Source organism: Dermacentor silvarum, chromosome 11, assembly GCF_013339745.2.
Source record: "Dermacentor silvarum isolate Dsil-2018 chromosome 11, BIME_Dsil_1.4, whole genome shotgun sequence".
NCBI lineage: Eukaryota > Metazoa > Arthropoda > Arachnida > Ixodida > Ixodidae > Dermacentor > Dermacentor silvarum.
The window spans coordinates 91,216,461-91,360,639 of record NC_051164.1 but is presented as its reverse complement, the minus strand read 5'-3'; the positions used below and the strand labels follow the sequence as shown (position 1 = coordinate 91,360,639).

The 144,179-nt window shown below is 47.4% G+C and overlaps 2 protein-coding genes and 1 long non-coding RNA gene across 4 annotated transcripts in view; 2 read left to right on the top strand and 1 right to left on the bottom strand.

Annotated features, from left to right (window-relative positions):
• LOC119433530 (TBC1 domain family member 2B) overlaps positions 1–24,245 on the bottom strand; it is a 189,230-nt gene extending 164,985 nt beyond the window's left edge. Inside the window, exons 1-11 of the mRNA XM_037700772.2 lie at positions 23,567–24,245; positions 21,087–21,243; positions 17,647–17,866; positions 16,137–16,378; positions 12,019–12,146; positions 11,307–11,441; positions 8,531–8,753; positions 6,683–6,789; positions 3,780–3,865; positions 3,083–3,179; positions 1,937–2,054 (exon numbers count right to left, since the gene is read on the bottom strand). Of these exons, the coding sequence (XP_037556700.1) occupies positions 1,937–2,054; positions 3,083–3,179; positions 3,780–3,865; positions 6,683–6,789; positions 8,531–8,753; positions 11,307–11,441; positions 12,019–12,146; positions 16,137–16,378; positions 17,647–17,866; positions 21,087–21,243; positions 23,567–23,940 (1,887 nt within the window). The 5' untranslated portion in view covers positions 23,941–24,245. The remainder of the gene's footprint in view (positions 1–1,936; positions 2,055–3,082; positions 3,180–3,779; positions 3,866–6,682; positions 6,790–8,530; positions 8,754–11,306; positions 11,442–12,018; positions 12,147–16,136; positions 16,379–17,646; positions 17,867–21,086; positions 21,244–23,566) is intronic.
• LOC125941370 (uncharacterized) lies at positions 13,733–15,315 on the top strand. The gene is made up of 4 exons (XR_007464206.1): positions 13,733–13,996; positions 14,306–14,393; positions 14,460–14,519; positions 15,141–15,315. It is a non-coding gene; the product is annotated as an uncharacterized LOC125941370 (long non-coding RNA).
• Positions 24,246–33,003: 8,758 nt separating the features above from the next.
• Positions 33,004–136,831, top strand: LOC119433503 (hillarin). Of its 2 annotated transcripts, none has more exons than XM_037700740.2 (7): positions 33,004–33,996; positions 122,792–122,908; positions 123,471–123,758; positions 125,127–125,267; positions 126,932–127,014; positions 133,745–133,888; positions 134,711–136,831. In XM_037700740.2, exons 1-7 carry the CDS (start codon positions 33,481–33,483, stop codon positions 135,813–135,815), a joined length of 2,394 nt encoding a protein of 797 aa, XP_037556668.1. In that variant the 5' UTR covers positions 33,004–33,480; the 3' UTR covers positions 135,816–136,831. The 2 variants fall into 2 exon arrangements, with proteins under 2 accessions (XP_037556668.1, XP_037556669.1); XM_037700741.2 differs by lacking the exon at positions 33,004–33,996 and adding an exon at positions 105,811–105,979.
• The last annotated feature ends 7,348 nt before the right edge of the window (positions 136,832–144,179 follow it).

Below are 144,179 nucleotides of genomic sequence, written 5' to 3'. Positions count from 1 at the left end.
TTCCTTCTGAACTACAACATATGCATGCATACGACCTGTATTCTAAAATGTGTAAATACACCAAATAAAGACATCAGCAGAAATGTCACCTTCATAGAACAATATTATTTATTTTTATTCTTTGTAAAGGAGCACTGTGCAGTAAAAGAATGCTTAGAATAAGTTATTGCCTCAAGACGTCGCTGATAGTGCTCATGCTCCTGTGCGTGTTCGCTTGAATGCTGCCATTGATGTCACAAAAAGCAATTCCTTGAGCTGCTCAGCCCAGTAACCGTTTTGCTGTGGCGTTTTCCGCATTTTAAAAATTATTTGGCCGTTTGTATATGAAATGCTTAAGGCCTAGAATTCAGGCTAGCAGTACTCAATAAATAAAAATAAATTAAAAAATCAGCAATCTTATGTGTGACAGAATGCACAGGGGAATTGAAAACCACTTCTATAAGAGGGAAGAAAAAAAAAGCCACAGTTGTCCTTTAAGCTAGCTGGGCTTCTGACAAAACAGATTTGTACAGTCGCTCAGTGTTCTACAGTCTCAGGGACACTCGGAAAAAGTAAATTGGCTTAGACTGGCAATGAATTCTTTCTAAGCTCAGTTTTGTTAATTTTGCGGTAGGGGTTTGATGACTAGAAGAGAAAATGAAGGAGGCGAATGTTTTAACAACTTTTTTTTTAATACTGCTCTGAAACGCCCAGCAACAGTACGTTATTGTGACATTGCAGATATTGAAGTGCTTTCTCACATTTAGACAATTGTGGTGCCATAAATGTTATCGAAACTTGCCAAGTTCACTCTTTGGCTCCTTCATAATAGATGTGTAGTCCATCCTTGGCACTAAAAAAAAAAGTTCACTAGGTCCGAGCTGATGTCGTCAAAATCTTAAAGTGTCACATAGAAATGGTATGGGAACTTTAAATGGGGGGACCGACAATCAGTTTTTGTGGTACCCGTGTTTTTTAGTGCAAAGTAAAGCTTACCGGTCAGAATGTCCAATTCTAAAGTGGTAACGGAGAGAACATTGTGGAACATTTTTTATCAGAATTTTTCTATCTGCGATCGTGTTTATGAAGTCGTACGTTGCAAACATCCTGAAAACAGTGATAGCCGAGTGCCATAACGATTCTACGCCGGCATTGGTGGGAAGTGGTAGGATATGCCAGTACTAGTGCTATCCATGTAGTGCAGGCGGCACCCATTTGTGGCATGATTAGTCTATCACACTTTGTACCTCACAGGGAGGCCACAGAACCCCCAGGGTACACTCTCGCAAACTCGTGTACGTACAAGAGCACTCCGGTGCGCCGCCATGCAATGAGGGATGCCACAGCCCGCCACGTGGTCAGCATACCACTCTAGTACTACTGAGGTTTGAACGCAAGGAGGCGCAAGATACCGTTTTTTCTCAACTTCACGCCAATTTAAGATTGCATGCTGGATTCTACCACTGTAAATCATGGTCTTGACACTATCTTGTGACACGTTCTCAACTGTTGTCGGTCCCTTTACGGCGGCACCACCACCCGTCTTTTGTTTTGCATCTTCTCTAGCCTAAAAAGCCTCGCATGACAATAACAGTAGCTTTCTCTGGTATTGGAGAATGGTGGTCTACTAATACAGCTCAACTCATTTGTCTCTTTAATGTTTCTCTAAATGAAGTCCGCTGTTGGTGCAAGCAGTACTACAAGCATACATTTACTTTGTACCCTCCCGTCCCTTTCCCGTTTAGCTCTTCAGAAGGGCTCCTCTCATTACACAGAACAGCAAGTTATGCTGGGTTTTATTGAATACTTTGAAAGTGGTGATATATATAAATATTAATTCTCGGGTCGACACTCGAGGTCTGTCTGTGTGTGGATTCTCCAGAGGCAGTTTGTCAACACTTCCGATCCTGCACGTTCGCGTCCGCTACGTGCTTTGGATATCTCCTTGTGTTTCTACCTGCATGGTGCTCGAGATGTGCTCGGACTTTCTCTTCAGGTTCTCTGCCTTGGAGACGACGACGTCGCACTCCTTGCCCCATTTTCGGTTGAACCCGTACGAGTCGTAGACATCGTCACTGGACCAAAATATGACACAATTTTTAAGATGGATAATTTTATAAAGCACAGCTTACAAAGTGACCATTGGACGGATAGGCTAGAAAATGTGCCCATGCAAAAATATCAATAAAAGTGCTAGGTAACATACAGGTTTTGTTAGCGTTAGTATGCTTGTACACAAATTAAAAGTTGTCAATGTAATACAACACCATATAAATGCAATGGAGACATAAAAACCAATGCAAACAAAGCATAAGAAGCACAGCATGTACGATAATATATAATATACAGAAAAACATCTTTGTGTATGTGTCACATTTCGAATATTGCTCGGTACAGCTTATTAACTGGACATTGTCTTTAATTCTCAGTGGTAAAGAGGTCCATATTTACGCTCCTGCATATTGAAGTTGTCACTTTCCATAAATATTAATGGACGGGAGGCCAAAACAAAAAAAAAACAAATAAAACTTCATGAAGGTCGATTAGATCATGCAAACATCCACCATGAAAGTGAGACATTGTTTTCTAATATGCTTTGAACCAAGCAAGCAATCTTCCCCACCAAAAATGCCATGCCTTAGCTGCAAAAAGGGGGGAGTGGATCTGTCAGCAAATTCACAAAATGTTAAAATGCAAACTGCTCTTTGTTATGACATAATTAACGGGTTCAAGTATGAGAGGTACGGAAGTCTCGGTGACTCTACACAACAAGTCAAATGGTTGTGAAAATGTGCAGAGTCGGCTACATTTTCAACTGGAAATAAATGTGTTGTGCTAACCAGCATGAAACATGCACTACTTGACCTTCTTCATTAGCTCATTGGTGTGATGGTTATAATTTCAAAATCCAAGAACGAAGTGACAACAGTATTTGTGGTTATAAACAGGCATGCTGCTTTCTGACGACGTTCCAAAATACACAGTTCACCACAATTAGTTAACTAACATTATGTCCAAATCTAACTAAGAAAAGGTTCAGATCCGCTGGTGTACTTTTGACGTAGTACTACTGTAGTTTTTGTGAGTTCTACTACGTGCTTACCTAGTTTGGAAAGATTCCTGCACCTCCTTAGGAACAGTGGGGTCATGCATGGCTTCTTCTAGAAGCTGACTCACAATGGCTTGGACACCGGCTTCACCTAGATGAACAATGTTGCTCATAAGACATCAGTGGCTAATTGAACACATTATCCTTGTTTTGTTACCAATACAATCTGACAACAACCAGATTAAACACAGGTTCTTCAGAATGCGTGCGTGTGTTTTCATGTTTACTTCATTTATTCAACTTCTGCTAATGTTATGCTGCTGAGCTTGAGGTCGCAGGTTTCATCCCAACCGTGGCGGCCACATTTCTACGAGAGAAAAATGCAAAAATGCTCGTGACCTTACATTAGGTGCTCGTTAAAGAGCCCCAGATGGTCCAAATTAACCCAGAGTCCCCCACTAAGGCATGCATCATAATCAGATCTTGGTTTCAGCTCCTAAAACACCAGAATTTAATCAATTTAATTCTGCTGATTTGACTATGGGAGGAAGTGATCTGAAAAATTCTCATTGCTCATGATGCCGTAGCTGATGCCTGTGATCTAACAAACAGTGGATTTATCTAGTTTGAACTGTCTCGCATTCGACATCTCGCATCTCAGCCTACTCATTCAGCTCTTCAACCACTCCTCTGTGATTTGCTTCAGGGTTTTGTGAAAGTTGTGAAATCAATAAAATGAGCCCCCACTTGCCTTCCTGCGGGCTGTTGAGCTCTTTGAGAAGGAAGAGAAGCTTGCTCTGAGTCTGGTAATGCCTAGCTTCTGCGTTTGAGCATTTTCTGGTGGGTACATAAGAAAGAGAAGAAGAAAAATAAAGAGACCAATTGACACAGCTTGTTCGCTATCATCTAGACAAAGTCGTGGACATGGCGTGTTCACGTGAGAAAAGTGTTCTCTAGTGAGAACACGAGCGCGGAAGGGAAGCAGATTGTAATTTAGGTAAGCAAGTTGTACAAAAAAAAAAATGTTTGTGCGAGTGTGTTTAAAGAGAAAGGGGAAGGTGATGGTGACTTACACATTAATAGATAAAAGATAGCTGGGTGATAAAAATAACACGAAATGAAGACATGAACTGAGGAAGAAACAAGTAAACAGAACAAAAATGCTTTACTTCTTTTTTTTTTTTTTTTTTGTTCTCGAGTGACCTTTCAGACAACCTTTTAAAAAATCTAGTGCACATTTCTTGTTAAATTGTATACCAATGTAACCTACACTTATCAAGGGGTACAAGAATAGTTTTTTTTTTACCATTCTAGCTCATAACGGGCAGAAATTACTTTGTTCAATAATGTAATGTTTTTTTTATTATTATTTACAGGTTTACCATGCAATAGCTAGTAAGCTTATTGCACTCATTAAACATTCAGCTTTTAAATAAGAATTGATAATCAAAATTGAGCTTGCAGAAGCTGAGAAAACCTCGTCAGAAGGTTGCACACTGACCAAAATGAAACCAAACTGATAAAATTGCTGAAAAAAAAAAACAAGAAATTTTCAAACTTGTCCAACAAACTAAATTGCCTTACTTCACACACAAACACATTATTTTTCTTGTATGTCTACATTCGAGTGAAGCTCCGTGAGTATTTTAAATGAGGTTCTTTCATTTGCTGCAAAAACAATTCACAACTGCCTTGGCCACAGCCTCGAACTGCCTCGTAAGAAGCCGTGCCGCAGGCATCAGCTTGGTGAATGCGTTGCGTTTTTTGTTATGAAGGCAGTGTTGCGAAATGTTTAAAAACTTCATTCAAAACAGTTTTCCTATTCCAAGTGCTTTGCATTGCATGCGCAGTAAAAATGCTTACAGCAAGAAACCTGACCCTTTGGTGAACGCAGAAAGCTAGCTCATCGCCAAAGCCACATCACCGCAATTCTCGACTGTGACAACTAGCTTCATAACAAGGCACATTCTTGCTCTTCTTCGTCAAGAGTGATGACAACAAAGAATTTACTGAATGTTGATTCACGATGAAGTCATCGCCGGCCCCGCTGCATCGTTGTTAGTATGCTCAACACGTCCAATTTCCATTTTATGAATGAAGCTGTAGCAAGCCGTTTTCGTTTTTATACCGCTTGAGTCTGCTTTTAAAGTAATTCTGCAGGCTGCAGCATCATATATGGTGTCTCTTCAAATCCAGCTCTTGTCAAATGCGCGATCACTGCCAGGCAAATCTGGTGGCATGGCCACATCGCTTTCAGCAGCTGCGGGGCGATTCTGAAAGCCGTAAGACGACTTCCGCCATTTTTTTTACCATACTTATGCCGACTTAGAAACTTGTGAGCAGAATCTGACATCACAACACCCAGGTGTTCATACAGACAAGATGGCATCGCAACTTGCTGACTTGGGAGTGTGCACGAAATGAGGCAGATATGCAGACAGGCTCCACCAATTCGGAGGGCGCATCACGGTCACATGCACTCACTCTGCAAATATATTCATGCAGTAGGACTCCTCTCTGCTGCGATTTGCTGTGTGGATCATGAGTGAACGGAGGGATAAAAAGGCGGCTCTTTCGAACAAGATCAAGATGGCCGCAATAGCGAATGTAGCATGGCAGCAACCTGGCGCAGAAAAAATACTCATTTTTGGGCGTCTGCCACTAAAAATTCAGTTGGCAAACGTGATACAGCTATTACGGCTAAAATATTGGTCTAAAAGGTGGGAAACTTGCTGAGGTTATGCAGCAGGAGCTCTAGAATCCAAAAATGTGATTAAAATTTAATTTTTTGTGATGTTTCAATCTCTAAGACCTGCTTCACTCTTAATCTTTATCTGTTCAGTATGAACCAACTAACCCAGCAATAACCAATCATAGTTAAGTGTGTTGGTTGAGCATAATGAGGCGTATGATGTGCTGAAAGAGTAACCAATGCAACAGGCCCTGCCGTTCCATTCCATGCTTGTCAAGTACGTCATACAGTACACCTGACTGAAGCAGTTGAAATTATATTTGCAAGCTGCTTCACATTATTACAGGAAACCTTGAGTGCTCAGAATTCCATGGGTGAAATATAGCAACAACACTGTGCTAAATGATGTGTGCTGTCTTTGTGACCTTAGGCGACATGACAAAGTTGCAGAAGACATACGGCTAGCAGTAATGGCACATAAAATGCATACAAAAATGAACTTTAATACAAATGAACACATGCAAGTGACCTATTTCAGCAGAACCAAAGGTGCCTTTTGCGCATAAATCAAGTAGGAACAAGATGCATGACCTAGACAGTATTCCTCACCATAAGACAGCATGCATGAATGAGTACACGTACACAAAGGTAAGTTTCAAACTTCATCTGTGCACTATTTCTGTGGAGCCAATTCTTATCACTTTGTGATGTCATTCAGTTCTCATGCAGCATGCTGAGGAATGAGACACCAGTAGCCATGCTAGTCTCCCTAGCATGATAAGTTTGACTAGCCAGGCACACATTTAAACCTCAGAATAAAGCACACCAAAAGCTGTGTTAGTTTGACTAGCCAGCACATAACGCCTGTGAGCTCAGCAAAAAGCTCGCAAACACTAACTGCAATCGGCACAAACGTGTAAAGAAAATAAAATGCACAGAACGCAATTCACGTGAAAACATACATGATGAGCTGCCGTTCTCTCTCCTCCGAGTTCCATCGAAGTTCATTCAGTTCGAGAATTTCCTTGTTGAGAAATTTGTTCTGCACATGGAATGCTGCGACTGCATCCTAAAATGAAAGTTTATCAGAAGAAATGAAAAGAAGCTGTGAGGCTTTGGCATTAAGAGAGTTTAAAATCTAAACAACCATGCCTGAACCGATCAAAGACGAACTACTTCATTCACAAACTAGCCTCAACTTGAAACTCGACCTCAACTTTACTGAGGTAGTCTAGAGCACAGTGCCGCATCTGGTCTAAAGACACTGTACACCAGTACCATTTCCTGGTGATTCCTATGGGTAGCAGAAGTTTCTTGAGAAACACAGCTTTACTCCAATGCATTCATATAGACACACACCATTCAAATAGACACCGCTGGGTAGAACATTTTGGCTCGAAGTAGCTGTGGGGTGTTAACAAAGCTCAGTGATCACTTCCCTCTAGGGATGCCACTGCCATTCACTTTTTTGAGTAAAGGTGGAATGTCATCTGGAGGAACATTATAGAATACAGGAGTAAGAAAGCGTGTGATAGTATTCAGGCGGTGGTAAAGGCTTTACTTAGGCCTGTTTTATAACATTAAAGCTACTGTTCTTTGAGCCATGGCTACAGGCAGTGTAAAGCAGACAAGAACACGAGGTCAGGCAACACAGGACAACTCGTAGCACTTGTGTCTTTTGAACTTCGTGATCTTTTCTGTTTTGTGCTGCCTTTTATAGCCATGGATCTGTACCGACTGATCAGTGTTTGTTGATTTGCGAAAACAGCTGAACTAGACCAGAATTCTAAACCAATGTTCTGGCCAAGCACTCAGTCAAATGGCACATTAGAGTGGTCGTTTGAAAGCGCAACAGCTTTGCAGAGGTCGTGCAATACGAAAACATCAGTGTATTACACCAACAAAGGACTATACTACAGTAGTAGCGTCACTGCAGCTTTGTTGCACTATAGGAGCTTGCTTAGTGTTACGATAAAGAGTAACATTAGTGCTTTGTTAAACAACATTTAAAGCTTCAAAGGAGTGCTTAGAAAGAACTAGTCAAATGCGTCATAAAGTAATGTCGGAAGAAAAGCTTAATTAAGGGGGCCCAATAACACTTTTTGAACATATAATAAAGCATTGCCAATCTATACAAGAGGCTCCTGTGAACATCTAAGCCAAATATTAGTGCACCAAATGCAGCAGGGAATTTGCAATCGTGCCAAAAATGGAAAAAATCACTTGCTCTCGCTTACGCAATGTCGGCATGCAGCGTCATTGCAAGCAGCTGGACCCACCAACACCTATTCGCTAATTTCATGATTGCCGAAAACATTCTCGGTAATATATAATTAATAGTTTTGAGTTAAATAAATGAAACATACATATCTGCAATCTCAAAAAGACAAAAATTATTTCATCTTTGCACTGCTGGTCTACACATGACAGTTGCATGTAGCTGCGTCTGCTGCGCGTGGCCTTTGATATACTAGCAGCGGTATGCTGCGTAGTGTTGTCTACTGCAGCCACCATGGGGTGCCATCCTTTTGCCACCGAGACCTTTAACTTTTCGGTGGTGGGGCTTTGCCCCCTTGGCTTCTCCCCTGTGTAGTTTCCAGTGCACTAGTGGAGACTAAAAAAGAGAGAAAGCCACACAACGGTACGATGACTCCACTATACTTGAAGGATTCAAAAATGTTTTTGTGGCACGAGATTCATGAGACAACATTCGTTAATAGTGAGTCCAATATATGATTAGTTAGAAAAGTGTTTTAGGGCCCCTTTAAGTAGGGAAACAGGGTCATGAAAATGGGGAATGTCCGACTTGCCTTGAGTTGCTCTATCTCCTCAGCCATCTTTGCCATCTGGACTCGACAGGCGTTCTCTTCCGCCTGCTCAGCCTGCATTATGGTGGCCTGCTCTTCCTTTTTCTCTTCCTCAATGTCGTGCAGCTCGTTGGTGAGCGACATCAGAAGCCTGTCTTTTTCTTTCAGCACTTCCTGGTACAGGGAGCTTTGGTCTTTCAAATCATCAAGTTCCCTCTCCACAGAACTGCAGGAACAAAGAACAGATGTGAAAAGAAGGTGAATGTACGGGTGAAACCCAATCGTAGAGCTATGGATTTGAATTTCTTACAGGTGCAGTGAGCTGCACTGCTTAAGGGGAAAGCTCCAACGTGTGACTCACTCTGTTGACAATCTAGCTGCAATCTAGCTGCAAGATTGTCAGTGATTGAAGCTAGGCCAAAGCACTGCACAGGTGTGTCGAAGGGTACCAGCCTTACCATCTAGAAGTCGTCTGCTGCAAATTTGACCCTTGGCAGAGAAAAACAAAATTGCACATGCTTTGCACTTGTGTTTCCCTTAACATTGGACCACAGTGTACATTATACTGTGCTTAAGAAGTGACATAATGTTTCAACTCCTATATTTCTTTTTTCTGCATCAAATGAAGGCCAAAGCACTCTAAACCTTAGCAACAAGATAATGGCAAGCATCAGGGTGCCCTAAATAATTTGTTGTATTACTTGTTTCTATGTACTGGTTTTGGTTTTAGTACACAAGACGTAGATGTGACATGACATCATGATATGCTGGCTTGCTCCGTTCTCGGGATCACTGCGGCTGCCACACACAAGCACAGCCAGAAAAAAATGCATGCAGCAATCATTTTTAAAATTCTTTTACAGTCAAACCTCGATATAACGAAGTTGTACTTGCAGCGAAAAACTTCGTTATATTGAGAATTTTGGTATATCGAGGTTTCGTTAATTCAATAGAACTAAGATGGGGAAATAAAAATAGTTCGTTACATCGCAAATTTCGTTAAATCGAGGTTCGTTATATCGAGGTTTGACTGTATAGGCAATATAATCATACTAGCATTATTGCTATACAACATCAGCAAATTTTGCTTTGTATCGTGACGTCACTGCAGTTGTTTTCTGCAGTTCGCGCACACCAGACACGCACCCATGACACAGAGAAGTCTAGCTATGCTACCAGAGCTGTCACGCTAGCTTGTGTTCGGTCACAGAAGCTGTGAACGACGGTCCGATCCACTGTTAAAGAAACAGATTGAGAGGTGCGAGTTGGCCATCAACGCCGGCCTGCGCACATGCGCGATACCATTTCTAGCTTACCACCAAAGTTCCTAGAGAGTACTGGGATGAAGTTCGGCCTAGAGTCACTAGAAAAACTTGTCGACTCTAGTTCGGGCACTGGCTTCTGTGTTCCAATTACTTTTGTCCGTACCAGTGCATACTCTGCTCACTCTGGCCAAGGATGCTCTCGTGGTAGTTGTCTATCCAAATGTTTCACCTACACAGTCCACCATAAACGTTATGAGCACCAACTGAGATATGGTACATGTGGCAGCAAGTCGCCACGGACCTGGACGTAACATACTTCTGCACTGACAACAGCTTTGCCATGTTTTTCAACGCAGTTCGAAATTAGTGCATATGTGATTCATTTTTTTTCGTAGGTTCCTTACTTTCATTATGTTCCATATTTGCCCAGTTTTTTTTCTTCATGCTAATCTGTACTTGCTTTGCAGAGTCTCATCCTGTTTATTGAACTGCTCTGTTGTTCAAACTTCCTGGCTGTTTTCATTTGAATATTCTTTTTTTCTTTTCGGTGGTGTATTTAAGTGTTTTTCGTTCTTGCATGGTCTTAGTTATATAACTTTGTTGCGTGTTCTTCCAGTTCGTTCTTCGTTCTAGAATTCTATTTGCTTGGTTGTATGTTATCCTATTTATTGCGTTATTTGTTGTTGAAGCTTATTGGCTCTTCTGCCAGAACATTTCCTTGCCCTTTTGGTTTTATGTTTATGTAGGCCCCTCCTGCTGTGGCTTACAGGAGCTTGTAGTAAAATAAAAAAAGAATTGTGGAGGAATTTTTCATTTAAGATTAAATGGGGCTAGTTAGTTATTGTTTCTCGTTGTGCACGATTGAAGTGTAGACTAAAAAACAGAGACCACTCAAAACTGTGTGTAAAGGTGTTTATTTACAGGGTATGCAAGACGGGAAAGGTCAAACTCGTTGCGGAGCTTATTGCGCTGCGAGCAGCCTGAACTGGCCCATACGTAAAACACTGCTGATGCGCCTGACTAACTGGCACTTCATTAGATTTAAAATGCTGGTAACGTTCCTAGCTGACCGGTGGTTCTTCTTCGTTACATGTGTTAAACATTCATAGCCATGGCCGTGACTGGCACTGGCTAACACTCCCAGAGCTCTATCTATACGTATATAAGCAAATACAGAAGAAAGCGGACACGAGGGAGACCATCAGGGTAGCTTGGTGGCGGAGCATTGCACGCATAGCAAAGGATGCAGGTACGGCTGCCACCTGCGACAAGTGGTTTTTTCGTCCATGTTCATTTCCCTAGTCGTCTCTACATTTCAATAAAAGAGAACAGTAAACTTCCTCTATACTTTCTTTGGTTTCACTGTCTGCTGACTTCATGCGCACGTAACTTGCCATGTGGCTTCTCCTTCACATACTTCTCGTGTCTTTAGTCCCTGTTCTCTATTCTATGCGTCTGTGCACATAAGCGAATCTGTTCACTCGTATGTACCCAGAAAAAGCGTGGCCACTTACCATCGCCTGTTCTGCGTGCTTTCAAGTTGCAGCTTGCACATGTAAAGCTCATTTCTGAGCTCGAGAAGAAGCTTGTCCTTCTCGTGGAGCATCCGCGTGTAGTTTTCATTGCTTGAATTCGCATATAGCTTGATGCTGTGAAATAACAAAGAAACTGTTGTAACAGTGCTCAAGAGGGTAGCAGACGTCAATTGATGCAAACAAAATGTTAATACGTATCCAAACAACTGCGTAACCTGTGCTGATATCATGCTGAAACTGCTCTTGTCTTTAAAAAAAAGTTATGCATAAGGAGAATGCAGCAGTAAACAACAGTACCAGTACATTAAAGAATGCTAGTATGATGGATCCAGTACAGCTGCTGCACACGAAACACTGCAAAAGTGTGTTAGCTGATACAACTGACAATGTCATCCCAATTGCTTTCAAAGTATTATTGGCACACAATGAGTGATACTAGCTACACTTTGAAATAAGTGGTGATAAGGCATCATTGGTTTTATCTATCATCATTATCAGCCAATTTTATGTCCACTGCCAGCCTGGAGGCATCACCCAATGACCTCCAATTACCCCCCGCCGCCCAGTCTCACATCAGCTGATTCTATCTCTTTCCCACAAATTTCATAATCTCGTTCACATCACCTGATCTTTTGTCACACTCGGCTGGATTTTCCAATCTGAAGTATCGCACATAATGAGAACTGCTTACAGGGTCTCCTGTTCCCTGCTTCCCAGGTCCAGCTGTTGTCGGAGGACTTTTATCACTTCCTTGCTTGCCGTCAGTTCGTCATCTTTACACTGGAGCTCGTCCCGTAAGGCACTTGTTTCTCGTTCCAGCTTTACAGAGGAGTGACACGAAATGAGTGGACAGCACAGACACAGGGCCACATTTACTATTTTAGATTAAAGAAAACACATGAAAGTTGGGTTAGTTGGCATATGTTCACATCTAGAAAACACAGCACACTTGAAGACAAGGGTAAAAGGAAACAAACGAAGGGACAAGTGGTGTATATTGTGAAAGCAATACTCTACAAAAAAAGAGGGAAGGGTAGAGTGATAGCTGCACTTGTTTTAAAGAAAATATCAGCTTGCTGACTGTGCTGTGTCACTTGTAAAGTGCTTCAGTCACTTATCGCAGTTTATTTAGCCTCGCGATGTTAAAACATTCTTTTATGCCTAGAAATTTTAATTTGATGTGCACCCTGGAATGCGCAACTCTTTTATCATGGTCATATCTTCAACTGGCCTGGAATGGAACATTTTCTAACCATAACTCTAATCGGGAACAAGAAAGTAAATTATCGAAAAGCTGTAACCATCACTGCTTGGTGCAGTGTACCACTGTAACCAATGCTGACAACCAGCTTTCCCTACCATATTTCCTTAACGATTTTGACAAATTCAGCACAGATCAGAACATACATTAAATTTATGAAACATATTCTTAATCGTAATGAATTAATCTTTTTGAATAGGCCGTTTTTCGACTAGATAATTGACTCGTCTCGTAGCTTTTCTTGGACAAGTCATGCTGCCTATGTAGGCCTACTTTGAGAGGACAATGACTAGGAAGAGTATTGCAGTACTAAACTAGGAGCACACGTGACGTGGATATGCAGAAAAATTGAGTGGCGTTGGAAATACAAGGACATGGTGCATTCTGCAGCAACACATGGCACTGTCTGTTGTTGTGTGACCCCACGAAACACAAAACGTCTTAAAAACTTCTTGGAACGGCTTCAAACGGCTAAAGACGTCTTGGTCTACGTGAAAACGTTAAACATGTTCTTGGAAACATTATGTAGCAGGAAGTACGGTTTATCAAATATGCTATTGTGTTTCAGCAGTGGTAACATCCCACCTCTGGCGTCACCGGAGTATACATTGGTTAATGTCTTAGAGCGTCTAACTCAAGAACTTATTTAGATGTTTTTGTCAGAAAATGTGCGACATGCTTGGGCGTGCGCCGTGAAAGTGAAAAAGATTTAAAATGCGCGTGCCCGATGCTCAGCGTTACATTCCGTGCGACTTTAACAAGCCATATGCAATCCATCAACGTCGCATCCTATAGCCTTTCGCTCCTTTCTCCCTTTGGGTAAATAAGCAGAAAAATCCTGTGGGGTTATTTTCTTTGATTCCTTCCCGATCGCTGCGTCGACAACGTGTTTGCCATGCGGCCAGCAAAACTCACCCGTGCCACGGTGCGATGCATGATACGGGTCAGTCTGTCACACACTGTAAGATATATCTTACACCGTGGTCTGTCACGACAGTCAAAGTTTAGAAAAAAAAAAAAAAAACAGCCGGGCGCGCACGTTCACCGTCCTTGTCAGAGCCGTGCCTCCCTTTCCCTTTTCGTGAACAAGCGGTGACGCCGGAATTGCGACACCAGCTATCGTCGCCGACATCTCTGGCCGCGCGCGACAGATCTGACCTCACCAAGGGGCGCGCTGAAGTTACCAGCGCTTGCATGTAGGCTCCCTAACCGCGACTAGAGCTTCCAGGGGCTTTAACCGCGAGCGATTCAAAGGGCCATGCTCATGGTTCGCAAGCGTTCGCTCGCCGGTGCTCATGGTTCTCTTCCCAAGTTCTATTGAGTCTACATAGCGTGTGCACCGCTCGTGGCTCTTTTGGTTACGTTCAAGCCTTGACCAGCGCCTGCAGATACGGTGCAGTTCCTTACGGTACGTATATGTTTGTTTATCTGCTACAACTTGCAACTTGCACGCCACTTTTGTTTTTGCGAGCCCGTGCATCTTTTGTGTGTCCAGGGCAGATATATTTTCAATAGTGTTATGAAGATTTTGTGCAATTAAAAATTAATCCGCATAATTACACGTAAAATAAACATCAGGGCTGCAACTTTAAAGACTGCTGAGCATCTTTTGAAGTGTGAAGCAGGTCATGAATTGTAATTTTCTTACATTCTTGTCACCCATATGTCGTGTCAAGGTTTGTATGCTGTTATAAATTAGTTTTTTATCTTGCTGTAGGGCACATGTTGGAACGGAAATAAAGAGTTCAACGGTGGCTAAGCAGCCATATTTTTCAACAGTTGTGTGCTCATCAATCAAACTTAAGGTAAACATATAGAAGCATGCTAGGCTTGACTGTTTTGTTGACTGTCTCTTTTTATTTCCTATGTAGTTATTTTACTCTCACGGAACCACAAGGCCTGCTGGCTTCCATTGTTTTTGTCTAGTCAAGGTAAGTCGCATGGTTGCAAGCCAGATGTTGACTGTTCTGTTGACTGTCTCCTTTTATTTCCTATGCAGCAATTTACTCTTCACAGAACCACAAGGCCTGCTGGCTTCCATTGTTTTTGTCTAGTCAACTGTCAAGGTAAGTCGCATGGTTGCAAGCCAGAGCCTGAATGTATGCTTATTCGTTCGCTTTGTTTATGTGCGTGCACAATCTCTGCATTGTTTCCATACTTTTGGCATTTGACCATGTGTATGCTGCTACAAATTTGTTGATCTTGCTGTAGGGCATATGTTCTGAAAACAGATGAACAGGGGCCAAACCGTGTTTGTTTCGCACAGTTTCATGCACACCTAATTAATCTTAAGGTAAACCTGTAGGAGCATGCAAGGCTTGACTGTTCTGATAAGTGGCTTCTTTTGATTTCTATGCACCTCTTTTGTGTATTGTTATTTATTATTTGGCACCATGTGGCTGCCTGGCTGCCATTTCTGTTAGTCATAGTAAGCCAGAGGTTAACTATAATTGTATTGCTGTTGAAAATGCTTGCTGTTTACTGACAACTGTGGTGTTGATATATAGTTTACGTGCTTTTTGTTCACTTTTTTCTTCACTGTTGTATTACAGAGCAAACTTCTGTGGGCAGCCAGTGGTATCCAAGAGGGAAGGGACCTGGATTGCTGTGGTTACTGCAGCTGCGTCTTATTTTATGTGGTCACCTTTTCTACTGTATTTAAAAATTTTGTAAAATCATTCTGCGTGTCCTTTAATTTATTAGTCAATAAAGCCGCTTTCTCACAAGGTGAGGTTGTATTTTTTTTCTGCATGTTGTTATGCACATTTGATATATGTTAAAACATTTAATGCAAGTTATTATAAATAATATAATGTAATGCTTCAATTTATTTTTCAGTTCTATATAGTAACATGTGTACTATGAAGCTAGCATACGAATGCATGGTATGCTGAAGTGGCCATTAATTTTGCTTACCACGTCACTGTAGGATGACAATCTATAAATGCTGCTTTAAAGATGGCTTTAAAAGCCTGCATATTGTTTCTGAAGCCATTATGCTTTATGACTTAAACAATACGCAGGCTTTTATAGCTTAATTAAGAATTTTGCTAGACGTCCCCGGAATTCTGCTATAATTTATAACAGAATTCTGGGAACGTCTAATAAAGTTCTTAACTTGTTCTTGTCAAGATGTTTTATAAAAGCCTGCATAATGCTTCCGAAGCCATGATTACAGAATTCTGGGAACGTCTAATACAATTCTTAGTTGTTCTTGTCGAGATGTTTATTAGCCAACTTTTGGCGTAACGTTAGCACGGCTTACCTGTAGACGCTTACAGGCTGTACAGGCTTACCTGTACCTGTAGACGTCCACGGCTAGAAAATGTCTTCACCAGGACAGCTATTAGACTTTTGAATTATCCGTTCAAGACATCTTTTAGACATCAAATAGCTGCTTGTGTGTTTCGTGGGATGTCACACTGCATCTTTGTCCTTGCAGTGCTACTCAATTTCCCAGTGAGACAGACCGACTAGCCCAAACTACTGCATTTCTTAAGTTGCCACGCAACTTCCAACGTAAGTTCTACGTTCCAGACCCACAATACCTCTTTGCACTTGCAGCAGACCCCTTCGTGAAGCTTTCGCAGAATTGGCGGTGCCGAGGCGAACATCTCAGCTTCCACCTTGGGCCGAGCCCGAAAGGATTCCTGCAGCTTTTTCTTGAAAGAGGTAAAAACGGCCGGCGACTTCAGCTTGGTAGGCGACGATGGAATGTCATAGTCTTCGTACTCATAACTGTCCTCCTCTTCTCCGGTGTAGAAGTGGCTCAGTCCTTCCACCTTTCCGTCTGCAAAAGTTTGACGCCCAAGAAATGTCCTTGCATTTATTATGACAGTAGTACATGCTAGCATTGCAGGCACCTAATGGAGCTTATTACCTACATAATTCGCATAGTCAAAATCTGTCCGGGTCCATTAAACAAATTCAATGCAGATCAAGTTAAACAAGCTTCAAAAGTGGAAGTGTGACAGCTCTTTTCATATCTCATTCAAAGGAAGCAAAAACTGTTCACATCCTGTTTTGCAAAAAAACGAAGTAAGAAAGAAAAAGAGAAAGTACAGTGAAATTAGCGTTTTGGATGCCTTTCAATGCATTGCTGCTTGGTCATCGATGAATTTCTCTAAGAAACCGAGATCAAGAAAGAAGTCCACAAATGAAAGAAACTAATGTTGCAACGTACACACATTTGTGGAGCTACATAATGTCAAATATTTGAACAAAGAAAAGGAAGGGGATAATGAATGATGTACTAGATGGAAAAATGTCAGTTCTTGCATCATTCATCACGCCTACTTGACAGCATAAGAAAAAAGCTTTATCAGCCACTAGATACCCTTTGCTGAAATTGTCGCAGATCTTATCCCAATGGGTAGAACGGCTGTTGAATGAAAGTGATTAAGGAAGAAAAAGTGACCCAGAAAAGAACCACTATTCAGCTGTTTGCTAGAGCACATACCTACTAATGAATGTACCAATATAAGCTTACTTTGGAAAATATATTTAAAACTTTCAACAAGAAACTGAGATTGCCCAGATGCCAGTGCACTGAAGCTGTAACTTTTTTTTTTAAATTGAGGATGTAAACAAACAAAAAAAGAAGTTCTCACTATCAACTCTACATATAGCAGTTAATGCCTTTATATAGCAGAGCCAAAATATAGTTTTTTGCATTTTGCAAAGAGTGGTACAGCTTTTGTTTAAACATAAATTTGAGGGTACACCATCATCACTCATAAAAAGTAGCCCCAGGACTGAAGCTTTCTTCTAATATAAAAAAATGTCTGAGTATTTGGTTATCAGTGCCATGCTAACTTGAACTATAACGCCCAATATCAATAAGCACCACTGAGTTGAAGCATAAAGCACACAGTCGCCACACACAAACCGTCACATTAGGGCTGAGTCCCTCCTTCAAAATATGAAATGCCACAAATAAGCAAGTGCCAATCTACAGCTACATGCTTTACATTCAACCGTCGATGTCTTTAAAAGGATATAGCGAAAGCATTCCATAAACATCTTTTTGTTTAAAAACATACAAGAGTCAAAGCTCACCGTCGCCGCTCAGAGATCGTTGCTTCTTTTGAAATGATTGTCTGAAGTTGGAGAGCACGGAAGAGGCAGGGGGAGCTGGAGGCGACTGCACGGCAATGTGCTCTCCCACAACGGTCGTGGGGCACTCGACCGGAGATAAGAGCAGGCCTCGGTCAGACTCGTCGTTTTCGGACACTTCCTCGGCCTGCGGCGGCTTCTTGTGCAGAAGTCCACTTGTTGCCTGCATCGAAAATTTCACTCATATCTATTGTATCATGTACTCATCACGATAACATGAAGCAGACAGGACGGGAACTGTCTATTTCATGTTGCATCCCGTATTTAGCACTGCAAGTATGTCACACAATTCAAGCAACCTGATCAGGATAACATAATTGTTCTATTCCAATTACATTCCTTTTTGCGCTTCATCATTGTTCAGAGTGCTATCAACAAAATCAGCTGGCCATGAAAGGTGGATCTTAAAGTGGCATAGAATCGAGCGGAAGAAATGGCTACATTATACTGACCCTGCTAGCTCAGAGCTCAGCTCCCTGCAGACGAGCTCCGTTTTATTGCTTGGTGGTTGGAAGAAAAATGTTGTTCCTTGTGCATTGATAAGAGCAGCTGCATCCTCCAAAGACGTGTGTGTAAGGTCTTAAAATGCTTTAGCATAGATAGGGGTGCCAAGATTTACTTGTGTTTCAGAAGTAAATGTCAGTCATTCCTGAAATGTATGTTTCATCGCACAAGTGATCAGTAGAGACCGGATTTTAGGCAGATGCCTTTTTTGTTCCTTGCATTCCTATCGCCCCACTCTGATATATGAGCATGAATTAGAGGTCAAGAAGGGCTTTTATAGTGCTTTTATAGTGCCCATAGATGCCTATTTTGGCGTTTGTGCCTAAATGCCTATAAATGCCTATTTTCAATATCGGCGCCTATATGAACACTATTTAGCCTCAAGTTTCGCTTTTGAGTGCAGTTAGAGACCGTTATTAATGTTACCGGGCAACATTGACTGTTCGGAACTCAATGGGGTTCAACCTAGTCCTTTACCAACTCCCGGAAAACAACTGCTAGCAGCATTGAAATGGGACGGGCCGGCCAGCATGTGCCGCCGCGCTGACATTGCGCGAGCGGTTGACGAATGCGAAACCACAGAGAGCCATCAGGCGAAAGGAGAGTGAAGAGCAAAAGAAGAAAGAAAAATGTGATGTGCACGCCGCTTTTGTTTTGCTTGTAATTTACTTTTTAAGGTGTTCACCGCCATTGGGCGTTCCTTTTTAGCGTATGAGATCATTCTCAGTCACAAGAGGAACAATTTTGAATCCAAAAATCTGGAGTTGGTGGTAGTTGTTTCCACAATCTTCACAGTGATTCTTAGACTACGTTACGCGTGCTCTCCATACATATTTCTTCAAACATGTGCACTTCAAATGGGCCGAAGTGTATCTGGAAGTGTTGGGACATCTTGCCTGTACAATTCGGATAATGGCATTGTATATGAGAAAATTGCCAAGAGTTGCACCTAACAGTCCTCATGTAAGAACATGCTAATTTCTTAATAAATCGTAGTCTCTCTTGCATTTGTTATTTGTCTGTTTTTGTTGTGTCTTAATTTAATTGCGTCAGGCAGACATAAAGTATCGGTTTTTTAATCAGCATTCCCAGCTTTCAAGTGTTCTTCTTCATGCCTGCTACACTATGTGCGACGCTCGAGTACAGTGGCCATTGAACATGAATATGAGCAGTGTGCTATTGAATGAAGCCAATTGATCGTCATTAGTCCAGCAGTTTTATGGGACAATTGCACGGCTATGTTCAAGTGTTGGCGCCTTTGTGCCATCATAGACAACATTTCTTGTTTTCCTATCGTAGATATAGGCCGCGCACGTCTTCGTTTGAAATTATTTGCATTTATGTAAAAATTTATTGTGCCTATATTTACGACGTCGGAGGCCTAAAACGTTGTTTTATCTGCCTATTTTTGGCGCCTAAAATGCGCTTTTTAATGCCTAAAGATCCGGCCTCTAGTGATCAGACACATGCTATCTTAACAAGATAATGGGGTACAAGGCAAGTTTTAGCTGCAGCACAGTGGGTGTAGCACATTACATACATGGAGGCTTTCTGGGCAAAATGATGAATCAACAAATAAGCAAAAGATAGTATCGTAGGTTGAAGCATCTTAGAGGAAACAAATATTGTACAAGAAAGCGTACTGTATACATCTTTCTTTTCAACAAATGGTCAGCCCACACTACTTCCCGCATGAAAGGGCAAGGATGCGTTGCTTGCACACGGTCTAAGCTGTCTTTATGCATCTATTTAGACACGCCCACTACCTCACACTTCGAGGAAACACCAAAGTTACTCACTAACAACAGTTCACACAACGCCTAGAAGGTTACAACCACCACTCACCCTGACACGCCCGATGAATTGCAGAAAATAAAGATTTCAGTTCCTGGCTGTAATCCACGTCACCAGCCTCAGTGCCGACAGTGGTGACATAAACATTACTGCCACATCTCTGGGTAAGAGGAAACGGATAAGGACAGTCTGCCTGTGGCCAAGCACTCCTCTTATCTCGGGAGGGTCTTATCTTGGATACTGTTTCTGCTTGCAAGAATCCAGGTAAACCGGAAAGAAAGGCCGAGATTGTTAGGTCTACAAACTCTAGTTATCTTGGCTTGGCTGCATGCTCTTCTCAAGTTTCACTATGTAAGCTCATATCTCTTACCATGCTTTGGAAGTGGTCTCCCTTAGTTCTTGCAGCTACTATAAGTGAACAGCCACGATGCTGTTGAATGTGAGATAATGATAGCATCACGCAGTATTTGCAGCATGCAAAACAGATGGTGTGTTTTCACAAACATCACAATATGCCTTGGCTATCTAAATTGTTATAAAAGAGCCATGACACAAACATACTGTATGTGTTTATTCACAAAAGCCCGGTATACCATGTGACCGTTTATTTGTCTGTACTAGACCACCTTTTTAAAAAAATCACTCCAAGGTAAACATTTAATATAATTCCAAATGGTTCACAAGCACTTGAAACTAGACTAATGACATAAACACCAAACAACTATAAACAGGAGTCAACTAAACCTAATGTTTTGGAGCCTTTTCAACTCCTTTATCATGTCACTTCAGAACGCTGCAGCAGCCTTTTATTGACCTCGAGTTTAGCCTTAGCAGAGTCTTAATACATGAAAATATGTAAGCGTTGCAATATAGCTAACAATATACGTAATGCTTATACGGTAACACATACATATTTCTTGATTTGCCTTCTCATGTTCCAGGCTGTGCCTCAATTGGTGCTATATCATTCAATATTGTGCAAGGCCTTGCTCAATGCTTCACGTTGCTAAGGAACAAAGTTATTGAATGATGAAGCTAAAATGTTTTTTACATGAACTCTATCCCTTTAAAATACATGCACAAACCTGCGAGGATGAACATGTGTCGGAGACAGAGCGGCTGTGCTTGAGGTTGAGATTCCTCTGAAGGCTGTATGCTCGGCGATACCGCTGCAGTTCTTGTAACCAGTACAAACTCGCCTGGCGGTCTTTGGCTTCCAAGTGATACTGCCGCTGAGGCGTGCTGCAAAGAAGGTGTGCCGTAAAAGCAAATCAACACCACCATGGTTACTTGCCTCACACAACAACGGCCAGCAAGCAGAAGTAAAAACAAACAAAAATGAGCATACACAAGGACATATTTGTGACCAGTCATCAGAAGGTGTAGGTATTAGGTAATCTGTAGATGGTAGTGGCACTCGTCCTGTCTACATTGTTTGTGTATGTCTTAATTTGTGCCCCTCATCTAATGGTTATCATTTTACTTTTCACAGGACCGAGGTGAACCTTGCCAGCAAAGATCAGGGAGGTTAGCATTGCAGAGACTTGCAGAGACATGTGTCCCACGTAACTCATGTCAAAATTTAAAAATATGCACGCGCCATGTAACTGGACAAAGCAAGGTAATGTCATTTGCTGTCACTTGGAGCAAGTCAATTTACTAGTCGTGCAGCACTTTTTCAGGCTTTCTTTCAGGTTATAAAAAAAAAAAAAACTTTATGTAGCACTTATTGAGTAACAGAAAGCTGGATCGGGAATTTTTCAGGATGGTCTACAATGTTCTGACATTGTTGCTCTCAATATAATATTTGAAACTTGACTGATTAATAATAACTAACTATGTAATTAGGCAAAACACAAGAAATAGTCCGACTTGCTCCAAGCAATGGCAAACAACATTAGCATTGGCTCTACCCAGCTACGTGGCGCTAAATAACATATTTTAAGATTTTGGCACAAGTTACGTGGGACACATGGTACATACCGCAATATGACAAGTCATGCACAAGAATAGCAGTGCTCATCCTAGTGACTATGAGCTCAACCACAGCACTGCATGGAACTTTCATCATAATGCATGACCTGTGTTCCGGATATCTGCTCGTGTGAACATATGTTGCAACTACACAATCGAGAAGGCACCATTTTCTTTTTTGTGAAAGATGCAAGTTGTGAAACGTACACAACAAGACATTTCCAGTCTGTCGCACTTTCATTTGATCATTTTGTTGCAACATTTCGCCACTAGCGGTTCTGTTCCCAAGTACATGTTTTCCATAATTTCGGTATGTCCACACTAGTACACACCCGCTATACTTAAACCATCTATTAAAGCATGTCATGTAAGACATGTCACTTGTTGCTGATGATGCAGAATTGACTGTTATGCTATTTCGAGGTGCCATTATAAAGTCCCTTTAGAAAGTGAACTGCTCAAGCATAGAAACCTGTTGACAAATGCATAAGCCCGTCCTGTTCAAGTGAAAGAAGAGTATGCAAAGAGCTGTTAGTAACGTCTCAGAAGGCAACATAGTTGCATAGACATGCAAGCAGAAAAAGGGGTTATTTGATGATGATGCAGTGTTTTTTAGTTGTCCATACAAGCATCTCACCTGATCAATGTAAAGAGATCAAGTGTCATAAGTATTTGAAGCTTCTGTGGTTTATTGTTGCAAAAAGCAAACAAAGTGCTACTGCACGTTAAAAAAGTACATGATCTTGCAGGAAAAGTACTAAAGTACGCAGAAATTTGAGGACTCGGACGACTCTTGCTTAAGACGGCCCCTTTCTCTTTTTCTTTTCCCAGCAAGCAGTTGCGAGGTGTGGCTCTGTAACCCGTACCGATCCAATAAATAATTCAAGGAATGTAGGCGGGCGGCGAAGGCGCGTGAAACGCGATGGCAAACCCACCGATTGCCAAAGAAACGTCGAGCAGTCGTAGGTGTCGATGACAAAAAATGACGCATCCACTTCCCCGATGCGGCTTATATGCGCAGTACGACCGCACTCAGGCCGCAAAAGAGGGTACGGTTCAGTCCTGAAAGCCGTTATCCGCACCTGGGATAATCGGCGCAATACGAGTCGGGCGATCACTCGATACACAGTTATCGGTCGCGCCGATAACTCATTCACTGTCATTCTCAAGGGAGGCGTTAATTTCGAGCACTCGGCAGTACGAACACACGAACATCGGCCGGCGTACGCCTCCGGTAGCGTTTTTCTAAAGCTCTCACTTTTCTTTTTCTTCTTTTTTAGCAAACTTCCCTGTCCACATTAATACGGTATTGCAATCTGCAGTGCAATCAAACAGAGCAGTCAACTTCACGCTCGAATACAGCACGAGGTGTCAATCACAGCCAGATCTGTCGCAATGCCACAGCTATGCAGCAGGTGTGCTTCGAAAGAAGTGGGTTAATGACGCGTGGGTTTGCACTTGGGACCCTGTCAAACGGATCGACTGACAAGAAGTGATCTCCGCAAGCGCAACTTGCAGGTCGTCTGCATGCATTTGTGGATCTCGACATCGATCTCGACATCGCATCGCTCATTCCTTGTAAAAAACTCACCGGATCACAAAGACGCCCGGCTTCTCCCAGTTGGTCACGTCGAGGTAGAAACTCGCCGACTTGACGTCGATCTCGCCTATGGGGTTCGATTCGCCGGGCTCGCGATAGTAGTACAGCTTGCAGTTGGTCTCGACGAACTCAAACCAGCGGCGTTTGTAGACTTTGACGAGACTCGTGCTGCTCAGTTTGTTCAGGTATCCGCACAATTGAATGCTGGGTGCAGCGGTCCGTGACGACGCAGTCGGTGCCGTCGCCGGCGCGGACGAGGGCACGGTAGACGGCTCGCCACTGGCAGTGCTGCCGTCTTCGCTCAAGAGCGCGATCACGTTGTCACCGCCGTCTCCGCCGCTGCAGTCACCTTTGTCGCTGGCCATTTCGGGCGCATTCCACCGCTCGACAGCGAGCAGTGCAGGGGAGTAATCGGAGACGGACGTCGTCAGCCGAGGTAGCGAACGACGCTAACAATTCAAGTAGCGTTGGCAACAAGACGCGATCGAGGCAGCGCGGGGTCACAAAATTAAGCGTTCGGCTCCGGGAATCGTTTCGTCCTTGAATCCCGTTGTTTTGAGCGCGGCGCGACACATTCTACTCCGTCTGAAGGGAGCTCGGACCGCGCTACCGTGTCAAGACCCCCACGATCACTTTCATGTTTACAGCTGCGATGCACACGCCCACGTGCATCCAGTTGAACAAGCCGTTAGATCTGCAGCAGGTGTGCATCAGTTTGGTACCTAAAATTTTGTGAGCATGCTCTGTTATAAAACAAATACTTTTGAACAATTATTAAATTTGCTTAGACTAAAGTACCATTTATTTTGTACTTTCAAATAGTTTTTTTTACCAAGGACACTTTCGATAATGTGGGTAAGACTGTAGCTTTATTTTTGTGATTTTGTATAAAATGTATTTTTATTTTGTTAAATATATGTTGTCTGTTTGATCATATTTTATTTATTGCGATACTTCAAGCACTATATTTAGCGTTTACACTATTTGAAACCGAAACCGATGCAAGATCCGAAACGGCTGCTAGGGCTATGTGAAACCGAAACTGCTCATGCCAGAGATTGTCGGTTTCGGTTTGCAGCGTCTTGCGGCCGGAATATTCGTAAACCTTACAGTACGTTCTCATGCTCGCAATTCTGAATGGAAGGGATTGCCATTTCTAGCTTTCTTGCCACCACAGGAAGAAAAACAGGAGGCAAACTACTTACAGTGCGTGCGGTGCAATTTTCATGACGCGTTCGTTAGCGTGCTTTTTGCGTTTGTGTGTGTTTGGTGTTAGAGCGTGTTAATTAAATGAGAGAGAGTGAGAAAAAACCGTTTACTAATCAAAAATGAATATATATACGTGAAGAACATAAATCTAGGGGCCCGATTTTTTTTTAACTCTTATCATAAGAAACCAACAAACAATGACAGCATAGGGGAAATTAACTGCTGTTCTTAATTGAAATACAGAAATGATAAAATCAATTAAAATGTATTTCCCACCCATCCGCACCAACTTGTTTTTTCATCCACTTTCATTTCCATTTATTTTATCATTTCAACGAAGAACTGCAATTAATTTCCCCTATGCCGTTCTCACCGTACCGTTCTTGGTGTCATTGCGTGTTGGCTTTTAGTGTGCGCGCATGCGTGCGTGCGTGCGCGCGCGTGTGTGTGTGTGTGTGTGCGTGTGTGTGTGTGTGTGCGTGCGTGCGTGCGTGCGTGCGTGCGTGCGTGCGTGCGTGTGTGGTGTGTGTGTGTGTGTGTGTGTGTGTGTGTGTGTGTGTGTGTGTGTGTGTGTGTGTGTGTGTGTGTCGTCAGGATCCATGACGTCACGGTGAATTGTTGCGGGAGCTTCAAGGCGTTTAGAGTTGTGGGATGTGGGGTTTGGTTCTTGCGTCTCTTCTGACGTATCAAGCCCTCTCTCGCAGTAAGAGCGGCTTCATCTTCAGCATTGTAGAAGGTTTATCTGCTATTACCGCTAAACTTAACTTCCTCCTAATTAGAGTCCTTTTAAAATATCTCGTGCGCTAAACGCAGCAATTCCTTTGCCGAGCGTGCCTATACGCTGGCGGCTATAAGTCGTAATTAGCGTTCCATCGATTGAGAGAAGAAGAAAAAAAAAACATTTAACGGTACAGGTTCGGCGGTTCCATTAGCGGAGCTGTACGCGGAAGTGCGTGCTTTTGTTGATCACGCCGTATGTAATGAGAGAGGATAAGGTGGACTTCGTATGCATGCACTCGAACTATATGCGCGCCAGTATGCACGTATCTGCGTGCGACGCGGGCGCATGCACGCATACCTGCGGAAGCCTGTCTGTCAAGGCTATTGGCGTGGAGCAATCAGCTCTGCAGCAGCTGAAACACGCCGAAAACAATGAGGGACGGCGTGGTACGTATAGATGACTTCGATTTGGAAATCGTGCGCCGAACGCTTCGCTCGGCACGAGGACGCGTCCGCGTGGTGTTCGGATAGAATATTGTGTGGGTCGGTACAAACACGGAGGAATGTGCAGCAATCGCTGATTGCTTTTTCGGCGCCTATTTTATTTTATGATCATTCTTTGTGCTTACTGCGGTGAGATATGATAGGTCAGGATGGGTTACGCCCCGGTAGCGCGCTGGCTGCGGAATTTTGCTACAAAGCTCATTGTTGGGCTTGTTGCTTCAGATACTTTTGAAGACATACTTGGAAGCCAATGACGCGATTCTTCGAAGACAAAAAAGAGAGGCACTTCCGCTCTGAAATATTTCTCAGTGCGTTTTGCAGTTGACGACGAGGTCGCGGCTTTGATTCCCGGCTACGGTATGGTATGATATGGACCATATGGTATGGTATGGTATATGGTATGGTAAAACTTTACTAAGGTCCTTTGGAACGCACGTCAGCACGTAGCGGGCCGCTCCGACGTCGGTACAGAAAGGCCGAGCCTCTCTGCTGCGTCGCGGGCCGGATGGGCAGCCCATAGCTGTGCTTCAAGATTGGGGCTGCTTAGGGCAGCCTCCCAATTGGACGACGTGGCGCCGTCGCCGTAGCGTAACGCGGGGCACCGCCAGATCATGTGTTCCAAGTTAGCTAAGTCTTAGCATAGCTCGCAAACATTGGTCATTGTATCTCTGGATAGATTCTGTGTAACAGTGCGGGGTTAGGGTATGCCCCGACCTCGAGTAACCTAAGTGTTAACGCCTGTGGTCTGCCTAGTTTCCTATGTGGCGGAGGATATCGTCTCCGTCCCATGTAAAAATGTTTGGTAAGCTCGTTATATGGGGAGGGAGGGTCCCGATTTTCCATAAGCTCAGTCCCGCGTCACCCAGTAGCTACGCGGTCAACGACTCCTCGCGCAGCTCTGTGGGCCGACTCGTTGAGGTTGGGTGGGGCGCCATCGACCTGCCCCATGTGTGCGGGGAACCAGATGATTGTGTGCGACTTGATGTCCTTGTCCCGCAGAATCCACAGGACCTGCTCCGAAACGGTGCCCTTGGCGAACGCTCGGACAGCCGTCCTCGAGTCGATGTAGATCGTGGTCCTTCTGTCGTCCATCAGGGTCAGGGCTATCGCCACCTGCTCCGCCACCTCGGCCGACTTCGTTCGAACCACCGCAGAGTTCGTGATTTTCCCATCATGATCGATTCCCACTGCTACGAACGCCGTCCCGTCGAGGTACCGGGCAGCATCAACAAAACAGCAATCCCGAGCCTGTTCCCGAGCCTTGTCCAGGACAGCCTTGGCCCTAGCTCGTATCCGACCCACGTTGTGTTCGGGATGGACGTTGCATGGAATTCCCGCTGTTCCTGAGGGAGACCGCAGAAGCGGGACTCGATTTCCGCAGGAGGAACCCCCAGCTCCCTTAGGATGCTCCTACCCGCTTGGGTGGTGGAGAGCCTGGCGTACTGCGCCCTGTCCTGCGCTTCCGCAATATCTTCCAGCGTGTTGCGTATCCCGAGACGCATCAGTCTCTCCGAGCTTGTGTACATGGGGAGGCCGAGGGCCCTCTTGATAGTCTTTCTGATCAACGTGTTGGGCTTGTCCCTCTCCGACCTTTACCAATTGTGCATGGCCGTCACGTATAGGTAAAATGACACATCACAAAGGCGTGCACCAGTCTCACGTGATTGTCTTGTACAAGACCCTGCTGCCGGTTGGCAACTCCCCGTATGAGTCTGATGTAATTGTCCGTTTTCTTGGCTAGTTTAGACACCGTCAGGTTACTGGAGCCGTTCGATTCGATCGTCATGCCCATGACCTGGAGGGAGTCCATCCTGGGGATGATACCGCCCTAACTTGTCCGTTGAGTGATGTCGACGTCCTCTACCGGCTTCCGACCCTTCGGTTTGGGTCCGCTTCGTCTGGGACTGTAAAGGAGAAGTTCTGATTTCCGAGGGGAACACCGAAGGCCGGTTGGCTTGAGATATTCTTCCGTGATCTCGATGGCTTCCTGCAACGCAGCCTCCACCCGTCCGTCACTGCCTCTCTTACACCAAATGGTGACGTCGTCTGCATAGATTGTGTGATTAGTGCCGTCGACTTCGGAGAGTCTCCTCGACAGAGCCATCAAGACGAGGTTAAAGAGGGTCGGCGAAGTGTGCAGCTTTGGAGACGAGGGTTCTGAAGCGTTGCCTCAGATCCGTGGGACTACTGTACACTAATCTATCTATCTATCTATCTATCTATCTATCTATCTATCTATCTATCTATCTATCTATCTATCTATCTATCTATCTATCTATCTATCTATCTATCTATCTATCTATCTATCTATCTATCTATTTTAATGTTTTAATCAATGAGTCAGTAAAATCAGGATGGTGTGCACAACCGCATGTATATGCTAACACGAATTTCGGCTTTTCTACGCAACTTCATTTGTGTAGCCATGATTCTAGGAGATATTTGAACCCAGAGACCCTCCACCCGTCTGCATTTGAATTCTGCATTTGCCCCTGCGTAGCTTCCATAAATGTACACTGCGCTTTAATTTCGATTTATTGTTTCATGCAATGGTCATGGCTTTGTCAATAATGAAATAAAAAAGCAGGTCCACTAGCCAACGATTGTATTGGGACCTCCCGGGAAACCAACTTCACCGAATGCGGCCGTTTTTTTTTTTTTTTTTTTTTTTTTTTTTTTTTTTTTTTTTTTTTGTAGTACACCCGCGGCAGTTCATCATTCAGATCTCCGATTAAAAGTTCCTACTGCAGGAGAACGTCTTTTTAGCAACCTAACAGCGAAGAATAAGAGGTAAGAAGTCTGAAACAAGTATACAATGAAGACTTTCAAAGGTATTTTCAGGATATCTCTGGGACAAGAAGATACCAGGAAGTTGCAAAAAAAAAGTAAAAAATGGTACATTAGCTGAGAGAAAAAAAAATTCGGAAGATTGTCAGAGTATGTATTCGCGAGCACCGAACGGTTCCAGTTTCAAGCCTGAAATTTCAAGGTTCATCCACCCTGTCAAAGGATGACTTCGCTTCAGGCGGCCACGGTGTTTGCATATACGGTCGACTCCCGTTAATTCGACACTTCCGGTACAGCAAGCTTTGGTCAAATTATCGGAAAGGTCGAATTAACAAACAGCGAGAAAATGAACTAATTCAATTTTTTTTATTGCTGCTAATAGTCTGTCGTCATGAACAGAGTACTTCAATACAGTATCACAAAGACTGTACATGTCGTCGTCGTTCAGGGACCCACAGAACTCGACGCCATCGTCGGTGCTGAGAAAATTGTTAAGAGAGAGATCGCCTGGGGTACGGCGCAAGTTGTCATTATCAGACAGGTAGCTGGCGCCACTGTCGTCGCCTAGGGAACCAAGAGCGCTGTATGCTTCTCTTTCTTTCTTCCTTTCTTTCTTTGTGTGTTTTCAAACCTTTAGTAACCGCTACGCGCATGAGGGGACGAGTTAACTGAAGCGCACATTGTTTTCGCGATTGAACTGAACGAGTTTTCCTTTCATAGCAATGTACGCGTCTTCTCGCCGGCATTTTCCAGTGCGTTCGAATTAAGCGAAAGGTCGAATTAACAGGAGTAGACTGTACGTTGAAAATGTCCTAACTCCTCACGAAGTTTTTGACATCCGTGGCCACCTCTGCGTCCGAATTTCATCTTGAGAGCGTATGCAGAAAGTTGTACTCTGTAGGGACGTCGTCAAATGCTCAGCGGTTAAGAGGAAGCTTTAGCTCGGGCCGACTTTCAAGCATCCGCCCGGGCCGCAAGGCTCCGGGGGAAGGATGGGGGGGAGCGCCTTTTACTCCAGGCGACCCCGGCGGTTGTGCGGCCCGCTGTATATTGAGCGGCCGCCAGGAGTAGAACGTGCCCGCTCACTCCCCCCCCCCCCTCCCCCCCACACACACACACGCACACACACTCTCCCTACCCTGCCCCGGAGCGTTGCGCGCGACGGAAGACGACGCGCTTCATTCCTGCTTCCCTCCCTTGCGTGTGCAAAATTGAGCCGCGATCGCCGGCTCACCCTCGCACGCTTTAAAAGGCCATGAACCACATTTTATCGAAGTGGAGGAGGACATTTGAAGTGAAAATGCGCTATTTCAGAAACACTTTGCCGCAAAAAGTACTTCAATGCGTTCAGCAGAAGCGGAGTTATTGACAATCAAACACGGCCTCCGCTGTGCTCCCGTTCCTTCTTCAATGCCTTGCACTGCGAAGGCTACGGTGGTGTGGGGCGTGCACACAACGCTCAGCCTTCTAAATGTCACCGTGGCGCGCAGTTCGAATTTCGTTTTGGATGTTAACGTAGGCGCCACGACTTCCGATTTTGGTGCCTACGACGCGCTCAACGTACGCGGTTGTCCTCAGCGAGCCGCAGTGCGCTTAGCCAGTGGAGTCGTGGCGGCACCCCGCGGCTGCCGCAGTGTAGCCGACCGCAGCGACCAATAGCAGCCGCGTATTGGAATGTGCTTTATTACGAAATAAAGCACACACACAAAAAAAAAAGAGTGAGGATCACGGCTTCTGTTGAAACGAGAGCGTTTCAGAGAAAGGTGACTTCGCGCTCTCCTTGCGAGCTCCACGCCCCACGTACGACAGCAAAACTTGGCTGAGATATTCACAGCAGTGTATGCTACCCGCGGACTACATTATTTCACCAAGCCCAAGGGTGGTTCAGGGCCCCTTTAACTCGCACATACAGCATACGGTGCGCGGCGACGATTTTATCGCCGTTGGACTTGATAGGGAACCTCACGGCAACGGTAGAAATGCGCCTGGAGTGTCCTGTAATTGCTATCGCAATAAAAATAAAATAAAAAACTAAGAAATTTGATATATTATCACCATTGTAGTATCTCACATATATGCAAGTAGGACATCAGCGAAACCTTCGTAAATATGGTGACAATTTTACGTAATCTGTGAATTCGCACATCACATTTGTCCGCTTCAGATGCCCTAACAGATATGCAAGGGCTCGTGCTCGAAAACTTTCACGGCGCATAAAACGGTGGGAGTGCGCGGAAATGTATACTTTCGAATCAGCGACATCACTTTGACGTACCGGCGCCGCAGTTTTCGACACTAAAGTCAGAAAGATGAACTGTGGCCTTCAGTTTCTCAGCCGGTAACCAACCTTTCCCCGCCAAATGAACGGAACCATACTCTTGAAGGACTCTTCTTTGATCTAAACTGATTTAGTGTTGCGATCTTTATATAGGATCTCTGTAAGGGTTGGGAAAAGGGGACGTTTCCTGCCAGTCCGTGCTTAAAGTCAGGGGCCGGGGGAGGGGGCTTGGGGGTGTTCTCAGACTCCCCACCAGTATTGCAAAGGGATCTGAGATCCCGCTCGCCAGACTTCCCCGCGCAGTTAGGTGCCGCTTAGACGGCGCTCGCGTTCTTTGTTTCAGGTCTGCGTCATAAATTGAGCAATAAAGAAAAACCACCTGTCAAAATTATTTCGCCCGTTTGTATAAAACGATGCTATCAGCCGCTTTTTCTCTCTCCCTCTTTATTTCCCTCTCCAACGAATCACTAGGGAGACCCCCATTCGATGGAGCCAGACATTAAGCACTGCTGCCAGTGGACACGTGTAACTAAAATCTAACCACCATGACATAGCTGTATTGGTCAAGGTGTACGTACGCCTGAACTATATCCCACGGCAGCAAGGTTGGTGTCAGCTGTTGACATTCCGATGTGGTCTTTCTGCCGAGTCCTGCAGTTACTGACCAAACCCCACACTGCTTAACTTCGGTGATCTGAACGGTGTATTCAGCCAGACATAGAGCACTGCACGGGCCGATTTTTTCATCCCGGGCCCGGCCCGGGCCCGTTTTTACGTTGGGCGGCCCGCCCGAACCCGATCAAAACTTTTATGGCGAGACCCGGGCCCGGAAATAATCTACGTTACCCGCCCGGCCCGGCCCGCCAACCCTTTACCTTAGGCCCGATCCCGTCCCGAGCCCGACTCGAAACCGGCCCGAACCCGGCCCGAGATCGAAAAATAATGTTTTTCACAGTTGAGACGCCCGAGAATAACTCGCTGCACGTTACATGCACACCACCAGAAAGCCCGAGCCCGGCCCGGGCCCGCGTCAAAAAACCCGAGCCCGGCCCGGGTCCGGGTCAAAAAGCACACGCCGCGCCCGAGCCCGGCCTGAGCCCGTGAAAAAACTGTTCTACCCGGCCCGGCCCGGCCTCGGGCTTTCGGGTAAGCCCGAGCCCGTGCAGTGCTCTAGCCAGACATGGCCGGCAGCAGAAGATGCGGAAGCGCACTTCCCAGTTTGGTCCAGCTTTCTGGGGGTCGAACCCTCTACTGAACCGCGGAGCAGAATCTCCTACAGAAGGGGACAACTGCCGGTCCATTCGGTTTGCCTGGCACTTCGAGAGATAGCTAAACTACGGTTCAGTGTCAGTTTCTCGCTCGTGCAGAACCGGCCCGGCTCCTCCAGCACGAACGCCGCTTTACATCGTCCGAATACGGTGGCTAACCGCAGTCCGAAGCTGTGAGCTCGTTTTGCAGGAAGCATGCGCTATGTAAAACGACGTGCAGACAACGCCGTGTTGCAGCGAAGAAACGAACAGCCAGGTGCTGCATGCATTGCCTTCTGAACTACTATAGGCACTCGCGGCTGTTTTAACCCTCGTCAAGCACGAGGAGTCGGGCCAGCACGCGTCTTCACAGCTTCGTCGCGCCTCTCGTGACGTCCCGTGACAGGAGCCCGTCACCGACGCCGTTGCCATATCTGCCGGGGTCCCGTTGGTTGTGGGCCGATCGACCTGCTGCCGGCTACACCACGCTCCTTTGCCGTCGTGCGTGGCAGCACCCCTCCCCCCCCCCCCCTTTTTTTTTTTTATTTTATTTGCGAATGGTTCCGCGTGGTCTCGCCCCATGATCGTACAGCGTACCAACGTGGGGGCGAGGGCGTCCAGGTGAGCGGGGGGAGAGGGTCAGAAAGAAAGGGCCGTGACGTCAGCGGTAATCATTCCGGCTGCGGAGAGCGAGCCAGCGGAGCGAGCCCAGCCGGAGGAGGCGGCTGCTTGCGGCGAGGGAGCTAGCGATCCACGCGAGGCAGTAGCTTGCAGCGGCGGCAGCGGCGTCGACGGCCCAACTCGTGCTCGACGGGCGCACGCACACACACGCACGCCAGTGCGTCGGCCCGAGAAGCGGCAGCAGCGAACAGGTTTGGCAATATGGCCGCCTAGGCCGCTTCGTCGTCGTCGGCTCTCGAAAACGCGGATGCGAAGCTGCCTGGTCGCCAACGATGGTGGAGCCTTCGTGCCGTTGTCGTCGCCCCGTTCGTCTCGACGAGTGATTTCCGCAGGTCGTTTCTGGCGGCTTGCGGTGTTCTTGTTCGGTGTCCTCCCCGCCACCGAAGGGGAGTGTGTGTGGCCGTGAGAGAGCTCGGCCCCGTGAGGGGAGTGTCCGGCGACCGCCGTTCGTGCGTGCGACGACCACGACGACGACGACCATGAATTCGTACGAGAACACCTGCCTGCGGTGCGGCCAGACCGTCTACCAGGTGGACAAGGTGGGACCGCTGAAGGATTTCACCTTCTACCACCAGGGCTGCTTCAAGTGTCTGGTGTGCGGTACCAAGCTGACCCTGAAGACTTACTTCAACAACCAGCAGAGCCAGGAGGACAAGGAGGTCTACTGTCAGAATCACGTGCCCAAGACCGGGCCCGGTCACCTGGACGGCATGTCGGTGGGCATCAAGGCCGCGCTGAGCGTGCCCAGGACCAACAACCTGGTCAACGACCAGATTCGGGGCTCCGGCAAGGGGACATTCGACGCGGACGCGCTGGGCATCAAGTCGGCGCTGACCAAGAACCACCACCACCAACACCACGAGCAGGAATACAAGCACGCCGTGAACAGGGCCGGTCGTTTCGACGCCAGCGCGCTGCACATCACGCACGCGTTGAACGCCACCAAGGTGCACCGGGGCAAGGTCGCTTACGAGCGGAACATGGACGAGTATCTGGTGAGTTCCTCGCACGCTGGCGTTCTCTTACGCTGTCACTTCGTCGAGGCTTTTTGTGTAGTAGAACAAGTTCTTGAATCTCGTAGTTTGTCCCTGATTGAATTACGTCAGACCTCTAGATGCTATTAGGGGCATCATGCTGTGGCGTAAAACAGGTGAACAGGCGATTACACTGTGAAGCAAGGTTGAGCTGGTTTCTAGGGGTGTGCGAATATTCGAAACTTTCGAATAATGAATCGAATGCTCCCCTATTAGATTCGGTCATCATATTGAATAGTCGCTGTTAGAAAACCCGAATCGAACATGAAATTGAATAAAAAATACGGTAGCTCTTATCGCCTACACAGCGGAGATACTGTACCAAATAGAGCATGCTTTTTAACCTGCAATGTAATGACGAACTTTCTAGTGTCGTCAAAACCACGATGTGAAAGTTTTGATATTGCTGCAGGGTGAGAAGGCTATTTGAAACTATTTGAAAAATATTCCATTCCATTGTGGCACTATTCGGTTCGTATTCGATTCGGTTACAAAAACTACTATTCGCACATCCCTACAGGTTTCCATTAAGCATGCATAGAAAATGTCTGTATTAAATCGCCGGGCGAGTGTCTGATGGATCCTCGCACGCACGCGTTCTCTTGCACTTTCACTTAGCCGGCGCTGTCATTGTGGGACTTCGTGTCCTGCCACTGGTTGAACTCTCCGCGTTGGACCTCCGGCCTCGGCAGGTCTTCGTACTGCGACGCGACCCAACTTTTGTGCAGATGGCTACACTGGAAAGAAATCAGTGCCGAGCAGGTTTTGAACAGCTTGCAAAGCGAACGCTGACACTGTTTAGAGAAAGTGCAAAGACGCTTGCTGCGTATACCTCCTGATCGAATCGAACCGGTTATGCTCCCGCTAGTTTCTCGCTCCTCAAGATCCGTTGGGACATTCAACAGGTGTCGGTGCTGCAGCTAAGCACTTCTAACCGGTGGCGTAACTAGGGTGGTGTTTCCGTATCAGAACATCGACCCCTGAGCAACCCCCCCCCCCCCCCCCTCCCCTCCCTTCTTGCTTTCTCTGAGAAGTTCGCCGACTACAAGTATGATTAGAACCTATCACAAAACCTTACTAAGCAGGTTATGAGCAGCTTAGAAACCATTATCAGAATGAAGAGCAGGCCGATGATCCCTCCTCTTGAATTATGATTCTGGGTTCTAATTTTGTAATGATTACTTTTGTTATCTATTGCTCTAACCGATCCCAACGATAACGCAACGGTGACGCGACGGCGTGCGAATCAACCGACTAGGTGCAGTATAATGTGGTGATTCCTCTGGTTTGATTGTATGACTTTATCATCCACCGCTCACGACCGGCCGATCATATGATAACACTGACGGAGCGCGAAAAGGAAAATAATTGGAATAGAAGCGTTACATTATCGCGGCCTTGTCTTTGCTATTGCATACTGTGGTTTCAGTGGGTTTTTTATCTGTTATCGGCAGTGGACTTCCGCGTGTCTGAAACGACTATCCCAACACGGAACAGGGTTGGGATATCTGCGAAGTGTTTGCGAAGCCGGTATTAGCGTAGGCGTTGCACCACGGCGTCCAGAAACAAACCCTGTCAGCGATAGCGTTGTGGATGGTATTTCCACTTTTGACACGCCTGTCGCTGGTTGAACGTGTAAGGCCCCTGTTAAAAGGGATGCTAAATACAAACGCTAGATCAGTATAGACTGATGAAGCAATATTTCGAAATTTTCGTTATTTCGCGGTGAGAGGTTGATTACTTAAAAAATGAACATGAAGGCCACAGATTTCATTCTAATATAATTTCGCGCCAAAATGTCAGCGCCGGTACGTCAGCGTGACGTCACAGATTTCAATTTTTTTTCTCGTATTCTAGCCATTGAGGCGCAGTAAAAGTTGGGGAAACTTGCTAAGGTCAGTCACTAGGTCTATTAGAATAAAATGTAGTCCATCTTTGCCGATAAAGAATTAACTATAGGCCCGAGCAAACGCCATCGAAATTGATGACGTCATGGCGAATTGGTGCGAGTACTTAAAGGCGGCGTCTCCGCTTGTCTTTCGGTTTTGCATATTTAGCTGGCATAAGAGAGCCAAAAAGGGATAAGTACACTAAAAACAGTTTGGTTGTTTTATGCCTGCTAAAAGACATTCAGCGTATGCTGAATGTCTCTTAGCAGACATCAAACAGTTATTAACAAAAAAAAAAAAAAATCAGAGGCGATTTAGCGGTAAGTGCGAGAGAAATGCGTCAGCCTTACGTCGGCACCTCTTTAAGGTCACGGATACATGATTCAAACCGCGTTGACCACGTTGCAAAGTGTTGTTCAGGAGCTAACTCGGCACACCTGCTTCTTAGAGGAGCGAAGTGCAACTGACGGTAGTCTGCTCCATACCACCGTCAGATATATATATATATATATATATATATATATATATATATAAACGAGAAACGAAACGGAGGGGCTTAATTTTTGTTAATCACGACCATATAAAGCCAACAGGCGACGAATCCAAGAAAATCATAAGGTTAATTAGCGGTGGAACCCACAACCTTTGTATGTATGTATGTATGTATGTATGTATGTATGTATGTATGTATGTATGTATGTATGTATGTATGTATGTATGTATTGTATGTATGTATGTATGTATGTATGTATGTATGTATGTATGTATGTATGTATGTATGTATACCACACACACACGCTCTTCTAAGCTCTCCCATCACCTCTCTACCCCTCTACCACGTGACCAGCTTCACGCACAGATACGATTTTTTCCCACTTTGACACTGCCAATTTTAACACATTAAAATAATCTCGCTGTCGCGCACCGCTGTCATTCCATACGTGCACCGTGTGTCACACGGCATAAAAAGAAAATGCAGCAAAGTCGGCAGTAACTGTTTTCTAATCGAAAAACGAATGCTTAACTTTGTGCCAAAAAGTGAACAGTGAGAACAGTGGCTCAGGCAACTGTGATAAGAAACGCGCCAAGCAAAAATGATTTACTGCAGCCACAATGTTGTGCACAAAATCCCCCTCGCATGTGGTCGTTGCCACGTTTGTCAGCGACCGCCGGGGTGAACATGCCAACTCAATGAGGGGAAGTGAAGGCAGAAACCTAGCAGCACATTGCTCCCGATGAGGCCTTGCGTAATCAGTGCAAAATACTAGAACGTTATCGCGGGACCAATGCGCACGTGATATACTAGGCTTTCTCCATCTATGGGAAAGGTGATGCGTGCTTGAGTGCGCCGTCGGTGTCGCTTCTCTCCGTTTAAATCGCGTTTCTTTCGCGGGCATCATGGCGCCCATCTCGTGATGTTGATTTTGTGCTGCTTCTGCCCAGTTTCCAGCATTGTGGCTCACTTGGTTGTCTGCTCCTCAAGTTCTTTTTCGCTTTTCCGCACCTCTATATAGAGCTGCGTGCGCAAAAGACAATTGGTTGAAAGACAGCGCTTCGTCCGTTTCCTTCTGTTCGTCCTGGCCCATACGCTGTTACCTAACTTCAACTTGATTACTCTCTCCCTCTTTTCCTCTTTGTATTCCCCCGTTCCCTTCCCCCCACTGTAGGGTAGCGAATTGGTTGACCTCCCTGCCTTTCTTCTTGTTTTCTCCCTTTCTCAACATGTATTAACCGGCCCAAGTCAGCATTCTTTTTAAAACGTTTCTGCTCGTGCCTCTTGGCCTTGCAGCGGTTCGTAGGCGGGCTCTGCCTCACTGCTTTCATTTGCGTGAGTTCTCTGGTTTGCGTTGACGGAGCCGCGCTCTCTCGGAGCTGTGACCTTGACCAGCGAACGCCGGTCCGGAAGTGGTCTCCCGCACGCACGGTCGTTTTGCGCGGCAGGAAAGAGTGCGCGCGCTGGCCGCGTGTCACGTGGGAGGCCGGCCGGCCGCACTCGGACTTGGGGTCGTCGAATGTACGCGTCTGCAAGGTTGTTGTTGCCCAACCCGTTTTCACCTGACGCAACTCGCGTCGTTCGCCGAAGGAAGCAGCGCTTTTTTTTTTTTTTTTTTCTTTTTCGAGCGAGCTTGTGCGCATCGATTGACCACAAAAAAAGCTCATTGATATTCCGCTTTCGCGGTGCCGGTGGTCTCTGATGGTACAGATTACGTAGCGCGTTACGGGCGAGGACACAAGGAATTGAAACATACGGTACGCCATACACACATCCGCTAACTCGCTATAAATTTTATTGCGAAAACTCGTGACCATTCTGATGCGGTCAAGACAAGTACTACGCATGTCGTCTCAAGATATACTATTCTACACGTGTCGCCCACCCAGGAATGGTAATTCTTTACCTGACAGTGCGATAGGATCCACGCTGACGCATCTGTGCTCCAAGTTAGCAATATTGTCAGCTTCTACGGTCAATCGCGTCAATTCGTTAGTTTTTTTTTTTTTCGATAACTGTGCGCCTATGGTACAGGACTTCGCATCCACAGTGTGTATCAGTGCCACACCAACGGGACATAATAGCAACCTTAGTCATCTGTGAGGATCTTCACCGAGCTTATGCCCACCGTGGTGGGGCTCAGGGGCTTTGGCGCTGTGTTTCATGAAGGTCGATGGTTCGACTCCATGCCGCGACGGCTGAATTACCACGGTAAAAGCGTTCGTATCCCGTGGTTTTGGTGTACGCCAAAGAACCCCGGATGGTAAAAATTAAATCTGATACCTTCACTATGGCGTTCCTGAGAGCTAATTCACTGTGTAGGTTTCGGGACGTCAAACGGAACAATTTAATGATCAGGGTCACCTGTGAGTTATCTTTTTCATTATCTTTGTCTTTGTCCATTATCTTTGTCTTGAATTGTTCCCTTGCCAGGGTATTGAACATTATCTTTGTCTTTTGCATATTAATCTTCAACCCCACTCTTACACTTTTTCGGTTAAAGTCCTCAATCATTTATTGTAATTCGTCTCCATTGTTGCTGAATAGGACAATGTCATCTGCAAACCGAAGGTTGCTGAGGTATTCGCCGTTGATCCTCACTCCTAAGCCTTCCCAGTCTAAGAGCTTGAATACTTCTAAGCATGCAGTTAATAGCCATGGAGAGATTGTGTCTCCTTGCCTGAACCCTTTTTTGATAGGTCGAGAAGCTCGAGAACAAGCTAAGGACCGCACAAAGAGCGATGGAACAAAAAATGTTAGGCCTAACGTTAAGAGACAGGAAGAGAGCGGTGTGGATCGGAGAGTAAACGGGGATAGCCGATATTCTAGTTGACAGTAAGAGGAAGAAATGGAGCTGGGCAGGCCACGTAATGTGTAGCATGGATAACCGGTGGATCATTAGAGTTACAGAATGGGTGCCAAGAGAAGGGAAGCGCAGTCGAGGCGCAAGTTGGAATCAGCTAGCGCAAGGCAGGGGTAATTGGAGATCGCAGGGGGAGGCCTTCGTCCTGCAGTGGACATAAATATAGGCTGATGATGATGATGTTTGTCACAATCTTTCGGCTAGTAAACAGATGCTTGGCCGCCGGAGAACAAGCGTTGTTTTATGCCCATGTCATTTATTCGTGTTTATAGTACATAAAAAATGGTTAGCTTGCAACCGTATACGATTACGACGCCCTATATGCAGGGTTTGTTTAAGCGAAGCACTACATTAGTGTGCAAGCCAGAGTAAGTTCAACATCTTTTACTGAATCCCTTTCAGGCGGGAATTCTTTCCTTGCGCTTAAAATTTAGTTTCGTCACATTCCTTGTACATTCAGAATCATTAAACGTACTGTGGCTGAACAGGCTAACAGTTTCGAACTCTTCAGCGAGTTTTTTCAAGTTTACGAAATGTCGACTCCATGCGTGAACTCTCTACAGGTGCGCCGGTTATGACAATGCAGTCGACTACCACTGAATCTAACTCGGTTAGTTCGCCTTTTCGCTTAATTCGAACGCACTGAAATGTCCCGGCGAGAAACCATGCATTGCTATGGAAGGAAAACTCGTATAGTTCTAACTTGAAAGCATGCCGCTTCGATTATTTCGATCACCATCGACCCGCACTGGCGCCCCCTTCTTGATATTCGATGCCTTCGAATATTCGATTATGGCAGAATGTACGAGGTTACTACGATAAGTGAAATCTGCAATTGACTGGCGCTTTTTGGCCAGAACTGGCCCTTGCGCCATGAAAATCCATGAATCATCATCATCACGTGCATTTCACAGAGAAAGACCATTGCATATATGGTACACCGTTCATTTGAAGTGGCCGTTAATTGTAATGCCAGCCTGGAAACGTGGCGAGTTTTTCAACAAGATGTGGCAATTGAACAGCCTTACCAATGTGAATATTTGTGCATTTACGAAAATCAATAGAATCTTTTCCGTTTTTCCTCTCAACATTCATTGATATTCGTTCTCTTTTTCCTTGATTATGACTTTTCTTAAGCAACAAAATCCGATTCGAAATTCAGAGCAGACACTTTTGGTGCGTTCGTTATCCGACTCGCAAGCTTCCACGTTCGAAGATATCTATATACACTAATGAGACGGTTTCCCAGCGGGGCCGGCCCTGTACTCCTATTATATCGCAATAAAGGCTGCTCGACCGCTCTGTATGTCTAAAGCACAGTCATCCAAGCGTAATATCAGTAGTGTGGCCAGCTTATGTCGTCCAGGCCGGCTGAAGCAAAGAAATAAGAAAGGTTTTCCGCGAACGGCGTGCACACAGTTCTGCTCCACTGGGTCGGCGCCAAGTCATCCTCGGCTCGTGGCCACGCCGGCCACGGTGGTTTCGGACGGCTGCTCTTAGCGTTCAGTTTGTTCGACCGGGAAAAACAGCAGAAAGCCGCGCCTCAGTATTGAATCCGTGTTGACTTTCTGCGCATGCGTGCGTGCGTTTGTGCGCGAGCGTGTGCTTTGGATGAACGTGGATGGCTCGTTATCACGGTCGCCGCTGACGTACTCCCTTTGAGCTGCCTCGGACCGGATGAGGATATTGATGATGGTGATGAGGATTATGATTAACAACGGCGTTTTTTAAACTTGAATCGCGGTGGTGACAAATGTTCACAGAGCCTGCGTGAGCTATCCGAACGTGTTATATTGTCGTAAACTAGCACTTTCTCAGCTTGCATCCCGTAGTTACCCATATGTTGTGACGATCCCACCCCTATTCCCTATAGACGTCTCTTGCTATCACGACCGCTGACAAGTTTAGCGCTCTTATCAGGTTCTATAGCCCCTGCGGGTCTGTCTGGGTGAATATATCATCGCCTTCAGTAACAATATGCAGATGTCTTATGAGGATTTAAAAAAAATTATATAGCAGACACATGCCTGACTCTGTTGGGAATATTTGCTCGTGTGCGTTTTCGACCTCAGGCAGCCAGCTCGAGCCTCCTCAAAGATGGATGGAGGGATGGATGGAGGGATGGATGGAGGGATGGATGGAGGGATGGATGGAGGGATGGATGGAGGGATGGATGGAGGGATGGATGGAGGGATGGAGGGATGGATGGAGGGATGGATGGATGGATGGATGGATGGAGGGTTGGAGGGACGGACGGACGGACGGACGGACGGACGGACGGACGGACGGACGGACGGACGAGTGAATGAATGAATGATCGTCCTCATTGAAACGTGGCGGTAGCGGATGCAACCAAGCTCGTCATCCTTTACATTTCTTCTACGCCTATTTTCAGACCTTTGGACTCGCGGTTCGTGTTAACAAATCACAGATCCTAAAAGAAACACATTGCTTTAAAATATATGCTCTGTTTCTTGCTTTCGTGCTACCAATACTCCAGTCGTCATTTACTATTCTCCACCGCGGGTTCATTAAGCTTCCTTCAGTATCCCTAAATCCCAGTGCCGCGGGCAGGGTTGGTACGTCCTCATTGACCTCTGAATGGATACTCAGCGAACCCTCTTGAGGACCCCTGGATGTCCGTTTGCGAGACGTTGCCTTAAGCAGTGTGTGACGTCACGTATTCGCCTCATCCTTGCTGTGTCTGGGGCTCCTTCGCACTCGACGATCCACCTTCTCGCCACCATATATACTCACAGCCACCACACGCAACTCAGCTTGCTTGCGCATTCGTCCCTCGCCATAACGTCGTCATTGCGTCGCATTCGAAGAACACAGCGAGCCGATCGATTCGCACTGGTGCGAGAAGTCGACAGGTTGTCGACACCATAGAGCATGCATGCTGCTATTTAAATAGTGCCTGCGGTGACTAAGATTGGCTTAATGATGTTTACGAAAACCAACGTAGCGTGTAGCATGAACTTGGGCAGCCGTGACTCCGTGAAGAGGTTCATAGACGCGCCATATATAGCACCTTCAGACGCTGTTTCATTCTGACGTTTACTGTTTCGGTTCGATGAAGTGTTGCTGCTTCTCTACAGAGGCCGATGTCATTTGCTGTTTCTGAGCACGAGGTTGAGGGTTCGATAACCTGTGGCGACTGCCGCATTCCCAGAAAACGGATCGCGATGGAGAGAATAAATTTTACTTTATTGAGCCCCTCGTCAGGCGCTCTGGTTTCGAGAGTAGCATTGTTGTGTACCATGTGCAGGTCTCTCAGCGCGCTACGGACGTGCTTAGCAAAAGCCTGAAGAGCAGAGGTGTCAGTTCGGAAAGTTAGCCAAGCATTCAAAGATGTGGGATGCATTGCTGGGTGAAATATGTTTAAGTGTACTAACTGTGGTGTAAAAGTTACAAGCAGGGATAAGGTGCCTCAGAAACGATTGGTCAACGTTTCGGTGGGAGGACCTATCCTCGTCAAAGGCGGCCGTGTCGTTCTGGGCAGGTTAGCTTTTCACAGGTTAGTAGAGTGACGTCACGGGCGGTCGTTGCCGGTGGCGGCCTGGCTGTAAAGGCAGACACTGAAAAGAAAATGAAACCTCAGGTGGTCAAAATTAATTCGGACTCCTCCACTGCGGCGTGCCTTATCAGAACTGGTTTTGGCACGTGAAACCCCAGAAAGAAGAAAATGAGCGTTGTCGCTTGACGTCTCTAGGCGTGCATGGTTTCTATTCTAAGACGAGGGGACAAGAAGAAAAAAAAAAAAGGAAAAGCAAAAATGCGGAATCTAGCGAAATGTCTGCGAAAATGGCAACACTGGATGCCAGCGCACGTAGATCTTTACGCGCTTCGAGCTTGTGGAGAAAGTCTTCCGAGTCTGGTCGTCGTCGTCGTCGTTGTTGAAGCTACCTTTGTGTCTCGCCTCTTTTCACCCGGCGCCCGTACGTAGTCGGGCTACGCCGGCTACTCGGTTGGTCGGTCGCACGCGGAAAACTGTGGGAGCGTGAAATATGCAAATTGTCATGGTCCCACTTCCCTCCCGAAAGCGGTACTACTGGCTTCTGAGGCGTCGGCTGTACTTGTGCGCACCTGTCTATTGCTGGCGCGACGGCGTCCCGCGCCAATGGACGTAGGAGCTCTTTTCCGGGCTCGTTAACGTCGATGACAATCGTCGACGTGACGTGTGTGTGTGTGACATACGCTGTCTCGTTTTCCTTGTGCACGTGCTCAGCAGCGCAAAAGCGATGTGATTTGCATACCTCAGTGGGAACCGGTAGGCACCACGTGGTTCTTCCTTCTTACGTTCGTGCCTCAACTCAACGACCATCGTCTTAACCCCATCAGTCACGATGTACACATTTGTGGATGCGACTTACTTTTGCCATTTCTGTGCAGTTGTAGAAAGGAATAGACCACACAAATTAAGCTTAGGGTAAATTGAACTTTCTGCTTACCTCAAGTGCATTCATTTTACTTCTGAGGGAAATCTATCGCTACCGAAGATCGCTTTGGAGAAGGCACTACAGTGTTTGACGGGTGGTGTGACGTGGGCATTTCTGTAGCAATTGCGAAATAATTTGTTTGCCTTTCTAGTAATGCTTGCAACCAATAATTAACTTGCGCGAGTAATCCGTGTTAGTGATTCAATTCTTTTTTATGAAGAAACGTATCCTACTCTGTAAGTCACTCTGTAGTTATGGTGACTTATCATGAAATGCGGAGAGTCATTCTACCACATTGACTTGCTCTTAATGAAGTCTGCAGCACCTCGGCATAAAGTTATGTAAATCTCATGCATTTATCGACAGTCGACCATAATTCGTGACTGAAGAGGTTAAAACTCGAATCAAATTATGAAGGGTTGACGTCCCGAGGCAACTTGGAGGCTTTAAGGGGGCTCTCCTCATTAATTTCGATCATCTGGGGTTCTTTAACGTGCATCTGAATCTAATTACACGAGCGTTTCTGCACACCTCTCTTAGAAATGCGACCGCAGTGGCCAGGAATCGAACCTGCGACCGCGCGCTTAGCCGCATGAAGCCAAAGCCGCGTGAGCCACCGCGACGGATATACTGCCTACAGAGAAATTTTGCTGGACGGACCTCAGAGGGCCACAAGAAAGGGATCGTTCAACGATAGTTCAACGAACCGACCAACCCTAAATACTAACAAATTTAAAATTACTTCTTTGGACGTAAGCGTGACGTTTCCCATTCTTCCTTCCACATACAGAGAGACAAGCTGTCCGGGGCATCATCGTATAAGAATCTTGGCGTTTACCTTACACCAGGCCTCTCCTGGTTTGATCACATCACTTCTGCCTGCGCGAAAGCGTCAGAAATCATTAGGGCATCTACGCCGCAAGCTTCGTCATTGTCCCTCTAATGTTCGCAAATTATCCTATCTAACTTTCGTCCTCCCACAACTTGAATATGCCTCATCCGTTTGGTCCCTTTCCCGCTCATTATCAAATTAATATGCTCGAAGCAGTACAGAACAGAGCCGCCCGTTACATTTCAAGGAACTATGACAATCATTCATGTGTGACTCCGGATTCGTCTTGGTGTTGCACTCACGAGGCGTTATACGCATATCATCGGCTGCAGTGACACCGGTCCCAACTGCGATCACTGCCAAGTGCCAGAAACACTTGAGCACATATTTTGCTCATGCCCAGCGTACGCGCGAGAACTGCAGAGCCTCATTTCTCCTATTCAACGAGTGAGTAAAAGACCAATGTCTGACGAGATTGTATTAGGTCCTTGGCCTGACGCCAACAGCGCAGCTGTGGTCATCGAAGCGACTATAGCCTTCCTTCAAGCCACTGGACTCATGCACGACTCTAGTATGACCTCAACGTGATGGACATGTACATACGCACCTCCTTATGTTATCATCATCATCATTCATCGCTCTTTCACGTGCTTTGTAACCCTGTTCCATACTAGTTTGCTTGTGCTTTCATTGTAATAAGTACACCCCCCTTACTCAATGCCCTTTGGGCCTGTAAGGTATTTATAATAAATAAATAAATAAATAAATAAATAAATAAATAAATAAATAAATAGATAAATAAATAAATAAATAGATAGATAGATAGATAGATAGATAAATAGATAGATAAATAAATAGATAAATAAATAGATAAATAGATAAATAAATAAATAAATAAATAAATAAATAAATAAATAGAGAGATCGATTACTAGCGCGACAAAACGAAATAAAAACATTTCTATGGTTTAATTTCCCGCGCAAATCGTGGTATCAGTGCCGTTGGTATGACATCACACATTTCTGGGAATCTCCTAAGTAATTCTTATCTTTACCTGCCGCGGTAGTTTATAGTGAGTATGGTGCTGAGCTTTAGATGCACGTTTTACCTCAGGTGGGACAAAAATTAATCGTGAGTTCCCTATACTACGGTGTGCCTCGTAATCAGATCGTGGTTTCGGCTCGTAAAACCCCATAATTTAATTTCGTGTTTATTAACAGAAAAAAAAAGGTGACAGGACAGAGGGTCAGACCTCATCTATAAGTTTTAATCCCTTCGAATAGTGACTTAATTTAGTTAATCTTATCGTTCTTTGCGCTTCCCCAAGCGTAACCTCCGTGCTTTTCCTTTTCTGTCTCATTTGGGCCGTCTGCGTTTACTTATAGAAGTAAATTTACTACCCTTAGTCATTGCATATTTTATAATGCAATACAGTATTTTGTTACTGATTAACACTTACTCAGTGCAGAGCAGACTTCAAAATTCATGATGTCTCGCCTTGCTGGTGCCTTCTGACTTACCAAGTTTCAACTCGGCGTACGTGCAATCCATGTACATACGTATTATTAAGGCAGCGTCATCTATCACTGCCAACGTCGCTTAACCCAATCTTTATGTATATACCGTTACTTTAGGTACTCTTACCGTCCAAATGAGTGGCTGTGATATAATTACGAAAATACTTTTGTGTGCGTGAGTGCGTTTGTGTGTGTTCACTTGCTGCTGCAGACGGTGGAAATGCTAGTGTTACCACCGTAGGAGCTTTGTGTTACTTTATTTTATTTTTTTATCTGCACAAACTCATTCACAACCCTGTATGCTGTTTTCTCAAAACTTAGAACGCTGTACTACGTGTTTACCGCCGAGAAACAGCAAACAAAGAGACGAACGCTCAATCTATTGAGGATAGTGCGGCGGCTGCAGCACACATGCTAACGCAAAGCCTGCACGAGAGCATCACTCCGGCATCACCCAGCGACCTGTTTTAGCCAAATGATCCTTCGACCTGACCAGGACGGGGTTAACCGTCGATCTCCCGTCTATACGGTTATAACAGCACACAGGCCTAAACAATCGTTACCCTCGAAAGTCAACGATCTCGGACACGATCTTCCGAGGTCGCATCATTTATTCGACCTTGATTCGCGTTCACCGCAAGGACAGGGTTGCACGCAATCGCTTGCAGCATGGAACGCTATTGTTCCGTACGTCCTACGCACGCACAACTGGCAGCTTAGTTGCTTTTCTTGTAACCGCCGAACGCGGCACCGGACGCTTTTCGTTTCTTTTTTTTTTTTTTTCTTCGACGAGGCCGGATGGGAGGCTCCTCCGCTCTTTTTGTTCGCGCCTGTCAGACGCGGAAGCCGAGATCGACCGGGCACCCGATCCCTCGCCTGCCGGCGTGCCGCTGTGTACATGCTTTAGTTCGCATGCGTGCGCGCGCGCGCGTGTGTGTAAACACTGGTCTTCTCACCGCGCGCCGATCTTCCTACATGGAGGCGCGCTCGATGCAGCTGCTTATACTCTCCCGTGCCCGCCTCCGACCTGTTGTGCGATACGTTGTACAGTTCCTTCGGTTAGCCGCTGTTTCGTGTCGACACAAAAGCGCCGCGAGGCGCCGAAGGAACACGTGATTACAGACTTTTTCAGGGATGATGTACCTTGTGTGCAGTCTCATTTGTTACAAGGTACAGCACCAAATTGCAGCATTATACCCGAGTGGGGGAGTGAAGGGTAACATACAGGAAGTACAGATGAGTTGCAGGTTATGCGCAAATGGCCGAGAAAATAAATATAGCGAATGTACAGTCGAACCGGGATATATCGAATCTGAAGGGGATCACAAGAAAGTTCGATATATTTTAGGTGATTCGATGTATAAAATAAAATTGTTAGACAAAAAATTTCAAGACGATTTTACTGCTGTTCGTTATATGCAATAATTCGTTATAAGTGGGTTCGATATATTTGGTATCGACTGTTTAAGTAATGGCTTAAAGCCTATTCGAGTAAGTTAGGAAGAAGGAAACTTGGCGTATTTCTCTGAAGCTTCAAATGCAATTCTACACTGTGAGTCAAGTGTGTTCTTGACGTTAGCCCGTGGAAGGGCCCACAAGCTGTTCTCCAAGTACGACGTATGTCACCGAATTAGGGCGGTATACTTGTCCCAGAATTCTCAAGAAGACGGCCCTTAAAAGGACAATTAATAGAGTAATAAAGTACTTTGAAATTCCCGACGTCACGTTGACGTAAAGGCGCTCGGGTTTCGACGCGAAAATCAAGTTCAATGTTCGATTCCTTGAATTTCGCGTCGAAACCCGAGCGCCCGAGCTAAATTCAAATAATCGAACTTTGAACTTGATTTTCACATCTAAATATGCGCTTAGTACCGTGCAATCTGCGAAAATAGAGCTTTGAAAGAAAACTTATTTTGTCTAAGCTGAACTCAATTTAATGTCCCATAAATGCACAATCGCACAGGGAAAGTGCAAAGGTTATTGACACTAGTTATCATATAGGTTTATATACAACATTCAGAAGTTGTACCACCTGGGGTTCTTTAATTTGCGCGTATAATCCAAGCACGCGAGAGCTTTTTGCATTTCGCCCGCATCAAAAAGCAGGCCGCCGCAGCCCGGGATTCGAACCCGCGACCTAGGGCTCAGCAGCGGAACGTCAGTCACTGAGTCACCGCGGTCGGTCGAAAGATAAGGCTAAGCGTGGACAGCTGGGCTAGTTGGTTGTGAATAAGAAACATCGTTCCAGTGCACAAACACAGACGAGCGGAGAAAGACAACAGGAACGTCGGTTGTTGTCTTTGAAAGCGCAATGCTCTCTCGTAATGCTCTCACGAAGATGGAAAGGTATATAGAGATGTTAACCAAGGACGTGCTCGGTTATAAGGTTAGCATTGGGGACACAATTGGAATAGCGCATTACTGAGATAGCATTATTGGGAGGGTTATTGGTTCTTATGAAATAAACCATTGTCTTTGAAACCGTTCTTGTCGTCTCTCTCTACTCGTCTGTGTTTGTTTGTGCGCTGGAACGATGTTTCATAAACATAAGGAGACGGAAACTTATAACAACTAAAGACCCGACTTCAAAAGCGGGTGCCCCCTGGGATATATCTTCGGGTCTCCGCTTTTTGGCAGCAGTGTGTCCAGGGCCCTAGAAAACTTCATTGTCCTGCATTTTTGAAAATCAAGCTAGCCAAGAAGTATTTTTGTCGCATAATATAGTGTAGGGGCATATTATTGGTGTGTTCAGATATAAAGAACTTGCGCCATGCGTCGAGCTCATGTGTGACATTTCTTTGTTGTAGTTAACAATAAATATTCGCTTGTAGAACAATCCAAATCGACAGCAGAACTGGTGCCAGCTGGAGAGTTCTCTAAATATAAAGGTTGTTGTAACTTGTGTTGTTCCAGAGGGCTTAACCGTGGGTGGATGAATCTGAAGTCCATCGGGAACTCTGTTTGCATACATAAAAAAAAAAAGTGGTCGCAGTTTCACCTGAAAGGCGAAGCATCAATTGCGATAGCAAATTTGTAGAGCTATGCGGAGTAATGATAGTAGTCCGTAAAAATAAATATTTATACTCGCGGACAACTTTCTCTGGCAATGAAAGGAAAGCTACGGACGCGTGGCCGCTGCACATGCGTTAACGCGCCAATAGTAGTCCGGCATCGTTTGACAGTGCTTTTGGTTGCTTGGAACAGACGCTGAATCGACGCAGCTTCTACGTGCGACGGTTTCGCGTTTGCCCAGACGCAGAAGGGAAAGCCGCAAAATAAGTAATCTTTTACACTCAGTGGTGTGTTCTATCTTATTCAACTGTTGCTAGTAAGGTGTTTATGCTTTCTCTTCGCAGCCTAAACTAACGTGGAATAAAACGCGGGACTCGTTTCAGAAGCGCTCTCACTTGTGCGCGCTTTACCTCCGTAGCTTTCCCTTCACTGCATGCCACAGAAAGTTGTCCGCGAGTATAGAAACGCTCGGTTTTCAACATTCCCCTCAATATTGCCTAGAACCAAAGTACAGCGAAACGCCATCGGAATTGGAGGACGTTTAAGCTTCGCCTTTAAGAGTGGAGCGCGACAGCATTCAAAGATCCCTGGCCGCTTATCAGGCTTTTTAACACGAAAGTGTTTTATGCCGGGGTCCACCAAGACTTTACTGACGTATTTCCGTCACGGAAATACGTCATAGAACATAATACAAAGAAAGAAACCAGAAGAAAAAGTTCCACTCGGTTTCGGATATTTTTTTTTTTTTTTTGTTTTGTTTTCGGTAGTTTCGTAGCGTGGTAGTTTCGTTTGGTATAGTTTAGCTCTGACATGTGATCGCGCGACGACATCGGTTGACGCGATGGCACCTTCGTGCCTTTTGTGCAAAACTAAAGCTCCAAAGGGCTCTGGCATTTCCCTTCAAACGTAAGTAAACGTGTCTGACTTGTTCAGAACATCACGCGAGTAGACAGCTTTCGTGATTCATCGCAATCGTTCGAGAAGCATCACAGTACAGCATTTTTTTTTTTTACCTATTGCTGGTCAAGTGACACTTGCGACAAGCAAACAGGGAAGCCTGAACAGCTATATGGTATTTTCGCTAGTGCGTGACCGTTGAAAACCACACACCGCCGGAAATTTTAACAGGGTTATCCTTGGGTTGCGTAAATTCCAGCTGCATGGCTGCACGGCAAACACCTCCCACACCCACGCGCACACGGCTGCAAACACACTACAATACTACCATGGAGGAAGGAAACAAAACTTCTTCCTTGCACTACAATATAGTGCCTAGAATATACAAGTATATTCTATGCACTATAACTACAGTGTACTAGAAGGGGTACACTGTACTATAACTACAAGCTATAAGTTGCCAGATTAAAACTGATTACTATCGCCAAGTCTAGCAAGCGTTTCAGGAGCTGGCAACATCAGCGTATCATAATGGCGGCGCGCTTGCGGTGACCGATTTCAATGCATGGGCCCTATGGGCAGCTTGTCCTCTATAGAGTCAGTATATTAACTCTACGCCTCCGTAGCTTTCCCTTCACAGCCACAGAAAGTTGTCCGAGAGTATAGAAAGGCTCGGTTTTCAACATTCCCCTCAATGTTGCCTAGAACCAAAGTACAGCGAAACGCCATCAGAATTGGAGGACGCTTAAGCTTCGCCTTTAAGAGTGGAGCGCGACAGCATTCAAAGATCCCTGGCTGCTTATCAGGCTTTTTTCCTCGTATATTCAAATTACAATCCAATGCTGTCACGTCTGTAGGTTGTAGTCAAGTCGTACTTTACGATTTTTCTGACGGATTTTACTTTAAGAAATTCAATTTGGTTCACTAATCCCTTGCGCCACGCGGAGGGCCTGCCCGGTCGGGGTGGTTAGGGATGAATTTCGCCGCCACGCATGTCACGGACGCCGATGCTTATGCCGACGCCGGATTTTCTGCGACACGGGGCCCTTAGCGCTGTCGTGTTAAAAGGGTCTTGTACGTTTCCACGCGTGGGCAGATGCTGGCCGTTTAGTATAGTGCCTAGAATATACTAAGTATATTCTAGGCACTATACGTTTAGAAAGGCACGCCTTTGCGACCGCAGCCCGACTGACGACGTCAACGTCGTCAAAGCGAAGCTGAAAGCGTATCAGATACGTCTTTACGAGGCATGCGGCTGCGGCAGTTATGCGGGTTCCGGTGCTCACGCGTTCGCGCGACCAGGACAAGTTTCTTCGCGGCGATAAGTTCCTCCTGCTGCCACGAATTCAGAGGCGACGCACTTCCGCTACTAAAAAAGAGAGAGCTCGCTTTCCGCCGCGCCGTGGCCGAAAAAGCCTTCCAGCATTAGAATCTTGGTGTGACTTACTTGGTTGGTCATAATTCAAAGAAATTCACGGCGCAAACTAGACGAGAATAAAGAACACAACGACAGGACGGGTGCCAAACTCGCTAGTAACAATTAGAGTGCGTGCGAATAGTGAATTTTGAGATCTGAATACGAATCGATTATATAATGCCGGAAGCGAATCGAATATCGAATATTTTTCGAATAATGAGCCGCCGCTGTCGCAGTTATTATAACATGACGTTCGCATCTTAGTATACTCAAGTTAGCAAGTTTCTGTCATTGCATATAGTACGTAATGAAGCGTTGCTTATTAAAATCACGAATGGAGCATTACGAGCAAACAAGCAGTTTCTTCGCATGCACAGAACTCTTCAGAAAGTGCGAATGATCACTGTATAGCCTTGAATGTATGGTTACCTGAGTGTTGTAGCCTGCTTCGCTACGCAAGTTCTCAAGTTTTGTCTATGTATACTGTATCCGCTGGGGTGAAAATTTACCCTAGTTTTGCACCAGCGTTATGTCTAATTGAACGCAGTTGACGTTTTGAACTATTCGAGAAATATTCGAAAAAATATTCGAACTTATTAATAGTGACTATTCTATTCGAAGACCGCATCGAATAGGACACTATTCGATTCGTTATTTGAGAGTGTCGAATAGTCGCACACTCCTAATAACAATTTTCGGGGGCGGCCACTCCGGAAAATTTCAATTTAGACCGCCTTGGCCTATACGGCTGGACATGCCAGCCCAGGTGAACTGCGCACCACCGAGGCGCCGTGGCTCGGCCTGGATGATCATTCGAGGCCTTCGAGATTCCTCCGAGATGGCAACAACGTCGGGATCTCGAAGGCCATGTGTCATTTCATAGTTTCCTGCTAAAATTACTAGAGGAAACTATGGTGCTGCGATCGTTCAGCTGCACCGTGGGAATGAGGGGTAGTGCAGATATTTAGCTAATTTTCGTTCTTGCGGCTTCAGACGTTGTTGTACGTGAGTTTGTTTGCTACGCTCTGCCCGCCCTTATTGGCCTTCATTTCTAAGAAACACAACTTTTTTCTGTAAACGTGGAAGGCAGTAGGACCCCGCGTACATTCGCAATCATTGCGAATGGTCGCATTTATAGCGGAATGCGTTGCTGAAAGTGATCAGTTTGCAAAGTCGCAAAGCTTTTTGAAACCAGGAGGACGAAAGTTTACGCAACTACATGTATACTAACGTAATTCGCGCGTTGGATGGATCGCCGTACCTGAACCTCTCGTATCCATAGACTTGGTACCAAGTCCAGGGAGGGAGGGAGGGAGGGAGGAGGAGTGGTATTTAGTTGCCGTGTGAAAGCTCCGAGTAGTAGAGCGCCCTCCTCGTCTAAACTGGCCCGCGCCAGAGTCCACTAGGTACTCTGATCCCCGCCCAGAGTTACTTTAGTACTTGTAGAAACTCCATGTTTTAAACCTCCTTGGTCTACACTTGGGCGCGCAAGTCCAGGCGTGCCGATTATAAGGCTGGCATTGGGGACACAGTTGGAATATCATTATTGCGATAGCTTTATCGGGAGGATTATTGGTTCATTATGAAATAAACTAGTCATATGCGCTTCCTCGTTCATGTTCGCGTTTTTTTTTTTTTTTGTATGTATACCTCTGCACCGCGGTATCCCAATAAATTAAGTGTGTGCACCGCCGAGTCGCCGTGGCTCTGGCTGGGTCATCCTTCAAGACGCCCGCGTTGAGTGTGCGAGGGGCGATCGAGAACGGTGCCGCATTCCTGGGGCCGGCGCAAGTGGCTGGTCCGAACGCGTAGCCCGCGGCCATCGGGGGCGCCTCCTTCCTTCCTGGAATGATCGGGACGGCGTGCGCGCAAGCGCTGTAGAGAAGCCGGCGCGCGTAAAAGGGAACGGTTCGTTTTATGTCTTTATGTGTACTATAAGAGGAGGGGGCCGCTTCTCGCGTCGCTCTCAGATTGCGCCTACGAGAGTTTTGACTCTTCCGTATAGATGACTTGCGCTGACGACATTCTAGGCGCCATGTTGGTGAACCGTCGCGGTGAGCAGCTGCGTCCGTGACGTCGTGCGCAAGCTATCTATGTAACGTATACGGGTGCAACTGCGGATCGCAGCAGCGCAAACGGACAACACAGAAAGAAAGCCACGGGATCGACAAGCGCTGACTCGCAAGTCAGTTTTATTCATTCAAAACGAGGTAATATGTCTTAGAATACAACTCAGTTGCAAGTCGGCGATTGTCCCGCGACCTGCTTCGTCTTTGTGCGTTGTCCGTTCGTGCTGTTGCGATATGCAGTTTCACCAACTCGCCCAACTTTCCATCTTATAGGTATTGCACATGGATTCCATTTTGGCATTGATGGCGACATGTAGGCAGCATGGTGCGGCCGCCATGTTGACGGAGCAGCGCGGTGAGGAGCTGTGTGAACAAGAATTAACGCGAGAGCGCAACAGGATGCGATGTAACAAAATCGCGCTGCGAGGGGGGTTCTGCCGCCGTTGTGGCACATGTGCCAGCAGCATTCCGGCCGCGTCCCCTGTCGTAATGAAGCAGATGACCCGAGGCAGTGATTATGTGGCACTTACGTCATCGCCGCCATGTTGGTGTATAGTAGTAGTGCTGTAGTACGACGAGAAGCCGCGTCCGTGGCGTCGTGTCAAAGCTATCTTTTAGTTTACGGAATACAGGAGCACTGGACACGTGGCCTGATAATGTTGATGTGAAAATCGGGCCTTACGAGTTTAACATCAAGCGTCACAACGAGTAGCAGCAGCATAGGAGCCTCGACCGACCGAGCCCCGGAGTGAGGGCCGAAACGTCGCTCCCACGTGACCACATTCTGCGTCGTGAAGTCGTGACACAGTAACCTCGTGGGAAACGAAACTGAAACTGGCTGCAGAAAAGCTTTCATATACTAAGTTATTTAGGACGCTAGCTGTCAAGCTTGCCATTGTTTTCTTTTTTCTAGGGTATAGAGGTCCAAGACTTTAACGCAAAAAAATAAGTCGAAAATATTATGTTAGTACTTTAATAGAGGGTTGCATGCGAGTTTTCACCATCGCCATGGACCGTCCTGTAGCTGTGCCTCCCGGTGTCAACATGCGCTCGCCACATGCGACGTCACGCGACCGACAGAAGTTCAAATAGTACCGTTTCATGGCGTGCTACTGTATAGACTTCTAATAAAATCGTCCGTGTCGACCACCGTCGTCTCTCGGTCGCGCCGCAAATTCGGTGCAGCCGCGCTGGGCGCGCGTTCCGCTTAAACGACCGTTTATATTACACGCTGACCGGAACGCTTCCCACGTCGCCCGTTTCAGCAGTCGGGCCTCCCCAGTAGCCGCGCTGACCGTCCTAGCCAGTCGGAGCACGGCCGTCACTCGGTCATTAAGTAGAGCTTGCGATGTTTATTTGTTTATTTCTTCTGCAATGGATGACGGGGACTCCTAAACCGGTATTTCGACAGCACCGCGCGGCGGTCCTCTCTTTGAGCGTCCTTTTCGAACGTAGACGGCAGCGAGCGGGGGCTGGTTTGTTGTCGGGGCGCACCTGTGGTTGCGGCTTCTGTGTGTTCTTCGTTTGCCCCCGGTCGTTTCTAGAGTTTTTTAAAGCATGGGCAGGCCTGTTGCATTCCGCTACTCTTTGTCGAACAGTATACTATACAGCAATACAACTTTGTGGTTTCAGCTAGTTCGCACTGCACTGGGTGTGCGTCAAAGAACCCCAGGTGGGCAAAATGAATCCGCAGTCCCCCACTACGGCGTGCCTTCGTAATCATATCGTGGTTCGCGCTCGTAAAACTCCAGATTTTTTTTCTAGTTTTTTTTCCCAGCTAGTTGGTTCATTTCTTAGGTATATAGGCAAGATGATAACGCGCAATAAAAAACGGTGAAAGAAGGCAACAACAAAAGCATTTTTGTGACGGCAGTGTGCACGTCTCGGCGCAAGAACTTGCGCAATTTCGATTACCTCACAAAAATAGTACTCACTTTCGTGCCGACACAGGCGGCATCAGCAGTTTCGCCGATAGCAGCTACAGAAACTGCGTCTGTAGGTGCAACGCGGTAGCGCCTGGAAGTAACAATCAGCTGCCGTGGCCCGGCAGCCGCGGCGGAGTTCTGGCTACTGAGCTCGAGGTTGCAGTTTCGGTCCCCAGTGGCCGTCACTCGGTGTCATACGGCGTACGCATTCTCACTCGTATCCCAGTATCTCACACTGTCCACCCTCACGCTGTCGCTCTCTCTCTGTAGCTCACTCTGTAGCTCTCTGTCACCTTCATACTGTTGCTCTCACCAGTGGCGCACCGACGGGTGGGGTTTGGGGTGTTGTAACCCCCCCCCTGCGTCCAGCCCCATCAGTCCAACGTGTACCTTCAGTGCTCTGTTCACATTGTCTCTACAATCGGGAGGTGGCTTGAGGTCGAATTTTCCTGATTAACAAAAGCAATCTATCACTGTCTTGTATTCATTCATACTTTGATTAAAACGCAGAAGAAATAAACGTCGTCATCATCATGGGCACCCGCGGTGGTTGCTCAGTGGCTATGGTGTTGGGCTGCTGAGCACGAGGTCGCGGGATCGAATCCCGGCCAGGGCGGCCGCATTTCGATGGGGGCGAAATGAGAAAACACCTGTGTACTTAGATTTGGGTGCACGTTAAAGAACCCCAGGTGGTCCAAATTTCCGGAGTCCCCCACTACGGCGTGCCTCATAATCAGAACTGGTTTTGGCACGTAGAACCCCATAATTTAATGAAGCATCATGGGTGTCATATTATTATAATTATTAGGCATTTTATTTGCTGTTGGATTCCTCTGGCTAAAGCAAGGAACTTGCATATTATGCAAAGTGCTTGCTCCCCACCCCCACCACGAAAATTCACCCCCCCCCCCCCCCCCCGGCAAAGATCCTGGTTGCGCTACTGGCTCTCACGTTCCACTACCTCAAATCACGCTCACTTTCTCACTCCCACACTGGCAATCTCATGCACACGCACGTGTGCAGCAATGCACTTAATGCCAGTATATAATGCCCTACAGCTCGCTCTGAGCACACGCATTTTGAGGGGCACACGTGCACTTCGTGAACTATCTTTGAACTTTAGACGCAGCGCACAATCGCCAGCAAACTCAGCAGAGACTGACAAGCAACGCGTTGTATTTAGATCAGTAGCTTTGCACGCAAATTTGATGTTGCCGATTTCGCCTGCTTCAGGAACTTGCTCGAAACAAGAACTCCCTCTGGCGTCCTCTCACCATTAAAAAAAAAAAAAAAGACATAACGGAAAGGTCGGAGACCGATAAGCGAATCTTTTTCGCGAGCAGACTTCATTTTTCGTAAATCTTGACGCAGCCTTCGCTGCGTCAAGCCGAAAACGAGCCGAAATTTGCAAACATTACGAATAATTCGGAAGGATTGGCAGGTATGGACTATACAGGAATTCCTGTTACTGAAAGGCCGGCGTGTGCAAACAGGGGCACGTGAAAGAACGAAAAGGACAAGATAAACGAGTCCCTTCATTTCCCGTATTAGGTGTGTGTGTGTGGGGTGCGTGAAGAGAAAGGGCTTCCGCTACCTTAATAGCTCCGAACTGTATGGAGAGAGGCTCCGATACCTTGCGAGAGTTGACAGATCGATGTGTGCATTCGCGACGCACGCGCTCTCGCATAGACGCGATCGCTTCGTGCACGCTCGACAGAAAGTGGTCCGCGCTCTCTCTCAAAAGCGGATCCCTATCGCTGTGCGCTCCCTCTTTGGAAGCAGCCGCTCACACACTTCCTCTTGGCGGCGACAAAAATCTCGCATGCCCGTGCGCGCGCCGAGCGCGGTCATCAAAGTTGTGTGCAGTGAATGCCGAAGCCTCTGAGTCAGTTTTCCGATCGGGGGGACTGCAGTTGGGGAAACTCCTTTCAATAACAGGCTGTATCTGGCGACGACGTTCTTGCGAGTCGGTTGTCATAACAGCTCGGTGCCTATGGCGTTATGGTGTTGAGTGCGAGGTCGCGGGTTCGAATACCGGCCGCAGCAGCAGCGAACGCAGGAAAGCTTGTGCGCATAGATTGAGGTGCGCGTTGAATAAGCTTATGTAATGTAAAGTTGATCCTGATTCCTTCACCACAACGTCTATCCTAGCTATAGTTACCGCTATGTAATCAATCAACCAATCAGTCAGTCAGTCAGTCAGTCACAGTCAGTCACAGTCAGTCAGTCACAGTCAGTCAGTCACAGTCAGTCAGTCACAGTCAGTCAGTCACAGTCAGTCAGTCAGTCAGTCAGTCACAGTCACAGTCACAGTCAGTCACAGTCAGTCAGTCAGTCACAGTCAGTCAGTCTGTCAGTCACAGTCAGTCAGTCAGTCACAGTCAGTCAGTCAGTCAGTCACAGTCAGTCAGTCTGTCAGTCAGTCAGTCAGTCTGTCAGTCGTCAGTCAGTGTCACAGTCAGTCAGTCACAGTCAGTCAGTCAGTCGTCACAGTCAGTCAGTCAGTCAGTCAGTCAAGTCAGTCAGTCACAGTCAGTCGTCACAGGTGCTTTCCATCAGTCACGTCAGAGTCACAGTCAGTCAGTCACAGTCAGTCATCAGTCAGTCATTGGGTCAGTCAACACAGTCAGTCAGTCACAGTCATCGGTCCAACAGTCAGTCACAGTCAGTCAGTCAGTCAGTCACAGTCAGTCAGTCAGTCAGTCAGTCAGTCAGTCAGTCAGTCAGTCAGTCAGTCAGTCAGTCAGTCACAGTCAGTCAGTCACAGTCAGTCAGTCACAGTCAGTCAATGCGAATACCAAATGTACGCGCGCGTGTACTTGTCCGTCGATGCACATGACTTACGGCGCTTCGAGTAAATTCTACGCGGTGCTTTCCATGCACGTGAATAATCAATGAGCATCGGGCAACCTCTACGCATCGGCAACTTCTACGCAGTAAAGTCCTTACGAGTCGTTTATTCTAAGCTATGTTGGGACGTGAAATGTAAGCAAGGAACAGAGGGCCGTCTCACCATCATAAATCGAAACGCGAACAGGAAAACACTGATCAGAATGTCTGTCACGCATTACTATACGTGGAAGTGCGACGAGCAGTCTCTCTGTAGCCGGTTTCTAAGCATGGAATAGTCCCCAGTATGCATTAGATGTGTTTGAATTAAGGCACTGTTGCAAATGCAGACGAACCTGGGAACAGAGCAACGCAGTAGAGTAATATCGGGATAGTTCGCATTGGGAATTACTGCCGATATAGTAAATAACAGTGTCAGATACTATACAGCAGTTTGCTGCATGTCTGCCCGCGTTGTAGGCCTACAGTACATTCTGCTGCTAATGGGACACCTGGCTGGTAATAAAGCTAATGTGGCGGACCACGGGCTAGAATCCTAATGTGGCAACACGCACGCTGGTGACATTCCTATATCCGTCCTTCGTGTCCCGCTGTGTCCAAACTTTCAATACTAATTTCTCTGCTTCAAGTTTGCACTCTTTGCAGAAAAAGGTTGCAGGCCAACGACAATAATTGCCGTCTGTCTTACTTGCGTTTGCTTTCGTAAAAAACAAATAAAAAGAGAAGAGCAGTGCTACTATATTTAGAACGCTAGCATCTTGGCGTTCTATGAAAGTTCGATGAATGGGTAAGCCAGCTAACAGAATTTTGCATATCGTCGCATTCAGCGTATACATAAGTTAATACTCAGTAGGGATACATACATCATAGGGATGGAACGACACAGGGGCGACAATAAGGAACGACAACAAGGGGCGCACAATCTGTACTGGCTCTTTGGTCTCAGGTTATCGCGTTTCATGGGTTCACAGCTGCATGGAAACTCAGTTGCCGGGAGTCGCTGCTTCTAAGGTAATAGGAAGCGCCAAGAAAAAAAAAAAAAAAAAAAACGTTTACGGCGAGTGAACACGCGGGCGTATCTCCAGGGCGTCGTCGGGGTCGGTGCACGGGCGCGTGGCATGTAACGGCTTCTGGGACTTCTTTATCTTCATCGCCGTCGCCCCTCGCTGCGGTCGAAGTGGATTAGGCCTAAATGGCTTCGCCTTACCCCGCGCAGGCACGAAACAGCGCAACCGCAGTCGGCCAACTATACACCTATAATGATTGTTACTAACGTGGAGTGAGATTAATGGTTTGTGAAGCTGAATTCAGTGTGCCGCAGCGCGGTGGTAATATAGGACACCTAATGGAACAGATTTCAATATTCTTTTGTGTGTGCACGTGAGCGCCAAATGAAACGCGAACGCCGAAGTTCAGAATTACAGCGGAAGTGCTTTGGCTTCCGAATAAATGTGCTGTTTCATTTGCCGATTAGATGTCAGCCTATCGCGCAACGACGTTCAGATAAAGCCGCTAATATGTCGCAATTAAACTTTGAGCACGGGCCTTCCGATTTGAACGTTCCTGTGGGAGCGCTAAGATAAGAAAATTACGAAGTCGTGATAATCTGGCGGTACCTTCTGTAGATTCATTTGCATGTAGCAGGCATCTTGTTGATACTATACAGTGGAAACTTGTTGATACTATATGTCTTCACGGAAGCCGGAAAATAAAACGCATCATCCGAAAGTCGTATTATCCGAACGTAATCGTATATAAGGAAAAAACGTATTATCCCGAAAAGCGTATTATGCAGAATCGTATCAACGAGATTCCACTAATTTCAGAATGTGGAACTACTGAAGGGTGCGACGGTTTGATATATAGTACTTAATATAGATATATAGCACGCAACCACGCAGAAGCAGCACAAGAAAACAACTTGCGGGCGACACGCAGCAGTATAGTTCAGTGGCTATGGCATTGCAAGGCTGAGCTCGAGGTCGTGGGTTCTATCCCGGCCGTGTCGGCCGCATTCCGATGGTTGCGGAATGCAAGAACGCTCGTGTACCGGTGCATTGGTTGCCCAATGAAGAACCCCGGGCCGCCAAAACTAACCCGGAGCTCCCCGCTACGGCGTGCCTCGTAATCAGGTCGTATAGTTCCGACACGTGAAACCCCAGAGATTAATTAATTTAATTAACAACTCGAGCGCTGTGCCTTTTTTTGTACGTGTTGTTTGTTTCCAGCAACTCTGATGCTTGCGAATTTTCTTTCCTGATTATGATATAGCATAATAATGATATATCATCCCCTTTGAAACCGGGTGGTGGCACAACCCACCAAGACCGGAGGAGTGGCGCCGGCGGCTGCGCGACGTGGGCGCGCCGGAATGCCCGATGCGCTTGACCACACACTGCGCTGTGTGGAGGTGATTGTAATAAAGCGCTAGCTGTGATCGCATTGGAGTATGTGTGCATGGTTATAGATATGCTTATAGCTGTAGATATTGTCTGTGCACAATATCTACAGAATATCAATGAGAAGGGAAGCGCAGTCGAGGACGGCAGAAAACCAGCTGGGATGATGAAGTTAGGAAATTTGCAGGCGCAAGTTGGAATCAACTAGCGCAAGACAAGGGTAATTGGAGATCGCCGTGAGAGGCCTTCGTCCTGCAGTGGACATAAATATAGGCTGCTGCTGCTGATGATGATCATTGAGTTCTATGCAGAGAGTTGTTTGGTATGTTACATGTAGCGATAGTTGTGGTCTATATATGCACATCAAGAGCAGCATACTAAATGCGTGGTTGGTCATAGGCGACGTATAGACCTGTAGATATAGACAGCAGCAGGTTTATAGACAACCGCAGTCGAATATAATTAACTCAGATTGACAATTACGTAGAAGTCATGGTGACTTCGATATTCGTCGAGGTACAACTTGCAAGCAAGTTGGAATCAGCTAGCGCAAGACAGGGGAATTGGCATATCGCAGGGAGAGGTCTTCGTCCTGCAGTGGACATAAATATAGGCTGATGGTGATGATGAGTATCGTACAATGATAACGCATTAGTTATCATAGCCTTTTAGTACTTTTTTTACACATTCTATTCGCCCTTTCCCTTACCGCCAGTGCAGGGTAGCAGACCGGACGCTCGTCTCGTTGACCTGCCTGCCTTTCCTCACTTTGATATCTCTGTTTATACTGCAGTTGGCATCCTCCTGTCTCTTTCCAGTGTCCATGTTGTTGCTTTTTTCATTCAACGCTTTTTTCACTCAACGGCTTTTTTCACTCAATGCCTTTTTTCACTCAATGCCTTTTTTCACTCAACGCCTTTTTTTCACTCAACGCTTTTTTTTCACTCAACGCTTTTTTTTCACTCAACGCTTTTTTTTCACTCAACGCTTTTTTTTCACTCAACGCTTTTTTTCACTCAACGCTTTTTTTCACTGAACGCTTTTTTTTCACTCGAACGCTTTTTTTTCACTCAACGCTTTTTTTTCAATCACGCTTTTTTTTCACTGAACGCTTTTTTTTCACTCAACGCTTTTTTTTCACTCAACGCTTTTTTTTCACTCAACGCTTTTTTTTCACTCAACGCTTTTTTTTTCACTCAACGCTTTTTTTTTCACTCAACGCTTTTTTTTTCACTCAACGCTTTTTTTCACTCAACGCTTTTTTTTTTCACTCAACGCTTTTTCTTCACTCAACGCTTTTTTTTCACTCAACGCTTTTTCTTCACTCAACGCTTTTTTTTCACTCAACGCTTGCTTTTTTTTCACTCAACGCTTTTTTTTCACTCAACGCTTTTTTTTCACTCAACGCTTTTTTTTCACTCAACGCTTTTTTTTCACTCAATGCCTTTTCTTCACTCAACGCTTTTCTTCACTCAACGCTTTTTCTTCACTCAACGCTTTTTCTTCACTCAACGCATTCTTCGGTCAAGCAGTCAACGGCGCATGCGCAGTTGCCACGCGCACCTACACGCTTAGCAGTGTTGTTAGGGGGCTCACGCGTCTGACTCGAATTCGCCGCTATACGTGTTCTAATTATACATGCACGCCTACGCTATACGTGCCGATGACGGATCACGCGGATGCGTCCTGTTCCGCAATGTCGCAGTGACAAGCGTCGGAAATCCCCGCAGCGTTGAAACACGCACGCGCGCGCGGTACTAGGAAAAAAAAAAAAAATGAAAATGAGAAAACATGTTTGTGTGTACACGATCGTGGTAGGGTGCAGTGTCGGCGCCATTGTTCTGTTTATAGAAGGCAGGGCGCCGCCATGGAGGGCTGCCCGCTGTGCGCGCCGTACGCCGCATCGTCGTCTCGCGAGATTGTCGGTCGCGTGAGCCGCCAAACGAGACCGCGAAGCGGAACGAGTTGCGGGTTATTATTGTAACGAACGTGGGAGCTTCCGAGACAACAAGCAGCTCCCCCGTGATCTCTCTCTCTCTCCCTCTCCTCAATCGCTTGGCCGGCGAGACGCGTCTCTCCCTAGTAGCATATATCTACACGGACGCGACTGTCTTTTCTCTCCGAGTCGAACAGAGAGTCTGTTCCGTATATGCAGTCGATGATGATGGGGATGTAGTTTCACGAGCGGCTTGCGGCGAAAATGAGAACTATTTTCGCTCGCGGAGGAGCGCCGTCGCGATAGCGCGAATGGACGTTCCCCCTGCGTGGTTTCCCGAGCCGTAATGAGCGTGCCATATATTGGGGGGGCAATACTCCCCTGAAAGGGTATTCCTTTGCCATAGTTTTTTTTTAATGATCGTACGTACGTGTGTTTGTGTGTGTGTGTGTTAATGAGCTCTTGGATTCGTCGCGCAAAGCTTTCGCTTGCCGAAAACGCGGAAATCAACCACGCGGTGCGTTCAAGAGAGGACTGCTCCGCGGCAGTGATAGCAAACTAGCAATCCCGGATGTTCGTCTGTAGACTAGGCTCGCCAGTGTTTCTGTAGCTAAGTGGCTGAGCCAAGGGGGTCATTAGTGCTTAGTGGAACGTTTCCTTGCGTCCCGTTCGTAAACTACCCAATTATTTTCATTTCTTTCCGTTTATTTTCTCCACAGATGTGTATAGATGCTTTGGGGCCGATAAATCCAAAATTGGTCGCCCAGTAGACGGCGTTCCACAGCGGTATCGACTACAGTCGATTAACGAGCGGTGAACGGGCAGTTGTAGTAACACTGCGGATATAATTCGAGGCAGTGAGTAGCGAGACCGCGTAGTCAGGTTCGTTGAGCTAGGAAGCCCACGACATATCTGCTGCAGATCGTGCCACGGCAAAACGCCTCCTCACAACGACTTCGCTTAACTCGAAAAACCGTTTTATTCGAATCTGCACAATAATTAGGGAAAGTGATGGCTTTGTTTCTGTGAAGTACCGAAGGAGTCGGTGTCACTGATACCGGGGAACGGATAGTGATGCGAATGTCTCAGCATATAATTCGGTTCACTAATCACTTTACCCGAAAAGCAGCTGTACTCGAATCCGCGAAATATTCAGGCGGATCGAAGCAGAGGATTTGTTGAGTGATGTATGAAAGAAGCCAGGAGTCACTGTTACTAATACCAGGGAACACACAGTGGTATGAATGTCCCAGCATATAATGCGGTCCACTAATTGCTCTACTCGAAAAACCGTTTTATTCGACTACGTGAAATATTCAAGGGGAAACGAGGCGTTTTGGTTGACTGAATTATGGAAGAAGCCGGGAGTCAGTCACGACCGGGAAACACACTGTGGAATTGTTTGCACATAACGCTCTTCGGTACCGAAATACGCCCCGTCGAGGTTACACCTGCGCATGCGCAGTGTCCCGCATGCACGCGGTCATTCCTTGGGGCTTAGTTTCGCCGCACTAGAAAATGTCCCTTTTCATAGCTTTTTTTTTTCTCCAACAATGCATGTTGCCTAGTCTACAGCATTGCATTGTTATATTCGGTTCGTCTTCATCGTATACGATTTAACTCCGCACACCACAGGACCACGATTTAACATTCACTCATGCCTCCAAGCTTCCTGATCCCCATCGCACTTCCAAATGCTGTTCCGTCCTCAAACTGCATGCGTTTCCGGTATCACCCTGGCTGCTCTCACCCTGTCAAAGTGTAAAAAAGTGTGAAGTGTGGAAATCCGGTCACGTGGTATAGGTAGGAAGGGGGTGTGAGAGCTTAGAAAAGCGTGTATGTATATATGTATATGGACCGGGACCTCACAGATGTGCGACGTAACGCTAACGCATTTCTTCCGCATTTACTGCCATAACACCGCTGTTTTTAATACATAATTGTTCGTATTTCGCGCCCGCTGCTCCTTTTCGCGGCAAACAATAATTGTAGTGGACTTCTTCTTCTTTCAGGGGTTTTACATGCCAAAACCAGTTCTGATTACGAGGCACGCCGTAGAGGGGGGGGGGGGGGGGGGGGGCTTCGGATTAATTTTGACCACCTGGGGTTCTTTAACGTGCACTACAACGCAAGCACACGGGCGTTTTTGCATTTCGCCTCCATCGAAATGCGGCCGCCGCAGTCGGGATTCGATCCCGCGATCTCGTGCTCAGCAGCGCAACGCCTGAGCTGACTGAGCCACTGCGGACATCGTTCGCTGTGAACTGTTTTTTACGTGACCTGAGTGCATGTTGCCTGACTTCGTGCGAATCTGTAGGATATGAACTTATGTGTATTTATACGACTTGGGTTAGTAAAGTCTGTGCGCCTTTTTAAATGCGTAAGCATTTCTATGCCTATACAACGAGGAAAACCGTCCGTCACGTATAAGACGATAGATTTCAAGATAGGGGCCCGCAGCAGCGAGCGAATTGACCTTCGTGCTGCCTCTCGCTTCAACGCGAACTAAGCGGCGAGAACACAGCGCACACGAAGCTATCAGCACTCGGCGCACTCTGTCCCCCATCGCAGATCGTATTCAAGATAGGACCCGCGCCATAAGCAGCCGCCGCTGGCGTATACGTTTGGTCACGGTTAATAATGGTTCGACGCGGATTGATAACGCGCTCAAAGGGGGATAACGGCTTATAATTCATATCGTAACGTCATCAGCGCACCTGGCGCCGCCACCTTCAGTAGTTTGCTTGAGTCATCAATTCACCTTGCGCAGCCGTTGACAGAAGTTCGTGTCGCCGCAGCGCTGTCGTTTGTACTGGTCAGATCAAGTTTGATAACATTGATAATGACACCGGGCTGCGTGGAGATGAGCAAGTGGCACAATGCTTACGCACACTTAGACAACTCCCAGAGGAGTTTCTGCGTCAAATTTTTTTCAATGGACATTAGCATTCTTTCCCACTTTCCGGTTTGTCTATTTGTATCGAACCCTTTAACGCTAACATGGTCTGCTGGCTATTTGTCTGTGGCAGTGAAGCGAATGCTTCGGGGGCGGAGCTTCTGCGCGCGTGTCACTGAGCCAAGTAGTCCGGCAGCGTTTCACAGCGCTTTTGGCTACTTGGAGCAGATACTGAATCGAAGTAGCTTCCACATGTGACGGTTTCGCACTTGCTGAAATGCGAAAGAGAAAAAGTAGAAAAATAAGCAAGAAGTTTACACTTGGTGGTTTGTTTCGTCATATGTTGCTGTTGTAAACAAGATGCGCTGATGCTTTCGTTTCCATAGCTTAAGTGAACCCGGATGAGAATGTGCGGCTATTTTCAGGCTGGCTCTTATATACTTGCGCGCGAGTTCCCTCGGTAGCTTTGCCTGCATTGCCACAGAACGTTGTCCGCGAGAGTATGTGCGTCTCTTCAATGAACCTCTTTGACGCCAACTTGGGTCACTGGATAGGGGGCGCTCTTCAATATAACGACAAAGAATAATGCTTTAAAATTTTCGCCGGTGTTGTGCGAAATCAAACCCCGCGTGATATACAGGGTGTTCCAACGTAAGTTGTGCCAACACTGCGAGTGCCACGTAGCTGGACAGAACCAAGGTAATGTTGTTTCCCGTCGCTTGGAGCAAGCCAGACCATATTTTTAAAGCGATACATTATATGGCTGGGCGAAATCGCCCGTGTACAGAAAACTATCATCATCAGCATTGGCTCGAGAGTCGTCGTCTTCTTCTGCAGCTGTCTCGTTGGCGCCCCTCGGGCAACTCGTACTCGGCACGCGTTCGTGTCCCTGCTCCCGCATTCGTCGTAGTCTTCTTCCACAGCTGGCTGCATTGCCGCTCATCGTTCCAGCGTAGAATTTCACTTCTCTTCTGCTGTCGTAATAGGGAGGCCGCGTTTACGGGGGTAAGAGTCATTGCTTAAGGGGGTATGAGCCATGCATTGTCTTACGTAACGGACAGATTTAATTTTGAAGCAATTTAATTTCGAGGAATCGCAAGCGGCAGTGGCGGGCGAATGCTAACCACGGCGCCGAACAAATTTCTCGAGACATCGAAAGCAAGCGACAACGGCGGACTGCGGGCATACCGTCAGTGACGTCGTTCTCTCCTTCGCAGCAGCCGCACGTGTGTGTAACTTCATAATTGAGAAATACTTTATAGAACCGTGTGTATTAACCCATTGATAAACACCGGGGCCGCACGTTTCAGCTTCGCTGGTTAACCATCTTCACGGAGTGCAAGGGCCGACAAATTTTTTTTTGTATTTTGTCTAACTACATAATTAGTTATCGTTAACTTCTCGAATATTATAACGAGAGCTCAATTGTTAACCAGAAGATTGTGGGCCATCATGAAAAATTTCCGATCCATCGTTCTGCTGCTCGATACGTGCTACGTAAGTTCTTTTTCCAAGCCTGAAAGAAGCCCGCAAAAGCACGCCGAAAGTGCCACGCGACTGTTCGCCCGGCACGTTTACGTGTTTCTGACAGCCTTGTCCATTTATCTAGTTTGTTTGAGTTTTGTCTTGTTTGTTCTATCTAGTTTATCTAGTTTGTTCAGATGAAGGCGATTTTTGTTTGCCTAAACGCACAGGTTACACAGGTTTAAAGGGGCCCCGAACCACTTTTTATCGAAGTGGAGAAAGGCATTTGAAGTGAAAATACGCTATTTCAGAAACACTTTGCCGCAAAAAAGTACTTCAATGCGTTCAGCAGAAGCGGAGTTATTGGCAATCAAACACGGCCTCCGCTGTGCTCCCGTTCCTTCTTCAATGCCTTGCACTGCGAAGGCTATACGACGGAGTGGGGTCACATAGCTCGACCTTCGAAACGTCACCCTGACGCGCAGTTCAAATTTCATTTTGGATGTTAACGCAGACACCACGACTTCCGATTTCGATGCCTACGACGCGCTAAACTGTAAGCCATAACGCGGTTGTCCTCAGCGAGCCGCAATGTGCTTAGCCAGTGGACTCGTGGCGGCACCCCGCGGCTGCCGTGGTGTAGCCTACCGCCGCGACCAATAGGAGCCGCGTATTGGAATGCGCTTTATTACGAAATAAAGCACCCAGAAAAGGGTGAGGATCACGGCTTCTGTTGAAACGAGAACGTTTGGGCGAAAGGTGACTTCGCGCTCCGCTTGTCGTGCTCCACGCACCGCGTACGACAGCAAAACTTGGCTCAAGATGTTCACAGCAGCGTATGCTACCCCCGGACTACATTATTTCACCAAGGCCGAGGAGTGGTTCAGCTAGGGGCCCCTTTAACATCACTCTGCGGTTGCTCGCGATCACTTTTTATCCTCGATTGCAGCGTCATCTGGTGGCATTAGAAATGCACACTACACTTTCATATTTCGTCGTCGGTGACGATGCAGTGGTGCGTCTCGCACAACGCACCAATCTACTCGCACTGGCGAAAAAAAAAAAAAAAAATACGCGCTTGACGTACAGTGACTGTTGCCTGCATCTCTAGCTTCATGTGGCGCCAGCATATATTAGCTTATCGCCTCCGGTTTAATCTTGGAAACGCTGACAGCCGTTGTCCACAGGAAGTGGACACTGGGTCTGAGGAGGATCGGGTTTAGAGGGTTTGGACGTTCACATTAACGCAGAAAAAGGTATTCAAAGGTACCACGTCAGTTCGTCGTGATCGATCTCTCTTTAGCGTACCGCGACACGGAAGCCAGGCGACGCCCGAGCCCGCGCTTCTCTTGAACTCGTTTTCCGGAATTTGCCGGCGCTGGCCAACAGATACCCGTGCAAACCGAAAGACACCCCGGCATGACCCTCGTGCGATTCTCGCCCAAAGCCGCTCGCGTGTGCGCCACCCGCGGGAAGAACGCGCACGTGGGAAAACAACTAGTGGGCGACGTGCTCGCGCTCGTACAGGAACGAGGTCATGTAGTACGTATGCGCGCACCTAGTGTATATGTATGCGCGACCGCGGAGCAGCACACAGTCTCATTCTTTCGCCGTGCACACGGATGTGTGTGTGCGTGTGTGGAACCGCGTTTGCGTGTGTCTGTACGTGCGTGTGTGTCAGTGTGTGAGCGCTGCGCTATGCCTACGCCACCAAGGGCGAGCTCGCGCAGCGTTTATGGGCCTTTCTTGGCGGCTGTGGCTTGGGCGGGTAGGTGGCCCCGACGCATGTCGCGCCGGCGCTCCCACGTGAGTGCGTACGTACTACGCGCGCTCCGTGCGAGCCATGTCGCCGTGTAGCTCGTCGGGAACGTTTTGTTGGAAGTCTTCGAGGTCTTCTTGCTCACTGTTTTGTTAATTACTATGACGTGAAGGAGGCTTTGAAGGATTACTAATTATGCAGAGAGAGAGAGAACTAGGTTTTAGTATAGACCGGCAGCATAAGCGGGCACTCACTCGCTCGCTCGCTCACTCACTCACTCACTCACTCACTCACTCACTCACTCACTCACTCACTCACTCACTCACTCACTCACTCACTCACTCACTCACTCACTCACTCACTCACTCACTCACTCACTCACCTATATATTTTTTTCAGGCTTCGCACTCACTCACTCACTCACCTATATATTTTTTCGGGCTTCGCACTCACTCACTCACTCCTTCAGCTCACTCACTCACAGTCACTCACTCACTCACTCACTCACTCACTCACTCACTCACTCACTCACTCACTCACTCACTCACCTATATATTTTTTTCAGGCTTCGCACTCACTCACGTTCATACTCGTCTATTCGCAGCAACATGTACTCAGTCATATTCGCACTCACGTATACGAACGCTAATAGTACTCATATACGTTCATACTCGCATCCACTCACCCTCTGCGGTACTCATTCATGTAACATGTTCATACTCAAGCTCACTGGCCCTCACTCACGTTCATATTCACGTCTTATCACTCCAACGTGTACACACGTTCACCCTCGCGTATACTAAGACTCTGGTATATACTCACTCTTGTTCGTACTTGCATCCACTCACCGGTACTTACGTCTACTGACACCCCGAGTCACTCACTCACGTACACCCGTGAGCAAAAGAATACGGACCACAGGGTCGGCGAAAAAACTGAATTTCTTCGTAATTAACACGCATAAACTTAAATTGACGAGTACACTGGAAAGTTCACAATGACACGTTTGGACTGCAGTCCTCAATTTCAAGTTGCGTTCGCAGGCAGTTGAAAAAAAAAAAAAAAAAACGGCTTTATCGCGCAATTCCTGGTCCGTATACTTTTCTTCACGCGTGTACACTATGTGTGTCAGTGATGACGAAAGAAGCCGCGTATAGGTATTGATAATCAAGATAATCCTAGTGGAGAGCGATTCAGGGTTTACGTATGACGGTTGATACAGAACGAGAGCAATAGATGAGCATTCGAAGCTAAAGTTGTGCTGCAGTACACTTAAGTAGTTTTATCTGGAAAGTGCTTTCGCCTCGATGTTGGACTTTCTATATTTCTGGTCGCAACAAGGAGAAGGAAAAAAAAATGTATGGCGTTTAAGCGACAGTTCACGTTCGTAAACGAATGACTTCTGAGACATTAAATGCATGCGACCGTCCTTGAAGCCTGGCGTTCCTTGTAGGCTGAGCTCCCGCGCGACAGCAGCCGGTCCATATATGCTGCATCGTGGTGTGAGAGGGGTGTAATTGTTACTGTTGGCTGGAGGTTTGCAGAGAATGAAATTAGATGGTAGGATAGATAAGGACTGTTGTTTCATTGATGCTAACGCATATGGGCGCGGCGTCCGCATTGTGTAGCAGAGATTACCGCTTTGAAGTATCTCTTACTGCCCTCGTTGCGTGTCAATTCTGGTAGACTAGATACGGTGCGATTGGGGCAGGGTTCACTGCTCGCGACTGTCAGATTTCCTTGAGGCTAACTAGCGTGCATGTGAAAATCCGAATTAACGCACGAGGACTTGTTTCGTTTACGTTAAGATAACACACAACGGAAACTTTCGTTTCGTTAAAGTTCGCACGAGGACATCTGTTAAAGTTCGTCAAGATTACAACGAGGACTTCTGTTTAGCTTACGTTTAGATAACGGGGTCCTTGCAGCTTGGTGCACCAACCTTTTCTCATACCGCTACAAATGCCATGCGTGTTATGAGTAAATTACGTTCTTTGTCTTTGGTGAGGCAGACTTGAAGGGCTGCTGAACCTCGCAGGGTTATTTAGGTCATGGTCAGAAGTGCAACAAACGGCTGAACTGCGCTGTTTGCCCAGAAAACTGAAGTGACGACGAAAACGAAATAACGGTTTGCCGTTCTCCATTTTTCGTCGTAACGCGTTGCGCAATTAAGAGAATGACGATTTGTCCCATGACCTCGGGTGGCGGTAGGACAACATAATTTCCTAAAGCCAAATGGGGAGACGGAGGAAAAAAACAAAACGATTCTCATTTCTTGCATTATAAGCATAGCGGTGAACTTTCTAGCCAAGCGAGTGGTAACGAACGGCAAACACGAACGGAACGTGTGCTTCCGACGTGTCGAATTCGTTGTGGTTTCGTCCGTGCCTTGCGTCGCATTAAATAGCGCGGCATGCCATAGTCGCTTCTGGTTCCTGATCGAAATCTGTTACACGCAGATTACCAATTAAGACAGCCTGCAAACAGCGTGGTTTGTTAAAAAGTTGATGCGTCCAAAATGCACGGTAAATGCGTTTTGTGTGTATGATACGTGGTCTGAAAAGATGCGTCCGGCTTTTTTTTTTTTTTGAAGATTCGTGTCAACTCTGCATCCAATCCCCTCGACTTCGAAGTTCTGATAGACTCGAAGGTGCCCTTTGTTGAACTCTTTGATACTTTGAGATTGAATGCGCTCCTCTCTTTCAACCTGTACCTGGTTGGTAATAGCTTAAAAGTGTGTGTGCGTTTCGAGGTCGTGGGTGTGTTTGCCCTGGCAGAGGCACTTTGGCGTTCTTTATTCTGTTTTAACTGTATTCTCGATATGCAGGCGAACACAAACTATTGAGCAGCAGCTTCCGTGATGTGACGAGAACATGCGTACATGACGTCTGACATGACCGATGGCCTCCGTACTGTGCAAAATGAGAACACGCCACCCAGGAAATCCCTTCGCTGTTGCTACGGTCTGGTCTACAGGCATGCATGTTGCAGCAATTTCTCTAGAAAAGTCGTTCAGAAGTGTTACTACTACATGCATTAGTCTTCGGCGGTGGAACCCCCTGGGCACGTAGCCACCTACAGATCTCGACAAGCGCTTAGGATGTAGCTTGCGTTGAGAGCGAGCCGCCTCGCGAGAAGATCGCAAGACCGGAAGACGACGTGTAGGCGGCTAACGGCGTGCTTCCGTACAGGTAAACCCTGTCGTACGCCTTCCTCCGCGAAGCACCCACTGTGTAGCCAAGATCGACGCCTGTTCTCGACGAGCGGCACCCATTGGAAGGCGGCCATCTCTCCCCACGTGATTTACGTCACTTGTTTGTTATTGCGTGCAAGCGCTTCGCATCGCGATGGGGCCTAACGAGAGCAGCGATAGTTGAGTGCAGGGTCGCGTTTACCTTTCATAAGCGGGCAGCCTAACGATGTGCCAAAGGCGCTTCGTGCTATATGCAGTACGACCTCCGTCACGGCTGTCTAAGGCGCTGTAGCTTTGTTCTGAGAATAAAGCGGTAAAGAAAGCGTAAATAAAACGTTCAATGTGTACGGTATACTAGATTCGCGTCGGCTTTTTTTTTTTTTTAAAGCTCTGTGGCACTATGCTCTAAGACTCTAATTCTTCCCCAAAAGATGCGTTTCTTCGTTCAGCAGAACAGCGCTCCATCGCTCTATACAGAAATGACGGGGACTGTATGTACGTGCAACGCTGCGCGCAACTATAGATGTGCGTAGTGTTTTTGTGCTTATGATTATTGAGCTGTGGGTGGCCTAACGAGGAGACGCGTTTGCCTTCAGTGCTGTGCTTTCCTCTGCACGTGTACGGGATGTTGTGTTCGCTGTTGTCTACGCGTTTTTTGTCTGTGTATATATGATCCGTAACGAGGAGACAGGAAAGGACGTGTTCGACACTTGCTTTCGGCCGCTTCCAGTCACCCGTACGTTTGAGGCTCGCAGTCCGCTTTCTTGACGTTTTCTGCTGCGGAGCAAGAAGTCGTGGGGCTCAATTAACGCCCGCGGCGGAAACATTCCGATCGGGATGGGATGCAGAACTTGAGTATTACGCATTCTGCAGGAGCGTATTATGCAGAATGTGCTTATTAAACAACCTCAGGTAGTTAGAATTATACGAAAGCCAATGTTCTTCTCTCGGTAAGAGGCTTTTCTGGCGTTAGAAGGGTACTCTACTAAAGCAGCTCCAATCATGCTTTTCCTTTAGTTTCGCTTTAAACCCCATTATTCAATTAAAAAAAAAAGTTGGAGGACGCTTAAGCTTCGCCTTTAAGAGTGGAACGCGATAGCATTCAAATATCCCTGGCTGCTTATCAGGCTTTTTTTCTCGTATATTCAAATTACAGACCGACGCTATCACGTCTGTCGGTTGTGGTTAAGTCGTACTTTACGATTTTTCTGACGGATTTTACTTCGAGAAATTCAATTTTTGTTCACTAACGCCTTGCGCCACGCGAAGGGCCCGCCCGGTCGTCTTGGTTCGGGATGATGTGGTTCGGGGGGAAAATTTCCGCTAACGACGCCAGCGCTTACGCCGACGCCGGATTTCCTGCGACACGGGGCCCTTAACGCTTTCGCGTTAAAATAAGGGTACACTAAAGGAAAACATTAAGTCGATCTAGATTGAAAGATTAGGCTTCTGCAATGACAAATTCGTCATTCGAAGCGAGAACAGAGCTTTTGTACGCGAGAACATAAAAAAAAAAATCGAAGTGGCGCCCTCTGTTTTGGACTACGGTATACCTCTCGTATGACGTCAGCACTGGCTAGCGACCACGAGGGTGAGGTCACGAGCGGATTACGTCAACTCGTCCGTTCTTGGGCGCGCGACTCAAAAGTGAGGAGGAGAAGCGGCACCATCGGTGTCAATTTTTCTACGCTACGAAGTCGTACAACGGCGCGCAGAAAACGGCGACAGACTTCTAGACGAATAACCTATCGATCTATAATTTGCATTAATATGTTCCTTTAGTGTCCCTTTAACCTCGTGATGCCAACACCGAACCTGAATCCTGCGCCTCAAGGTGCTTCGAGTTTTCAACGACAGATTCACGCAAGTGTGGTCCGTAACGGGCGTACCGGCACACCCCTCTCTGTCGCCTCCCGCGTTCGCGCAGACGTGCGTACAACGGAGGCGCGCGCGCGCTGCTCGCTCGCGTAAATGATTGGGATGCAAAGGGAACAATGGACGCCGTCGCGGAGGGGACACCCCCACTCCCCACCCCCCACGCGATACGCCTCGCTGCGTATGCGGTCTACATCGGCGCCGCCAAGATTTCGCAATAGGAGACGTCGCCCCCCTCCTCCAGCGCTTCCGATTTCCTGCGCTCACGTCGCGCCCCGGAATCGAGGGCGACCGTTAATCGAGTTTTGAGACGAGCGTTGTGCCATCTGCGAGGCGCGTCGGTCCGGATCGAGCGATGACGTGTATACGTTGACTTTTTGCCTACGCGACATGTGAGCATACATACTATGCGCTGAAGAAACAGGTGGCCTTTCTTCTGACCGTTCGCCATCTGTGTGTCGTAGTCATCACCGGCATCATTTTGAATTCGACTGCGATCTGCAGTTGTCCTTGTCGCGTCACTCGACTCGCACTTTATGCTCCTAATCGAAGGAGCCTCTAAAGCCGCAACAGGGAGACGGAGATAGATTTTTTTATGCAAGATTGTCGGCTCCCTGCCGCGCGCAGCTCAATGTGTGACTCGCACGTTTATGGCGCAATTTGCTATACAGATCGCGAACGTTTCCTTACCGTGTTCAAGAAAGTGTTGCGGTGGCTCTAATCTCAGAGTATTAGCTACCGTCGTTTGCATTCTAATCCGTATGGCCGCCTACCTGTTTCTTAACGTCAACCCTATAGTTTATGTTCAGTCAATCCTTGCGCAGTATTTAACTTGTTCTTGACATTCTTTAACTTTTAAGTTTCGGTCCCATATAGTTATGCTACCAGAATACAGTGACTATGAAAGGTTCTGGCTTGTGTGAAGATTTGATGCGGCGGGATTTCGGTCTTTCATAATCCTTGCCCACCTCCGCACAGTGTTGACGTCAGCAAAGGCATCCCCGTAAACTGCAGTCAGATGGCGATGAATATTGATGGGCGTACAACTTTCCGCAGTCAGAAATTGGATTATAGCCCGCTTGTTTCAACCGAACGTCACCAGTGGATGCCATGGACTGCTCGATTACTCTGGAACGAGATAGAAAGGCGAGGCAAGTGACATTTTATAGCTTAAACATGAGTGCATTAATGATAAAAAGTTCAAATTGATTGCAGTACTAAAGTAGTGGGCTTGTAGGTATCACTTTCTGAATCGTCCTCGTAACATATATGTCCCGTCTCAAATTTCCAAGGCGACCTGTCCTTGTTGGAGACAAGTCGAAACGTTTGCCTCGGACGGAGACGTTTTCCCCAAATTTTCTTACTTTTCACGGTTACCGCAGTTTACTACTTCCGGTAATCTTCTTCTCCTCTTTCTCATCATCATCATCATTAGTGCGGGGCGAAATGGCGTCTCACAAGCACTTCCCTCCTAAGTTTAAAGATACTCTATTAATGAGAAACATTAAATCAGACTAAACTGTTAAATTTTTTTTTTTCAGAAGTCTATTCTCGCCAATCTGGCGAGGATAGGTTGATTATTAGAAGGAAAATTGAAGGTTGGAGAATCATTTGGTAATCTCTCCCCGAAACCGCAGCGTCGGTATGTCATTGTGACGTCTCGGATAACAAAGTATGCCCCCCCTCCCCCCAGTCTCCATTCCTTTCGTATTTGGGCCATTATCGTTCAGTACGAGTACTCTAAACGTGCGAAGTTCAGTGTTTGGCTCCTTTAGAATGCAAATGTAGACCATATTTACCAATAGAAATGTAACTATAGGCCGTCACGGTGAGCTGATGCAGAAACGTCAAGACGGTGTCGACAACTGCATTTCGTTTTTGGTGTCTTTCGGGGCTTACTAATGCTGCTCTCCCGGTAAGACTGGCTTAGTTCGTATTGGAGAAGGGTCATTGACTAGCACAGCTCGAGCAACGTTTCTCTTTAATGTTCCCTTCAAGGCCAACCTACACGGCCACTCAAGTCACCCGCACCTACTTATACCCGCATCGCTCAACGCACTCCGTGTCGACACATCCACACCACGAGGCGGAGCCACTTACCGAAGTCGGTGTAGCAATGGGCGCCCTCTCGCGGTTGGTGGTAACAGGTTAACGGACATAATGATGCAAAGTGGGAGTTACCCCCCCCCCCCCCCCCCCCCCCCGCTATTGTTTCCCTGTGTCCCTGTGCCCCTGTGCTAACGGTACGGGCCGTGTCGTGGCGACGACAATGACTGCGACCTCCGCGTTGTGGCCGCCTTCTAGTTGCGTCATTAGCGCCTGCGCATATATGAGCGCGTATAGCGCCGATGTGTGTCGCTTGCGCCGGACACCTTATAGCGGTAGCACCCGCTGCGGCGCTCCGGTCACGTGGGTGCAGTTTCGAAAAGCTCGTTATCGTATGCGTTCTCCCCTTGACGTCGTTGTTCGGTGGGCCGAACTGCGCTCACGGAAGGCATTTACGGGAAAGCTACACCGTGTCACGTGGGCCGGACGGCGCTCACGGAACGCATTACGGAAAAGCTACGTCGTGTATCAGGGAGCACATATAACTGGAATGCTTTAAAGCCAGACGAAATGCGAAGGTGCATTGGTCGTGGTACGAACGTCTTTAACGAAGTAGGGTCGGATTGTAATTTGAACGTACGAGAAAACGTAATTCTGTTGCGAGGAAACTATAACACAAGCCTCTTTTCCAGCATTTCTACCATACCAACAGCGGCGTGCCCGGGTAGGTTTTATTTCGCACATCGACGCAATCTATTGTCAATTTAGTGGTAGACAGTGTTACATTAAACTCCGCCATTTGATTTAATTTTCGATTTAGAATGCGACCGAGGCAGCCGGGTATCGAACCAGCGACATCGGGCTCCATCAACCGAGGCACCGCGGCTATAGTCCGCCGACACCTTTGCAGTCCTGACATGGAACGTTTAGGAATGTAGGTCAGCCAGTGTACGGTGCTCGCAAGGACTTGTTCTTTGGAAGCCAGGAGGCACATACAGTGGGCCATCTTCCGTGGCGAGTCCGTAAAAAACCGGAGCGTATACACGCTCCATTGGCATACAGGCCCGTCGGTGGTGCGCATATGCGCCTGGCCTTCGCGCGTGATAACGCACGGTAGCGCGTTACTTGTATGCACGCTCTGTGCGTGCGTTCGTGCGTGCGCGTACGTTCCATTCTAAACACTTCCATTGTTCTTGAATTCACTTAGCCCACTTTTTTTTTTTCTGCGAAAGTCGAATACGCGCGGGACGTCGCCCTTTGTGCGCAGCGCTTCGCCGCATTGTCGCGCGTTCCAATCATAGCGCGCGCGTCGTTTGCCGAACCGGAAAGTTGTTCTATGTTTTTCTTCGTCGATTGTTTTTTACTTTTCGCTGTACGTAGTGTACGCGTGGACTCCGGTGCGTTATTGCGCTGGTTTGTCCCCGTGAACAATGGCAAAGCGCAGGTAAAGAAAAAAAAAATGCGGACGTTTTGTTCGACGCGCGACCGGAGCCTGTCGTGTCCGTGTGTCGGCGTTGCCAAACCTGAAAAAGCCGCCGAAGGTGAACTTGTCGCAGGCGTCATTTTTTTATTTCTCATTGTTGGCGTGGAACTAAATGCAGGGAAAAGGTGATCTAGACTAAGTGGGAGTTTGAAGGGAATCGAATGGGCGACCTCACGCTGATAGGCATGTCGTGGCCTCTGATATCGCGGCATGATACGCCATCTTCGCCGAGTCTCCATTGCTGGGCGCTCGTCATAGGCTGCATGCAGTCACGAGCTATGATACGTTATTTAATCGTCTAAGGCTCGTACTTTTTTTTACTTACGTAATTTTTATCGGGTGTATGCCTTAAACGAGGCATGCTTACGACTACTCTCTAAAGCCTCGAACTGCGCTCAGACTGCTATGCAAATAAGTACAACCACGGCCCCACGGGCAACCGATTATGAACACATTTGCAGTCGCTGACCGATTCTTCGGACATGAACTAGTGCCGTCTTGTAAGCGACTCACGGGAATTAACCAGCATGCGAGTGCGCGCGTAACGGTGATATTTTTTTACAAAGTTTCTAACTTCAAAATAGGGGTTATGGCTTTACACGAGGGCGAGCCTTACACGGCTAGTTAATATCGAATTATCTGCGGGCGAATTCGAAACAATAGAAGCCACTACTATCGGCGTGTCCGGTGTTGTTGATTTGTCACTGCTTCATAACCGTGTAAGTGACGCCAAATAAAGCTCAGTATAGGTGAGGTATAGTATTCGCCCCCTTAATTATCCGTTGTCCGAACTCATCTCGAACTCAGCTGCGTGTCATGTTCTCGGCGGCCACGTTTCGTTTTGGCAAAATCTCTACACTCGGCAACGAGCCAAAGGCAAATGATGCGAGTACGCCAGTTCTGTTACGTCCTGGCCCCTTGAGCATGCGTGCATGTTGCGGCAGAGGATCTGCATAACACGTTGTGTGCCCCATTGTACCATTTAACCTGAACCAATCATTAGCACGTCATCACACACAAACTGCAGTATTGCAAGTGCGTTCTCACGACTCCCACTGACCTCCGAGCGAGTAGATACGAATTGTTTCTCTGTTGTATTAGCCTCTTTGGCTTACAAGTCGTTTATAGTTTTTGAAATGAACTCGCAAGTCGGCGTTCGTTCGATCACTGTTTCTTCGTGCACCGTCGTCGTCGCGTCGTTCGAACGAACTCGCGTAACTTCTAATGTTCGCAGGCCTAAGTTATGCGGATTCCATATCAATTCTGCACAGTTTCCACACGGACAGTAAGGCGAACATGCGGAATTACGGGGCTCAATCGGTTCAAAAGAGTACGGCGCGAGACCGATTCCTCGAAGGGCGCGCGCGCTTCGTTCGTCGCCGATTGTAGGTCACATTGTATACCGATCCATCTTCTGAGAGCGGTTCTGCGAAGGAACCGAAGCACGCGCACTGTGACCACCCAATCGAAACCGAGCTGTTTGATAGATCCCCTATTCGTTCGCGCGTGGTTTCGATCGGTAGCAGCAGCAGCAGCAGCACGCATGCAGCAACTCTTTTGATGCCTTCCCGGCTGCCCACTTATGTGTCGCCCCGTTGAACAGAGCCAGCGAAAGCATGGCGTGCGCTGTGTGTATCGTGGATGGTGTGCCTTGTTGTGGGCATTATCAGCACTTCCCGTTTTTCAAACACGCGAGCGACTGACTGACCGCCTGCCTGCCTGGTAGCAGCGGTGGTGGTGGTGGTTCAGCGCGCGCGCGCGCGCAAGAACACGACGCCGGACTTTCGCGGTTTCGGTATTATACGAAATCCGGTTTCTCTCTCTCTCTCTTTTGCGTCCTTGCCTTTATTTGCGAGCGTGTAGCATTTTATTTATAGCCGCAATTTACTTTGTTTAGGCCTCCCCTTTCTCTCGCCTCCCATGTCAGTCGTGCCCCCCACTCCCCCTTGTCAGAGCGAGCGTTGCGGTTGTCGAGGTCGCGCGCTGTAGGGGACGTAACGGGAGAAAACGAGAACGCTCGCGCGACCGAAGGGTCATTGTCGTCGTCGCCGTCGAATTTTTTTTCTTATTTTTCTGTTCTGTCTGGTCTTCCTCGTTTTCTGTCGTCCGTCGTCCCTCCTATCTGTGTTTGCGTTGGTTCCAGTTTTGATTCCCGTTTGGCAGCTTCGCAGCTGCCAAACACTTAGGGTCATTGCTGACAGTCATTTGCGACGGTATGCGTAATTAATTACTTGCTGATGAGGAATCGGGCAATCAGACGAATTGTATTATGCAAGGCTCCGCGATGGTTGGTCAGAGTCGGTCTCTGACGCAAATTGTAACCGATGCGACAGGAAGCTGAGGGAATTCTCGTGGCTGAGGCCAGTGATGATCGAACTTGGTGATTGTCGAAATCAGTGATGATCGAGCGGTTACATGGGAATCACTGGTGATTCTGGCGACCAGCATCGCTGGTCACGTGAGTCGCCAACGATTCGTGGTGTGGCTAGTGTCGCTGATTATTGGACTCTTGAGACTCAAAAGAGGCAGCCATTCGCTTTCACATGATTCAAGTCGACTAGTGCCTGAAGTCGCGTGATGCTTGAAGTCGCCGATGGTTGATGGTTCCTGATGGTTGATAGCACATTCCTGGTGGTTAATGTCGTCTGGTGGTACCTGATTGTAGGTGTCGCCCGATGGTCGGTGGCGCCTTTCTGATGGTATAAGTCCCCTGATGGTTCGCCTTCCTGATGGTTAAGGTCGCTTGACGGTTCCTGATGGTTAATGTCGCCTGAAGGTCGATGTCACGTGATGATTGAAGTCTCCTAATGATTGAAGTTGTGTGTGACTCATACATTTCAGTTTTATACAAGCGTGTCACTAATACACAACATCGCTAGGATATGAAAGTATGTATGTATAGACAAATAGAAAAAAAAAGGAAAGAAAGAAAACTGTCATCGCAGGCCTGTACTATTCCTCATGTAAATGATACTTTTATTGTTGCTTTAATGGTTCACGTATACTGTAGCTGCGGCGCCTCCTCTTGCTGCTGTGGCACAGAACCGTGCCGTAAAGCCTTTTACCGTGCCGCACATCGCAGCGCCCTCTTTTCGGGCTGTTCCGAAGTCTCTCACGACGTCGATCCTTTTGTGCCTGTTCCCCGTGCGCCGCACTAACACAAAGAAGAAAGCGATGAGCTTCTATTTGCACCCTGCACAAAGCAGGATTACCGTTCGAAAATTGGGTCGGGACGTGGCTTTTGCCGCGACGCGTGCATGCCTATATATATTGCGTCGTGCTCCCGTGGGCTTGGCTTGGCTTAAGTCGCTCGCTGATTGCTTTCGTCCGTGAACGTTAAGGTATCGATGCGCGCTCACAATCGCTCTGTTGCCACCCGTGGCGATGGGAGTGACGGCTCGCTTTCTGCTGTCGTGGTAACCGAATCTGGGCCGGGCGCGTCGGCATAGGCGTGTAATGGCGGGAGTGGTAGCTATCGAAAACTGCGCGTGCGCATCGATATGTGTGTGTAGTGTATCCAGCGTGCACCGAATGTGTAACGCAGTGGCTGTGTAGGGCCCCGCGCAAGGAATCGTCAGGTGCGACGGCCGTGCTGTTATCTATGTCGCATTAGTGATTATAACCTGCTGCTGCAAGTCTGGGACCGAATGCGCGAAACCTCGTGTATACCGAGCTCTACTTAATGTTCTACTCTACTTACCCCAGGGTCATGTGACATTAGAGAGCAGATTGATTACAAAGCAACATAATGAATAGTACAGGCAGTTGTAGTAAGAACATGAAAATCCTCCCTATTGTATATAAGGTTAGCTATTACGTTTTACAAAAAGGTTGTTATTGGTGTTATTGTTTGTTATCGGTGATCCGTTCGTTTAGATACCGCATGTCAGAACCGAACAGAGATTTAGTTTTTTTTTCTCGGAACGCACACTCCGCGAACTTTTACAGCTGACTGTACACGTGTATCTGTTCTTTATATTAGCACACGATAGGCCTATAACTCCGCCGCGGTGGCTTAGCGGCTATGATGTAGAGCTGCTAAGCACAAGGTGGTTTTATTCTTGGGAAGTACAGGGGATGGATTGAAAGAAAGTCTTTGTATATAGCATGAATCAATTCCAACTTTATTACGATGATTGACGTTGTTGAGATGCCCTGCGGCCGTAGAATGAAGTCGTTGTGAAGTTGGGTATGATGGAAAATTTTATGAAAAAGGGAAAAACGGACAATCTTGCGACGGGTAGCTGGTGGGGCAAGTGTTAGGTTATCGGCAATTGAGGTCATTATGGGGTTGAAAGGATGAAATGTTGGATTGCCCGCGTGTGATAGCGAACTGCTTAATAGATGCAAGAATTCATTCAATTAACTAAATAATCATTTCATTCATTCTTACTACACCTTAAGTTGTAGAGAAACCGGCGCCATACTTATTTTATAATTCCGTACGCATTAAGTCAATCGATCAATGGGGTGAGACGGTTGAATTAAATGAGATTGAATTGGCTTGGACTGAATAGAATAGTAATAAAATTGATTGTATGGATTGATAGACTTTACTGTATTGCTGGCATTTAGCGGATTGATGGATATATTGAAGGATTTGAATAAATTTATGGGCATTGGGGTTGGATGAGTGGATTAATTGAAGGGTGGACTCTTTCATGGTTGGATGGATGGATGGAAATTCCCTTCGAAATGGTTGGCGACAGGTTGCTCCAAGCGAGATAATTTTTTCTGTTAGGTTTGCTCCCCCCTCGCCATAAAAAAAAAAAAAAAAATCCGCCTCCATTCCACCTTGTGAAGGTTGATGTACAGCGAAGCTGGTGCGGATGTTAGACGACGTTACACAAGCACCACAAGTGACGTATACGTCACGTGTGCGGAAGTGCAGCATACATCCTTATTCTTCTAGGCCGTCCGCAAAGTGCCTTATTGAACTAAATGTTATTTATGTTTATTTCACTTCAGGAAACCCCTAAAGGCCCTCACAAGGAGGGTATTACATAGGGGAGTGGCAAAAATTACACGGCAAAGCAAATTGCGTCAAAAATATATGCAAATTACGACTTACACACGAGCTAGCTTCTGATTGTTATTCCGATTTACGAGAAAACGAACTTCTGTTACGCGGAAACTGAAAGACAAAGCGCTTTTCCAGCTGCCGTTTTTGGGTTGAGCACGCCACGAAAAATCCCGACCAACTAGAGGCTAGCAGCATTCGTCGAATTTCACGGAAACGCGGAAAATAAACGCCTCGAACACGGAACCCTAATCATCATGGCCCCGTACGGGGAAACAGACGGCAAATGACAGGCGCGCCCATTCCGCTGCTACGCAGTTACGCATACGCGCTGTCCCGCCTCGTGGAATGCGCATGCGTCGGCAGGTCGCGAGCTCCCACCCCAAGCGTTGACGCAAGAGAGATCTTTCCTTCCGGGATACATCTGTATAACGGCGGGGAATGGCTCGGCTTGGCGTGTCAGCCGTGGCGTGGAGCAGTGCGTGTACGGGTATATGCGTGTTCCTGCGACTCCCATGCACTGAGTGCCATTAACGCGCAAGCCTTACGGTGTTTGGTCGGTGTGACAACTCCCACGTAGAGTAGTTACCTTCCTTTTCTTTGTGACAACCTCCCGGCGGTTCGCGTGTTGGGTATGCCGCTTCCACCGCCCAGCCCGTCTTGAGCTGCGCGTGCGTTCTTTTCCGTCACCGTATAGGTAATGCGTCGCGTACGCCTGCTGTTGTTACCTGTCTGCGCTTTCCTCCCGAAAAGCTGGACTCTTCGCTGGACCCTTGGTCTTCTGCATACACTTACACCATTCCTTTTTTACGGTGAAGCTGTTAGCCTCTAGTTCGTCGGGATTTTTCGTGGGCTCGTTCTGCGTTCGTCCAAAAACAGTGCCGCCTCCAAGCGGCCGGAGCCACACAGAAATACGTTTTCTCGTATATTCTTATTAAAATCCTCCCCGGAGAAGCATGTGCGAAGCATGTGAGAACCATGTGCAGGTAGAAACCGAATCCCGTAAACTTTCGCGGTTGGCTGTACGTCGCTTGTGGTGGTGGTCGTTGCTTGTCTATAACGAAGTTCCACGAGACCTCGAGGTAGACTTCTCGCGCGCACCGCGAGGTGGCGCAGCGTTTCCGGAGGGAAGTGCGAGAGAGGATCGCGGTTGCAGCTAGTATACATGACGTCATGCACGACGACATGACGTCATGTATGAGGTTGCTCGTTCATGACGCGCTTAGGCGCTCGCAATAAGGTGTCTCTACATTTGACTGCTAATCGCAAAAACGTTCACAGTGGTCACAAGAGAATTTCTGCCGGAATTTCTTTTTTTTTTCTGTTTGGTTGCTGAAGCACTGTCATTGTGTGCTGCATTTTTGCTCGAACGCAGTATTTGCTCCTGCCATGTGTGCAGGTCCTCTCGGGCCTCGCCGAGCCCTTTTATGGGCTATTTGACCGCGGACCTCGTCATTTCGGACCTGTGATGTTGGAACAATGATTGATTTGATTTGGGCACCCCGAGTACCTACACGTTTCTTGCATCAACGTTGCTTTCAACTAATCAGCACGTTGTTAACAGAGGTGCGTAGGGTTTTCGGGGTCCCCGAACTGAAGTACACGGTGGCGCTGATTACAAAGTACAGCTTCCAAGTTACCGAGGAAGCGTTGAGGAGCGATCGTGGCTGACGTCTTGTCATAACCATGTGTCTCGTCCTATTCATTTCGTGTCTTTTTTATTTTATTTTTTTGCTTGTAGCACAACACGCTATTGAAACGTTCCGTATGCCATTCCAATAATTTTGCATGATTCTGTACAATTCTTGCGGAATATATGTGGATTCCTTGAAGTTCCATTAGAATCATACGGAATTAATGGAATACAAACGGAACGTTTCAATAGGAATGGGCAGATTGGCCACGAAACGACTGGAGCTATCGCAAGATCGTATCCAATAGAATACTGAGGAACAGAAAGAGAGAAAGGCACAGACGATGGAAGTAGACACAAGCAGCGCAAGATATGTGATAATGTCTCCAACTCAAGAAGAGAACACAATAATCAAGTTATGAGAGCACACAAAAAACGCACGCGCACTCGCAGCTAACACGAAAAGTTATCTGCCCGCGTGCTCAAAGCAATAGGTCAGGGAGACACAGGAAACTCCGTGAAAATTGCACAGGCCGGCCAGTCTCCTCAGTAAATAATTACGTCACTCTATATACGCAAAACTTCCGTAGTGCGTTCGAGACATCCTTTCTAATAGCTGTAAAACCACCCACTAGCAGGCAATTTCACAAGCGGCCATTCCTACTACAGGTGCCTTCTAGTACAGCGAAGTTAATTGCGTGTAGTTATAGTTATATACGTTAAACTGGCTTCGTTAAAACTGGCTCCTTTTTAACGCGATTTGACTGCATTTAAACCCAACTACGACTAGGCGTATCTCAAACGTTTCAACCCACGCACAGGCTAATTTGAATTTTGTTTCGTTATATATTAATTGGTTAGCGAGCGACAGCTCGGGTTTCGCACAAACTAAACACCCTGTAAATGTAATTGCAGGCGCTGGTTACAGGAAATGGAGTGTATACTGCCCTAGTTACCCTTATAGTTACGTCTTTAGAGCGCGCGCAGTGTGCAGCCATCAAAACCTAATTATTTTTTTTTCTTATTGCGTAGCCCTTTGCGCATGATTAGCTCGGCAGGAAAGGAAAGTTGGTGGGAGGAAAGTTCCGGCCACGCACGACTAACCTTTCCAATGTATACGCGCCGCGTTGAGCACTCAGTCCGTGTACTACACACAAGCCGCGGCGCCGCCATTTGCCCAAGGCCGTCGAACGCGCATCGCCCAACTCACGGCTCGCGAAAGGAGAAACGCCGGCGTCGTCGTTTCCGCGTCGTTTAGTTCAAATTACGTCCAATTATATACGAACCGCACGTAACGACGTCGGTGTGGGACGGGCGCTGGGAAGACGGGACCGCCCACACAGTTCTAAGCAGGGCTGGGCGGGGGGAAGTGGGGGGTTAGGAGGAGGGGAGAATTTTTTCGTTCGCGCTTGAACAGGGCGACTGTCTGTGTGCCGTGTTAGAACTGATGTATATACAGTGTGTCCCGACTGTCATACACTGAGAACACGAATAGCCGCGGATACATGGGTACACGGAATATCCTATACGCGATAAGACCAAGTGAATGTTGTTTAGAGTCGTGTTGAGAGCGCGGCAGTAATTTTTGGGGGGTCACTGACATTCGGTTAGTAAATTAAGGTCAGTTAGCTAACTTTTCATAGTCGTTGCCCTAATCGTATTACATGGTAGCTTTTAGGCACTTTACAGCTACTATTTTTTCGGCCCCTTTACATGTCACGTCACATATACTTCTCAGAATTCATCATTCCACTGCGAGCTCGCTAACACTGGCATGGCGCTCTTTGGTCATATACCTGGCCCTTGCGCCACTAAACGACACACATTCATTCTAACTTTCATTTGTTGTTTTATTTGTCAAGGTGTGAATTAAGGCGATGTATAGAGAGCCGCAAGACGCGCCAAAATGAGGTATTTCCAGCAAGTTACAATTCGCGTGCTTACATTTTTCTCGGCAAATAGAGAGAGAGACCGCGAAATTTGAAAAATATACCACGCGACTGAGTGCCAGTGCGCGCAGTATATAGCAGCGCTATTAAACAGTCTTAGTGGGAAAGCAAGCTGTTGATCTCAGGCTTCAGGGCACCGCATTTCCTTTATTGATAAGCAATAACGCCGGCAGCTGTTTACCGCCACTCGGCCCAGTAACAGATGAGCGGCTTGCTTTCCGACTAAGACCGCTGCTATCCATTTTGCGGTCAGGCAGTTCCTGTCTCGACCTCGTCTCTGGCTCCCAGCAACAGCAGCAACAGCATAATGATATTAATAAAATGACGATAATGCAATGACATATAGTAAAAAGAAATTACGCATATCCCACGCAACGAGGTAATCGATGTTACGCGGATCATTCTGCAGGCACCTGGCTATCCAGCAGCTTCGTTTGGGGTTCTGCAACACTCGATCACTTGTAACGCCCGAGTCAAAATTTCTCCTTTTTCCTAGATCGCCTCACCTTGAGATATACAGAACTTGGACATCATAACAAGCGTTATAATGAACGCGAAAAAAAAAAAAAACATACATATAGAATGGACGGGCGCTCTTCTTCGTGTTCGCGTTCCTTAGCGCTTGTTATGATGTCCAAGTTCTGTTATCACTGACTAGCCGAAGTTTCTGCGTTGATTAACTTGAGATATACATTCGAGACCACGTATAACTCGCGGATATTTACGGTATGTTGCCGCCGGGACGCGTCTCCTATAATGCCGAGGATTCACGCACAAAGCGGACACGAGGTAGCCGTTGTTGTTTTTGCCAGACCGCACTTCCCCGCTCTTTTTTTCCCTCGACTTGCATGCCCCAAGGCTAATGAATGCACGATAGCGCTCCCCCCTCTCCCCCCCCCCCCCCTCCGCACCCCTCACCGGCCTTGGTTTGAAACGCCGCTGCCACGAGAACTATATAGCTTTCGCCGCTCCCTCTGCGTTAACTTCGGCTTCGTGTATTTGTTAAGCGTTGCTTCGCTACACTCAACGACGTATATAGATAGAGGCAGATCGACGTTTGGTAACGCTTTAGTTTGCCGCGCCTCGGCTTCCTTTAGCCGTCTGTCGCTGGTTAACGTTGCGTCACCGCTGAAAGCGTTTGACGCTCGCTGATCACCACGCTGTCGGCACTTCGATTGCGAGACATCGTTGTGGCTCGTGCAAGTAGTGCGTTCCGTCGAAACGTCGCGGAAATCTTGTCGACGCCGAAGCTGAGCGCTGTTTGGCGCAAGAGTGTGCGTTCAACAGGCACGTTAGCGATTGTTCCGAGAAGCGAGCTCCTTAATCCTAACAAGAGTTGAAAATGTTGCAGATGAAGGCGCAAATGTCGAAGACGAAGGCCGTTGACGCCAGCGCAAATGTTGGTGATGGAAGTTCGTAACGGCTTTTTTGTGGGCTAAACGCCCTGGAACTAGGCAAGAAGACGACATGTGCTGCTCACTATGGCGACAGAAGCGTAAAGTTGGTAACGGAATCGCTTAGTTGGTAACGGAATCGCTTAGTTGGTAACGGAATCGCTTAGTTGGTAACGGAATCGCTTAGTTGGTGACGGAAAGGCCAGGTTTATGACGGAATCAGGGGATATAGGTCGGTGACGGAAAGGCTAAGTGGGTGAGGAAAGCGCAGAGTTGTTGACAAAAAGGCTAATTTGTTGACAAAAGGGCTACTTTGTTGACAAAAGGGCTACTTTGTTGACAAAAGGGCTAATTTGTTGACAAAAGGGCTAATTTGTTGACAAAAGGGCGAATTTGTTGACAAAAGGGCGAATTTGTTGACGGGAGCGTAAAGTTGGTGACGGCCACGTTTTGTGACGGCCACGTTTTGTGACGGCCACGTTTTGTGACGGCCACGTTTTGTGACGGCCACGTTTTGTGACGGCCACGTTTTGTGACGGCCACGTTTTGTGACGGCCAAGTTGGTGGCGGCCAAGTTGGTGGCGGCCAAGTTGGTGGCGGCCAAGTTGGTGGCGGCCAAGTTGGTGGCGGCCAAGTTGGTGGCGGCCAAGTTGGTGGCGGCCAAGTTGGTGGCGGCCAAGTTGGTGACCGCCAAGTTGGTGACGGAAGTGCAAGTGCTGGAATATGAAAGCGCAAGTATCAAAGGCGGAGGCGCGAACGTTGCAGAGACGAACGTTCACACAAAAAGCCCGAGGAGTTGCAGAAGACGTAGATGAACTGTATACATTCGCCGCTACAGTGATAGGTGTACCGTTACGCCCGACATTCCCGTTGGCTGTCGTTTCTCCAAATCCTCCCAGCCGAACGCTCCTTTTTTAAAATCTCGGCACGCTTCTACTGAGTGGAGAGACTTTCCCGCCCACACAAGCAGACAGCAGAAGCGCCAGGAACGTCCCGCTGCTTTCATTCTCGTTCGGAAAGCGGCACGCGAAATAACGAGGCAGAGCTGGCGAGGGGGTGACAAGAACGTGAGGCGAATGTCCGGCTTTCTCTCTCTCTATTTTTTTACCTCCTATAAGGTTCGGTTCAGGGCGCGTAGGGACGAAACGTGCGCCGCAGGAGTAGCGAACCAGTTTCGTTCCGTTCGCTGTATACCTATATCGAGCTCGCACCTCGACGCGCTCTGGCACAAATTCCGTGCGCCTACCATCTGTAGCTCATGCATTGCCTCACAAGTACTTACTCGGGCAGTCTATAGACAGTGTATACAGATGTTTTGCTGCGAAACATGTATTAGAATTTCTAAAGACACCCTGTAAACTAGTCGCCTTGCACTTTTTATCGATGATTTCCCGCAGATTTTGTGCAACATGCATTCCGGTTGGAAATCTATGGATCAAACGAAAGACTGTTTATTAACGACAGTTTCTTTTCGGTCATTTTTGTTTAGATACGTGGTATTTAGGAGTTGCTGGCGCCTTTAGACGGCACCGGCTACTCATTTTCTCATAGAACAAGTATATACTAAATATAGACATAACATATAGACCTATATAATAGCATGTTTGGACATGTGGCGTTACGCTGCTGAGGACGAAGTCGTGAGCTAAGTTCCCGGCCGCGCCGGCGATATATAGATTGGGAGCAGAATGCAAAAACGCTCTATGTTTTAGACTTAGGTGATCGTTAAGTAATCCCAGGTAGTCATTAATCTGGAGTCCCCCACTTCGGTACCTCCACATAACGTCATATTGCTTTGAACGTTAAGCCCAATCAATCAATCAAGCAATAAATCAATCAGTGGATGAATGAATGAATCGATCAATGGATAAAGCAATCAGTGAATGGAAAGACCAGTCATTCAATAAATCACTGAAGCAATCAATGAATGGATGAAGCAATCAATGATTGAATGAAGCATTGAATGAATGAAATATGGCATGAATGAATGAATGAATGAATGAATGAATGAATGAATGAATGAATGAATGAATGAATGAATGAATGAATGAATGAATGAATGAATGAATGAATGCGCTAGCCTGTCTGCTTTCCGTAGTCCGTAATCTTGCCAAGAAACTTTTTTTCTCTGTATTTATATACTTTAGATAGAGAAAATGACAAGTCTATAAGGAGACAGGAACTCTATAGACGATCTAGATATAGGACCTGGGAAATCTATGGAGCACGACAGTCCAAATAAAAATACTTGTTAACGAGCTTTGCCCCCAAACTACGCTCTTTCTGTGTAAACGACAGAAAAAAATTGGTGTAAGAATGCTACGCAATCTGCTTGAAATTCACTTTTATGAAACGGCTGAACCAGTTTTCGTTCGCGCGCCCATCGGACCTGTAGTGATCGATGAGCATGCCGGCACACATTCCGTTCGCCGAGCCGCTTCTTGAGTATTCACACGCACGTACACGCTCGCTACAGACAAAAATATGCAGAAAAGGGCAGGGAATGCTTCTAAACCCGCTTCGATGGCACTGAAGGCCTTGTTTTTTTTTTTTCTCGTTCGTGGCGTATATATGCTTCTTTGCGTCGTCGTTCATTGCACAATCATTAGGATACACCTGCCGAGTTGTTCGTTGCTCACAAACTGCGCGGGACCCTTCCTGACCTGGCGAGATAGCCATTTACTTTTTCTCGTTCTTTCTGCTTAGTGTGTATTCTACGGCGTGACAGGGTGTCGACTTCGGATATTGTGACTCGTTTAAATCATTTTTCATCATTTTTTTTAATTGTCCTCTGCGCAGTGAGAGAATATAGAATTATAGTTTGACGGCTGCAGGTATACGCTTTTCTGTATGCGTACTGCGTGTTTAATTTTCCTTCTTAGCACAAGCTATCTATACATAAACGCGACGCATGGAAGGGGGTCGAGTCAGAAGTGAAAGGATGACCCAGATTTGCCCAACCGAGTGTGTATGCGTCAACAGTACCGTTCAATACGAGCTGCAACACTGTGCTCGTGATTCGCTTGGTCATCCTCTTGATTCGCTTGGTCATCCTCTTGATTCGCTTGGACATCCTCTTGATTTGCTTATTCATCCACTTAATTCGCTTTATCATTCATCTTGCTTGCTTATGGGGGTATGAGTGATTACGGGGGTATGAGACATTGATGGTGATAGTTTTTGCACCTTTCGTGTTGTCGCCGCGTTTTCGCTCAAGGACTTTGAATGTCGATTGAACGATGGTGCATATAAGGCTTCTTAATAGAAGGACATGTACTATAGTATTCACAGAACATTGCTAAATGCTACTGTAAGCTGTCATATTGTAAGTGATGCTGCCATGTAATGTGCCCTGGGTCCTCGTCAAGTTGCTGCGACAGCTATTTACCCATGGTGTCCCTCCAGTATACCGTGGTTCTGGAAAATAAAATTGAATTTTGTTCAAAGTACGTCAGCGACACCTTGTGCACTGATAGACGCTAACCTGCTATCGCAAACACCCTTCAGCCTCACTTTTATGCGAGCGATATTTAGTTTATGACGAGGGGCTGTTAGCGCATATTACGGAAGACGGCGTGTGACAGTAAGCGAAGCAAGGTGACAATAGCAAGACGGCTCTCGCGCTCCGTCTTCTCAGCGGCGTTGTTACGCGAAGGATGATGCATGCGGCGAGCGTCAGTTTAATGGCCTGCTCGCCCCTATGCGCCCCAGAGGCTGCCGCGTTTTATGGCCTTGTGGTTGATTCTTTTATTTCATCTGGCGAATCCAGGTCGACCGCCCTGTCAGGCAGGTCGGTGTGCGTCGGCGTTGCGTGCGGCGATTGAAGGTCGCACTGCGTGCTTCATTCTTCGACTGTGAGGTCAAAAGCGGTTTTTTTCTTCTTTTTTAATCGTCAGAATGCGGGCATGACTTCGGCGGTGCAGGTCAAGATCATATTGACTGCCTGCAACTGGAATGCGAAGGCAATCTGATGGGGAGTTGCGGCCTTCTGTGTGACTGAGTAAACAATGAAGCACTTTTTGTTCTACCGGTGCGCTCACAACGCAGGCATCCCCAACCCCCTCGTCTCTCTCTCTCTCTCTCTCTCTTTTACGACCACTTATCTATGTTGAGCAGGGTAAGTCACTCTCGGGAAGTGCACCGTACCTTTATTTCAATTCAATCAAATATAACTTTAGCATTATTCATCGTCTAGAGGAGAGAACGGGGGCCGATAAGACAGTTTAAGCAACCCTGGGTGTTCAAGCGATTAACCTTGAGTGTTTAAGCGATCTTGAATGTAAGATTAACATGCATAATGTTCTGTACTTAAGCTGCCTTACCGTATAGGAAAGCTTATGGGCCTCATAGTTCCCGATCAAACAGCCCCGTGTGATCGTATCGGATCCTATATACACGAGAGCCTACGATTGGCCCTTTGGCGGTTTGAGTGATCATTTTCCTGCACATAGTGAGCATGTTAAGGTTATCGCTACCGAAACTTTGTGGCACACTGTATGTCACGTGTATCCATCGTCAGCACACGGGGCAGAGCCACCGACATTTATTATTGTTACATTATTCGATACATTTTCACCCGCCGAGCCCTTTTTGTTTGCTTTTGCATGATTAGCGATGTGACATACAATATGTTTTAGACAAGATAGATCGAGCCAGCCTGAGGAAATGGGTTATGAAATGGGCATAAAACTACGCTACCCCGGTCACCGAGCCTTGTACTTCAATCTCGATGGAACAGCATGGTATGCGATGCGTTTTGTCACGACCGTGTGGCGCGGGAACAAGTGTAGAAAGTACTACATGTCCCGAGCATGATCGATCCTTGGTTGCGGAGGCATGCTCGCTTCCTGCTGGGGCGCGTCGAAGGAGCAGTTCCGACTCGTGATTCTTCGTCCGGTGCCTACGAGACACAACGCTGTGCTCGAGGTCATCTTCTGAAGGCATTCCTTTCGGCTGCTTCGGCTCTCCGTCTTGCATGCATTGCCCTTGCATGGACGGCAGCCTCGTCCTCCGTTATTCAGGCGCATCTGTATGGGCTGGCGTGCGCCGTCAGCGGATGCTCTTTCTCCTTCACGACCTTTTCCTCTTCTCTTAAGAATCACTATGCTACTACTTTTCACAACTATATACGAGAAAGCAAAAAGACACAATACGCCTGAGTACGTGCGCTGAGAAACACGGGACGAATGCTTGTCCATTGCGTGTTCTTCAGCAGTCCCCTGTTCTTCAAGGGACTGCTGAAGAACACGCAATGTCCGACTGTCCATTTGTTCGTGTTTTTAGCAGTCTGTTCGACACTCGTGTGTACTCGAACATTTATAGTAGCAGTAAGCGCAGTGTGTGCGTGTATAGTATAGCATAGTACAGTACAGTAAGGACTGTGTGTGTGTGTGTGTGTGTGTGTGTGTGTGTGTGTGTGTGTGTGTGTGTGTGTGTGTGTGTGTGTGTGTGTGTGTGTGTGTGTGTGTGTGTGTGTGTCCCGTCTTGAAGCGCTGTTTTTTTTTTTCTGTGATAACGAACCAACTAGTCCATGAGTCAATCATTGCATAGTAATGAAGTTTGTCATTTCCTGCTAAATTATTCTCTCCGGTTGATTTTTTAAAATTTTATTTTACTGTCGGCATGTGACCGCAATTACGAGCTTGGAAATGGACTTGCACCGCGTCCTGTTCGTGTATACGGTCGCACCAGCTGCACCTCCAAGTCGAAGTCTCGGGACGATAGGGGTGTGCGAACCCAACTTCTTGATCGACTGAAGTGCAAACATTGGTTAAAAGGCGTCAATGGGGAGCGACTTGCTTGTATAGCTCAGCTTTTTATACGTGTCTGGCGACGTCATCGTTGCGACGCCTGCCCTGAATTCACATGTGTGCGCTTCGCTTGCCTACACGTACGTGTATATTGCTGACTCATCTTGACATCGAAGGCGTGTGGCATGACGCGGTATTGAGGAAAAGCAATCGCTGGCGATGAACGTGACACGATCACTAACGCAGCGGGAATGTCGAGCTTGACTTACAGGGTTCATGCAAACTTAGCTAGTGACGCAACTTCCAAGCATGAAAAAAAAAAAAAAAATCGTTGCTAAGCTTTCCATCGAAGACGCCGTGAACTTTTCTCGTATCTGCAGTGGATGGTTTGGCAGCGAAGTCTGTTCCCCGTAACGGTATTTTCCAGGATTGATCGTTATTTTACTCGCGTAGCTTCTCTGACTATAGTGCGTCGGCACATCGCGTCTGCCAGAAATCCATGGTCAAGCGCTGAGCGCTCGATCACTTGCCACGTTAGCATTCTTGGCAGGTATACCCGCTCCTTCTATAGAAAATATGCTAACGTCGCTAGCCATTCTCGGGAAGGTTGCGTATCGTTACCTCTTTCAGAGGCATACTGATACCTTCTCCGATTCCTCCATGACATCTTGCTCGCTCGCCCTGTGAGGAAATGCTCCATCGCAATGAATGAATGAATGAATGAATGAATGAATGAATGAATGAATGAATGAATGAATGAATGAATGAAAAAAAGAGAACATTTTCGCGGAAGCCCAAGGATAAGGGCGTAGTGTCTTCACGCCCTTGCCAGCACAATGTCACTAAGCGTCGCGGAATTCCAGCAAACTCGCAACTTCAACGGCAGTATAAATTATAAGGAACTTGTTTATTTTTCGGAGAACGACGCATCCGTGCCAGTTCACTTCTCTGCTCGTAATATTTGCACTTTACTTGGATTGTTGCATGCCCATTGGCAAACTGTTCAGCTGCAAGCCTTTTTTTTTTCTTTATTAAAGCTAGCTAATTCGTTATTGATAAACGAGTATTGCATAACATTGCAAATGAACTAAAGACTTACCGAAAGAACTTTCCGGAAGTTTAGCCGCGAGAAAACGACCCGAATAGGCGAAAATATTGAGATTCATGGCGTCACGTTGACGTCACGGCTCATCCTGTTCGGACGCCAAATTCAAGGGAGCGAAGCTTGGCTTTCTTTGTCCTGCGAATACCCCCCCCTTTGTTTGTCTGTTCGCCGAATAAATGAGACGTTTTTGAACAGTGCTCTCTACCAGCCTCAACTGCCATCGCGTTGCTCTTTAACGTGTCCCTTTAATGAAGTAGCACGAAGCGTTGAGGAAAAAAAAAAAAAAAAAGGACCGTTAATTTTAGCAGTCGGCGGTCGGTTTCTGTGGCTCCAGGGTTAGACGCCGAAGCGGGTCGGCGCAAGGAAAGGGCCAAGAGCGGAAGCTTTCCTCGGCGCTAAGAAAGCGAGCGTGGTTGGTTGTGGCGCAACTGGCTTTCTCTCTGGCCATAGTGTATACCGCGTCATTGCCGACGGGGCGGGCGCCTTCTCTCTCGCTCGAGCGTCTGGCGCCGAAAGGAACCACAACGAGGAATGAACAGCTTTAAGCGGCGGCGGGTTATTTTTTTCCTTTCTTGGGAGGGGGGGTCAGCCGCAGCCGCTTCTTTGTTGGGGGGGACGGCGAATGAAAGGCGGAAGAGAGCGGTGCGGGGATGAGACCGCCGTCGCCACGTCCACGGCGACGACAACGGCGACGCCGATGGTTGCGGTCTTTTGTTTGGCTGCGTCGCAGCCGCACGCGCCGTCCCTCCCTCACTCTCCCCCGACGGCTCCACTTGACTTTATGTGTAACTGGTGATTCGCCTTTTTTTTTCCTTTTTTTTTTTAAGATCGTTCTTAGTGCCATAGCATTTTTTCTTTACTTTCTCGGCGTGGGCTTTCCTTTGAGATTTCAAGTGCGAATGCGTTGTGTGGTGGAGTGCCGTGAGAAATGCTTGATGAGAGGGGTGGGGTGCTTTCATTCACTAAAGACGACGTTGTTTCAGCCCCCCCCCCCCCCCGCCCCCTGCTCATTTTAGTGTTATACAAGTCGAGGGGCTGAGTGACGATGAGGACAAACGAGAGAGGTGCCATATGCATCATCTTGCAGCGCTGCTGATGCCACGTGCTCACTTCGATGTTGTGGAAATGTTCCAGAACATCCATCGACGAAGGTTGTTCCACATATTGGCAAGCGACCACTCACGAAAGTGAAGGTCTTCAAAGACATGGCTGGCGGACACCGATACGCATCACAAGCGTAAGCCGGTGACTGGTACTCATTCACGGGCATATGCGAAATGCGCGTAAAATGCGGGCTTCGTAACATTATTTCGGTGGATGTCAACACACCCGTGGTATAATGGATACCCTTAAGGCGATCTCGCAACTGGGAAACATCTCCGTTCTTCCTTTCCTCGGTGAACTAGGAAGGAACGACAGCCAGTGTTGCCTCCGATCTGGACCAGGAAATTGCGGACGGTGATCTCACTAAACTTCTCTCATCGATCGTCAGTTAAAACTGCTATAGCAGCCATCGCTTTGGATCATCCCGATGCATCAAACCAGTACTCCAGTCGGAAACCCTGCCTTCGCACGGGTGAATCGGCTACGTCATGCCCATGGTACCTGCGGCAAGGTACAGTCGGGAGCCAGAGCACTCGGGAGCCAGAGCGTTTGTGCAGCTTCGGAGCTCGACAATTATTGTCCAGCGTTTTGTACACTATATACGCAGACACTGAGAGTGTTGGCGTCTGTGCGCGTATTTCGTCCGCTAATTCTGTAGCGGAGTGGTATAGGACGTTTCCTGCATCGCGAAGTAAAGTTGTTCTTGAGTAGATAGCGCTCTCACCATTTACCTTGCTCTCACTGTATGAGAGTCTGCTGATGTCGCAGTAAAAGAGTTTCTAGACCCGTAGGACTCGTTGAAGTCAGCAGGTTATTATTATTTTTTTCCAGTGAAGTAGAAGATATATATAGAGAAAAAAAGGCAGTGATGTTAACCAGATGAACCGTTCGTTGGCTGTAGTATGCACTGGGCAATGGGGAAATGGGGATGGTGAAAAGGCTGAGGGGGAAGATATGAAGAGAGTTTGTCGTGTTTGTGCGGACAGACAACTGGCAACGATTGCAGTTTTTCATTCAGCTGCAACGCTTAAAAGCACGCACTCACGCTATACCGCTTTTAGAGCAACTCGGGCTCACGTCGACCAGCCGTGACCAGGGCCCAAGAATTATTTTCCGTATACGGGACCACGTGGTAAGCTCCCTTTCCGCACGGCTTACGACGACTGGATGCAACCCTGATTTGTCGTCTATAGCTTGGACTAGCATTCACTAATGCCTACGCTTTCGTCATCGGAACAGTTAGAAGTCCCCGATGTGAAGTTTGTGGGTGCAAAGAGACGATTGCGCGCCTTCCGTGTGATTACCCCCGTTTCAGTGCAGAATGAAAAGAGCCCTGAACCACGCTCGACAAGTTTGACGAAGAACCAATGAAGCAAAAGATACGTCCAAGTTGTATTGGCTTCAATACCCAGTACATGCTGCTGGCAACAGTAGGCAACCGTGTACGTGCTTTGTCTTCGCTCAACGGACTACGTACCAACCGACTTGCCTGACAGACTCCCGACCTACGACGTCCGCGCGCGTCCGGCCGAGACCACAGCGAGCGAGCGGGCTATATTTGTCTTGGGGAGGGAGGGGTGAAGATGGGCCATTGTTGTCTGCCGGAGACGGAAGATCTTCACCGCGGAGAGAGGACAGGCGAGCTGGACGCTCGACGGAGCTCGCTCCACATCGGTACACACGTCGCGACGTTGTTGTCGCGTCCGAAGAGAGCCCGTGTACTACAAGCACGTCGGCGTTTGTATAAACGGGAAGTGTGTCTCCGAGGGGTGTCCCGGCGACTTGTAATCCGACGTGGTCCCGATCACGGCAGCGCTTGCAGGAAGACTCGCGCGACGCTGACCAGAAAGCAAAGTAACTTACCGCTAAAGCGGAGAGAGAGAGAGGGGGGGGGGGGGGTGTCGGACAATATGTAAATGACCGTCAAGTGGTCGCGTGCACTACTGCTGCGTGTATACATACGTATATATAGCTTCGAGTCTGCGTCATCGATGAGGCTTGGTGAGTCGGCGACGAAGTTGGTTGACAAGAATGGCGGCGCCTTGAAAGCGGAACGCTTCCGTTCCGTCTCTTGAGTTGTGCGGATGACTTCGGCATTTTTTTTTTTTCTGGTTGGCGTAGTGCGAATATTCTTTGCGTTGTTGAGGTTGTCTTGCATACATAGAAATGTATAAATAGAAATGTGTGTAAATAGCGCTAGAAATGGCTGATTTGACTAAAGAAAAAGCGCTGATCGAAGATACTGTTTATAATTGGCTTTGCGTATACAGTGCGCGCCGATATCTTTGTTGGTATGCTCATGAAGGGGGCGTTTTATAGTTGGTTTTGTTGTCCATAGGTGATGCGACATTCGACGGACTTCTGCGCTATTGGCCAGTCACTGTGTCCGGGTTTTGAAACGCTGATGCTATTGGAAGTTTCGGCACTGGCGTCATGGAAAAGTTGTGGTCTATGTATAGTCAGCGTCATACTTTCTGCTTTCAACTGTCATGGCGATGGGCGACTTCAGTATGCCGATGTTAGGAAACGTCTATGATTGCAGAAAATAAAGACTTTCATGCGTGAAAGCCTAGCATATGTGGCACAAAATGTAATGATTTCACGATTGTGCTCACCATATGCACAGAAAGGGCACTTCCGATCGTGGCAGATGCAGAAGCCAGTCCTGTATGCAATGCTGTGCTTTTACTTCGACGGCCGTTCATTCTGTCACGCCGACGACGACCGTTGTCGTCATTGACGACACACAACTTCCTCGTAGTTGGTGAACGCAGTTATTCGAGTAAGAAACAGGAAAGCGAAAATAAAGTGGTGGTATTCGCTGTAGCAAAATTTTGCTGTGCGGTAAATGAGTTTACCTTTTTTTTTTTCTAGTTGTTTGACGAAATTTAGCTTTGATCATGCCCTCATTTATTGGTTGGTATTCTTTAGCGAGACCCTGAGTGGGAGCGTTTTCGTGTGAAAGGATTTTATTTTCCGTGTTGGACTTGCTTATGCATACTTACCGGAAGCGATATCCGCTGTGATCGGGCAGTAGATCAGTAACGGCCAGTAATTCAACACAGCGGTGCACTTTCGCGGCACATTATGGGCTCCTTATTTCTCTAAACTGGTACTTAACTGGTGCAAAACACCGAGTTTATCGCCAAAGGACCATGCTTTTGAGTACGGGCTAACTTCAATTCTGCAATTACAATATGCCTTTTAAAGTAATTAAGTTTGTCGAATTTTGATAATATTCGTATTCAAACGTATAGCTTCACTGGCTTTACTCAACAATAAAACAATAACAAAACATAGACGTTTCGCCACCTATGCGGGTGGCATCGTCAGTACACAAATGGCGTCCCATGAAAGAGTACATCAACTTATATCTTGCCGTAAACATCCGGCAAAGGACCACGATAATATTCGTGTTGGCGGTTATCGCGAAATATGTGGCCTATAAGAAGCAATTGGTTAAAGAAAGAATTGCGAGGAATAACTTTGTCAAGAATGTAAAACAAGGTGTGAGCAACTTTAGTGATAGAATGGTGTGCCAATGTAACCCGCATATCCGCATGTCATATAGCAAGGCGTGGCGTATGCATGTAACTAAATATAAAGGTAAATGTTCGCTCATGGCAACGCCACCGACGCCGACATGATTTTCTGCGGCACGGATCCCTTACCGTAAAAAAGTAAATAATTTGCCAATGTATGTCAATTTGAGCAACTGACACATCAGACAGCGAAGCTGCATATAGTATAAGCGACTTCTCACACCCTTTGTCGTAAGTATAGGGTCTGTTCTTAGTTATTACCGCCGTTTCGGTCATACCTCCGCTTCGGACTCCCACGCGGTCTGCGCTGCTGAACAATGCCCTCCTGCTTTCACAGCTGGAGCCGTACAAGCTCTTGGCCGACCTCCAACGTAGAGCCGGGGATACGCGACGTGAGAAACAAAAATTACGGATTACTGGCTAAAATGAACCTCTCAAAAAAGTTGTTTGATCGAGTGAGGTGTACGCAAAGTAACTTTTATTTTATAAACACCAATAATTACGTTTCAACGCAAACCTGTGCTGCAAACGGCGCAGGTTGCGTTGCTGACTATTTGTGTATTTGACATTTGATTCCGAGCATGAGGCCTCACATCGCCCTCGGCTTTCACCCGAGCGTATCAAGACCCTTGGCTTGGACGCAGGTCGAATCCCTTCTTTATGTCCCGATCTCCTGTCCCACGGACCCGGGGGGTGCCACATTCTGGAAATCAGCAAGTTGTGCCATATTGTCATGTTGTGGAATGGCGGCATTTTGAGCCAATCAGGGAAGCCTGATTATATATATATATATATATATATATATATATATATATATATATATATATATATATATATATATAATCAGCCCTCTGGGCCAATCAGAGCTGACAAGATGGCGGAATTTGACGATGTCCATAATAGAAACTCTGGATTGAGGTAACCGAGCCCAATAAATGTTTTACTTATTGTACACCGCACGGAAAACGGCCGTATGTGGAAGTCCCTTTAACATCTCCGCTGTGAAATTACCATTTTGCCCGGAAACCTCTACTATACTCTTCCTAATCTGAGCCAGTCGTCGCAGGAACACGCGGTATCTGCACAAAAAAAAAAAAAAAAAAAAAAAAAAACCAACCAGTCGCGGCGTGTTCAGTGGCCCGTTCACTTTCGGCGAAGACTGCACACTCGCGCGTCGACGCGCTGAACGCACCGAAGGATCTAGGCCTTTGTGACACACTGCGCTCTGCCAATGCGGTGGTCTATGCGGAGCCCATACACCGCCTGGAGGCGACAAGTCGTTGCGCCTCGGGTTTCCACGAGAGACAATGAGGTCGTTCGTCGGGCGCGCGAGTCCTTTTCCCACAAACGGAACGAGCACCTGTCTCAGTCATTGTCCCGTTTTTCTTAGCCCGTCCTTTTTTTCTTCTTTTTTTTCATCGCCGCTGAGGCCGGGCTACAAATGGGGACAAGTCGCTCGCGCTCCGCTGACGGCGTCCTCTGTGAGAAGCATTCCTGGCGTCTTGACTCACGTATAGTAAACCCAGCCTGCAGTCGCGAAACAAAGCGTAAAAGATAGTTCTGTAATACACCCGCGTAAGTGGACTCGCCACGGCGTCCTCGCGCTCGTCGTAAATTGCCTGCGGGAACAGTCCGCACGTACATACGCTAATCGCCGCGCCAAACGTTTCCGAACTGTCCAGTTTTCCGCGGCGCGTCATTCGTCTCCCAGCATTTTGGCATGGCCTGCGCGGTAAGCGAAACCGCGTCGTTCGAACGCCCGGGCGCACCCTACAGCGCTGCCGGTCGGGGTCTCCTTGGCAGCGCGGGTATAAAGCGGAACCGGTAGCTGCGCGTTACTGTTATCGTATATGGGCTCGAAGGACGCTTGGAAGGTGCGCCGTTTAGACAGGAATGCCGTGACAGATGACATATCATGTTTGACTTAGATTAGGACAGACAAGCGCTGTCCTGTATACTTCCTTTCTGTGTCCGTGTCTGCAGTGCGCTTCAATCCGAGTCAAATATGAACGTCGACCAACTAGCCCAACTCTTGTTGCAAGACGACGCATGCGTGTAACCGTGCAACCGCGTTTAGATCGGCAGTCGTGGTAGGTGCGCATGCGCAAACGCATATCAGAGGTCTCTGCGTGTGTACAGTCGCTCTTGACACCGTAGCCCACGGTTCACTAATGCGAATCGCATCCTTTGGATTGTCAGACCAGTTTATCTATCTATCTATCTATCTATCTATCTATCTATCTATCTATCTATCTATCTGTCTATCTGTCTATCTATCTATCTATCTATCTATCTATCTGTCTATCTGTCTATCTGTCTATCTGTCTATCTATCTATCTATCTATCTATCTATCTATCTATCTATCTATTTATCTATTTATCTATTTATCTATTTATCTATCTATCTATCTATCTATCTATCTATCTATCTATCTATCTATCTATCTATCTATCTATCTATCTATCTGTCTGTCTGTCTGTCTGTCTGTCTGTCTGTCTGTCTGTCTGTCTGTCTGTCTGTCTGTCTGTCTGTCTGTCTGTCTGTCTGTCTGTCTGTCTGTCTGTCTGTCTGTCTGTCTGTCTGTCTGTCTGTCTGTCTGTCTGTCTGTCTGTCTGTCTGTCTGTCTGTCTGTCTGTCTGTCTGTCTGTCTGTCTGTCTGTCTGTCTGTCTGTCTGTCTGTCTGTCTGTCTGTCTGTCTGTCTGTCTGTCTGTCTGTCTGTCTGTCTGTCTGTCTGTCTGTCTGTCTGTCTGTCTGTCTGTCTGTCTGTCTGTCTGTCTGTCTGTCTGTCTGTCTGTCTGTCTGTCTGTCTGTCTGTCTGTCTGTCTGTCTGTCTGTCTGTCTGTCTGTCTGTCTGTCTGTCTGTCTGTCTGTCTGTCTGTCTGTCTGTTGTCTGTCTGTCTGTCTGTATCTGTCTGTCTGTCGTCCTGTCTGTCTGTCTGATCTTCTTTATGTATCGTCTTGTCTCTGTCTGTTCTGTCTGTTTCCTGTCTCTGTCTGTCATGCTCTGTCTGTCGTTCTGGTCTATGTATGTACTCTGTCTGTCTCTGTCTGTCTGTCTCTGTCTGTCTGTCTCTGTCTGTCTGTCTCTGTCTGTCTGTCTCTGTCTGTCTGTCTCTGTCTGTCTGTCTCTGTCTGTCTGTCTCTGTCTGTCTGTCTCTGTCGGTCTGTCTGCTAGCTATATCAATCTATGTATCTAACCGAAAATATGGACCAATCGCAAAGATAGCGTCGTGTAACATATGGGCCGATCTCGTGGGTAAGCGCCACTGAGTATTTGCCGCTCTTCAGTGAACCTCTTTCACACCAACTTGGGTCCCTTGAGGAGCTCGGCTGCAGCTGCGCGCCTCAAACATGACGCGCTTCGGCTGTTCGCATACTTGGGTACCCATTGTAGATGAATTCTTCCCATTTTTTTTTTTTTTTGGTTGGGTCGTTTGAGAGAGATAGGAAGCGAAGAGAGGAAAGGCAGGGAGGTCAACCAGACGAACGTCCGGTTTGCTACCCTGCACATAGGGTAAGGGAAAGGCGAATAAAAAGAGGAAAAGAGGAGGAGAGTGAGCATTGTGTGTGCAGCGAAGCACCATAACACTAAAGTCAAGTCCCATAGCTGGTGATGTGCGTTGTAGACATCTGACATGAACCAAGGGCCAGTGGTCGTTGCGTGAATAGGAGGCTGCGGGTGAGCCATGGGGTTTACTCGAGACTTGCAAGCACGGGATTGAGAGCATCCAGTACTTGCACTGCACTTCGCGCTGACGGAGTATGCAGCTTGCTTAACAGTATACGTAGGGTATTTACAAGGGACCGAAGCATCACAACCACTTGCCGGTCTTCTTCGGGCAATTTATCGGGAGTCGGCATTGTGGACTCAACCGCGGTGCACTGTATTCTTTGATGTGACTGTGGTGCCGGCTGTGGCATCGGTTGTGACTCCGGCCGTGGCCTCGGCTGTGGCTTGAACTGTGGCGTCGGCTGTGGCGTCGGCTGTGGCTTCGGCCGTGGCTTGAACTGTGGCGTCGGCTGTGGCGTCGGCGTTTGACTAAACGTACATGACTGCGGGTAGCATAATGCACCGTCGTGCACTGTTAAACAGCACGTTCACAATTGCTTGGTCACAGGAAAGCCTAGCCACAATCCAGATCAAGAAAAGTCAGAACAACTTGTTTACGTTTATTTCTGGCCATGAAGTGTACATTCGTACCAAAACAATGAAGTGGCATTTGAGGAAAAGTATAATTTGTGTAGTACTATAATTAAAGATAGGTTTGATGGAATGTCCACAACTTACATTTCGCTCCCGGGTATATCAAAAACCTTACTGTGGACTTTGCGTTAAACTTGCGACGCTCAGATAAGGGTATTGTGGTATCAAACTCAGATTACTCAAGAACGATACGTTGGGCTTTGTGGGGCCTAGCGGGATCGGGTATACATGGGTAACAGTGTCAGAAGATAATGCAATAGAAGGGTCGTAACAACAAATATGTCCAATATTAATACGCGATACCTATAGTAAATATGTAACGGAACTGAATAGGAATTGAGTTTGCAGGGTTTACAGTGACGCGATTTGCTAGGCGGACTTAATATAGCAAGATGGGTTTCGAAATAGCATATTTTACGATTCATATGACGGGTTTCTGAAGTGTGGGAGCTTCGTTTTCCGGTATCACATTATATAGGTCGGCGCAGATCACTTATCGGCATAGTGATCCACCACAGGCCGCTGCCGCAATAGGAACACGATTTTTTTTTTTTTTTTTGACAGTGAAACAGATGGGCAACTTACAGCGTTATTACTTCTAATTATTTCGAACGCCTCTATTATCTCCCTATTCACTTGATGCGGGTTTCTGGACACCATTTGTGTTTTGTCAAACAAGGGTTTACAGCCACAACGGAGGCAGTCTTTACTAGAATGTTAACATTGTTCGAATGTTCCCGTAAGCGATCGTTGAGGCATCGATCTTCCCGTCTGTCCAATATATTCTTTCCGGCAGTCTAAAGGAATACATTAAACCACTCCTTCTATGAACGAGCCCAACTTTTTCCGGTGTTTTTTATTGCAATCAAGACGCTTCCTTGTAGTTTTGTTTACTTTCGCGCACAAACCTTGCAATTTCAAAGGTGCTGAAAAGACGACGTCAACGCCAACACGATGGCCAATCTTCTTCGGCTAACTTGGTATAGATACGGCATGACAACCACTTTTCTGCCTCTGCTCGGTTGAGCAGCGGAATCCGGATACTCATGGCGTTTCTTTCACATGCTGCCTGCCACTGCTGCCAGCAGTTGCAAGGGATAGCCAGATGCGCGTAGGCTTGAAACTTGGTTTTCGAAGCTTCTGTGCACCAAGTGACGGCAGGATTTTAGAAGCCCGTTTTTAAAACAAAGGTTAACGATACCCCACCTAACTAATTTGGAATGCGCAGATGAAAATGGTAGAATGGCTTTCTTTCCTCGGTGAGCAAAACGAGTTCAAGGTGAGAGGAGGAGCCAACGTTCCGACAAGTGGACTTGTGTTCTTCAAGGCGGCATATGAATCGTCTTGAATTTCCATCTCCCGCATACCCCGTGTTTTCCCTACTTTCCTCGGGGCTTATAGCACCAACACACATGACTGTTTAAGAAACGGAGCGCAAGATCTAAAAAAAAAAAAAAACCTAATACAACCGTTAACAGGCTCTTCACAGGACAAATTAGGAGGTTGAGGGCACTCGCGAAATACTGAACGGTAGATGTGGCCGAAGTCGAGCTTTCATTTTCACATTGTAGAAACACTAACTAATCATCTACATAATTAAATATCTTTGCAACCACCGATCCTTCCAAGGGAGTGCACAGAATCCTATCGTAATGAGCGAGAAAGATGTCGTTTAGGAGAGGCGCGAGGCAGGAACCAATACACACGCCTTCCCTCTGTAATAACGTTGAGTCACTCCATGCAGCAATCTCAAATGTTCTAAAAACTGGTTAGCGGTTAGACCGACGTCATTCTCGAAGCCCACTATACCGTGGTTGTCATTGGCTTCTTCCAAGCATTGATGTAACCCCTTTTGAGGTAGTGAGTAAAACGAATATTTAATGCCTATAATGAAGGCAGAGAAGCTCACGTGAGTGTTGTCTTTTATCGAATCTCAAAACCATGACCAATTCCCATAAACTCTGGTGGCACGAGCGGCACTTTTTACCGCGCCAAAGCATGCGCTCTTGGAGCGGGATTAAAAACGATCGAAAATGAACGAATGAATTGTGTAGAGCTGCATACATTATCAAACACGAGGCTAAATTCTCAGGTGTGCTATTTTCCGGGTAGATTTCTACAGAATACTTGTATTACGCCACCCCAACACCTATAGTTCCTGTTTCGCACTGTTGCAGTTTCTGTCGAAGCGCTGGCGTGGATGACAAAGATGGCGTGGATGGTGTGGATGACTTTCGTCTTTGACTGTATTGCCACAAGTCCATTGATGGTGCTAATAAACAGTTTTAGCGTTTAGTACCAAGTGTTTACGATGACTCCCCATATAGTAAAGTAAATATTTCGCCCTCTCCCTCTTACTGTACTCTAACGACGTTTTATGTAGCAGTAATTTTAGTGCTAATGTGCTTCAGGCGCCATCTATTGAGCCGTCGGGGAACTTCTGCGATAAACAAAAAAGAAAAAGAAAGAGAACGTCTGCGGCATTCGCAATTCCATCGCGGCACCCTTGCGGGTTGTACACCTGCCCATGAATGGTCCTTCTGATCTCTCGCTGCGACCTTGGTTGTATGGCGCCTCACTCCCAAATGGAGGTCCTATCTCGGCCCTCTTGTGTGCGGTCTTGGCTTTCGCTGGCCTCAGCGCACCGGCCCACGCTCCAATCGACGTTCCAGCGCCTTTTCTGCTGTTCTGTTTTGCTTTTTTTTTTTTATCAAATGCTCACCGAGTCGTCTGCTGTAGTTTGTTTTGGAGGTGCGCTCCTGCAAGCCCCGCCCATGCGTGGTCGCAGACGGCAGCTGTTTCGTGTTCGTCTGCTAGCGCGTCCCGAGTAACGAAAGGAGTATTACAGGCGGTGTATCGTGCCGTCTGCTCGGTGTTTCGAATTTGATAACGGTTTTGATAGCGCTGCGTCTGGTATCTGAGGGCGGAAAGCTGCTTGTTGACGAAAGGGAAAGCATAAGTCGGCCACCATGGAGGTTTTGGTTGTGAGTACTTGGATCCTTCGCTCATTTTTGCCGCCGGCTGCACACTTAGGCTTAGCGGCCTCGCACGCGCGCGCACGGCCGTTTGTTTACGTGGGCTTCAATTTTTTGCCAGCCCTTGCCTGAGATAAGGCGCTTGCCAGCGGCTGTGAATGGTCGAACTGTAGCACTTTCCCTAGCACGACAATAACTTCTCGCTGTTTTTTGGAATGCTTGCTCTTGTAAGCTAGCGAACGACGAAATAGTAGCGGCGAAACAGGGGATCTAGTACTTGCAGCATGCAAAACTATTATCAGCGATAACCTTGTGCCATACACTTGTTGTATTTCAGAACAGTGTGAATGTCTTACGAGTGTTCTCGATCGCTTTCGTTAGCTTGAGCAATAATATTTATGTATGCAGATTAGAACAGTTCTGCAGTTAGCAAAGTGTATAGTAAGGGTAGCTGACTGAGCACTTTACTGTTGCGGCGTTTCTAGCTTATAAGCACTGAAGGCAACCAACTGAACACATTGGTGGCAAGAAATAACTTACAGATAACGTATATTTTAATGTAATTTTAATGTAATGTTCATTACCTGGCAATCATGAGAACCCCGTAAGTGTTCTGGCGCTTTGCAGTGAGGGAGGTGCTATGCTGCGGCCATTTTTAACAGGTCAGGCTTACCCATACTGGGATACACGTATAACCTGTTCACCCAATGGGTATCGACTGTGACGAAGACCATTGCAACGCCCGTTTAAGGGCTTGGCATCGATCGACTTTCTTTCTGTAGCTACAGCGCGATGAAAGTTCTGGCGCCGAGAGTTAGACGCGACGTTTCTATGTATAGGAGCCTCTGCCGAAGTCAACCTTGACGCCACTCCTTCGCTGCTATGAATCGCGGTCGTGGTGTACGTATCGCCTCGATCGCAAGGCCGATCGAAAACCCGGCCGCCGTTTCTTTTGTGGGTCGTCAGGGCAATTAATAAGTCGCGAGTACACAAGACAAACGCCGCGACTTAAGGAGAGGTTAATGCAAAAAAAAAAAAGAAGAAAAAAAGGTACGGAACATTAACATCGTCTGCTTCCCACAGGAATGCGCGCGTGTGCGTCTGCTTGTGGGCGTCTGCTCCTTGGGAAATCACGCAGAACGGCTTTCAGCGCTCGTGGGGACATCCTACGGTGGTGCTGTGTACTAGAGAGCCGCAAGCTTCTGTTTATTGGGTCGTCGCCTGGAATGGGGGCTTGCTAGCCTTTAAATGCTGCCGTTCGTCGGCACGGGTGAAGATGGATCGCGAAGGAGTGGTTTCAACACAACTCGGGTGTGGGTATAGCCGTAAGCGTCGTGGCGTCCTGTAGTTGCTGACAAGAATATCTAGGTCCAGATGTGATTGAATGCCTCCCGTATGCCTATACCGTACTCGCAGGGCTTAGTATTTGTCCCTTTGCGATCTTCTGCATGAGCTATGTACAGGTATATACCGAGAACGTAAGGTCTAAATGGTGCCACAAGGACCGAATGAAAGACGTCTCTGTAAGAGACGCTGGAAGAAATTCAACGCCGTTGATTGATGCACTGCGACTGAGCCGCACTGCTTGGGAGCTGAATTGAGGGATATGGGAGGGTAAAGTGGTAAGTTCAGGGATGGCTTATAGGCATCGATGCAAGTAGTGGAGACGGTGACTTCTTGGTACATTAGAAAGTAACGAAAAAAAAAAAGTTTCATCTGGTTTGTTCGTGTTTCCTTCCTTTAGATTCCGACGTGGCTCGTAACAAATGCAGCCATGGAAAATTTGATGACCAAGGCACATTGCCGCCTCATGCGCGTTATTTTGCTGCAATTTGGCTGATCTCTTGCGCCTCGGCTATTCGAAGTAACTTGTCTGATTCAAAGTGAATGTTCGGTCACGTGATTAGAAAAAGGAAATTGCGTTGTCTGGGTACGCTCCGTTCACCATGCGCAGCGAGGTTCCGGGTTCGACACCAGAGGTGGCAGTGACCACATCTATACTAGGGAGCCTACGTGCAAGCTCCCTAGTTCATATGCGAGCTTGACGCTCCTTCAGTAGGTCAGATAAGCGTAGGATTAGTTCCACTACTGTGTAGACCTTCAACTCGGACCTCCGGCCGGACTGCACCGACGCGAGGCGTCTCTTCTGTGTCGGCTGTGGTTGGGAGTTGCCTTTACGAAGAGAGCGAGAGAGGAAAGGCAGGCCTACACTAAAAGCTTATTCAACACTAATTGGAATGGCGGACAGTCCTGCATGTGACGTCTGCGGATGCGAGGAGAACATTGACCACTCATTGTACCGCTGTCCTCAATTTCAAGCAGAAATACAATCTATGTTCAACGCATTCAGGAAACTAGATGATCGTCCTCTGGGTGAACAGACTATACTAGGGCCGGTATTTTGTAGCGCTGCCTTTCCGATGCTAATGCCTTTTCGGGCTTTTCGCGCTTGGTGAGTGGTCAGAGCGACGGTCCGCTCACGTTATCAACGGGATGAGCCGACCGTGAGCGGTGGATGATAAGACTAGCACAGAATAAAGCATAACGAATCGCTACAAAATACCGGCCTAGAACACCGTCCCCACCGATCATCGGTTCAGAAGGCAGTGAAGGCACTTTTGTGGTTTCTGAGAACGTCTAGCTTGTGCGAGTGCCTTTGACTCTTCAGTGCTGTCTGTGCACGTGTCTCTACTTCCTGTCTCTCTTCCTTCTTTCTATTCCCTTTCTCATTTCCTCCAGCGTAGGGTAGCCAACCGGACTCTTGACTGATTAACATCCCTGCCTTTCTTATATTCATCTCTCTCTCTCTCTCTCTTTGTGTACACCTTCGCGACATTACTCACATTTCAACCGCGCTTCCTTCACGGTGCCTTCGCGGGAAAATGTGCTGCCCTCTTCGCGAGCCGGTGGTGAAACGATCCGACGGTTCTTGCGCAGCTTCCGGACTTCTTAAAGAACACGAAAGAACCGTTGGGTGCGTGGTGTGTTTGCATTGTGCCGTTTTGGGTTTCCGTTCTTTATCTCGTTACAAAGACTTCCTGCGTTCCCACCAGTGTGACAAGCGTGACGGTTTTGAGACGGTTCTTGGCGCCCAGCGTCAGGAATACAAAAGTTTTTGCGCTCCACCGCGCATGCGCCAAGGAACGCGCAGAATCGTGTTCTGCGCAGTGACACTTCAAGGTTCAAAGTAACTGCGCACTTGTGCTCCCCCTCGCACCTCCCGCGCCTTCTTGTGCACTCTTCTATATTTCGCTTTTGTCTGCGCAAATACGGGCCGTGTGTTCAGGGTCGGTGGCTTCTGTCGACCGGTTGTATAAACATTCAATCCGGTCACTTCAACCAAAGGACGCCTATGGTGCGCGCACCGGTTTGGTTTCGCGCACCAACCGGGTTCGCGAAACCCAGCGGTTCCTGACGTCAACAATCGAGTTTCGGCGTGCCGAGGTCTGGCAGGCATATGACCTTGCGGTAGTCATTATACGCTTCAGTGAGGATTTTGCACTTATCTGTTCCGGTAGTATATTACCGTAAAAATCCGCACGTAGCAGATGGATATTTCTCTTGCTCGTAAGCGTTTTGTCCTTTACGGAATACCGAAGACTCGGGCTATACTCAAACGTGAGAAGCAGCAATGGTGGAAATGTCTGGGGAGGTGAAGTTCACTCCAGAGTGTAGGAAACTGTAATTGCAATGACGGGCTATGTGCAACTCAGTTGGTGTCGAAGCGTTGGCAACAGCCAATGCATGAATTTATAACAATACTTCGGTCTTTTCTCGACGACAATATCGTGGAAGCTTGTGACGAATTGGGGTGGAGCAAACCGGCAAATGCTGTCGCTACCACATGGAAGAAAAAAAATTAAAGTTACATACATTCGTCTATGGCTCGAGAAGTTTGATTTCACTATCGAAATGGACATGAATTCCCGTATCAAATAGTTGAAACTTCAGTATCACCCGCCGCTGATGCATGGCGTTGCAATGCTCAGTTCGAGGTCGCGGGTTTCGATCTCGACCGCGGCGGCCGCATTTCGACGGGAGAAAATGGAGAAAAACGCACGTTTACATAAGTTTAGGTGTACATTAAATAACGCCAGGTGATCAAAATTAATGCGTAGCTCCCTACTATATACGACGTGCGCCTCTTAATCAGATCGTGGTTTTGGCACGCAACAGCCCAGAACTTAATTTTTGTACCTCCATTATCCGAGTCATTCGTCCAACGACACTTCACCGTGATATGTCCTATAGCACAGGACGCTGGTGCGACATTGTCGGTATAGTTCCTTGCGGAAGGCCTAACAGAAGGCGAGAAGGCACCACTCGTGTGACTCGCACAATGTCGGGAGCCCAGAAAATACTGAAGATCTAAGGCGTGTGAAAGATTTACGGTAGCCATGAATTGGACGTCTACCGAAGCACCGATGACAAGGTAACTTGTTGAACAAACAAGAATGACCGTATATACTCGACTAAGGGCCGAAATTATATAAGAATTGCATCCGCGACTTGGCAGCCCGAAATTCGACAAAAAAAATATGTTAAAATAAAGAATTCGAAGACTGAAGACAGCGTCGCAGCTTGTGTGCATGCTCTTGGACTCTGAGCGCGTGGCCTGCGCGGTCTTCGGGCGTCGTTTTGAAAAGCTTTAACGTCACCGGCACGCCATGGGGGGTGCTGAGGACGACTGTATGCATGAGTGTGCTACAGAACCGAATTTTAGCAGTGGTGACAGCGACCGCACTGAAGACTACAGACGGGCACCAGCATGCGTGGCGGGCTTGCGTGAACAAATATACGCGTTATGAAAACAGCGTTCGCTCCTTTTGCGCAAATAAATCAAGGGTATTACACACGCCCAGAAAAAAATGAGACCGCAATGGCCCACCTCCGTATAAAGGCCGCAACACCTCTTCGAGATTGCGAGAACAAAAATGCGGGTCTTACACGAGTACACACGGTATATATATATTTTCCTCAGAGTATACGAGCTCCGAGTGCAATATATGAGGTGCACCGTCACCTCGTCCCTGTGATTGCGCGGTATGAAAATGAGAAGCTCTACGACCCCGCGTTCTTACAAGGGTCATCTGGGATAAGTCACTCTTGCGCAATGCGCATCTCCTGCTTTTCGTTGGGTATTACATGCACACGCAGCTGCAGAAACTGAGCGGAGGCGAATAGAGATGCCACATGGACTCTGACAAATCACTGCCGGTTTGAGACCGTATACAGAGATAACCGTCGCCGCCTCCAATCACCCGCGTGTTCTGACGACGTCTGAAGCCGCGTACCCGGTCCTCTAAGTATACACGCGTCGCGTGCAACGTGGGGCGAATAAAGCGGCAACAGAGAACCAGCGAGCGCGGTCACGAACCGTGCGTGCGCGCCAGACGCATTCTGCGACGACTGCGCAGGTCTCTCTCACTTCGCCTCGAGTCGTACGTAATACTGTAACGTAATATATCGAGTGGCGAAAAGGCGGATTAGCTGGCGTCATAGCGGGGCAGGCATCATTTGCCAGAGAGGGAAATGGGGGGGGGGGGGGGGGGGGGGGGGTGATGCCTCAGTGATTATCGTTGCCCCCGCTTCTCCTTGTTACTTTTATTTCTTTACCGTCTTTCTCTCTCTTTGTCGCATGCTCAAGCCTTTTTGTTCGGGACAAATGGTTGTTCACCTTCGCGCGAGTTGGGGGAGGGAAACTGCACGATGTCTTCGCGTGTCCGACGAGCGGCCATCGTGTGCTAGCTGAGAGCTCCCACGAGAGCAACCTTCCGCAGACGCGATGATCTAAAGTTGTACGCGCCCAGAACCAAAACACGACTGGGAACACGTAAAGAGTGTACTCCGGCCGGTACGTCGTTTTTCGTGTCTACCTTTCCTTCCTTCCTTGATTTGTTCATTTGTGCTTCCTTCTTTCGTATTCTTTCTTTTACGTCTTTTTTTTTTATTCCATTCGCTTGATCGTGTCGTCACGCATCGAGATCCCGCCACGTGCGCACACGCCAAAGCCATTTTGATGGAGCGCTCGTCACAACGCCTGGGGGCGCCACTGTTAATGCACGCCCCAGGCTAGATAGAGAGCCAGTGCGGGTGGGAGGTTCGTGTTGCGTGCTGCTAACGGCGTCTTGTAATCGTTACGCTTTTGCCATTCTTTTCGTTCTATAGTCAGCCACTTCCGGAAATAGCGCGCAGTTGGTGTATAGAGAAGGGGAACGGAGAGAACAGTAACGCCAGCAGTACCGGAAAAAGCACTCGAGTCGTCTCGTCTTGGTAATGAAGGAAATAGTGAAAACGTAGTAAGAAACAACTGAAGACCCCAACACTTTCTTTTTGTTTTGTTATTAAACAGAATAGTCCCGTCTTCTGGATGGCGTGCAGGTCTCGACCAAGCGCACACTGACGGCGCATAAGCGTTCCCCTTTCCCCCCCTCTCTGTCTCCTCCAGCGTGTTGTTTCTAACTCGAGACAGCAGAAGACAAGCCGGTCCATAGTCGGCCCAGACTACCATAGTCGGCCCAGACGCCGCTGTTATTCGCCTTCGGCAAAAAGTTGTCCAAGATGAAAATCGTCCCCATTCGCCTTGATGTACGCCGCATAGTTTCGTTTTGTTAATTCGAGGGTGCACCTAAGTTTCGGCCAGCGTCGCTTTATAGGTCATATAGTTTTCTTTTGCAACTCACGCTAATAATTTCGCGTTTTTCACGTGGGCCGGTGGTGCAGCACGCTGGCAGTCCTCTCAATACCAATTCGCGACCTGTATGCAAAATAATCTGCAAAATGTCGCGGGGGGCAGCGCGGCTTCTACCGAATCACATGCGAGAAGAGAGCCAGGGCCAACGGCGTGGTCAACATATATAAAACAAGCGAGAGGTTACTGCCCGCTTCTTGAAGCAGTTGGGCAGCGTATATAGCTGGCGCTGGTGTTCTGCGCGCTCATTGTCGTTCCGTCTATATAAGACGTTCCCGTGAAACCAGGACGCCAGCCGGTTTTAGTTAGACTCGTTTCGTCCCCCCCCCCCCCCCCCTCCCCTCATTCCCCACCCTTTCCTTTTTATTCTTTGTTTTCATGAGCGCTTCTCGCTTTAATCTGTGCCGACGAGTGAGCCTTCCTCCCACCCACCCTTGGGCTGCGTCTTTTATATTCTCAAAGCGCGCTTCGCTTTAACTACAGCGCACGAGGAAATATATGCAATCGCCGCCAAGCTCGGCATGCAGGAGGTTTCTGTCTGGCAAAGGCGCGCCGCCGCCGCCGCCGCCTCGCCCTATACGATTGCGTTTCGTGCGTAATGCTGTTTTCGTGTAGGAGTGTTCCGCGGCGCTGAATATTTGAAAAAAGCAAAAACAAAACACGAGAAATGATACAGTGTGCGGCTGGCAGGACGACCACGACACGCGAGTTTCGATTCGCAGCGATTGTTTTGGCATGCATGCGGGGAAGGAATCGGCGTGTGATTTCTGTATCTGCGCTGGACTGCAAGGTCGGCAGTCTGAATGAAGAAGAGTCCGGTGCCGGGTCTTAGTATAACGCCGCTTCTGTGATCCCACGATTACACACACGACAGGTTGTAACGCGTCGCTGCCGGGACTTCGCTCCCGGTTTGCAAACACGCACCGACGTTGGGAACTTGATCCGCTGCGCCTTGGCGAAAATTTGTCGTCGCAGAGTAGCTGCGAAGTTGTGACGCGCGCGCGCGTGTGTTTTCGCAAGACAGCTTGGAGGAAATTGTCATGGATTCCTACCCAACTTACACCGCACACTCAGGCTTGAGAGGCACGTTTGATAATGGCATAGTTGCACCTTTGCACGCGGGCGACGCAACGCGCCTGACAACGGTGGCTCGAGTGCGTTGTTCGGACGGCTTTTGTAATGGCTCCGCGTATAACGTGTTGAGGGATATAGCTGTGCTGCGTGCGAAAAGCTGTCCTGTAATTTGTGGCTGACACGAAACCTCTCGCTTCCGTTTTTAATTCTGCGGAATGCAACCACGATGTCTATGATAGCTCTGGTGATGCTTTGGGACGCTAAACCGAATAAATGAATGAATCAATGAATGAATAAATGTATCAATCAATCAATCAATCAATCAATCAATCAATCAATCAACATCGCCTTCATTGTGGTTATACGTAAGTACGTCGGTACGTATACGTAGAGACAGAGAGAGAAACGGGGTGGGAAAGGGAAGGAGGTTAACCGGAAGTGATGCCGGTTTGTTACCCTGCACTAGGGGAAGAGTATAAAGGGAAATGAAAGACGGAAAAATTAAGTATGCGTGGTACCTTACCTACCGAGCAGTTTTCAGGGAGTCAAGTCTTACATGTAGCCGGTGTTGCGCAGGGCGCCTCGAAGTTTTACGGAAGCTTTACGACGAGAGCGTAAGTTTACGCCGATACGGGCGCTGAGCTTGCGTCGCGATCAAAGTTCAAGAAACCGAAGTTCGACCATCATTATCTAGTAATAATTATCCCTTTCCGCACTGTTAATGCAAGTGGATGTGAGAAAGAATAGTTTACAACTCAAAACTGATTTAGTCGCGTGTTTATATTCATCTAACGCATAAGAAACCCTCGGATAACGCTAGTTCTCATGGACGTTCACAATCTTCCCTGTCCTTCACCCCCCCCCCCCCCCCCCCTCCGTCGCCTTGCTTGTTCTCTCCGCTGTTCTTTCCGTCTTTCATTGCACCCTTACCCTTCCTCCCCAGTGCAGGGTAGCAAACCAGAATCGTGTCCGGTTAACCTCCCTGCCTTTCCCATCCCATCTCTCTCTCTCTCTCTCTCTCTCTCTCTCTCTCTCTCTGATAACGCCGTATTCTGTCAGCTGTATTCATGGGTCTGCGAGCCTAGAACGTCCTTGCCTCGTTTTGTAGCGGTCTGCACTATTATGGGATTCTCTTTTAAGACGAGTCCCAACGTGTCGAGCCTGCGAGCTCGTTTGGTCGCCATGCAACCGTGGGCGTCATGAAATTAGACCCCGCGAATTACTCGCCATTATCTCCGCGCATTCTGCTCGACGCTGCGGTGTTTAGGGGGAGACAATAAAATTACGAACGTATGCGGGCAACTCTGAGTCGTGCCCAGTGGCTATTGCGTTGCGCTGCTGAACTCGAGGTCGTGGGTTCGGTCCCTGCCGCGGCGGCCGCGTTTCGACGGAGGCGAAATGCAGGAACGATTGTGTACTTTGATTTAGCAGCGCTTGCAAGAACCCTAGGTGGTCAAAACTAATCCGGAGTTCCCTCACTACGGCGGGCCTAATAACCAGACCGCAGGATCTTTTAATTTTGAATCGTGGTGGTTTTGTGCCTCCGTTTTGTCCATTAGACGTGACAAACGCAGCGAAACTAAAGACGAGATGGCAACGTATATAGCTGTATGCTTTCCGGTGAATGCGTACGTATCTGTCGAAAGTTGCGGTTGCATTTCACAACCATGGTTACGATGTGATGGTTGCCGCTATAATGAAGCCGCTGGCGACAGACCCGGTGCAGGCGTGAACGAGTGTTGGTGCTGGAGCTGCGGCCAGACGCTACCCTCTAAACATTTTTACACCTTTATGGGTGTATAAAGGCTGTTCGGTGGTCGCATGGCTAACACCCTCACGTTTAAGGGGTAAGATCAGATTGTTGGTGGGCACTAATGATGGCATCGTGTTTGCCGACTTTTTTCCTGCAAGTAAAAATGACAGTCGTGACAGGCGACATAAACAGTGCTATAAATAAAGTTTCACATCTATCCCTGTGAAATTCTCCTGTCGGATATTCCTGTGCACCCAAGGCTGTCAGAATGATCACATGGTTTTCAACTACGTATTTTGTCATCGCACGTCTAGCGGCGCTGCAGCAGATTCTGGCTGGTCTGCCAAGGTATTCGCACCGCAGCGTCGACCGCTTCGGAGCTGCGTCGTCTGGCGAGAATAGCCCGCACTTCCACCAGTGTGCGACGGGGCATTAAATAGATGCAAAGCAAGGCACCATTTATGTATACCGACTATTTAAAGAGATAGCCGAGATGGCTGAACACACGCGCAACGTACCGGTGATCGCTGTCGTCTGCCTCATTAGTCCAAACAGGTGGCTCGTAACGTTATGTACAATATTATTATGTAAGCATTTGCATGAATTACATACGATATGTTGCAATCATTTGCAACAACGCTTGTAGAGCTTCTCTGGTGGGTGGGATAGGTTCGTGCGAATAACAGCGTAATTCGATGAACTGTTGTAAATGTTCAACGAGCGTTGACACGATTACAACACACTCCAACATGACGGGGGGTGGCCCGAAATATTAAAGAAAAAAATGTCATTAGTACGTCATATTTCTGAAGTGACCGCTGAGCTTCCCAGTATACAAGAATTTCACTCATTCCAGTAGTTTCTGTTCCCTTTTAGAGCAGGGAATGTCTATACTGCTCTTTATCTGCGTACCATGTGGTGCAGGCGAGATTTCATAGGCTGGCAAGATTATAGGTGCTGCAACGATAACATCCCCACTAAAGGACAGTGCCAGGAATTCGAACGAAGGCCGAGCTCTCATCACCAGCTCTCAAACAACTTTCGCTGATCTTGCTGTACGAAAAATACAGTGATCATACCCATCTATACACTGATGGTTCAACCACCATGGACGGTTCTGCAGGATCAGTGTTTTTTTTCCTGCAAAAGTCTCCACCTTGAAGTTCAAGACATCACACCAGACGACATCGACAGCCGCGGAGCTTGCTGCTCTTCGTAGCGCACTTCGCATAATTCGTGAGGAACCACCTAACAAATGGAGTGTTTTCAGTGACTCCAAGGCACCTCTGCATTGCTTGCTTTCCGCCTTACGCCGTGGACCCTACGAACAACTAGTCCTCGAAATCCGAGAGCTACTTCATCGCCTCGTCGAGCAAGGACTTGACGTCACCTTTCAGTGGCTCCCTAGCCACTGTGGCGTAATGGGCAACGAATATGCCGATGAAGCTGCTCGATCTGCTCATGAAGACGACGCACAGGAACCAATCCCACTGTCAAGAACAGATGCGGCAGCGAAACTTCGAGTGCTTGCAAACGATGCCACACAATCGTTGTGGAACACACCAAGTTTGCAACACACACGTCTGCATCGACTGGACCCCTGTCTTCGACTTCGACCTCCACCTGGACTATCCCGACCCGAAACAACGGTACTTGGCCGATTGTGGCTTGGTGTCGCATTTACGAAGTCGTTTGCTTTCCACATCGGATGGGAAGATAGTGCTGCGTGTGGCCACTGCGGCGACGAGGAAACTATAGAGCACGTACTTTGTCATTGTCCCCAATACAGCGCACATAGGCAGTCGCTCGCAACCGCGCTGGCGCGTCTTGACGACCGGCCGCTTTCGCGGAGTAGACAGTCCTGGAATGCCGGCCTACACAGCCGTCACACAAGTCAGTCAAGGCACTCGAAGTTCTTGCGATCGAGTGGACTTTCTGACAGACTATAGTTCTCACAGACGTTTCGAACCTCCTCTATTTTTTTATTCCTTGTATTTTTTTTACTTCGTGACTGCTTTTTCTCTTCCCCATTCTTTCCGCCTTTCATTTCCCCTTCCCCTTCCCCCAGTGCAGGGTAGCAAACCAGAATCTTTTCGGGTTAACCTCCCTACCTTTCCCACCACGTTCCCCCCCCCTCTCTCTCTCTCTCCCCACTCAAGGCAGTCAGTCTTCAGAAAACTGAGCGGGGCTTCTGCGAGCTTTGGTTTGCATATTCAAAATGGCGGCCACAAAACGATAGCTCGGCGCGCATCGTATGGGTATTTTCACAAGCACTTGCTGCTGGGCTACACACTAACAATCTTTTAGCAGCTGAGAACAAATATCCGTTGGCTCTTTCTCCTGTCTGCAGTTCCTGCTTGTATATATTCGGTCGAACTTTCCTTTATGTGATATTACCATGCTGCAAGTTGCCACCTTTTTCAGGGTCATGGTAAATGTCGCCGCTTGTTAGAAATGCTGTATCCAATGTTGCTTTTTAAAACTATGCTGTGCTATACATATGAACTTTTGCCTGCCTTGCATTTTTTTTAAGTATCTTGTTAGTTTCTCTGTGTTATTTACGATGTAGTTACTCGATGATGTTGGTAAATTCCTAGTTATCAGACCAAGTCATTCGTAGCACACCCTCTCGGTAGAGGCTGCTGCTGCGACAGCACCTTTGTAGAGCACTTAGCTCCCAGCCCTTGGGTTCAAGGGCGTTGTTGGGGCGCTAGCGCTAGTGTCATCGACGCCTTTTACATCATTCCTTCATAATGAATCTTTTATTGTCATAGCAGATATCTCTAAATCATTGTAATTTCCGTAATACTTGTATACTTTACGCACTTCACGGCGCCTGATTTAATTTAGACCAAGTTACAGGCATATTACATTCATTAATCACATTTCGTTATTAGATTTCAATCACTATTCATTGGCAACTCATCAACACGTGCATGGCGCTCATTGACCATATCTGGCCCTTGCGCCAATAAACACTACACATCGTCAACATCATCCGATAATCGTGCGCAAGTTTGCGCGTGAATCGGCGCGGCTGATCTGGACATGGCTTGAAAGCCTTGCCCGCTACGGTGGGCAGTAAACGTACTCGACGTTGCTCAGATCACTACCAGGTCAAAACTGCATTTGAAAATATTCAAACATAAGTTAGGGCTCCCGTCACACCCGCTAAAGATGGACGTGGACATTACTCAAACATGGCTCCATTTTCTCCTGCATACTATGTATTTTCGAACGGAATACATTACGGTAATTTAACCAACTCGTACTCGCGAGCAAGTTGTCCAGCGAACCAGCGCGCTTTGGCGTTTCGCGTCCGACTCGCGTTACGTACACGCCACCGAATAGTGGGTCAGCCTTTTGCAGAAGGCTTCGAAAAGAGAGCATGCCGGGGCCTACCTACATAATTACCTTTCGTTTTTCTTTCTTTTTGCGTCTGCAAAGAGGTTGAAGCAGGGGAGGGCCCCGTTTGGAGGTAATGCCGAAACGAGAGAGACGTTCACTGCGCGTAATGCGTCTATAACAGGCCCGTTAATGGCCTTGCGTGTGCGCCCGTGCACTGGGCCACTGTTTCGCGCGGGGAGCAGCAGGCCAGTGCGAGCCGACGCGCGCGGTCAAGAGTAAGCAGCCGCTCCTGACGTCACCACGGTCTGCTGGCTGACTTAATCGCTCCGCGAACCGCCTCTTCGCCGCCATACGGTGAATGTCAGCTGCATAAGCCGAAAACGAGCGGCGGAGAATTTTACCCAAAACAACTCTGACGTTTGCCTTCTTCCTTGCTTCGATGCGTTCACAGCGTCTGCGCGTTGCTTGGCTGTCTGGATGAGTGTTTATGAGCGCGCTAATACGGCTGGACGTGTCTTGATATATACCGTACCTCCACGAAGCCACTGGCGACATTGATCATACGTACATTTATCGCTCGTATTGTGATTTGAGAGAGTCACCTGATTGATACCAGCTGTCTGACAATGCTTCTAAGCGGATTCCGTTGTATGCTATTATTGAAAGCGCTAAAGTTTAGGCGCGTTGTTAAAGCATCTTTTTGGGTGGACAGCGCTCATACGAAGTGGGACGGTGGGCATCCCGTGTCTGGTCCTTCCTCAGAGTTCACACTGTGACTTTGTAAACAGGCCGTGCTGTACATGCCGTGCTATTCTACGCTATGCTATCCTCTGCTATGTCGTGGTATGTCTCATTTAACTGCGATGTTTTGTGGTACGCTATACATAATCTTATGCTGCGATATGCCATACTATGTAATGTTATTCTATGTCACGCTATCCTGTGCTATGCTATGTTATGTGCTTCGCTCCACTGTGATCTGTTGGGCTATGTTACGATGTTATGCTCTCCTTTGTTATGCCATGCTACGCTTTACTTTATGCTATGCTGTGCTATGCTACGCTACACTGTATAAATTTGCAACGCTACGCTATCCTTCTCTGCTCTACCATCACCAGCTACGGTGTATAAGCTGTGCTATGCAACGACGTTGTCATGCTTCGCAGTGCTACCCTGTGCTATTCTTTATTTAACGCGATAGCGTTAAGGGCCCCGTGTCGCAAAAAAATCCGGCGTCGGTGTGGGAGAAAATAATCCGGAACAACCCCGACCGCGCAGGCCTTCCGCGTGGCGCAAGGCGTTAGTGAACAAAATTGAATTTCTCAAAGTAAAATTCGTCAGAAAAAATCGTAAAGTACGACTTGACCGCAACCTACAGATGTGATAGCGTCGGATTGTAATTTGAATGTACGAGAAAACATAATTATCTTTTGCTCAGGGCAATCCGCTCAGGCTTAGATGATTTCTACGCAAGGGTTAAAAGAACGCCGGCGCGCGAAGGATCTGGAGCGTGGTGCGAACCATGCCGAGCGTAATAGTTCTTCACTCCTCGGCGGCTGCCCTGGCAGGGTTATCTCGGCGCGACGGAGACGTGGTTACGCGAAACGCACGCGCGCACGCCCCTGGCCGAGAAGCGGATAGCACGCATCCGTGCGCGGCAGCAGCTCTGTTGTGCTCAGGTGTGTGTGTTTGTGTGTGCGTGTGTGTGCGTGTGCGTGCGAGCGGTTGCGCGAACAGGGACTCACCCCCAGAGCAATGCCGGCCGCCGGTAACGCCCTGATTCGCCGCGAAGAAGCTGTGTCGCTAATACCCGTCGTCCCCTCTCGGAAGCCGTCAACTTCTCCCGGCGCGCGACGAGTCTTTTGTTCGTCTCTCGGCGATGGTTCCCCGTTCACTGTTTCGCTCGTCCATTGTATGTTTCTTTATTGTCACTTTGCCCTCTTGCTGGATCCCTCTTTTTTTTTTTTTTCTTTTCCGTTTTGAAGTGAACTGCGACTGGCGCATTCCTAGAGCGCAGAAAAATTCCGGCAGTATATGGTGAAATGGTCTTCAGCTTTTTATTGCGACAGTTGTGCGGACTTTCGAGGTTGTTTCACGCAGTCGTCGTCGCCGTGCTGTCCCAATGTCGACGGCGCATGCGCCGCTTGCACGCGGCCCGTTAGCTAGAGGGCTTTCAAGAGGCGCGCAGTGCGTTTGGCTGCAAAAACGACGAAACAGAGTGGACACACTGTCAACGGCTCCGTACGATCGGCTCGGTGGTGCAGCCATGCAGGCCAGCGTTCTGCCTTCCGCTGCTGGTTTAACTGACCGCTGTACGCAAGCGTATACTATAGGCACACTAGTGTTCCTGCTGAGCTGCTGTGCGTAGGCATTGTTCTGAGTGGAACGGGACAGAAATTTCTCATCAAGCTAACTAACTGCTGTCTGATACATCGCACTGAACACTGATTAACCCCGACGGTTTCCAGTGGGTCTTATCTCCAGGACCATCGATGATGATGATGATGATGATGATTTATTGACATCCCCTTTGAAACGGGGCGGTGACAAATAGTCGCCTAGCCTGTTCGAGCTACTCAGGACGCTGTACATGCTTTTCATACGAGAATATTTGTTTACATATCTTTAATCTTTTTTTTTCTCTTCCTCAAAACTTCTCTTTCTACATTGTACCGCAACCTATACCTGTGACGGATCCGGTCGTATCAATCTCTTCTCTGCTTCTTTTTTCCGCCAATACTCTAAAGCTTGGTCTCCTGCTTATCTCGACTGCTGACCGTTCACTTTAAATCCAAGCGCTTCTGGAAAGTGTACATTACCTCCGGGCCTCACTGGTCGAATGCTATGAGCGTCCCCTTTGAAACGGGGTGGTCGGTTGCGCCACCAAGCTCTCGTTCTTATTTTGCCTAATGTCCTGCCTCTTTTTTTTTTTTTTTTTTGAGAAAGCACACAAACACAATGAATTCCCAGTATCAAAATTTCTGAAACATTACTACGAACTCTGTGTTTGTACGCCTCCGTTGTTTGTGGTCTCCCTACCTTTCTGCCACCGAATCTCCAGTCGCACCTTGCTAATCTCTATTGCGGACATGTTTACTTGCCCCCCTGCTATCCCTTAACGCAAGGGCTTCAAGGAGGCGAGAGGAGCCTGTCTCGCCTGCAACGGCACCTGGCGGCGTTGCGCATCACACCAGCATTGTGAGACGCCTGGGAGGTGCGAGGGCTCTCGCGCCAACATGTCGCAACTCCGTGTAGTTAACCGTCCGAGGAATTCGTGCGCAACGGTAAACCTTGCTATCGCTGCCAATGCGTCGCTGTTCGGGCGAAACTGCCAAATCTTTTGTTCAGTTATAGGGACACTATGGCGGCCGTGGCCTCGGGGTCTTGTCCCGAATTACTAGGCCGTTATAATGTAGCGATTCCTTCTCATTATAACGGCGTTCTTGCGGACGTAATTGGCTAGGGCAGCCATTGCTTGCCATGCAGGTCTTTTCATATTCTTTCCGTTGCCTGCCTGCGTGAGGGTTCGTCCGAGCAAGGACGGTGCCTGATCGAACAAAGATGCTGCCACCGAGCGTTTGTGGCCCATGGGATGTATCGAGGCAAAGCTGAGGTATTTGCCTCGAATGGGTGGGTTTCCTTTCTACTAAAATGTAAATAGAATTCCAACACCCCGCGGTCCGGTTGAGTACTGTGGGCCTTGGTCTCCTTAACGCGGTCGCGCTAACTTGTTCACACACGCTTGGCACTTAACCATTAAATTTTTTCACTTTATGTGTGTAAGAAATAAGGGCGTTTGACCAGTGCTAATACCGTCATTTGACGTTTAAACCTTGAATCATTTGCAATAGTTTACAGTTTAAGCATCTTCTCTCTGCAGCGGACAAGATATTTTATGCCTAATGGAATAAATAAGCCGCATTTAAGAGCTCTTCCCAACCTTTGTCTATTTCAGGATCCAGAAACGCAACGGACGTTAGAGATGCGACATCGACTCGAGGAGGACGACCTCTACCGGCAGTTTGCCAAAAAGCGAGCAGAGGAAGAGCACCATATCACGCACCAAATTCAGGTACGACGTTGTATAGTGCATTCAGTTTAGTGAAAGTGTAGTGCTTCGCTAGAAAAGAGCAATACATATGCCGTATTTTTGTGTTGCCTACAGATAGTTTGGCACCGACAAAAACTGAATACTTCGCACAGCCTGCTTATTTTGCGACTGCAGCGATAAGACAATATAACGTGAAACTATCATGAAATCAGTGGACAAATCAATCAGTCAATCAATCAGTGGACTAATCAATCAGTCCATCAATCAGTGGATCAATGTTTGAAGTGTTTCAATCTGCCAGTTGATTAAACAATCATGACTAACTGATCGATTGAGTAGTTAAGTCAATAGATCAATCACCCGCCTTGGTGGCGCAACAGATGGCGTTCTCCTGCTGGGCGCAAGGTCGTCGGTGCCAAAAAACGCTCTTGTACCGCGACTTGGACTCGCGTTCGAGAAGCCCAGGTGGTCAAAAAATAATCCGAGGCCACGTTGAGTCAGTCAGTGAATCGATCGATCGATTGTTCGATCAGTGCAAGACGGTGATTGACGTATAGCCGCGTGTTCCTCCTCCCCCTCGCAGGAAGAGTGGGAGAAGGAGCTCGAGCGGCTCACGTACCGCTACCAGCAGGAGATGCGGCGCAAGAAGCAACGGCTCATCACCAGCGAGGAAGAGCGGCTCCTGACCGTGCGCCACCAGAAGGAGAAGGAGGACCTCGAGAAGAACATGACCATCAAGCTGGACCGCAAGAAGGAGTCGCTCACGCGCAAGCTGCTCGAGCAGGAGCGGGCCGCCACCGCCGACCTCGTCGAGAAGCACAGCGAGGAGATGCTCAACCTCATCAACGAGAAGAGGGACGAGCTGATACGGGTGAGTGCAACGTTTGTGGGCTCTGGTGTGCACCAGGGGGGTATTCTGTAGGAGTCCACCTAGTGGACTGTCCCTTTCGGCTGTCGCTGATGGGCTGCAGCTGTACGAGCAAGGAGGAGGTTGGCTGGGGGCACCTGTCTCCTCCTCATCGTGCAGCTGCAACCAATCAGCAGCAGGCCGAAATGGGACTCTTGCAGAATACCCCCCCCCCCACCCGCCCAGTTCTCGAATCCGAACGGTGCGCCGAGGATGGTCATCTGGGACACTTGGTAAGGTGTGACATGCAAACACCAGTCGAACCTCGACATAACGAACGCCGGTGAAATGGCAGTATCGGGTATAACGAAGCAATGTCTAAACACTTGGTAAGGTGTGACAGCAAACAGTCGAACCTCGCCATAACGAACACCGGTATAAAGGAATTATTGGGTATAGCGAAGAAATGTCTAAACACTTGGTAAAGTGTGACAGGAAACAGTGGAACCTGGCCATAACGAACGCTGGTATAACGAAAATATCGGGTATAGCGAAGTAATATCTAAATCGTCTCTCCCACATATCAGCGTGAAACAGTATAGTTGTAAAGAATATCAGATGTAACGGCTCCACTTCATCACGAAGAGGGACGAGCTTGTACGGGTGTATCCAACGACGGCGCAAAAATTCTCGAATCCTAATGGTGCACAAGGGTGGTTATCTGGGCTAGTTGACGAGGTGTCACAACGAACAACAGTGGAACCTTGATGTACCGAAACACCGATATAACTTAATTATCGAGTATAGCGAAATCCATCCAAAATGTTTATCCCTAATATCAGCGTGTAACAATATAGTTAACAAGAATATAAAATATTTCCTGTTCTTTTGCTATAATTTCAATATGAATATTCGTGAAACTGGGCGTTCCGAATTTGAAAGTAAATCTAGAATTAGAAAGTAAAAGAAAGGACATGTGGAGGAAAGGTATAGTGCTTTGAAGTTTTCTTTGAACTTTTTCTAACTAATGTAACTAAATATAACTAGAATAACTTGACTTTTTTCTTCCATACACAACGCTATATTGAATTTTGTGCGAGGCGCGAGAATTACAGGAAGATGCATGCCATCTTGTTTATGCATCGATATTTTGAAGTCTGACTGAACAGTTTGCAAATAAAGGACACCAGCCAGAGCAAACAACTAAGTATTTAGCTTGCTGGTGTAAGTAATATTGTGCGTAATTATGCGTACAAGCGGTTTCAGACAGAAACGTTTACGAACCAGTGGAAAGGCTAAGTATAACTCTAGTATTCTCGAAATTATCGAATTTAATACTTCATTTCGTCTAAGTCTAAGCTTGATTTTTTTCATGTGCGATCTCCTATGCAGCGAGAAGGCGAGGAGTTCACGAACGACGAAATCAACCCATACCCGAGTCATCCGCCCCCGCCCACGCCGGCATCCATCTCCAAGACGGACATCTACACCGACCCCGAGGTGTTCTCGGAACTGGACCAGATCGCGATAAACGTGAGCGCGTGTTTTCCTACGATAGCCGCAGAGGTCATCTGTGCTCTTTCTTGCAACCCTTCAACTAGCAGGAAAGACTTCAACTAGAATGCTTTTATTGCTTTAGTTCTTCTTTACTTTGCTCAGATACATGCCAATTGAAATATTAAACGGTTTCTCTAAAAACCAAGCGAGATACAGTAGGTCAAAATTATTTTTGGCCACGAGGTCGAAGGTTAACTTATAGTCTGAAACTGGTCTCTGGCACTTGCTTTGGCAAGGTCAATGTGTGTTCTTGAGACGTACCTTTATGGAAGTAAGAAGTAAGAGCTTGCTTAAAAAAAGGAAAATTTTTTTCGCATTGGCGAGAGCATGCCCCCCCCCCCCCCCCCCTCGCCTCGCGAAGCTCGCCTTTAATGCGATTGCATTAAAGGCGAGCTTCAACTTTCGAGGCGCCTAACAGAGAACTCGAGGTGTAATGAGCGTTTGCGAGCGGGCGTCACAGTAGTGCACCAAAGCATATGTTTGTGAATGATGCGAGGTACAGAAAACATCATTTCGATAAATGAGTGTGCGAAATTCCATGTGACGTACGCGCGCATAGCTATCGAGACATCACAATCATCACAATCTAAGTGTGCGATCGCATACTCAGCTATCGCATGCATGCATAAACTCTATCGCATCCGCAAACTCTAAGTATGCGATAGCAAACTTGGAGAGTTTGCTATCGTACTGGCTTACTGGTCAGTACTGGCTTAGCTATTTTGTTTTCTCTCTCTTTTACAGCGTTACCTTTTAAGTGGGTACACTAGAGAGTGAGTGAGTGAGTGAGTGAGTGAGTGAGTGAGTGAGTGAGTGAGTGAGTGAGTGAGTGAAATAACTTTATTTAGGTCCAGAGAAGACGCAGGGGAGACCCTGTGTCACCCGGCTAATCCCACGTAGGGACTAGCCAGCGTTACCTTTTACAGCGTTACTTTATAAATGGGTACACTAGAGAGTAACAGTAGTTTAGTTGAGCACGGTGAAGTATTTTCTTCGACTCGATATCCTTTTACACGGCATAAAAAAAAAATGTTTGGGTATTAGCGGATAAAATGGAGGGCAAAATATTCGCTTTCCGATTTTGCGTCCAAAATCAGTCAGTCAATGAAATAATTTCGAAACTAATTATTTATATAATAATTAAGGAATCAGGTAAACAAACAGAGCGAGAAAAGCAGGTTTACAAGCACTGGGTATCCACAGTTGCGCAAGTTATCGCTGTTATTACTCTGCGCTTTTACGGTCAACACCCGATCCCCCCCTCCCCTTATTGTTTTCAATGGTTTACAGTCGCGAGAACAAGTTTGCAGACCAATGGTGCTGCGAAAAAAAAAAATGTTTTCTGCGCAGCTTGGGCATGACGGCTGAAATGAAGTGATAAAACCTATACGGGGGTTGGTTGCATCGCAATGTATGGAAGCATAATGCAATGTATCGAGGCGATTCGACGTTGCGGAGCTGTGCTGGAAGCAATTTGAACTTTTTTGATAGATTCCGCGCTCTCCAAAATTTTGCTGCTCGCGACTGTTGTGACGCTGCGACGTCTCAAGAGACACTGTTTGAGCTCCAGGGTTTCTCGATTTGCCATCTCAGTTACAGGCACCGTGTGAATGGAAAACGTTGCTTCGTCTAACGTGCAGGTGGCGCAAGCTGACCAGCAGACCTTCACAGACCTGGTGCGGCAGTTAATATGCAGCTGTGTGTCGGACGTTGAGAAGGCGAGGTAAGAAACCATTTGGCGTGTGCTCTACTTATGAGCAATGATTTCCGATCTTCTTCCACGGTTATCACAACGCCGGCGTGATATAGTGATGATTGGACCTATAACTGAGAATGACCAGCGTTGTTGACACCCAAACTTTCCCTTAAAGGGGCCCTGCAACACTCTATCGTAGTTGTGCAAAGCATTTCAAGACATGAAAGACGACACGTTTAGAAATATTTTCCAGCAAAATGTATTTCAGTTCATTCAATAGAAGCGGAGTTCAAAGATCGCCCTTCACTCCCGCTTCTTCGTACCTTGCACTGCGGAGGCCACAGCAGAGCGGCGCGGTGCCCCCAACGCTCCTAAGGTCCCTAGATATTTTATCTAGGGGCCTTACACGCTGCGCCCACTGAAGTTTAAATTTGGTTTCAGATGTTCACGGAGACGCCACTACATCCGGTTTTGGCCACTACGGCACGCTAAACTCGGCAAAACTAAACTCGGATGGCTGACACTCAACCAGGCTTGCCGAAGCTGCTAGTCTTGCGGTAAACCGGTGCAGAGCATTTTTTACCACTCTCGCCGTCTTTGCAGCCAACAACTTGCACACCGACGTATCAGTTTCACGATCATTTTCAGCAAAAGGGTAGTGAAGCGCGTCTCCTACAAATTGCGTAGCTACGAAAACAACGAACGCCATGTTCGCCCTGCGCGTCTAGTTGCGTTCAAGTGAGTCTTCCGTGTGCAAGTTTTACACCGTTCGAAAGACGCACACTAAAGCGCAGACGCGCACGGTCAGCGAAAAAAAGAGGACGCTTAAGCTTCGCCTTTAAGAGTGGAATGGGATAGCTTCATTGGGCCCCGTTCGCATTCGCATCGCATTTTTCTTTGAGTAGGCTTCACTGCAACACTCAATGTGGGAAAGCCAGCTCACAAAGACCAAGGTTACGCCGATACCCTTAAAGTCGGCTTCACTTTTAAACGCAAATGCATTGCTGGGAAGATATTTTACAGGGGCGCTATAAGCCGTTTTATAGTATCAAAACATGAAGGCCCTAGGACCTTTTTAAAGACGATAGTCTTTCTTGGGGAACTTAAACGCTGAATGTTTGGTCTGTCTGTCTGTCTGTCTGTCTGTTTGTCTGTCTGTCTGTCACCCGATTCAGCCACCCGGCCAAAGTTGGACCACTTGCTTACCGCCCACACTACTTAAACTGGTACGGCTGTTCATACTTGTGAACGTTATCGATCACAAAGTAAATATTACGCATATCTGAGGCGCAACATCACTAGGTAAGTATTAGGAGGTGTGTTCCTTTAATAGAAAATACATAGATACGTAACTCTAAAGACCCTAGTTTCTTAAGCTGCGCTGAAAATGCCATGCTATGCGCGCCGACGAACGACGTTCCCCGACTGCGCGCCGACGAGCGCCCTCTGCCATGGAGGAAGGAAACCCTCTGCACAAGCTCATGTTTCCCGATGTATTGCCAGATGGCGTCCATGTCTCACGCAGCGCCTCCTCAATTTTATCAATGCCAGCCAGATGCGGCCGATTCAACATAAAGGAAGCGATGTCTGAGGCAGGGCAAAACATAAATGGCCGCTTGATGAAATAATGCGGTAAAATGAAATCTGTTCAAACAAACCTTCATGCCAGGACGGAAATGGTACGAGAACAGCATCACGGGTGGCCACGGATCAGACCAGCACTCATGTAGTACGGCCGGCAGAAGACTATCGTCTTTCGACGACATTTGCAGCGAAGCACGCAGATACGCGGTAATTTTTTTTCTTATTTTATTAATTTGCTGTTGCCCCGAGGCGCGTGCGTGTCTAAAACGCATTAGGCAGGCTAATTCCCAGTTTGACCTTGGCTGAGCGTGAATGTCAGATTTACGGAACCAGACGTTTTCCGGATTTGTACCTGGAGTATTAGAGCTAGCTCTCTAAAATTCAGTGCTGCCACAACGGAATAGCTTTATGGGGCCCCGTTCGTATTACATTTTTCTTTCTGAGCAGGCTTCACTGCTTCACTCCCACTGCAATGTGGGAAAGCCAGCTCTACGGAGGAGGCGGCGGCACAGCTCGAGTGCGCTAGTGTACCGGGCAGTAAGTACACCATAAATGACCCCAAGTGGGTCAAAATAATCCACATTCCCTCACTATGGCGTGCCTCATAACGAGATCGGGGTTTCGGCTCGTAAAACCCCAGAATTTAGTGGCATAACAGTGGGTGTTGAGGATGGAGCAACGAAATAAACTAGGAGGGAGCTTTGCGACACACAGCCAGCCTTCGCAAGCCAGCTCTCCTCAAAGCCTTCAATTTTTTTCTCCATCAGAAAGTTGACCCATCATTTGACCCTGCGCTCGGCGGACTCTGTCCAGTGTGCTTGGTTCCCAGAACGTTTTAATGGATGCGCAATTTGGGTGCTTCGCCAACTGCTCTGCGCATCATTTTCTCCCGATATCTGTATTAGAAACGTTCCGCGGGCCCTCCAGTAATTCCGCATGTTTTCCGCACGATTATCACGGCAATTAAAACGTAATTTATGTGGAATTCGCGTAGATTCCGTAGGAATTGCATGAGATGCATGCGAAAAATATGCTGAATTATACTGGCATAATGCACGTTTCAGTAGGAGTGACGGTGCAGCTACGGTCGATTATTTCAACGTATGCATTCGGGTGTGTTCAGATTAGGACAGACTAAGCGGGAATCCTGACTATTTTTAGTCTTACGCGAAATTTTTACACGAGTGGGAAAATGTCTGTGTAGAAAGAAATCAATTATTCTTTTGCGAAACTTAGCACGAATTTCCTGAAAAAAATTCTGATTTCACTTAAGGTCGAAGGGAGCGTTTTAACGACTTGCAGATTTTACAAATTCGAAGGCCGATCACTCTAAAGTTAACGCATTGTACCCCGCCAGATTTTTTTCGGTAAACTTACACTACTAGTACTATTAGAATACGGGAAGCTAGTTATGTTATCCACAGTATGTTTTTCAAAAATTTTTAAAACTTGGATTTTTCAGCAACTGACTCTCTCTGCCTGATCCCGAAATCAGGGGTATTTTGGGCCATTTTAGCTAAGGCGATGGAGCTGAAAAATATTTAACAAATCTTCAGAAGGTTTCTCGCTGGCCTACGCTACCGGTGCGTCACATGAAGGCTTAGCGGGCCCTCGCCATTGTCCAAGCAGACTTGACGAGGGTTCTTTCTTTCGTGATGAGTACGAGGTCGAGAGGTAGGGGAAACGGAACAGGGGGTTTATATACGCAGGAAAGGCAAACTTGTTTACAGAACAAAGGGGATACACGTACTGGCCGGAGTACGGAGCGCACTACGTCGTACATCTGAGCAGACTACATCGTTCTGGGTGAGCACTCTCTACATGTCAGAGGAAATGGGAGAACACTCTCCAGATGAGCCGAAAAGGTCCGCTTAAGTGCACCTTGTCCTCCATAGATCCCTAGGCCAGGAAAATCTGCGGCCACACTTTCCTCCAACCAGAGCGTCGAAAGTCGCCGAAGGTTCCGCCTTGAGGGCGAGGGTAGCGCGTAACTACTCTGGTGCCTTTGTTCCCTGAACACACTTGGAAAAGTAGCCACTGGTGCACACGACTCACAGTCCCAGAGGAAGGTGTGGACGCTCGTAGACGGAAGGTGTCACGCTTGACCCAATCTGGCGCATCGTTAATGTTCACGGCGAGCATTTCAGATAGCAGATGCAATTAGAGATCAATTCCAAGAATATGTTCTCGCGACTAGTGAAAAAAAATCAGTGCTCTTCCCCTGTCGAAGAAATGGGGATAATAAGCGAAGCTCGTGGCAAGAGGACGCTGTCGCAGGCGTTCCGCTTCGGTTGCCCTAAATTCAGGGTAGGTGGCTCTTTGCAGACGTTTGGCCTCAACATCGCGCTCCTGCAACTCGAGGACCCCAACTCGGGGTTTCGCCTGGGCTTCGGAATCGTCACGTCGACGACGAACCCTTTCCCTGGCGAGTTCGCGGCGCCGTTGCTCAAACGCAGCCTGCTTCTCGGCGGAACGCACCACGCGCGGCCTTCCCAAACGGTTCGCCGAGACTGATCTGAGGCGAGGGAAGCCTGGCGGAGCGCGCGCCAACCCCATTTCCTTCTCTTTCCCTCCCCGCCACACACCAAACGACCCTCATTGGTAGCGCGCGTCACGTTATCTCGCGCCAGCGCAGCTTTCCCCGCACCTGCTATTTCTTTCATCCTTCCTTCCTTTCTTCTTTCTGTCTTTATTTTTTGTCGCTGGCTCATATCCGCATATTCAATACGGGTATGATCCATAGTAGTTTTAGCGTTACATTGCCGGCGCAGGCTAGCATATACAAGTTTCGCTTGAAAAACTTGCTGTATGCGCTCTCACAGGGCTTGCTACCTCAACGTACCGTGGTAGCAATACGAATGCAGGAGCACTGCAAACTCAAACTCAATTCAGGTCATGGCTAAAAAAAAGCAAGAAAGACACAATCTGAGTCGCTCTTCATTTATTATGTGGGGGTCTCACACGTGCTCTTGGGACAACGAAACGACAACACAGTAGTGTAAACAATCAAAAGGGCATTTATTGCACCTTTCATGCACTAATACACGTTAGCCAAATTACTACGCCGATGGGCGCGCGACAAATCGAGGAAGTCCGACTCACCGCGACCGGATAGCGAGCGAATATGTTCGCCCCATGCTAGACAGCATCGCCTAGTCGTTCACGTGTACGGTCACGCGAACGGTGGCGCGTTCGAACGGTCTGTGTTCGTCCATACCGGTGCCCTGCTACTAGCCTCGCGAGACGGTCTCGCGAAGCGCGGATGGGCGCACGCGCGGAACGTCCGCATCGCTCACCGACCACACTTCGAAGAGGAAGCGCCTTCTTCCTTTTGGGCCCAAGTAACCCCGCCGTTAAATGGCGTTGGCAGCGCCACACTCGCGCCATCTCGCAATGCGCCGCAACCACACCGACCTTCGCCGCCGTAACGCCACGCGGCGAAGCCGGACTACAGGAGACGGGAGCCATGCGGGGAAAACAACATGAGGGGACGCGTGAGAGTCGCGCATCTCCTCAACTATAACAGGAAGAATGAGTTCGGAATTAAATATGAGCTTTATTTTATTATTAGAACGAGAAACGTCGTTTGGATTACCATACGCGGGTAAAAAAAATGGGCTTAATTCTCTTACTTAAAATAAAATAATGCAACTTTTTTCAGTAGTAGATTTACCAGTCCTGAGTCGGTATTCTATAATATTTTCATGGAAATTGGTGATGATTGTTTTTTTAAACATCTATGAAAAGTTCTGATTCCCGCTATTTTACTAATTTTGGCACTTTCGGCATTTTATAACGAAATAAATATGCGGTGAAGTTGCATACTTCTATTTCAAATTTGCGAGAAACCTATTGAAGATTTCTCAAACATTTTCAGCTTCATCGCCTTAGCTAAAATGGCCCCAACAAACCCATGATTTCGGGGTCAGGCAGAGGCACTTGCTCAAAACCGAAGTTTGGAAATTGTTTGAAAAACATACTGCGGGTGACATAAATTAAATCTCCCGTGGGCCAATCATACTAGTGGCGTAAAGTTACCGAAAAAAATATTGGCGGGGTACCATGCGTTAATTCTAGGGTAATAGGCCTTCGAATTTGTAAAATCTGCAAGTCGTTGAAACACTCTTCTGCACCTTTAGTGAAATAAGAATGAGTTTTTTTTTCCGAGAAATCCGTGCTAAGTTTCGCAAAAGGAAGGCTGATTCCTTTCTACAGAGACATTTTCTCACCCGATGTAAAAATTTCGCTTAAGGCTAAAATTAGACGGGACACCGCTTAGTCTGTCCTTATCTGAACCCAATCATCGTGTTCGTCGCGCCGCGCGAATGCGGCAGCCGTACGTTGCTGTCGTGCTCGTAGTCTTTTTTTTTTCTTTTTGAGGGGGAGGGCGTGCGCTGAGCGCGACTAGCCCGGCGGTTCAAGATACTAAATCTCACCTTGACATGGTCACGTGTTGGGCATACCGTTTCTGGCTTTCATCTTATCGCGCTACGCTACCTCCTAGTTTACTGCTTCCATGGCGTTCAGGCAGCGAGGGTACGATGGCTAGAGGAGCGGTCCACGTGCTCTTCGATGGTGTAGTTTTCGAAGGTGAAGTAGCCGTAGAAGCTCCGAAAGAAGCGGCACTCGCTAACGGGCTAGAAAACAGACCTGAGGTTGTCCGTAAGGAGGATTGTCGTAAATATTGCGGCAGTATTTCTCACAGCGGAGAAGCACTGAACGGTTTTCTAGTGGGAGTGAGTGACTATGCTGATACTATGCTGATGCGTACTTTATCGCGAGTTTCATAGTACTGTTTGCCGTAATCGAGTTAAGGAAATGAGAGCTCCGGCGAGGAGCATATCCGGGAATAGATGCGCGCGCTCTTCGAAAAAGGGAAGCAGAAGACGGTGCTGTCGCAGAACCTATCGGGATAATTGACAGCTCTGAGCTTACAAGGAATGGGCCGAAGTTCGCCCGTTCGGAGGACTTTCTCTCGAAGGTTGCAGAAGCTGCCCTCGCCTTCAGGAGTTGAGCGGTTTTCAGGTACGGGTGGGTGGCCATGCTTATGTATATACTATAGAGTCTGCATACGTATTACGGCCAATTCGAGGCAGCTTGAGTGTCTGCAGTCATGAAGTTAGGGAATTGCAAGAGTCACTGAATTAAGCTTGGTGATTTTCATTTGTTCCAGGACAATATTCCGGTGGATCACTGTCAAGAATCTGAACACGATGCACTTCGACGAGAACGTGATCGCGGACACGCCCATGGGCATTCTCAGGGGAATCAAGCATGGGACAGAGAGCTATCACGTGCTCTTCAAAAGGCTCTGCAGGTAAGGAAATATGTTTCGTCCTTTGCCGACATGTATACTAATGACTGTGAGCTTTCCACTGCCATTGAAAAGTGTACAATCATTGCATTCCACCGGTGCTAACATACGGTGCAGAAACTTGGAGGTTAACAAAGAAGCTCGAGAACAAGTTAAGGACTCCACAAAGACCAATGGAACAAAGCATGTTAGGCCTAACGTTAAGAGACAGGGAGAGCGTGGTGTGGATCAGAGAGCAAACGGGGATAGCCGATATTCTAGTTGACATTAAGAAAGAGAGAGAAAAAATTTGTCGTAGTTTCACCCGAAAGGCGAAGCATCAATTGCGATAGCAAATTAGTAGAGAGCTAAACGGAGTAAAGATAGTAGTTTTATCAGCTGTATAAACATGGACATGCAGCAGCACCAGCAATGCGCAGAACTGTTTTCGACGCCGTCGGCGTTTTATCCGCGTTCGCACCGAACGCGCGTGGCGTTGGTGACTGTTGCCGGTGCCTCTGGCGGCAGCATGCAGTATTGCATTTCTCCCCTTCTGCAAAGCTTTAATGTGAAAATTAAAGTTGCAAGTTTTGTTTGGGTTCCTTCGCGCGAGCATTGTTTCATTCATCTGCACTTCATGACCTAGTTAGCAAGATACGGCACCCAAATAATCGTTTCGTCTGTGCAACTTGGCGAAACCTGCTCGACGCCACCCGTTTCCCACTGTTTCGGTGTCGTGCAGAACGAGTGCACAGCATCCCGTGCAGTTCTTTTACGTAATGCAGGTTTCGTCAGGTGCCGTATCTTTGTACGTGCCTGACCCTTGCTTCGCTCTGTCCTCTTCAGCTATGCCGGCCTGCACTGTGTGGTCATCAAAGGGTACTCCAAGAGCGCCGGCTACCAGCCTGGCGTGCGGTTCGAGGACAACCGGTTCCGCAACTCCTGGAACGCCGTGTACGTCGCCGGCGCCTGGCGGTTCGTCCAGTGCAACTGGGGCGCTCGGCACCTGGTCAACGCCAAGGAGGTTCCCAAGCCGGGCAGCAAGGGCAAGTCCGACTCGCTTCGCTACGAGTACGACGACCACTACTTCCTCACCGACGCCCGCGAGTTCATCTACGAGTTCTTCCCGCTCCAGCCCGAGTGGCAGCTGCTCAAGAGGCCCATCTCGCTGCGAGAGTTCGAGGAGCTTCCGTTCGTCCGGTCGCTCTTCTTCCGGTACGGCCTGTACTTCCCGGACACCGACACCAAAGCCACCCTGTACACGGACAGCACGGGCGCCGCCACTGTGCGCATCGGCATGCCGGAGGACATGTCGCACAGCCTCATCTTCCACTACAACCTCAAGTTCTACGACAGCGACCGCGACTCCTTCGACGGCGTCAGCCTGAAGCGGTTCGTCATGCAGAGCATGGTGGGCAACGTGGTCGCCTTCCGGGTCCACGCCCCGTGCTCGGGCGCCCTCCTGCTGGACGTGTTCGCCAACGCGGTCACGCCGCGGGAGTACCTCACGGGCGAGCCGATGAAGTTCAAGAGCGTGTGCAAGTTCAAGATCGTCTGCGAAGACCTGCAAACGGTCATGGTACCGCTGCCGGACTGTGCCTCCGGTGAGTGGGGGCCCATGAAGGCGACACGTCTGTTCGGCCTCGTGCCGGAGACGCACGAGGACGCCCTCATCTTCTCCTCGAGGGAGCTGGAGGTGCGGTTCCGCATGACGCGGCCCCTGACCGACTTCATGGCCACCCTGCACAAGAACGGTGTCGAAGAGAAGAAGCTCTCCAAGTTCGTCTCGCACACTGTCCACGACGACCTGGTCACTTTCTTCTTGGCCTTCCCGGACGATGGCCAGTACGGCATGGACATCTACACGCGAGAGATGAACGGCGAGATAGAGACCGGCGAGAAGCACTTGCTGACGCACTGTTGCAAGTATCTCATCAACGTCTCCAAGTGATCCTTTGAAATGAGGGAATCCGTGCCCTCTTCCTTCATAGCTGCGGCAACGAGGAGCTTGCTACCCACCTGGATTGAGGCCGCCAAAGCCAACCTCGAGATCAGTTCGAATTATGCTCCATATTGATGGGGCTTGGCTATGCAGAAAACTTCCAGAAAGCTGCCGTCGTTCTCGGTCACGTGATCGGCGGTGAGACGACCGCCTTACCCACGAAATACCCTCCAGAGCTTTTCTGCACGGAACATGTTCGACGCTACGCGAAAGTCGCTGTTGTTAAGTGTCGGAGTGAGTGGTTTGCGTTGCCTATCGATGCGGTTTCGCTGTGCAGTAAGCATCCAGACACCTGCGATCGTCCCCTGTCACGTGATCGGCTGCGAAACGTGTGCCTTACTTCTGCGACATCTTCTAGCTTTTGTGTGCGCACATCAAGTTCGGCGCTTCGTGGCTTCGGACTAATCCCGTTTCTAACGTGAAACCACTTCAAAGTGCATTCCATTGAGAGCTGGATGCTCCATCGCCATGTCCATAACGTGATTTTTTGTTTTTGTTTTCTGCTAATGTGACACGTTTGTTGTGAGCTTTTACAGGACTTTTCGTCGTCTTACACTTATGTGTGGATGTGCTATTATAGGTGACCACTTTTGCCGGTCGTGTTCTGCTGCTACTTATTTAAATTTTAACAAAGATCGCCTATATATTTTGTAAAGATTGAGACACATTACTTCAGTTAGTTTGCATCAAATTATCTTTACACTGTTTACATACACGTTTTCTTGTTTAGGCCGTTGCAATTCTTAGATTCTTGTCCACTTGTGCCTTATAATGTGAAAAATTATGTCGATGATGCGTAGACCAAAACGTCAACGTCTGGTGTCCGATATTTCTTCTCTACACCAGGGTCCGATTCAATGACGCACATTTTGTACTCTGCAGTTCTTGTTTCATATTTATACATTGTACTAACTCTGATATATTCACTGTAAGTTAATAAAGTTTAATATATTTTTACAGCCAAATCGTGTTCGTTGTTTGGTTGCATGTGTTCCTCTGAGGCGACAGCACATCCTCTGTGGGAGTTTGAACAGCTGCACCAAGTTAACGGCCAAGTTAACTGGTTGACCACTCTAAACAAGTGTTGATTCACTCTGTGCAACCAAATCGGCACTAATACTTTTGAACACATGCCCTTAGTAGCAAAGAAGCCTCACCGAAACGAAAGCCGTCATTTCAAGGCAAGATTAAAATAAGGTTCAAGTAGGATCGTGCAGAAATAATACTATCGTCCTTGGACTTTATACGGAACCTGACGGCGACGCCGACGGCAGAAGTCCGCCTGGGGTGCCCGTATAATTGCTATCACAATAAAAGAATAATTGGAGGACGCTTAAGCTTCGCCTTTAAGAGCGGAATGCGATAGCGCTTTCGGGCTCCGTTCGCATCACATTTTTATGAGTAGGCTTCACTGCAACACACAACGTGGGAGAGCCAGCTTACAAAGATCAAGCTTACACTGATCTCCTTAAAGTCGGCTTCACTTCTAAATACAAATGCATTGCTGGGAAGACATTTTAGCAATTTAAGCCGCCTTATATCAAAATGGGAAGGCCCCAGGGCCTTTTTATTTTATTAATTGCTTGCTGTTGCCCCGAGGCGCGCGTGTGTCCAAAATTTAGAAAGGCTCGGTTTTCAACATTCCCCTATGTTGCCTAGAACTAAAGTACAGCGAAGCACCATCAGAATTGGAGGACGCTTAAGCTTCGCCTTTAAGAGTGGAACGCGGTAGTATTCAAAGATCTGTGGCGGATTATCAGGCTTTTTTCTCGTATATTCATATTACAATCCGACGCTACCACGCCTGTAGGTTGTGGTTAAGTCGTACTTTACGATTTTCACAAACTCCGAATCAGAATCGCCAAATTGGACTCTCAGATTGAACAATACGGTCTCAAATTCGCTGCACAGCAATGGACTCAGGTTTGCGAAGGAGCACATGGTCATCTTAGCACTAAAAAGACCTGGCAATTGCTGCGGCACCTGCTGGACCCCACCACGTCTAGGACGCATAATAACCACCAGATCAATAAACTGCTACATGAACATGCAGCGGACCTGCCGATAATGTTCAGTAACTTGGCTTCCAAACACATGCCCCCTCCTACGCAAATACCCATGCCCGACTATACTGGTGAACCCAATGAGGAACTTTCCAGCCCCATAAGAGAAGCGGAGGTTCGACATGCCCTCAACCAAGTGCGAACCACCATGGCACCAGGTCCAGACTCTGTGACAAATAAGACGCTTCGCAACCTCGATGAGCAATCCATACGCAAACTCACCGAGTATTACAACCACTGTCTCGAAGAGGGCGAGATACCTCAACAATGAAAAGCAGACAAGGTGATCTTCATTCCCAAGCCGAATAAGCCAATTCACATTGATAATTAACTTCCATCCTATCTCTCTCACCTCATGCATAGGGAAGATCTTGGAGCACGTAATCCACCTGCGCCTCTCCAAATACATCGAAGATAATCGCTTGTTCCCCTCGGAAATGACTGGATTTCGCAAGTCTCTTTCTTGCCAGGATGTCATGCTAAGGCTCAAACAAGACATTATTGAACCGAGCGACGCACGTGACACAAAAGCGTTGCTCGGCCTCGACCTCAAGGGAGCCTTCAATAATGTGTCCCACTTGGTCTTTCTACGCAAACTTAACAGTATAAACTGTGGAGTGCGAATCTACCGCTATATATGCAGCTTCCTCACGAAGCGCACTGCAACGCTCCAATTAGGCAGCGAACAATCAGGTCAAATACGTTTAGGAAGCACTGGTACGCCCCAAGGGGCAGTACTCTCCTCTGTCCTCTTAAATTTGGCTATGAGACCTTTAGCTTTCACTCTCAAGAAGATTCCCGACCTCCGATTCACACTGTACGCGAACGATATTACGCTGTGGATGACCGGAGGTTCGAACGAGCACATCCCAGACACCCTCCAAGCAGCCATTGACCAGATCGAACAAGTAGGTCACGAGTAGAATCTTAGGTGCTCCCCCACCATCAGAGCTTCTCCACATCGCCCCCGAATATCCAACTCACGGTTGAAGGGCACTATATACCCCAGGTAGACAGGATAAGGGTGCTAGGACTTCACCTTCAAGGCAACCGAGTGTATGCGTAGGCTTTTTACATTTTTCAAGACGCCCTCGGCTGCAGCACGATGCCGACTTGCTGTGCTGTTGGATGTTCAAATAGCATTGTCAAGGGGAGGCAAGCTTTTTGTGGTTCCTCTTGGCAAACGAAACCTCAAACGGCGAACAGTTAGTGATGAACGCCGTTAGTCATGAACGCGGGAAGGTGGGTGCGTTCGCGAGTTCACCATCAACCAACGACTGAGCAAAAAAAAAAAAAAAAAAAAAAAAGTTCTGGTTTCTGCTCTGCGGCGAACAAAAGGGTGCATTTTGGCAATCTGAATACTAGCATGACTTCTCATAAAATGAGCATAATGGAGAAGTCACCAATCAAAGAGCAACACGCAGAAAGCGCGCGCACACATTCGAACCACAACATATAACTTAGGGGGAAACAAAAGCGCGTGGATGCATTTTGGAAAAAAAAAAAAAGCGCGTTCAGGGTATTTAGCACATAAATGTCTCCGCTGTATTGTGTGTGCATAGTTTTATGCAGCTCTTTTGTTTTCGTAAATGCGTCAGCTAAACAGAACACCATTCGATTCCGAGAAACAATCAGCAGTAGTAAAGACTGCTTAGGATTGTGTTTAACTTGTTTTACCTTTCGTTTCCTTCGTCTGAGCGACGCAGATTGTACTAATAATTGAAGGTACTACATATCTTGCGTATAGATATCTGACGTACGAACAGCCTTGTGAAAATGCGCCCAGAACAGTCGCGTTTCAAGCAAGCGTTTCTACGCGCCGCATGCGATACGGAATGAAGCGGCCGGTAGCGGCCGGGTGCGCTTCGCTCTCTAATGGCAGCCGAGAAGGAGGGGCGAGGAGGAAACGGCGCGGAGAGGCGGAGTTTGCGCTACCTTTGAAAAATACAGAGACCTTAGCAAACACCAGGCTGAAGGAGCATTTGAATTCCACAAAAGGCAACGGGCACACTCGCATCTCGCAATGCATGTGTAAGACTGCAAGTCACAAGATAAATGCACACCTCAGTTTCCAAAAAAAAAAAAAAAAAAAAAAAAAAACAAGTCCTTTATAAGCACAAAGATCAAACGACAAGATAAGTTGTAGAAGCCCGCAAGATAAAGAAAAAGTGGACAGGGTGTGTCAGTCATGCTCCTATAGCGCTTCATGATACTGAAGCGACGTGGTAGTCTTTGGCGTGCTAACACTGATTAATATTCTCCGTTTTTTCACTGCTATTCTTGATGCCGTTTGACGACGTAGGACACGTCGGGTTTTTTTATAGTCTCTAACCTTTCGAATAAACTTTCAGTTGCAAGTAGCGCTGTCTCTTGTCTTGCTCGCGCCTTAGCTTTGTGTCCCAGTAGTCTGCCTTCTGAATTGGCGATGTTTTCTAGTACACTTCGCTAAGGACACCTAATTACATTGTTCCGCGTAGGAACGCTTAAACCGACCGTTTATTCTGGGTGAGAAAATTCAACAGCGGCACTCCACCACGAAACCATTGAAAGCCAGATGGTGACTGGGCCAGAAGATGTTTAAAACATTTTTCTTTTAGCACAGAAAAGCTCCCGTAGACGTAAGCGATGCTAAAGCCCGTAGCGGCGTTCGCTTTCATGACTCAGCGGGAACGTTTTTTCGCTGGAATTTGGCAGGATCGCGGTTCAAGACCTAGCGTAACTTAAAACCTTCATTTTCGTAATTCTAATTTCACAGGGTGTATCTGATTGAAAATGTTATTTTATTCAAAGCCATTTTCTGTACATAGATTTAATGATGCTGTCTGTCTGACGTACCGTAACGACTCAGGTCTAAAGGGACACTAAAGACAAACATTAGAATAAGATTAGACGAATAATGCATTCGTTTAAAACTATATTTTCTTTAATTTCGCGTTAATAGGCTCATTATAAGAGAAAATGGGGTTCGAAGTTTTTTTTTTAATATTATCACGCTATTTGAGCCGTCTTGGCTCATTAAAAGGTCTTAAATGTTGCTGACTTCATTCTGTGGCTTTTTAGAATGCGATACATTTCATAATTACCGATTAAAAAAATAACTAAGCCTGAGCACATGCCATTAAAAAGTGATGACGTCACGACGAGATGACGCGTAAACCACAGCCGTCTTTCGTCTTCGCGTCTTTTCTGGCTTAGTAGGCTGCCCGCACTCTCACACAAATAGTGTTTCTTTCTTTCTTTTTTCTTCTTTCTCCCCCTTTTTTGTTGTAATTTTACTAACAAAGCTCAAATTGTTTGTACGGGATATGGCGTTATTAATTTCGGCCTCGGGGCAGGTTTGTGAGCGTTTGTGCGCGCTTTGTTTGCTTCTGCGCCATAATGACAGTAATTAGTACGCCGAACCTGATAACTGCAACAGAAAGGCCTTCAGGAATGCTATATGCCCAGAAAATAAAACGCGAGGCACCCCAGCCGCAGTAGCGCAGTGGTTGAGGCGTTACATTGCTCTGCATGAGTTCGCGGGTTGGATGCTGGCTGCGATGGCTGCATTCCATTGGGGGCGGAATGCAGGAACGCTCGTGTATGCCATGCATTGCATGCAAGTTGAAGAACTCCAGGGTGTAAAAAAAATTATTCCGGAGACGTCCGCTACTTCGTGCATTATAAACATATCGGGTGTTCACGCGAAATTCCGCCGGAACATTTTTTTTTTCTTAGTAAGCTTGCCGGAAGTTGGGTTTGCATGTTTGTTTGAGAACATCCGGCCCCACAGTTGTCAAATGGCGTTTGGACAGCGGAGGGCGTCGGTTCACTGCCTTGCATTCAAGGATGTAAGCACACTTTATTTTGTCCTTTAACAGTGTTCTACGAGAAGACAAATCGGCAACGCCAGCGCAAGACGAAACGAGCAACGGAAAAAGCTGCGGTATCCAGCCGGCATTTGTGTAAGGGCCCGAGTCACTACCGGCCGAGGGCGAAACCAGACGTCAACGGCGAGTACCATTCCGTAATTCTTTCCTTTCTTGGTGTTCTGTTTGCGGTGTCTCAATGTTTAAAATGTAGTTGCTAAGCTTTGCCAGTTGTTAATCTATTCGACGCAAGAATATGAGCACTTGCATTTGACGCCTCAGTTTTGGGGCGTTCTGTGGTTGCTAGCGTTTGTAAATTTGTTGAGTGTACTGTGTAGGTGTATTCGGTTAAAGTTTGAGGGCAACTCAAACGAGCGTGGAGGGAAGCGAGGTGGAAGAGTGACAGTGCGTTAGCAAAAAAAGAAAAAAACTGCTCAGTGCATTTGTCGACAAAAAATTGTTCGCTGCTTTGTTGCCGCGTTATTCGGCGACGTCTGCCTCAGATTCGTAATAATAATAATAAAAATAAAAAAAACAGATGGTTTCTGACAAAATAATTATTACTGACCAAACTTCATAGAAGTGCCGGAAACCTAAATTTACGTGATAAGTGTTGATACAATAACTACAGTGTAATAAAAATCAATGCAAGCATATTCCATGTGTAGAATAACATGTTTCATTTAGCTCAGGGAACAGAACTAGAGAAAGGAAATTTCAGTAATAAACATTTATTTCAAAATGCGGTGTGTAATTGTCGAGTTGAGGTCAGCTAGGAATGAAGGTGCTATACTCTGCCAGAAATTTTGTGGCTCACGCCAGCTTCGAGAGTCGGTATGTGCAGTGCTTGTTGTGGCAGTAAATACTTTGCTGTGGCAGTAAATTTATTCCCGCAGTCATGGTAAAAACACACTACGGAAAAGTTGCTGGAGCAGCAATGCAGTTCGCCGCACATTTTAAAGTCAGCATTTCGCGAAACATTTGCAAGACATAATGCTTCTAATAAATGGTTACGCTTAAAGCACTGACTTACTTCTATTCCGAAATTACAGCTTCCCCTTAGTCATTTGAACAGCGATTATATATTGAGGAAGTTATGTTTTTAAATTAGGCCGTTAGTTAATGCCAGTTCAATTTCAGACAGTCGTCGTAGAAACACGTTGTTTATGTGTTTCCTACATTGCGCAGTAAATGTAAGAAGCATTGCGCACCTCGCTGGCACACAATGCAGTTTGCGTAATACTTTGTTTCCTTTTTAATGAAAAACACCTCTGTCCACCTGGCCGGTGTTACTCCCTAGAAACTTATTAGATACAGGGAATGTAGGGCCGCTTAATTACCCTCGTAATGCCCAAACACAGTTTCACATTAAGGAAAATGAAAACAACTTGTTCGCCGTTATTTCTGGTCATGTGGAGTACATTTGTATAAAAAACAACCACCAATATGATGTTTTAGTAATGATTTAATTAGGAATTAATTCTGTGGAATATATCCACAGCTGAAACCTAGCCCCAGCGTAATAAAGAATGCTGCTATAAGCAATGAGTTTGGTTCATTTGCTTAAATTTAATTGTTGAACTTTGAAACTCGGCGTAGGGTATAACGGATACGTTCTTCTTTCAGGTGTTTTACGTGCCAAAACCGGTTGTGATCAAGAGGCACGCCGTAGTGGAGGCCTCCGGATTAATTTTGACCATCTGTGGTTCCTTAACGTGCACTGCAACGCAAGCACACGGACGTTTTCGAATTTTCCCCTCCATCGAAATGCGGCCACTGCGGCCGGGATTCGATCCCGCGACCTCGTGCTCTGCAGCAGCGCAACGACTTAAGCCACTGAGCCACCGCGGCGGATAAAGGATACGTTGGGCATTGCAGAGGGTTAGGATTCATCTTGTCAAGATAGTAATTACAGATTGAAGTCTCATGAGCACCGACTCGCACGAGCCGACGATGGAGCGGCACATTGGCACAATTGATAAGATCGGGTAACCGCGCGAATGAGAAGAAATTGTGGCTGACATGCAAGGGAGGCCAGTGAGCGTGCCTTTTTTTTCTTTTGTCATCTAGAAGCGCGGAAACGCTATTGGTTCGAGCGCGCTCTTCTGATAACGCCGACGGAAAGAATCGCGTGGCCAGGCGTAACCTCGTTGTCTTCGAGAAAGTTCGAGAACCATATCGTAGCCGCTTGCGAAGCGCGACGAGGGCGCAGAAAATTGTGAGCGACTCGGTATTGTGGCGGCAAGAAAATTTGCTCCTTGCGGACGCCTAACGTCCCAGTGTGAACCATAGGTCATCAAAGACGGCGTTGCAGAAACGTTGCAGGGAACGACCTTCCTCAAGAGCGACGAGCCGGCAAGTGCCTCCCAGGTGCGTCTTTATTGTTCGAGCATGCCTCTTAA

Excerpts from the sequence above, each read along its gene's own strand:
- LOC119433503 (XM_037700740.2), top strand. The coding sequence starts at position 33,481 with ATGAATTCGTACGAGAACACCTGCCTGCGGTGCGGCCAGACCGTCTAC. Across the intron at positions 123,759-125,126 it reads AGAGGGACGAGCTGATACGG|CGAGAAGGCGAGGAGTTCAC; the intron begins GTGAGTGCAACG and ends TCTCCTATGCAG. Across the intron at positions 125,268-126,931 it reads TGGACCAGATCGCGATAAAC|GTGGCGCAAGCTGACCAGCA; the intron begins GTGAGCGCGTGT and ends TCTAACGTGCAG.